This window comes from Gobius niger (genome assembly GCF_951799975.1).
Source record: "Gobius niger genome assembly, chromosome: 15".
NCBI lineage: Eukaryota > Metazoa > Chordata > Actinopteri > Gobiiformes > Gobiidae > Gobius > Gobius niger.
The window spans coordinates 5,052,849-5,197,027 of record NC_136866.1 but is presented as its reverse complement, the minus strand read 5'-3'; the positions used below and the strand labels follow the sequence as shown (position 1 = coordinate 5,197,027).

At 41.6% G+C, this 144,179-nt stretch overlaps 3 protein-coding genes across 7 annotated transcripts; 2 read left to right on the top strand and 1 right to left on the bottom strand.

Annotated features, from left to right (window-relative positions):
* Positions 1 to 2,689: 2,689 nt before the first annotated feature.
* Positions 2,690 to 37,892, top strand: enpp1 (ectonucleotide pyrophosphatase/phosphodiesterase 1). The gene is made up of 23 exons (XM_079571803.1): positions 2,690 to 2,908; positions 8,946 to 9,018; positions 15,338 to 15,395; positions 17,013 to 17,110; positions 17,288 to 17,367; positions 18,179 to 18,298; positions 22,172 to 22,281; positions 22,364 to 22,429; positions 22,512 to 22,584; positions 23,324 to 23,432; positions 26,492 to 26,623; positions 27,593 to 27,624; positions 27,876 to 28,003; positions 29,368 to 29,437; positions 30,053 to 30,140; positions 30,253 to 30,437; positions 30,597 to 30,636; positions 30,723 to 30,883; positions 33,513 to 33,639; positions 35,237 to 35,311; positions 36,279 to 36,411; positions 36,682 to 36,826; positions 37,478 to 37,892. Exons 1-23 carry the CDS (start codon positions 2,771 to 2,773, stop codon positions 37,628 to 37,630), a joined length of 2,394 nt encoding a protein of 797 aa, XP_079427929.1. The 5' UTR covers positions 2,690 to 2,770; the 3' UTR covers positions 37,631 to 37,892.
* A 1,762-nt stretch (positions 37,893 to 39,654) lies between these two features.
* On the top strand, positions 39,655 to 41,501 carry LOC306975018 (uncharacterized protein). Its single transcript, XM_079572437.1, has 6 exons — positions 39,655 to 39,837; positions 39,913 to 40,097; positions 40,425 to 40,681; positions 40,760 to 40,880; positions 40,983 to 41,118; positions 41,188 to 41,501. The coding sequence occupies exons 1-6, from the start codon at positions 39,675 to 39,677 to the stop codon at positions 41,373 to 41,375; spliced, it is 1,050 nt and encodes a 349-aa protein (XP_079428563.1). The 5' UTR covers positions 39,655 to 39,674; the 3' UTR covers positions 41,376 to 41,501.
* Positions 41,502 to 56,674: 15,173 nt separating this feature from the next.
* Positions 56,675 to 108,860, bottom strand: cnih3 (cornichon family AMPA receptor auxiliary protein 3). 5 transcript variants are annotated; one of them, XR_013793646.1, is made up of 8 exons: positions 108,247 to 108,855; positions 89,731 to 89,799; positions 82,347 to 82,394; positions 70,706 to 70,817; positions 62,921 to 63,068; positions 62,154 to 62,209; positions 61,508 to 61,542; positions 56,675 to 57,427 (listed from the first exon to the last, which is right to left on the bottom strand). XR_013793646.1 is itself a non-coding variant. In XM_079571857.1 (7 exons), exons 1-6 carry the CDS (start codon positions 108,331 to 108,333, stop codon positions 62,182 to 62,184), a joined length of 489 nt encoding a protein of 162 aa, XP_079427983.1. In that variant the 5' UTR covers positions 108,334 to 108,859; the 3' UTR covers positions 56,675 to 57,427; positions 62,154 to 62,181. The 5 variants fall into 5 exon arrangements, 4 of the variants coding, with proteins under 4 accessions (XP_079427983.1, XP_079427982.1, XP_079427981.1 ...); XM_079571857.1 differs by lacking the exon at positions 61,508 to 61,542 and having other exon boundaries at positions 62,921 to 63,064; positions 70,705 to 70,817; positions 108,247 to 108,859; XM_079571856.1 differs by lacking the exon at positions 61,508 to 61,542 and having other exon boundaries at positions 108,247 to 108,851.
* Between the last annotated feature and the right edge of the window lie 35,319 nt (positions 108,861 to 144,179).

Sequence of the window (144,179 nt, the reverse complement as noted above, 5' to 3'; positions counted from 1 at the left end):
CCCTCTTCACCACGACAGACCGATACAGCGACCGCATCACTGCTGACGCCGCACCGATCCGTCTGTCGATCTCACGCTCCATCCGCCCCTCACTTGTGAACAAGACCCCGAGATACTTGAACTCCTCCACTTGAGGCAAGGACTCCCCACCGACCTGTAGAGGGGAAACCAGCTTTTTCCGGTGGAGAACCATGGCCTCAGATTTGGAGGTGCTGATCCTCATCCCGGCCGCTTCACACTCGGCTGCAAACCGCCCCAGAGCAGCTGAAGGTCCTGGTTCGTTGAAGCCAACAGAACAACAACATCTGCAAACAGCAGAGATGAGATCCTGAGGCTCCCAAACCGGACGCCCTCCGGCCCCTGGCTGCGCCTAGAAATTCTGTCCATAAAGGTAATGAACAGAACCGGTGACAAAGGGCAGCCCTGGCGGAGACCAGTGTAAATAATAAAAAACGAATTAAATCCATCACTCTTCTTGAAAAATACAATCTTATTGTAAATTAGCAGACCCCTGTGTATTTGTTGTTTTGTCTTATAGAGTGTTTATTTGAACATGAGCATGTTACATCTATGTGTAAGATGAATTTGATTGAAAATGAGCATATTGTAGTAAATTGTATACATTTGCACTGATGTAAAAAAAAAAAAAAAAAATACCTTTGAAAAAAAAACAAAAAAAAACCTGTCAGGAGCCGTGTGTGACGCGCGCAACGCCCGCGCATGGTCAGGAATACAGAAATAAATGAACGAGTCTATTGTGCATATGTTATGTTATAAAAGTGTCATAAATTAATATAAAATAAAAGCCATGTCTTTGTTTTGTTCAGGCCACGTGGCAAACTATTCTTTTCTACAACGCTGTTCTTTTTTACGTCATGCTAAATGCCCGTGCCACCCACACTAAAGGTCATCAGTGGTGTCACAAACCGCCCGGGCGCGTGTCGCAGACGTGGGTGAAGAGATTTCTGGAGGACGGTTCAGGTCAAGCACATGCTGAGGTCGTGGACAGCTGTGCAGGCGACACCGCGCTCACTGGACTCCACTCTCCAGTCTCGCACATCAACAACGCGCCGTGAGACTGTCTTTCGTTAAACAAAACAGAACCAAAACAAAAGAACTACAGCTGGGACTGAGGGGGTCAAAGGTGAAAGGCTGTCGAAGACCGGCTTATCGCACACGTAGATGAAAACTGGAGCCTGAACCTCACAGGAATGACTGAAGGGCTGGTTAAGTTGATTTAGCAGATAGTTTGGTTTAAACATAAAGATGACTTCGGAATAGCGTGGAAAAGGATTTATATGCAAAATAAAATGGTGCAGTGTCGCCATCTTGTGGACGCGATGTGTTGATGCAGTGAATAAAAATGACATTTTTTTCCCCCTCAGATTTGCGTGTCCCTCAATAAAGTATTACTTGGAATGTGCAGTAATTGCTTCCATCTCAAAAGTAAAAATCACAAACCAAGTGAAGGCTACTTAACCTTTCTTGTTAATACTGCGTAAATAGGCCGGCTACTTTTGATGACTACATACTTTTGGGCATGCGCGTGTTCCTGTCTATAACTCAGAATGTAACAATGAGTCTGACCTCCTATACTGTCCAGATGTGTGTGCAGTAGACTGTAGAGAAGAGCATAAGACCTCCCCAATCCATAGGCCAGCGCTTTAACCCCTTAACTCCCACCTGAACCGAGCACATTTTCTCCAGTTTGGCTTTGCCCCAATCCGAAAGCTTCTGGAAAAAAGCTGTGAAAATAGCAACAAAACCGAGACGAAAACAATGATGGAAATGTGACAAAAAAGTGACGAAAAATTGATGAAAAAGTGGCCAAAAAATGACAAAAATTTGACAAAAAAAGTACAAAAAATTGACAAAATAAAAAAAAAAATGACAAAAATGTGACAAAAAATGACAAAAATGTGATAAAAATTTGACCAAAAAATTACAAAAAATGGACTAAAAAAGTACAAAAAATGTGACAAAAATGTGATAAAAACGGACCAAAAAATGACCAAAAATTGACCAAAAATTGACCAAAAAAAGTACAAAAAATTGACAAAATAGGACAAAAAAAGTACAAAAAAAATGACACGAATGTGACAAAAAACGACAAAAACTGACAAAAATGTGATAAAAATTTGACCAAAATATTACAAAAAATGTGACAAAAAAATGACAAATAAATGGCAATAAAGTTACCAAAATGAGTTGAATACCCAACAAAAAATGGATGGAAAAAAAATCTGATGACGTGAGGAAAAAGATCCTCTCGGTTCAGGCGGGAGTTAAGAGGTTAATAGATATGAAAACGTGTATCTGTAATTTGCATGTGTGACCACGAGAGGTCACTCACGCTCATTATATTATTATAGTATTTTAAGAAATCTAATCTCTTACCAAAATATATTAGACTTAGATTTATAGACTTTGATTTATAAAAGGACAACGCAGTCCTATGTGCTGTCTTCCAAAGGCTCACCATGTCTTCATTAATAACTAGGCTTCTGTCTGTCTACTGAAAGGACACGACACGCGCGCGTCTTTCCTCAAAAGCACAATCCAGCGGCGCACAGTCGCTGAAAAGTCGTGAAAACTAAAAAGACGTCATCCAGGAGCGAGGCGGCGCTAAACAACAGCCCGGGGCCGTGTGTGAGTGTGAGTGAGTCCCTCTCATTGCTCAGCAGAGCAGGCAACTCCGCTTCACTCTCTCTCACACACGCACAGGGGGGAACGTGCTGCTCTGCTCAGTGACGCCCGGAAAAGCGCAGCAATGGACCCGGCCAAGTCAGCGGCGGAGGAGCGGAACGCGGAGCAGGCTGCGTCCATGTTCAGGAGCCACGACCCGGAGAACCAGAGACGGGCCACGGGGAGCAAGAAGATCAACAACCACTGGAAAGTCATCATAGCGGTAAGAAGTTTGGGCTTGCATGGCTGATGATGATGGTGATGGACAATAGGGTGAGCAATAACGGGATTTGTCGGATATTTTCATGCACTGGGTCATTTTGCTCTCATTCCCAGGTGGAAAACACGTGCATATTTGCAGGCTATAAATATTGTGCATGGAAACTACACTTGTGTAACTTACTTTATTACAGCTCAACTTTAAAGGAGCTATACCTGATTGTACAAAGAAACTGGTCCAAACTCATCTCAAACTTTCCTAATGCATTTACAACATCACAATTCGTCACAGGAACTGAGTTTAAACCAGGTTTCACAACTTTCAGAGAGAAAAACTGTCACTTCACTGTAAAATACGCCTACTAACCATTTTATGACTGTTTAAAAGGCTTTAAAACCATTATTTTTTTTGATAAATGTCTGCTTTTACCATATACTAAAGGACAAAACACATTTTATTCCAATAACAGAACATTTAAAAGCCAAGGATCGCTCCTTTAACTTAAGACAAAGAAATGCAATTAGGCTTACTGTGAACTGTAAAAAAAGAACATAGTTGCAACCACAGTCACTACATTTACATACTTAGTTCATTCTAAGTTCAAACAAAATATCATTAAGCATATCCTGAGCAGCGCCTCCCACCTCTCTTACATAATATCCGTCTCCCCATTGAGTCAAACTCCATTGAAATATCTCACAAATCTCCTGTTTCATAGCTCCATTATGCCCATGTTTACTCTGGCAATGCTCAGGTCGGCGTGAACTCAGCAGCGCACTGTCTGGGACTTTACCCAACGAAAACAAACAAAAACACAGACCTTTTTATTCACATCCTTTTGTTGTATTTCACTTATCGGGGTTAAAAATGAAGTTAACCCCCATGAACGTGTGTAGGAACTGACGACATGCAGCGTTTTCCACCGCCACCACCTCTACTTAAGCTCCAACTTCTGTAATTGTGTTGATAAAAGTGTTACACATATGTTAAACCTATACCAGCAAGGCTAAAGATTCCCTCATAATCCTGTTAGTTTGTGTGGGTTGAGTTTTTTCCACTTTTCTTTTACTTGTGACTCACACAAACCACTTCTGCTTGTTTTCTTGGTTTTGCTTGAAATGCTGAGGTCAGTTTTTCTTCTTAAAAAAAAAACAAAAAAAACTTTGACACAATACCTCAGGAGCATCCTATGACCCACACTGTAATGGAATGAATATGGCTTTTGTTTTTTTGTGCAGTTGTTCATACAGGGGAAAGAAAGAAAAAACATGTGGCACAAAGCCTTACCACATTTTTTTCCCAAATAAAAACGGGTGCTTTTAGATTTATTTACACAATAAAAACTGGAATAGTGCTCAGACTCAGACATGAGACGCGGGCCTTGGAGTTGTCATGGTTTCATGCTGTTTCGTCTTTGATTAAGCCATGGTTTTAGATCTTTTATAGATGGTTTTTGTTGTTGTTATTTAACCAGGAAAGTCCCACTGAGATTAAGACTGTCTTTTTTCAGGGGAGTCCTGGCATGAGAGGGGATCCTATTCTTATACACATACATTACACACTTATATACATATTTTTAGTGGGGGGCGCAGACAGGGGGAGAACTAACTCCACACAGAAATGCCCCGTCTGGCTCAGATATCAAACCTGGGACCTGCTTGCTGTGAGGCACGAGTGATCCGGGCCTGGAGGGATCTTTTGGCTTGGCTTTTTCTTTGTATCTTTAGCTCTATCCCCCCCCCACAAATCTCCCACACACTGTAAATCTAGCAAATCTTCAAGTTTAAGTTTCAAAAATGTCTTGTGATGACATGAGTCAACCTGGTGTTTAACCCTTGGTCAAGAATAGGTGACTAAACTGCAAAATGTCCACATAAGCAACTAAGCACAGTCTGCTGAATAAAGGAAACTATTGAGACGTTTACTCATTTATGAAAGTTACGCATTAAATAACTGTGTGTGTCTTAGTGGTTCCTAATGGGGGTGGGCTGGGGTTGCAAGTGGACCCTGAAGCCGTGTCTGGGCCTGGTCAGAGGATCAGGTCATAATAGACCTTGTTTGAACAAATTAAATGGTAGATAATCATTGTGTATGACTTATAAAGGGCTACATGAGCCGGAAACACTCACATTTCTGTTTCTTTGTTGTATTTACACACTCATTGGTTTTGATACATTTGTGCGAGCTTGACTCTAACACGTAGAAGGGGGGTGTCATTTAGGAAAAATGGTGGAACCACAGTCTTTTGTTGTAGTAGTTATATGTTTCACACTCCTTTAAAAGAAAAAAAAAAAAAATCAGATAAACTCGAAGTAATAACACAGTATCAAACATCAAGGTGGAAAAGTACGTGCCCCTATAACAGACTTTATCATTATGACAGTGACCCAGACAGAAGTGAAATACCCCAGAGTACATGCATTTATACATTGTTTACTTTCCCAAACCCACGTCTCCAGATCCTTTCCTCCACAGCAGCAGTACAGCTCAGCGGCAAGTGCTGGTTTAACACGAGGTCCAGACACCAAAGAAAAGACTAATGGGATTATTACACGGACAATTCCCACAGGTCTTAGCTTTGGGGTGAACTTAGGGGAAAGAGAGGGACATCATGGGGCAAGGGAGATCAACAGTGCCTGCCCACCTTGAAACCTTCTCCGGTTAAGTACATGTCACACATTTCTCACGGTTTAAAAGAAGGATGGATCCTAGACAGTTAGCGGCGGTAACTCATTACCACAAACTCTACTCTTAATTACGATTTTTATCTGAAACTTAATAAACCCTAAAAGTTATCATGGGGTTTATATGTGCTCCAATTAGCACATTTTTATAAATTGCTCATGTGGGAGTAAGTCAGTTCAGTCTTATTCTGTTTATATCTCTTCACTGTCAGCTCACCTGGGCCGCACGATATTGAAGTAACTTGCGATATGCGATATGATGGGGCAATATTCCGGTAACGATAATATTGCGATATTTTACTAAACCATTTTACCATGACATGTTCCATTCAAATTAAACACAAATCGCAAGTAGGCCTGTCACGATAGCAAATTTTAAGTTTGATATATTGAGGCAGGAAAGTATCGCGATAAACGATATTATTGACTCTAACGATACGAGATACTGTCAAGTCTCAGGCATGAAAATGGCAGTTCTAAAAGTGCATCATCATGTCCTAAAATACCGCACAAGCTGCAATAAACATGAAATATAATGTAACTCAATTTGCTTCTGTTAAAAATCAAAGTTTTACAAAGAAAGAATAAGGGGGAATTGCTAATCATTGTACAGACGATAAATATCGAGCCCAAAAATGCATCGTCTATCAGTTTTTTATTGAAGTATAGTCGACACAAAATCAAATTGAACTAAATTAGGAAATGGAAAAACTGAACCTTTACACATTTTCAAGTTCTGTTCATTGTTGGATGAAAATGTGTGGATCTCAGTCAGATGAAGACTTTAGTGATGTTGTGATATATTGTGGCTTCTTGCGAAACAGATATCTCACCACCTAATTTCGCGATACTATATTTTTTTGCGATATATTGTGCAGCCTTACAGCTCACGCCTGAAACATGTGTGCAATGAACTGATTTGAATAACCGGTATGTGTCATGCTAGAAAAAAAAGGTGCAAGTGGCTAAATTTGTTTCCTTTTGAAAGTCTGAAAAAAGTCTTTGAAACATGCGTAGCTGACATAAAGGGACTCCTGTCTTGGCTCTACTCATGCCAACTTCATACATGATCCTGAACATCTGGCTCCAAACCACACAGTTCAACTTGAAACACTAATTACACACGGAAGAGTTCGGCCTGACGTCGGCGCTGGGCTCTGTGTAGTGGGACCGGGGCGGCCATCTTGACAGCGGGTCATGTGACTGTGTTGGGCGAGCGGAGTCATGTAGGTCCAGGCTGAAATGACCCTTTAATTACACACCCAGGGCCTGCTTTGAGTGCACAGATGTGAGCCGTGCGCGGGATCAATTACAGGCAAACATGTGGAGGAAGGAAACAGAGGGAAGTGATTAGCGAGAGCATGCTTGGCAAGGTTCAGGCAAATAAATTATGTTTTAGCGTGCGGCAGGGATAGAATAAAGAAGCGCTTCTGCAGTAGTGGGCGTGTGTGTTTATTGAATGTGTGAACTGTGCGCCACTTAAGGTGATGCTCTGCTGTTGTGGTGGAACTTCAGATAAACCATAAACCATGCTAGTAGAGGAGATCACTTCTTCGCTTTCCTTACATTCCTTTGATTCTGTTGATGCTTTCAAGAGCAAACTAAAAACCCACTTGTTTCTTCAAGCGTTGTAAATCAAGTGGATCAAGGGCTGTTTTATGACCCTAACTCTTTTTGTTATTTATGATTTAAGTCACTAATACATATATGGTACTATCACCAAAAGAAACCTATGTCTCACGTTACTTATTGGGGCCACTAACTCCGAGAGCTGGACCTAGTCTTCCGATCTAGCCTAACAAGTTTCAAGTTTCAAGTTTAATGGTTTTGTATAGCCCAATATCACAACAGAAGTCGCCTCACAGCTGCACCAAACATTAAGGCAACAAAACAGAGCAATAAATATGACAATTAAAAGTTCAGGTGAATCCAGGCAAATATAATGTCCAGGAGGTAGCGACGAGCGGCGTGGGCGTCCCCTGTCCTCAGACACTCCAGCACGGCAAGGAAAAACTCAAAAACCCGGCAGGAGAAAAGAGAAACCTTGGGGAGAACCACAGAAGGAGAGATCCACTCCCATGGACGGACAGGCTATAGAGACCCAGGGCCGAAGGATCCCTCAGCAGACGGGCCAAGATCACAGACCGTCCAGTCCTCAGATTCCAGAATGTAGGGTTCCTCCGTTCAGCCGGGTTCCTCCGTTCAGCCGGGTTCCTCCGTTCAGCCGGGTTCCTCCGTTCGATCTAGACGGGCACTCCCGAGGGGGAGTGGGACAGGAGACACCATGTGAATAGTGATGAACAGACTACAGATACATTAAATATTGATAAGATCATGATAAGACAAAGTCTGCAGTAAGAAGAAGAGGATAGCGCTCAGTGGACCGTACTTCCCACAGCAGTGTTTCTCCTAATGCAGCTTTACTTCAGGCTGAGGGTTAGAGCTTTACTTCAGGCTGAGGGTTAGAGCTTTACTTCAGGCTGTGGGTTAGAGCTTTACCAAACTGACCTGATTATAAGCTAATTCGAAGAGGTACGTTCATCGTATCAGTATTGTATTACGACGTCTGTAGTATTTTGCCTGTGTAGATGCTACAGCATCATGCTTTGTGATTATATAAACTTTGTGTAATTGATTTGTATTGTTATTTTATTAACCACTTTGTGACGTCTGTGTGTGAAAAGTGCTACATAAATATAATTTACATATTTACTTACTTGTAATTGATTTCTCGGTTAGCCTAGTGTAACGTTTGAAAGTGAAGACCTACAAAACTTTTTCCATTTCATTTTTGCCACTTTTTTGTTGCACCGTCATCGCTTTTGTCGTCAGTTTTTTGTTTCTTCTTGTTGAGTTTTTGTCAAAGTTTTGCTGCTTTTTTGTCACTTTTTCCGTCGCACTTCCATCCGTTCATTTTTATCCTTTTTTTGATGGGTTTTCATCCACGTTCTCTCTCGTTTTTTGTCGCTATTTTGACGCTTTTTTTTTCAAGTAGCTTTTAGATTTGAGTAACGCCAAACCAAAGAAAATATGCTAGATTCAGGCGGGGGTGAAGAGGTTAACATCCTGAGATTTAGAAGCTAGTGATGTAGAAGCTGTGGTGGTTCTTGAAATCTGTGCAGATCCTTATCATTCATACATCACATCCACTTTGATTCCTAACGTAGAATTAACAAAGGATGAACAGGGCCGTACTTGTTGATGATTACGTTCCTTCCCTTTACGTCTGTTAGTCTCCGCTTAGTGTAAACATTACCAAGTGAGGTCTGGTATCTCTAAACAGTGTCGCCTGCACTTGGCTGCTGATCGGAGAGAGTGATGGCCTGACCTTAAACTCCTTTCTTGTGTCTCTGCAGTTTCTGCTGCTGTGCTTCCTGGTGATCGTTCTGGCTGTGGCGTTTTCTCTGAAGAAGGGCAGCAAAGATAAGGGTGAGTACAGCTAAAAAAAAATCTATTGCAGAAAGAAGAAAAAGTGTAATTAACAGATGATACCATGTTAGAGCAAGGGGAAATCAATTGGGTGGTGCGCAAAACAAACCATATTTGAAACGTTGACAGAAAAATGTTCTCTGAAAGGAGCGTCAAAATAGCGACAATAATGAGATGAAAATGGGGTTAAAACAGAAAAGTGTAGCAAAAAAAGTAGCAAAAAAGCAGAAAAGTGAAAAAGAACCAAAAAAAAGTGACAAAAAGCGGTGAAAATGTGGCAACAACGCGAAGAAATGTATTAGTTTAGATACGTTTTGTAGATTTGGGTAAAACTGAATTGGGGAAAATGTACTTCAAGGCCAGGGGTTAAGAGGGTAATGGAGTTGAAAACAGAAGTGAAACATAAAAACGTGTGCATTTTTAAGACTCAATAGACTTTCAAAGTTATTGTATTTTTTTCCTCAATCAAGGTTTTTTGTTGTTGTAATTGTTAGGTATAATAGCAATCATGATTTAAAGCCACACCGTGTAGAATTTTACCCAAAAAATAAAACTGAAACACAAGCATTTATTTCATGACAGATGTTTTCATGATTGAAAAATACTTCATAAATGTACAAACAAACATGTGCTTTTGCTGTGAGCGGCTCACCTCTCCTAAGACACGACTATAACTTTACCGGGAGTGGGTACGTCTCTAGCTCGTTGCCATGGCGATGTCGAGTAAAGTCAGCAGAATTTGAGATCTAAACAGGTTAAGTTTTTATCCAAATCCATTCTTTGATTACCCACTGCAGTAATAGCATTTTCTGTGTCATTGGGAGGAGGTTTTGCACTGATGGCAACCGCATAGTCCAAAATGTTACGACGTGTACCTTTAAATCAAAATGTGATCAATTTATATGACGTCATTTGGTATCTGAATAACAACCAGACTGACAAAAGTGACAAATACTATTGTCTGTCCAGTTGAAAAGTTATTTTGGCAAACACCCAAAGCAGTAAGTTGCCTTTCACCCTAAGACGGGCAGCTTTAAAGAACACAACAGCCCCTGGGCCAAACTCATCTCCTCTGCCTGGACATCTTCAAGCCGCAAAGCCAGCGGATCACTCTTTCCCGATGTCGACCTCTCCTCGTATCTCTCAAAAGGCAGGCACAGTTTGGAGCACAGACTGTGAGAGACTGTGGACTTCTGCCAGCTCAATTATTCTCAGTTAATTAGCGAAGGCAGACAGGCTGTTTTGCAGAGAGCAGACATAGTTAACAGGAGCGGTTCTCAAACAGCAGCGCGGGACACCTTAGCAAGTACATACTCAGAAATGAGACAGAAGGGGAGAAAAGAACAGAAAAGGCACTCAATCATGACTTAATAGTACAGCAGGGACGCAGCGATGGAAATTTGATCTCTTCCCATGCCACTTTCTGCGCCAATAAGAATTTCTCAAGAAAAAAAAACTCACACTCTTTCTACAGTAAGGTCCTCGGGCCATAAATAACATAATCTGAGTTGGCCCATTTGTTTGGCTGTAGCGTAGGAACGCAGACTAAATAGTTTCTGAACACCGACGCTAAATTAAGCTGCATCAACACTAGCGTCAGACAGAAAACAAGTGTCTCCATGTGTATGTGATGCCCCTTTATAAACATTCCAGTGTAAACAGGGCAGTTACAGCCCACTGCAGCTGCTCGGGCTCAGGGTAAAGTGAGGAGACTTTAAAGTGTGGCCTCGGGAAATCCAGCGGAAACTCAAAACTCGTGGCATTCAACGAAAAGTCCCAACGGTGTTATTCACATCGGTCAGGCTTAACTTGAACAGGTGAAGTAGATTATCTCTTTATCACGGCACCTGCTAGTAAGTGTCTGGATTACTTTACACTTTGTCATGTCAAATTCTGAAAATGACAGGGGTACGTGTCAAACAAGGCCACAATTGTAATGGCTGGACTAATCAGACGTGAAGTGTTTCCGGTTAGAGCGATCCTATCATGTTGTAGTTTAAAAAAAAACTGCAGCTAATGCTCTTTTGGTTAGAAAGGCGGAATAAAGCACATCTGTGGAAAGTCTGCTGACAGTGGCCCAGTCATTGCCCACCAATCTGAAGGTTTGTGGTCTACACTACTTTTGTCATGTCCCTGGGCAACTAATTTCATCCACCGACTGTGTGCACGGGTGTATGAATGAGACTCTCTTTGTGAGTGTCTGTTTGAGAGACATATGGAACATTTTGTTTTCTTCATTTCAGGATCCCACTTTGTCTTTATCAAAGGGGAAACTGTTCCTCATGGGGTCCATTGTCCTTATTTTAGCCCAAACCGACGTGTTTACATGCATCTGGTTATGGACATGCACTGTTCCTTCCTACCAGTTAAATAAATCATCAACTGATTGTTTGTTGATTTAATTCACTACTAAGGCAATTCCTCAGACTGGAATTGCCGCGTAGATCTCATGGTTAAAGCATAAATATACATTAAAAAATGATTGTGCCGTGAGCAGTAGTTTAAGTTGTGTAAGTCTGAAAGGAGGGGTAGGGCCTTATAAGTTATAACTAACTTCTTCCTACTCCCTTTGAGCAGCACTAATACCTCTTATGTTGTGAAAAATGCTGTATGTTATATGTATACTATACCTGTATGCATCTGTTGCTCACATAAACTAAACTAAACTAAGCTCAACCTCTGAACCCCACCTGAACCAAGTACATTTTCTCCAGTTTGGCTTTACCCAAAAAAAAAGACAATTGTTTGGTTCAGGTGGAGGTTGAGAGGTTAATCAATCTAACACAGTTGTACATTTAGATATGAAGTTATACAATGCAAAAAGTAGTTAACTAGATCAGTATAAACATCTCAATTTGAGCATAATAATCCAAATTTTAGTTATTTTGACTAGTTAAGAAGTTGTTGTGGCATTTGTCCTAGATTATTTCACTTGTTCTCAGATGTTTCTGACTCATTTCGATACATTTCGTCCTTATTTCAGGTTTTTCTTTGCCAATGGGGTAAGAAAATTGGTCTTATCTCATTGGCAATTTTACTTTCTTATTTCAAGCGAGATTTACCCTAGAACTGGTCTGAAATGTCCTCAAACAAGCAAAGTAAACTTGGTCCGATCAGAAAAAGTGTCTAAATGAGTGAGAACAGGATGCATTTCCTCAATTCAAGTAATTTAAGCCAATGCTTGATATTTACTTTATGCAGTGTAGCGTTGGGTCATTGGTTACGTAGAAGATTCAAGGCACTGTTTTAAAATTTGTGCAGTAACTTTACTCAGACAACATTGACTGAAAAAACTGGAATGATGATGTGTTACAAAGGTGTTTAGAGAGCAGTATATCGCATGGCTTCTTTCTCCTTAAATATGTCAGACAAAACTCTTCCATGAATGTTTACCCCGGACCCCGCATTTCTTTTAGTGAGTCTTTTGGTCAGACGTGGGCAGTCGATTCTGAATGTTCTTTGTGCTGAACCGCTGGTCAAAAACATCCTGGAGACTGTGGTACAAGTCCCTCAGGGGTGGAGCTCTGCTGCTGTGGCATTCACTCCCACTCAGTCAGCATAAAAAACAGATGAAACCAGAGGAGTTTATAGCCTGGCAGTGTCTTAATATGAACACAGCAATTCATGGACCAGTTGAATGGGCAAAATGAAGTGCACTCTGTTTGCTCACTGTGTTGTTGGAACAAAAGATGGCCCTGACCTCAATCTATGTTGTTTACACAGGACAGTTATGAGCAAACACACAACACAAATACAGTCTTGGTTCCTTAGACTAGGTTAGGGTTAGGTGTGTTTCTATTTCTATGTAATTACTTTGATTTATATTGTATTACACTTGTACATACCACGCTATTTCCATCCTATTGCAGTGCTGTTACTATTACCCACAATAGAATATAACAAATACCCATTATATTGAACTATGCTGTTGTGATGAGATAAGGAAACGGTAATGAATACTCTCCCCGCTCTGGTTCTAAGTGTTTCTGGGTGAAATCTGTTGGACTCAGATGAATCAGATAAAAATAGCTCTGTTTCGTTGAGTTCTTGTGTAATGTGGGTTTTCCCTTGGACTGGAGACCGCAGCAGCTGTTCCCAGTGGACCAGTTCATCCCTGGTCCAGTCCAGACCACCAGGGCTTGGCTCAGAGCCCTGTTTAGGAGGGGTTTTCTCACTATCGTGCTAAGAATCCATCTGTCTGCTATCTACTCAGCAGCAGGCTTTAACAAGGCCCGGGCTGTAGCTTTGCTGAGCAAGCCATTTCTGCCACAAAACACCATTCAGAGACATAGAGGATACTATGTGTGATTGTTCTGTGTCATGGTGTTAGATTAGACTGTTGTACACAATGGGTTCCTTGTGAAATGTTGTTTGTTCACAGTGTTATTCACTGGTCCAGGGTTGATGTCACTGAAGAGAAATGGGAAACAAGATAAAGTTGACATTGCCTTGGTTACATTGTAATGTGTCTTGCCATTATCTCATTGATTCAGTATGCATTCTCAATTGTCACTGTTATTTTTGTCTTGGAAAGATGGTGTCTCTATTTCTTATCTGTTTTTGGAATGTTGTTTTACAGATATGGCAACCGCTCTTTCAATTCTCGTAATATTTGACTACATATTTTAAAGCAGAACTAAAGTAACTCATGTTGTAGCAAATTGTGTTTTTTTACTCATTAATTGTCAATGAGAGTAAATACTACGCTGACATAAAAGACAAAGGGAGAGAGGGATATTGTTCATCCTTGGCTGTAAATACTGTTTAAGTTGCTGTAGCCCGCAGCTAGCTTGCCCGTTAGCCTGTTTGCTTCTTCTTCATGATACTATTAGTGTGTATTGGTGGCTCCGACCCAGAGGCAGCAAAGTTGCAATTGTAGTTTTCTGGCCAGAGACACGAGGGGGAGATGAAAGACCCCCTCAATCATCCCATTAACACTTGTATTACCCCTAGAGGCACTATGAAAAGGATTTGTTAAGGTAAACAAGTTACTTAGTGCTGCTATAATTAATCTTAAGTTAAGTGTTTTGACAAGTTTTATTCAAGATTTTAGTCAAATAACTCTTTACAGTTTTAGTGTAGTTGTAGCCAATGGAAAATTCATGTACATTTAATATAATTATATTTAATCAAGCGTCTCCCACATACACAAAGTCATTCCTGGCAATGAATGGAATATTTGATGTATTTTTAGTCGATGGATATAATAATGTTAGTCATAAAGAACTACTTTTAATATAGTTTTCATCTAATTTAAGTCTGCAAAAATATAATAATTTAAACAAGCATTGATTTGGGTGTGTCTAATGTTACAAATTCCCTCCCATTCACAAGTGTGTCTTTTTGGTGTTTCCGTGGGACAGTTGCGTTCTTGAAGTTCCCCTCTATCTTCCAGATGTTGCAGGCAGCAGCTCAGATGAAATGCTTTTCAGTAAACCACAGGACACCAACCACCCAGGTCTAAATGATACCATTCAGAAATAATGACAAGTTCATGAACCTATAGCGGGGCTTCGGGTCCACTCAAACTCAGAGCTTTTCTAAAGCAAGACTATAAATGAAAGTTACCCAGAACATAAATCTCACTGTTGGAAAAAATGGGAACTTTTAGCATCAAAGCAGTGGCCGGTATTCAGTACCAGGGCCATAAACATGTCAAAAATCCACATTTGGGGGAAAATTTAGCTTGTGTAAATCGATTTTGGTGGTCTCAGGCCGAGCTCAAGCACTATTTCATGGGTGTGGGATATTTTGCTGACTACGCCATTTCCTCAAAACAAATATATAACACGTGTTTTGTTTTTACGATGGTCAAAAATAGCATAAAAGCGCACGGTATTCATTGGAGTCGGATATATGAGATTTGTGAAGTGAATCGACCTCCACTTTCCCACATTTCCGTTTCTGCCTTCTCTCAGATGTTAGTGTTGCAATGTGTTTAAAACATGCCGTAATACATTGCAAATACCGGTACATATCTATTTCCTAAATCATTTCGCTTTCATTTTTGCCGCTCCATATTCCCAATAGGCTACATCAAACACATGCTCAAAGTGCAGCTTCCAAACGCTCAGGAAACTCCCTTCATTTTTTCCATCCTTTGTAATCCACTCACACATATGTGGATGAGAAGACACAGTGTAACCTTTTTCCTTCCAGTTGGAAAAAAAAAAGTTCAATAAAGCATTGAACACAGTGACTTTCCGGGGGTTGTTTCATTCATTCTGTGTATTGGAAGATTACAATTGTTGCCTTGAAAGTAAAACTGGTCGTTGACTGACATTTATGGTTCCATTTATTTATTTATTTTTTTTCCCAGGAAAGGTTTGGCTCCAGGAAACATTTGAGGACATCCAGCAGCCCCAGTGTCCACCTGGGTAAGCTTTCTATCCAGCTCTCCTCCATAAAAACGTGTGACCTCTCCTTCCATTTTCAAGAGGGCGGTGCATGGGCAGCTTCAGTGGAAAAACACAATTTGTCTTGAAGTCTGGCCTGATGTTGTTCTTTTTAAACGAAACATGGCGAGTTAAGTGGAAACTTGTGGAATCTAGGCTAATGGCTAATTCATGCTAATGTTCGTGCTCTGGGAGTAACCTAAAAAACAGCCTCCAAAACGATTAAGATGTATTTTGGCATTGCTTTTAATAGGCAACAATTCTCTCTTAGTTTCTTAACAAGTACCACACGCTAGCAGCAATGTCTATTTTGTAAATTTGGTTTGTTCAAGCTGCTCTTTGCGAAACAAAAATGCAATTGCACAACAGACCCACTGTGTGCAAGTGTCTAAAAATACAGCTCAGGTCTAATTAATGTTCGTAGGAGATTTATGACCACAGTAAGTAACCACTACTACTGTGTATCCAGGCCAAGACTTAACCAAAATATTCAGGGATTGAGCCCAAGCCTATGAATTATTGGGACACAGTTATGTAATTTTACCACAACTACTGTACAGTGACAGATTGAACGCACGGGGTGGTCAGTGTCCCAATATACACTGCCTGAACCAAAAAACGAACTCGCCGCAGAAAAGATCACATGTACATTGTCTCATTAAGCTTCTGCAATGTTTCATTTCTATCTGGTGTTCATATTTTATTTTAGTTTTGACTAAAATGTATTTTAATTTTAGTCAAGATTTAGTCAAAAAAAAAAGTTTCAATTTTAGTCTAGTTTTAGTCGACTAAAATGGCATTTCAATTTTCGACTAAAATTAAGACTAATTTAGTCGACTTATATTTATAATAGTCATTATAATCATATTTAATCGTGGTCCTCGACTTCATGGAGGTGCTTCCACATGAACAACTTGGCGGCAAGGTAGCACAGCGGTTAGTGCCTCCGCTTCACAGCTAGAAGGTCCCGGGTTCGATTCCCACCAGGATGGGGTCTTTCAGTGTGGAGTTTGCATGTTCTCCCCGTGTCTGCGTAGGTTTCCTCCGGGTACTCCACTGAAAACATGTGCAATAGGTGAATCCGCCAGCCAGGTGATTCTGACCATCAGCTTGGCTCCACATCATGGAGATGGGTCCCACTGCTCCTTACGGGTTGCCCCAGCGGCATCGAAGGATGGGTTAAATGCAGAGGACAATGGGGACAATAAAGTATACAAACACACAAAGCTCAGACCTGTTCATTTGGCAGTGAATTTAAATGATATGAGGCTTTTTCAGATGGTCAATAGAAGTTTGGATGATTTTAGTCCCTCCTTTTCATTTTTATTTAGTCTTATTTTAGTCGACTAAAATATCTGGACATTTTAGTCATAGTTTTAGTCTCATGAAAAACTTTTAATTTAGTTTTAGTCCAATTTTAGTCGTCAAAAATATCACTTTGACTAAAATTAAGACTAAATATTTTAGTCGACGAAATTAACACTTCCAGCATTCAATTTTCAAGATGCGACTTTTTTTTTTTTTACCTTAGTTGATCATGCTTTTATTTTTTTTGGAGCTGTTTGTTGATGATCGTGCTTCTTTTTTTTCGTTTGCCAGCTTTTCCAAACCCCCTCTCATCCTGGTGTCACTGGACGGTTTCAGGGCGGAGTATCTGAAGGACCACAGTAGCCACATCCCTGTCATCAATGCTCTTAGTAAGCGTCACATTCACATCCATAAGAACTTAGTGGACGTAATATTGTGTTATCGTTACAGTGAATCAGCAAAATGGCGTCAGTGGGACAAAAACTTTGACTCATTGTCCATCTCACTGTAGATTTGTAAATGCAACGTTCATACACTGACACTGAAAAGTCAATTTGTGATTTCAGAAAAGTATGGCACGACGACTCCGCACATGCGCCCGGTCTATCCCACCAAAACCTTCCCAAACCACTACAGCATCGTGACGGTGAGTTAGACGATGTTTTTTTTTTTATTAGGCAGAGCGGGTCATTGTGCGAATGTTCTCTCTCAACGAACTTCCGTTTGCTTTGATTCAGGCTTTTCTCTGGATCGATTCAGGGTAGACAGAAGACAGATTATGGGGAGGGTCCACTGGGGCCTGGAGAAATGGAGAGAAAGGAGGTTTTGCAGTTTGGGGATGCAGGAGGCAGGCTTAGAGTAATGATTGTGAAACTGTGATAAAATGCTACACAGAATAGTTTGGACAAATTGGGGGTTGAGTTCATGTTTGGGTGTGGTTTAGTCTTGGCACAGTCTTTGTTTAGCCCAGTTTTTCTGGTTTAAGATGTATAGATTCACCACATCCCCCAGAATTATTCTTTGCAAACCCAAGCCACACTCACACACTCAGATTGGTGTTTTCTTTGGCTTAAAACGTGCCCATTTTGGTTTAGATCTAGGTCAAATAGCTGCGATTATTTACATTTCCAGCTCACACCTGTCTGAGAAAGCTGTCAACATGGAGAGGAGTTTCCCACTGTTAAATCAACTGTTGCTGTATAGTAATGGGGTTGTGGGTCAGTTGTTAGAAAGTATAGAGGACACCACTGAAAAATATATCATGACATTTCAGTTGGAGGTAAAATACATTTGGCTTTGCTTTTTGTGTGACAAGTGCACCTTTCTCAATGAAGGACTGGACACTGAACTAGTATTTGACGTATTTGCAGTAAGAACATTATCATCCTTTGCTGTTTTCGGGTTTGACTTCATGATGTGTTGTTTGAACATTCAGTAAGTAAATTGCATCTTTGCAGGGTTTATATCCAGAGTCTCATGGCATTGTGGATAACAAAATGTACGACGTGAAGAGGAACGCTTTCTTCAGCCTCAAAACAGATGAGAAGTTCAACGCAGAGTGGTATGAAGGTGAACCTGTAAGTAATATTGATCTGTTATTATAACCTGTTTGAGTGTCACTCTCAAACATGCAGGGTTGTCACAGTTGTGCGGCCTTTTGAGCTGTTCTGCAATTGAAGCCCTGGAGTGGCCATAATGTATTTTGGTCTATACTTTGCTTATTTCTCGATGGCAATTATTATTTGGAAAGATAAACCCTAAAATCTTTTTTTTCCGTACATATGGTATGGGTTTGGCCACTGATAGTTGACAACTCTGTATTGTATGTTTTTGTTGTTTGATTCCATCTGCATGAGTATGTTTTAGTTTGTTGAACACAAATGTTGCTAGTTGGTAGTAATGGTCAAACACAATATAAAGCCACATATGCTTCAAAGGACTTTCTTGCAAAATAATGAATCCTGCTTTCTCAAGACTTTGACATTTAAAACATTACTGTAGTTCCTGTTCTTCAGTTCTTAACACCCCCGATCACATTTCCTTTTCTTTCTATTCAAATCACTATCATGTTTCAAGGAAACAGCACCACATGTATTTTTCTTTACACACACAATCACTGCTGCACACGGTGTCAGACGTTGCTGTTAAGAAACTTGTGAAAGATAACCAACCTCTATTTAGTGGCAAGCCATGTGTTGAAACCGTGAGGTCTGCTGGGCTTCAACAGGCCTCCCACTGGGGCCCAGCTGTAATTAAGTCAAAGTGAGTGGCACGAGACAAGGGTTTATTTGACAGATCCTCATTGCTTCAAAAACTCCTGCAGGTCCCAATCTCAATATAATGAGAGTGGAGCGACAGCTCAGACTGGAAGGTTGTTAGTGGTTTTCCTCCTTAAATCTCCTCAACGCGCTCTGTGACAGACAACTTAGTTTGGAAACACAGGAACACAAGGATTGCCTCTGCCCTGCTTCAAACCTGCAGGAGACTGTGTTTGTATCAGGGATCACAAGCAGAAGCTTGCCACTCTCTTCCAAGTAGTTTCTATACTAATGAGTCATAATTAATATGAATTTTATTCATTCTCATCACAAGTTGAACAAGTTCTGCAAACGTTTAAATATAGTGAAGTATGAAGAGGAAGTCATGTTCTTTTACTGTGTTGAAATGACATATAATCACAAGGTTCTGTCACATACAGCGGTTACACAAGTCTTATTGACATACAAGTAGCAGCACTGTGTCAATTTTGTAACAGAATAGTTGCTAAAATGTTGTTGACCAACGGTTTATTAGTTTTGGTTTAGTCTTGTGTCAGTTAGATCTCATATTAATTCTGAATTGTCAGTCTGTCGTCTCCTACTCAATAGCCGCCTTATTATTGTTTGCACCCACCTGCTGATGTCATGTTCTCTGTCTGTTTAAAGATTGTACATCTTTACAAGACGGACTCTAATCACTGTTTTTGTTCGTTTTGTCAGACACTAAGGTTAGAGATGTTAAAGATCTTTTACCTTTACATGTTTCAGCCGCCATCTGCAGGCCGTCATCAGAAGTATCACCGGCGTGCGGTGACGTGTCTAGAACACAAGTAGACACAATGAACGTTACGAAGCTGACTCTAATCATTTCAGCGCTCAAATTCCTGTCACTACAAAACCAGCTATAGTTTTTGCTTTATTCATTCCTACTGTTCCAGATGTTTCATGTTCTCATGAATTAGGGTTGAATTACTCACCAGTTTTGCATTCAAAACAATAAGAACACTAAGATAACTAAGATGAACTAAACAATGTATTGGACCTTTATCCAGATTGTGCGGTTGTTAGTGGTTTTCAGCCTCATAGCCCCCCTAAGGTTCCCTCCTCTGCAAAGTGACAGGCGACTCCATTGGAAAACACTGGAACAAAGGGGTTTCCAGGAAGCAACCAGCAGGGACTCTGACAAGTGATTGACTCTGTCACATATCTCTGTACGTATGGCTTTCAACCAAGCACATCTGAAGGCTTAAAAAGATGACTATATGAATTATGAATTAGAGATTCCATAAGTCTAGTCTATATCGATTTTCTGTCAGCAATGAAGGATGGGCCGATAGTAATGGACAAGAACCAGCAGCCGTCATTTGGATAGATTGAGTTAGTAGTTGAGTTAAGTGCCAGTGTCCTTTCTCTTTATACATCTAGGGATTTCTAAGGAATGGCATATCGATTGCATTTCTTGATTAATCTGAGCTGAGTGTGTCTGAATGAGTGAAACATGGCCTCCTGTTTGGAGAAACCTGAGCTTAGTGTAATAAGTGTAATATATTAATAACAAGGAATGTTTGGGATTCCCCCCCCCCCAATAATTTTGTAAACATGTTTCCATCTGTTTCTGATTTTTTTTAATACATTTTACTTTGGCTGCACAATAAATTGCAAATTTATTGTTATTGTAGTATTAGGTGGTTATGAATTATATATGAATTATATACATTTTTTTTTTTCTGCTGACACAACCTAAAACAAAATGGTACCAAACAAATGGGTATCACTTTTTAATAACTCCACATTATTTAGCCTTAATACATGAGTTAACACTGAAGTCATGAAAAATTCACTAGTTTAGTGTGACTAACACTTAATACTTTAACTACTTAACAATGAATAAGTGACGTATGTGAAAAACTATTCATTTTAAGGCAAGGCAAGGCAAGGCAAGTTTATTTGTAGAGCACAATTCATACACAAGGCAATTCAAAGTGCTTCACAGTTGCATAAATACAAGAAAACAAATAGAATCAATAAAAACATCAACATAAAATTAATCAATTACAGTAAAAGGCGAGAGTGCAGATAAAATACTTTCAGTCATATGCATCGGTAAAAAGAACTGTTTTCAGCCTGGATTTGAACATTGTCAGAGTTGAGGCCTGTCTCACATCCTCATGAAGACTGTTCCAGATTTTAGCTGCATGAAACTGAAACGCAGCCTCACCGTGTTTAAGTTAGACATTAACTGTAGTTGTGAAGTGTTCAGGCGTAGTTATTATAAAGTGTTACTGAAAAAGACTTTGGTCTGGACTTTCTGTTTTCTCATTGCCTTGTTTTGGCACAATCTGATTTAAAAAAAAAAAAAAAAAACGTGTCTAGATATAATGGAACATACAGTATTAAAATATTGCACCTGCTGGAGCCCTATACTATGTTTCTGAAAAGAATTACAAATATTGGTTTATTCACAAGTAAATGTAATATATGACGTAAAAGTTGCTTCTGCCATGACAGTTGTCCAATCAGAAAGCCCAAAGTGCCTCTTCCAGATCCAGTGGCCAAATTTAAGGAAAAAAAATGAAAACAAATATATATTTTAAAGCAGTAACTGTGCATGCTATGTACCTTGCATTTAGCACTGTCCCTCCTCTTCCAAGATTGTACATTGCAATCCACTGCGTAAGCTTTACTACAGTGAGGCTGCTTGCAATTGCTTTGTTCAAAGTATTTCCTATGGTCACTTTTCGAATGAGATTACAGTGAGTTAAAATAGAGCCCCGCTGAGGGATCCTCTTAGTTACCCACCAGGATGAGACGCTCACAATTATGATTTTACAGCCCTGTTCCACTGGCACACTTTGAGGATAAACATGAGTGAGACATAAATGTTTTTTCCGAAAAAAAAAGAAAAAAAAATCTTCCCATTGCTTTTGCTTATTTTAGCCTGCAGCCTCGGAGCCAACAGGAAAAATGTGTTTAGGTTTGTGGGCGGTTGTGCCAAATAGTCCATCTGGCATGCACAGTTGAAACCAGGCTTAACAGTGAAGCTCTGTAACCTCCTTTCAGTCGTGTGTCTATTTTCATTCCAAGTCTCTGCTCATTCCTCCCCATTGTGTCACATATTTTATTAGCATTTCACTGCTCACTGAATCCCACATAGGCGCTCTTTTAGTGTTTACTGTTTTCTTGTCTTCTCAGGTCTGGGTGACAGCGATGCGTCAGAATCTAAAAACAGCGACCTTCTTTTGGCCCGGATCAGACGTGAACATCACCGGGACATTCCCCACTTTCTACCACATGTATGACCAGTAAGTGTGCGTTTTAAATATTAGCATTTAAACTGCACGTGTATTTGCTTTATACAGTACATGGGTGTGTTTATGTGCACAGAAAAGTCAACTTTGAGAAGCGAGTGGAGACGATGTTCCAGTGGCTTGGGTTACCTCAGGAACAGAGGTACGTCAACAATATGTGCAATCTGACTTCATGCAGTACTTTTAATACGTTTAATTCATTAATTTGGGGTTTGTGTTTCTAGACCTGATTTCTTCACCCTGTATATGGATGAACCGGACTCCCAGGGTCACCGTCATGGTCCAGGGAGCAAACAGGTCTAAATTTCACCCCTCAGTCTGTGAATAAGCATTTTCGTCATTGATTTAACATCGTTGCTGCTGTTAGGAAGCAACAAAGGTTAATCCATGGCTTACCAGTCATGTTCAAGCCATCTTTTAAAATGCAGGAATAACTAAATGTAGCTATATTATTTTTGGATTTGCTAAACATATCATCTAGATATTGCTCTGTCAATGACTAACCTTTTACTGATACTTTATGTGTTATTAATCCTTTTCCGTCTTTGTCATTTTAAAACCCACCATTCCATTTGCCTGGTTTTGCTAAACGATGTGGATTATTTATTGATTCTATTTATTGTTTGTTTATTTGACAGAGATGTTTTACATAAATATACATTTCTATAAAAGGTTGAGAGTTAGGAAAAAGGATTTACACATATTTTATAATCCCTGGACAGATCTAAATAGTCTCCCTTAGACAGAAAAAATAAAGCAATTAGGATGTAATGGTTAACACATTAAAGATGCTGTAAATGAACAGCCCATCTATTAGAAAAACAGTGTGAAGATCACATAAAAGAATCAAGATTATTAAAAAGTCGTGTCAGGCACGGATACTGAAACTGAAAGACAAAACTCACCATTTACAACCAAAGGAGAATGTTTGCAAACTCTATGGTTAACTATTTTGTTACCTCTAAATGAACACGGGAAAATACATGCACTTTGATATAATGTTATTAAAGAGTATTGATGTGCTGTTGTGTTTCAGGTGGTAGAAGCCTTGGAAAACGTGGACCGGATTCTGGGGATGTTGATGGACGGACTCAAAGAGAGGAACCTGCACAAATGCGTCAACCTGATCGTTGTTTCTGATCACGGTGAGAGCTCAGTAAGGCCTATAGGTGCCTTCCGCATGACGTCACGCCAACTAAGTTACTCCATCGGGACACATGCTAATGAACTCCAGATAAACACACCAACGTTTCATTTCAAATCTACATTTCAAAACCGCTGAAATGCCTGAAACTTGTTGCGCAGTTGTACTTTTCAGCCTAATATCTCATCAAATGATTAGCCTATTGACAACTGCTGTAGCATAGAAGGATTTACTGTCAATGTGAGATTTACTGTTCGTTAATCTGTGAAAGAGCGATCTATACAACAAGCTGGGTATGTTTTACTGTGTTATTAGCCTGCTGGTTTAGCGAAGTGTCAAGTAACTTACCTTATCATAACAATGAGAATATCCTTTCTTTTTGGTTGCCATACAGATGTATTCGATCCCCATCCTGACTCAAAATATCTGTATGCAGAAAGGCTTTTATGCTTTTAATGATTTTCCTGTGTATGAAGACGGAAAGTCTATCAAGAAACTATACTATGTAAATATCGCCAAACTCGAGTGAAGGTATGTTGACCTAGAACTTCACGTCAGTAAATAACTCGGGCAGAAGCGTGTGTGGGTCTGTAATATCCAACAATGACAGTTTGTTTGCGTATCGAAGTGCCGCATTTCCTTGTAAGTGAGTTGTAACAGATGTAGGTGAAAAAAACGCTGCATGATTGTGTGGAATCGCGATCGTTTTCCGTTGCATTCGCCATTTTTGTTTCCCTCCAAAATGTCGCGCGCTTGCATTTCTAGTCACGTGACTGTGAGACATGGGATTATGCATGGGTTTCAGTCACATGACCTCATCCTATTGTTCACGACGTTCTGTGGGCTTTTCGCCGCTTAAAATACAGAATATTTTGTTATGGGTAATTAACAGCCTCAGTTCCCATTTGAGAAGCCCATCTTTACAAGTTACCACAGCATTGTTTGCACATATCAGTTCACATCAAGTTAAATCAGGGCAAGGCGATCCGGAAAAGTATCTACTAAAAGGGCATTAAATCTTTACTTAGTATTTTTTCAGTAGTGAACTTCAAAGGGATTTAATATAACTATTTTGAAAAGATATTAGTTATAAAACAAAAAGCTTTGATGTTCAGCTTTTTCGTTTCTATTCAGGAGGCACATATTGAGAATAAGAATGGCTTTGATGTGCTTGCGGTAAATCCTAATTGAACGTTTTTCCTTTTAATGCATTAACATACCCCAGATGTTGCTTTAATCTCCTCCTTACGCAGTATTTAGATTCTTGTGTAATATTTGCAATTCTAGGTGACGCCGAGACTGACCCTTTTCACATAAGTCAGCCAAACGCTCGTCTTGTAATTTCCTCCATCAAGAACACATGGACTTCTGTGCCCTTCTCGGATCACACCTTCCAAACGCTGCTCTTTTTAGCTTATGTAGGAGGTAGTGTAGTTCGATGATGACAAGAGAGAAAGTCACACCCAAGACGGGATGTCAACAAATGTAAAAATAAATGAGACATCACACCCAACATCTGCAGTGAATTAGGAGGGCTGTGACAGTGGTTTTGACAGAGGCAGTGGGTTTGTTCTATTCATATAAATTTCAATGGAAGTCAATGGGGAGTCGTAGCTGACCGCCAAGTGTCTCCTCGTAGAGAGTAAACAATGGCGCAACTTCAAATTGTTATTCCGAGTGTCTAGGAAAATGTTGTTGGCGCATTTTTGTTTATGTTGTTTTGTGATTTATTATTACTCTGGACAGCTTTGCAATTCAACCAAACATACTTTATTGTTCCAAAGGGATTTTAGTTGTGGCCAGGATTCTCAGAGCAGCTGCAGAACTACAGTATATACGTCACATGATAATAAACAAAAAGCACAACTGTGTCAGTTCAGTCCAGACTCCATGTCAAAATAGTGTATAATTTTGGCTTGCAGAATCTCACATGTTTAGGGCAGACATATTTGTTACACGATTTAATTTTAAGATGACCGTAGTAACTTGTTTAGCATAATGAATCCTTTTCGTAGTCGCTCTGGGGGTAATACAAGTGTTAATGGGATGATTGTGGGGTCTTTCATCTCCCCCGGTGTCTCTGGCCAGTAAAACACCCTTGCAACTTTCCCTTCACCGGGTCGGAGGCGCAATACACACTAATGGAAACACGAACAGGCTAACGGGCAAAGCTAACTGCAGGCTAGCACCACTTTAGCAGTATTTACAGCCAAGTTTGAGTGAAAAAAATGATCGCCAGTGTGTAATTGGATGTACAATATCCCTCTCTCCCTGTGTCTTTTCTGTCAGTATTTACTCACACAGACAATTAATGAGTAAAAAGAAAGGCAACATGACACCTGCAGTGGTGCTTATGGCCTCTAGGGGCATGACTTACTAAGTTCTGCTTTAGACTAATGTTGCAATTCACAACTTTATTTAAAATGTATTTTCATGCTGCATGACCATATCTTGTAGTTTGTAAGTTCACGGCATTCTTATCGTTAGGCGCCTTGTGTGCAAAATGTGCAGTATATATAAATATAAAATATATCTATTTACTACATACCGAGCCAATATTTACTTATTTTAGGCTATAAGTTATTGGCCTTGAACCTCTACATTATGTTAAAGACAAAACTGTATTAGTTTGAATACTTAATGTCCTTATAGATGCCTAAAAAATTGTGTTGCTGGTGTTATTTTTTACCTTTTTTAATGCAGCAGGATCAGGTATTTACACGTATTTAGTTAATGGTAATCTTGTTTCTTATGAACTAGCTTGAAATTGTTAAAATTGGCCCTACATGTATCAGTTCAAAAACATTGGCACAGCTAATCAGCCATCTGGAGTTTAGAAATCAAATAGAACATTGGTCAATCTCAAGTCCAGTCTTTCTTTTTTTTATTGGTAAATTGAAAACACACTTTTGAACCCTTTTGTAGATGACTCGACTGAAGACATGTTTTTGGTTGCAACAAGTCGAATTGGCTGAGGACATAATGCAGTGATTGGAATGAAGTAGAATGAGACCAAAGTGATGTAAACACAACACATTGACTCTCTCCTCTCTCCTTCAGGTATGGAGGAAGCCACTTGTGATAAAGCCGCCTTTGTGTCGTCGTACGTCAACGACACCGAGGGCTTCACTGTGATCCAGGGTCCCGCCGCACGGATCCGACCCTCGCGTCTTCCTGAGGAGTATTCAACATGTGAGTTCCTGTTGATACCAAACTGTCCATTCCCAGCTTCCCTGAATCACTCACTGTCACTTTGTTTGTAACCACTTATAGCGGACCTTTAACCCTATAGATACAGACGGCATCTCGTCATAGAAGGGGGCGTGGCTTCGCCGAGGGGGAAAATAGAATCTTTACAGAAACACAATTTTTCACTCTTTTTAGCCATTTTCTGGTAGAATATGAACTTATTTATCACATATAAATATAGTCAAGCGTAAATCGGGTCCATATGGATATTTTCTCACAGCAGACTGTTCTTTACAAGTGAAAAAAAAGGCAAATGTAGCTTGCGCTAGCTAATGTTAGCATTAGCCCGATGCTAATATGTAGCATCAAGTTAGCATTCTCCATTATTTATGTATTTATGGACTGTTGAACCACTTTGCTCCTCCCCATTTGGAATCGTCCATATATGGTCATGTTTGAAAACAGTTAAGGGGGAAAACAATTTTGAAAAAAATCTAAACTTTCTCTAATTATTCAAAAACTACTTTAACAAATGCTGAATTATGAATCTAGTTTTCTACTAAATAAAGATACAAAGACATGGAGAGGAGCAAAGTGGTTCAACAGCCCATAAATACATTAAAAGACGGAGAATGCTACATGTTAGCATCGGGCTAATTCTAGGATACTTCTGATGACGGCCTGCAGATGGCGGCTGAAACATGTAAAGGTAAAAGATCTTTAACATCTCTAACCTTAGTGTCTGACAAAACGAACCAAAAAAGTGATTCTATTTTTCCCCTTGGCCAGGCCACGCCCCCTTCTATGAGTTCTATGTGTGGATTTTGTTGGAACGTGACAAAGTAGTTTATAATGTAATTTTGCATCATTTGTAGATAGTTCTCTTACCTTCCATAAAACTGCCCTTTCTTTCTGTTTGTAAATTTGACTGCTTTGTTGAATTTAAATCTTTTTTCTTTTCGTTCTTTACAGTTGACTACGAAGGCCTGGTGAAGCGTCTGTCGGTATGGCAACTACTGTTTTGTCCCACTTTTGTTCTGTGTTTATTGTCTTTTTCTTTCTCTGATTCATTCCTGTTAACCCACGTTGACCTCGTAGTTCTGAACCTCAGTCTCTCGGCATGCCAACTATTTCCACGCTTTTGTGCCCCGGGAGAGGACCGAATGTTTTTCTGCTTCCTTGAGCCTATGTCAAACACGGTCATGTCTCGGCCCCGTGTGCGGCTGCGTGTTGATTGTTCTGGTGTGGTGTTAAGTGCAGGACGCATGACCAGCCGATGAGACCCTACCTCAAAGAGCACCTCCCCAAAAGGTTTCACTTCGCCCACCACGAGCGCATCGAGAGGGGCCACCTGTACATGAAGGAGGGCTGGCAGGCTGCGATGTGAGTGGCTTATCACTTTGTATACAGATTTTGTCCAGGGGGGAGGAGAAAGAAAGTTAGTACCAAGTTTGAGATAATGGGTGTTATTTGGAGCATGCCAAAAGTAATACAAATACAATGTTTTATATTTAAGTGTTGCCAACTAACAAGTGGAGAGATTATTATTGTATCGCTTGCTGCAAGGACAAAATTACTCTTTCACAAGCAATTGTACAGGATACACACTGTCTTTCATGCAAAGAAGAACTTTCCATAAAACCAATAAAGGATTAAGGTTTTCATAAACAAGTAAGGGAATTAAAATGGAACAAGCCTAATGTATGTTTAACCTTTTAACCCCCACCTGAACCGAGCACATTATCTCCAGTTGGCATTACCCAAATCTAAAAGATTTAAAAAGGATCAAAATAGTGACAAAAATGCCAATGAAAATGCAACAAAAATGTGACAAAAATGTGCCGGAAATGCAAAAAAAATACGACAAAAAATGATGAAAACATGAAATAGGCAACACAAAAACACAACAAAAAATGGACAAAAAGGAGACAAAAATACAACAAAAAAGCGGCAAAAATGTAACAAAAATATGACAAAAAGCGACAAAAACGTCTATAAAGACTAAATTTAAGTTTTGACATAAAAAGCAACACAAAAACACAACAAAAAAGTGACAAAAATGACTCTAAAACATGACAAAAAAGTGACCAAAGTGCGACAACGTGACAAAAAAAGTAGCACAAGTGACAAAAACGTAAGAAAACTATGACAAAAAGCGACAAAAACGTGACGAAAACATGAAAAATGCGACAAAAATGCAACAAAAACGTGACCAAAATGTGAAAAAAGTGCGACAACAACGTGACAAAAAAGTAACAAAAAAAGTGACAAAAACGTAGCAAAAATATGACAAAAAGCAACGAGAACACGACAAAAAAGTGACAAAAACTCAACAAAAATATGACAAAAACGTGCCAGAAAGACGACAAAAATGTGACTTTTGTAGGTCTTAGGTTTCAAATGAGGCATTACATGGTTGCTCTATAGTCGAGAAACTTTTAGATTTGATTAAAGCTGAACTGGAGAAAATGCCCTCGGTTCAGGCGGGGGATCAGAAGTTAAAAATGTCCTCTAAAATGTAACCTCGTGCACACAGACAGTTGCCAACCTAATCACTCCGTGTTTACAATGACTAGCAACTCTGTTTTTGGAGATTTAAAAGGCGCCAATTACCCAATCAGAGAAAATTGTTTCAAGACGTGAGATCAAATGAGGCTCAATAAACAACAGCATTTTATTTGTTCATGTCCTGGGGTCACGTTCTGAAAATAAGACACTTTACATCTTGCCCGTTTTTGTATTTCTAGGAGCAGGAAGGATGTGAAGTACTGCTCTGGGGGGTTCCACGGCTCCGATAACGTCTTCAAGAACATGCAGGTGGGACACAGGATAACGGGAAGTGTGTCCGGATAATGATTCATTTTATGTTCTTCTGTTTTCATTGTACTTGCAAAAAGCCAACAGAGATCCCTTACAATGTATAAAGAAATCTGGATCTGGCTGTGTCCTCACAACAGTAGCCATGAAACATATAGATGAGTTTTGCTTATGCATCTTTATGTTGCAGCTTATGTTAATTTCCCTCTCTCTCTCTCTTCCTGTTCAGTCCCACAGCGTCTGAATGTTGAAAAGAAACCTGCCTTTTTTGCATCAGCTTGAACTTGGATTTACCTCGGCGTAATGAGCTTGCGTAGACATTATGTATAGAATTATGCATAAGTTCAGTAACAGCCTCAGCTGACCCACATATACTGTAGATGTTTACATATTCTGCAACTTGAGCTTTTTGTTGACTGACATGTCATACAGGTCATTTCAGGCTATTTCAAATGTGACCTAAATGTTGATTTTACACTTGAACTTGCACAACATATTTGGCAGCTTACAGTATATTTACAGACATACTTTGAGTGCAAATCCGCAAACAGTTGAGTCCAGTTTGGAGCTTAAATCGTCCGAACGCTGACTTCAAATGTGTGTCTGTTTCTGAAGGCTATTTTCATCGGTTACGGACCTGGGTTCAAACACAAGACTGTTGTCCCACCCTTTGAGAACATTGAAGTGTACAACCTCATGTGTGGTAAGTCAGTTTTTATTCTATATTAAGCTTATACTCATTATTGTACTTTTTTCCCCCTTTCCTCTTGATCTGATCTCACTGGTTTCTGATTTTCCACATTTCTCTCCTCCAGACCTCCTGGGTATCCGTCCGTCTCCGAACAACGGGACCCACGGCAGCCTGAACCACCTCCTGAAGACGACGTTATACCAGCCCGTGCACCCCGCCCCGCTGTCACATGACACGCCTTGTGATGCGTCTGACCCCACCCCCTCGGATGACCGCCAGTGCTCCTGTTCTGACCAAACTGAGGACATGGTATTTGAAAACGCACTTGTTGCTCTCTGACTGTCAGTTCAAAATAACATAATACAGTAGCCATGAAGTGAATTTTTCTACTAAGGTTTTCTATCATTCTCTAATAAAAACACAAACCTTTTCTGGCATCTTATCAGCCTTATTTTACACTTTTTCCAGCAAAAGGGCATGAACCTTCAACTCCTCAGCATTGACTCTGGTGAGAGCCTTCTTTTGTTATTGTCATACTGTTTTGATTCACTGCATTTTTCTGTTGTTTTAAACGTATTTATATTTCTTCTGCAGCCACCAAAGCCCAGTTGCGGAGGCAGCACCACCCGTTTGGCACTCCTCACGTGGTCCAACCCGACATCCGCTTCTGCTTGCTCCATCACAAGGACTTCCTCAGTGGATACAGCCAGGACAGACTCCTGCCCCTCTGGGTCTCATACACCATACCGCCCCTGGTGAGCGTGTGTGCACCATATGCTGTGTTATGTTTTACAGCCTGGATAGAAAGTAGAACGGTGGAAACATATCTTTAGAGCAGGGGTCTCCAACAGGCCCGTGAGATGATTCAATCCGGCCCATGACTTGTTAAGCACAAATTCCTGAGTATGTCAATGAAAAGTAGTAAGTGTCTAGATATTTCAACAATATTAAAGAAAATGACTTGGATTTTGTCCATGTACTTCACTTTATGTACCTAAATGTTTGCAGATTCTGTTCAAATCTTTAGAATAAAAAGAAAAGCTACTGGTTGGAGATCCCTGTAGCAGAAACTTGAGACACAAGCTTGTAAAGTGCAACACAAGTGTAATGGCGGGTGTACACCGTGCGATTTTGCCCATCTGTGACTTACGATCACGAGGCATGAGAAAAATCTTAGGTCGTAGCTGAAAATTGCAGGTCTTAGGTTGTACAGTGAGACAGGGAAAAAGATTTAAAATAGAACCGTCGTACGACCGAAGACGAGCTACGACCGACCGTGTCTGATAGGCAGTGTCTGATATTTTGGAACACTAGTCGTAGAGTGAGCCTTCTCTTGCTGCAGAGGGGATCTCTGTAAGTGTCCCATCAACATATGAGCCCATGCTGCACAGCCGCCAGAGCCACAGCAGCAACTGAGGCCGGGCATGAGTGGGTCCGACTACACATTTTCCGGGACTTTCTCTGGACTTTTCCGCCGAAATAAACACCACTAGCATGTTGTGCTTGCTTCAGCTAAAGACACGCCTTCTGAAGCCTGAAACTGCTACGACAAAACTTTGATCGTAGCTACGGTTGTCTCTTTGAACGATCACACAGTGGAGACGAGTGCAGCTTACGATTTTACCATCCCCACGTCGCGCAATGTGACATCTAGAAATCTTATAAGACAAAAAAAATCATAGTGTATACCAGCCATAAGACAATTTATTGGAAAAAACTTTCCTTACTCTAGCTTTTGTTTATGGACCCCGGCAATACACTCCTGATATATTTTGGCCCCCAGGTAAATTTACTTGGAGACCCGTGCTTTAGAGTATCAATAAAGCTACTCTAGAATGTTGAAATCCACATAGAAAAGCATCTGTGTTATATTGAATGCGACTTCTTCCACCCTGCCGGGGCCTGCTTGTTGCTGTCCAAACTTAGCAGTGGAGACCGAGACAGTCCTGGCTTGGGTTCAGGTTCTGGTTTTTGGGACCTGGCAGGAGGCTGTGGAGGTTGTTAGTGACTACACGACAGCGACTGTAACTCATCTGCGCACAACTATATGTGCAAACACTGCAAGCGCTTTGTTATTTAGTGGTTTAGATTGAGCGTAAATGAAGATGTGACTAAACCAGGTCTTTCTAGTGTTGTACAGCTCTCTCTCTTATGAAAATGATAAAACGTTCCATGTTTCCAAGTTTAATAGTCCTTGTTAAAAGGGCTGGATGCAAGTTGGACATTTTATACTCACTACTGCCACCTCAGGTCATACGTGTAACTGCACTTTCTATATTTAGCTTGTGCATGACGGTAATTCGGACCCGAAGTAACAACGTTTTGAGTGACAGTGCAGGATTTTAGAGGCAGTTGTGGTGAACAGGGGGAGGATAATACATAATTTTAACATTTTTAAACTCCGTATAGTCCCTTTAAGGTTTTATACTGAAGATATTTTGCTAGACAAAAGTGACTTGTTTTTTCCTGCTTTGACATTTTATTGATGTTTGTTATTTTACTGCCTGATCTTCCTTAACTGTTGCTGTGCAAATACACCAATGGGCCAACACACATTTTTTTTTCAAACATTTTCAATGAATTACAATTACTTTAACCTCTTAACCCCCACCCGAACCGAGCACATTTTCTCCAGTTCGGCTTTACCCAAATCTAAAGGCTTAAAAAAACAAAGCATCAAAATAGTGTTAATAATGAGGACGAAAATGCTACGTGAAAAAAAAAAATGAATGAAAACATGAACAAAAATATGAAAAAAAGACAATGAAAAAAAAAAGTGATGAAAAAGCAAAACAAAAAGTGACAAAAGAGCGACAAAAATGTGCAGGAAAGGCAACAAAGTGTCAAAAATATGTCAGAAAAGTGACGAAAACGTGACTAAAACACAACAATAATGCTCCAAAAATGTGACAGAATCTCAGGGACGACGTAACAAACAAGTGATGATGAGTTTTGTAGAAATCTTAGCTTTCAAATGAAGCATTACACCGTTGCTCTCCGGTCCAGAAGTTTTTAGATTTTGGTAAAGCTGAACTAGAGAAAATGCCCTTGGTTCAGGCGGGAGGTAAGAGGTTGGTTTTGATCCAGAAAGAATGCATTGGTTTCCCCATTCCATTAAAAATAGCCATTTTTATGTGCATCTACTTTTTGCGTCTGCAGTAGAATTATTGCATTCTTAAGTTCACTTTAATTGACATTTTCAGCAGCAACGTTTTCGCTCCGCCGCAGCAATACAGCGAGTCTTCTCCCAAAGGGACATTCGTGGCATTCTCTGTTTGTCCCCGCTGACCCAAAGTTTTCTTGCGTAAGACCATATTTCGTCCAATACTCATCGACCTCGCTGTCTTTTCTTTTCTTTCTTTTTTTTTCCTCTCATTTTCTTAGGCCAAAGTGGATCCTGCAGACGTCCATTGTGTGCGCGCTGACGTCCGGATCGCCCCATCCCAATCCCAGATGTGCAGTCGCTACGGAAACGGCACCGAGCTAACCTTCGGGCTGCTGCACCCGCCCAGTGAGTGAGACCCTAAACAGGACACAGCTATCAGCGCTCACGGGGCGTCCAATTCAAAGTGACATCAATCTAAAGCTGCATTCTGCACCGCGGAGGGCCCAGCCGTCGCTTGTGTCAGGCTGTAGTTTATTGTACGGGGCACAGGTGAAGGGTCGGACAATGAAAGGAATGTGCCTCCAGATTGTTTGGATTATTAGGTGTAGTTTGAAAAAGAGATTCCCTGCAGATTCAATTTTAGCTTCTTTAACAGAGCAAAACACTATACAGTCTTTATTCCGGTTTGTCCAACTCTCGCCCTTTAACCTCTTAACCCCCACCTGAACCCAGCAGATTTTCTCCTACTTGGCTTTACCCAAATCTGAAAGCTTCTGGAAAAAAAGTGTGAAAGTAGCGATGAAGATGAGGATGAAAATGTAACCAAAGAGTGACAGAGAAGTGGCAAAATACGGAAACGTGGCGAAAGCGCAACTAAAAAGTGACAAAAACTCAATTAAAAAGTAACAAAAAAGTGACAAAAAAATTAGCAAAAACTCAACAAAAAGTGTCAAAAAATGAAAAACGTAACAAAAATGGACAAAAAAGTGACAAAAACTCAAATAAAGTAACAAAAAAGTGACAAAATGTCAACAAAAAAGTGGCAAAAACTCAACAAAAATGACAAAAAAATGACAAAAACTCAATAAAAAAGTGACAAAAAAGTGACAAAAAATGACATAAAAGTGAGAAAAAAGTGGCAAAAAAATTACAAAAAACGACAAAAAATCAACAAAAAAATTACAAAAAAGTGACAAAAACTCAACAAAAAATTAAAAAAGTAACCAAAACTCAAGAAATAAGTGACAAAAATGACAAAAAGTAGCAAAAACTCAACAAAAAAGTAACAAAAAATGACTAAAACAGTGACAAAAAAACTCAACAAAACAGTGTCAAAAAATGAAAAAGTAACAAAAACTCAAGAAATAAGTGACAAAAAAGTGACAAAAAAGTGACAAAAAAATGACAAAAAAGTCAGAAAAACTCAACAAAAAAGTGACAAAAAGTTACAGAAAAGTAACAAAAAGTGGTATATGGGCTGTGAGCTACGAGCGCTTTTAGATTTGGGTAAAACCAAAATGCACTCAGTTAAGGCGGGGTAAAGAGGTTCAAAAGTGGTGACCTGGAGGAAGACAAAGGCCTTTTTTTTCTCAACCTATGCCAAAGCTTTTTTACACTTTTATTGTCCTCAGTAGATTTATACAGGAGTTGTCCTCTCTGTTAAAGCTTCCACTCTTTTGGAGAAACATATAGTCTCTAGTGCTTCATGATTTGGGAATTCATCTGAGCCCGACTTAGCCCAGAATGACCTCTCAGGAAGCGTGAAGGACATATGTAATCTATTAAAGTCATTAAAGCAACATGGCTTCCTTTTCTTACCGCTGCCCACATGGGACACACTTAGGGAAAACATGTTTAGCCTTAACCCTTTGGTGACATAAGTGGAAGACTAAATGGTGCATAGAAGATGTGCTGATAATTAGCTACAAAACTTGTATTAGTAATAGTGGGTGATGCTTAAAGATGATTTTGTCTAATTTCTTTTTCTGACGTTTTGTCTCAGATCTGAATATCAACGGTCCTCAGACGGACTCACTTCTCACTAGCAACATGGTCCCGATGTTTCCAGCTTTTACCGGTGAGTCGCGCTTCAAATATGCATCTCTCACTGGAAACTATAGGCAAAGCACGCTAAATGAGCTGATGCATGAATTAATCATCAGCGCAGAGCTTTGAAGAGGGACTTACTGACTTATGAGACGTTTCATTGCTTCATGTTTGGTGCTGTATCGACATGTCGCTGTTAAAACTATGTTATATGTCACGTCTGAACTCCACTGGCAACAGAGACTGAAATCTTTTGTGCAACAGGAACAACGATCTACATCATGTTTTATAATGATGTGTCATTTCAAATAGTTTAGTCTGTTTTATGCTGTAAAATAATGTTCTGTTTAACATTATGTCTTTCATTTATCTTTATTGTACATTATGATGGATCTAAATGCCCCATAGTGAGAGACAGTTTTGACTTCAGTTGAAAATGTGTCACATAAGATTCATGCAAGAACATGCAAGATGCGGCAACACATTTATTTTCATTGACTAAGCCAGTGAAATGTTCCAAATGACACACATGAACACAATATTCCCATGTAGTCAACACTGTGACGTGAACCCCCCCAGAGCCTGTTGCTTCCTGCTTTATAATTGACTTTTCACAATCCCAGGCGTTGGGATTACTCAGCAGATCCTCACTCGCTTTCATGTCCCGGCTTTGTCTCGACTTGTTGCTTTTGGGGGAATACTCAGCCCCAGGTTTGACAAATAAACAGTGAAGTAACGATTAATGTAGGCCTACAAAATGAAGTAATGCTGTCCTCTTGTGGTAACAGGAGCATTGTGCAGCATGGTTGGCCTCTCTTGCTCCCTCACCCTGCTGTGCACTTCTGCTAATAGTCCTGAAGTGTCTTTTTTTCTCCCCCTGAATTTCCATTATGGGCTACATTATGGTGTATTTCTCACTGGATGTGTCATATCAGCAACTGGCCTTCTACTCTTGCATATTAAATTTCCATCTATATCACTACTTGTTTATTTTTCAGCCGTTTGGGAGCACGTCCACAGCACCCTGCTTCCGAAATATTCCCAGCATCTGAACGGAGTGAACATCATCAGCGGGCCTATATTTGACGAAGACTTTGACGGAAATGTGGACAAACCAAAACCAATTGCAGAGTGAGTTTCCTTGTATTACACTGTCTCACCGTCATTTCCATTTCCCATTAATATAGAAAATGTTTACATCTTCACATGCATCTGCTGTAAAGACGGGGCTGTTATTCTTGCAACATGTGTACGTTGTGTATGTGAATGCAGAAAATGATCTTATTGTGAAAGCAGATCAACTAAAAACTTACATTGTTAGACTTCTGCCCCATGTTTGCCTCTGTATTACCTCTTTTTAGTCATTTCACGTTGCCATAGTGATGTTGTCCTCTCTCCCAGTTCCCAGGCACCGACCCCGACACATTTCTTCCTGATCCTGACGAGCTGCGGGAACTCCAGTCAGAGCCCAGGGTCCTGCTCTGGACCTCTCAGAGTCCAGTCCTTCATCCTGCCCCACAGACCAGACCACAGCGAGAACTGTGGCGTGAGTAAAATCACTTTCCTTTTGTGCGTTTGATGAGCCAAGGAAAAATGTACTGCTCTGGCTTTGGCATACTGGTACCTTTCACCTTAAAGGAATAGGCCACCGTTTTTACATACTGAGATATGTTCTTACCTTAGCTTTGACGAGTTCTTTAGGACCTGTCTGATCTTCACCCGTGCCTTCAGTCACGTAAACACAGCGCAGACGGCGTTAGCATTTAGCCTCTCCCTCTCTCCACTATAGCTCCAAAACAGGTCAAGATAGAAGCTACCAAGCTCTTCCACGTTTTCCCTATTTAAATATGGTTACGTGAAGTGTTACACTACAAAGTTACACTACAAAATTAAACAATGTGGATTTTCTAAGCGGATAAAAGGGGGGACTATATTGTAAGGCGTAATAATACCAGGAGTAATTTGGCATCCGCGCAGTAAAGTGAAGATTACTGCGCGGATTTCGAACGTGACTGAAGGCACGGGTAAAGACCAGACAGGTCCTAAAGAACTCGTCAAAGCTAAGGTAAGAACATATCTCAGTATGTAAAAACGGTGGCCTATTCCTTTAACCCCTCCCTTCTCTTAGTAGTGCCGAAAAGTTGTGTCTCATTGCCTTTTTAAAAGTTTATACGATGTTTTTACCTTGTGTTCACAGTTGGGTTTGGCAGAGCACGGGGCGGAGGAGTGGATGAAGTTTCATACAGCCCGAGTCCGGGACATCGAGCTTTTAAGTGGACTGAGTTTTTACCACGGCAGGATATCAGTGGACGAGACGCTACAACTCAAAACATATCTACAGACTTCATAAACCTCCATTCCTTCTGTTGTCATGTGCAATACAGAGACATTCACCCAGCCAGCTGTAATCCAAAGAAGCCATTTTGGTGTCTGTTTTTTTTTCATGGGTATTTATCGTAGTTACTGTATAAAATGCAGGATTTGCTCACCTGCCAAAAGGGGGCAGTGTTTGTAAATGTATCACTCGAGCTATGCAAAAGAAAAAAATCCTATTCAACCTCCGTCCTGGTCTTTTGTAAATATAAAGCCATACAATGATTTGATTAATGTTGTGGAAACCAAAGACACATTGATTTCGAATGATCGCAATTTCAGTATTGACCACAAGATGTCGCCATTCTACTAACACTGTGATGAATACAGTATTTTTAGTCAAATTATTGCCAGGTTAGTTTATCAATAATACAAAGCAATGTTCCATGACGTTTTATGGGGCCAGTTTTAAGATTTTTTAAAAATTGTATTATTATTATTTTAAATGTCCTTTGAAACTTTAGTGTAGCAAAGTGTGAGATTTGGAGGGCATAATACAGTTCAGGGAGAGTCTTTGCTAAATATTCAAGTATTATTTGGTCAATGTATTTCCAGAATGCACGTACTGAGCTTATCGACATGAAACCAGAACTGTAGCGTTAAATGAATTCACTATCCAATCTGTTTATTTACAAAAAACAAAAAGTCTACATTTGTTGTTTTGTTTGTATGTATAAAGCACCACTGTATATGTTTATAATCTGTACATTTGGGTCATTTTTCATGTGAATGTGCAGCAGACGCCATTTATGACAATTTAATAACTATTCATTATGCAGTTTTAGTCAGTTGCATTTTGTATTAGCCTTTTTTTTTATTACATATTGTCAGGAATGGCAGCTATGAACATGATTTTTTTTTTTTATTATAAAAACTTTTAAAATATCAGCGTGTTGCCTGTGTTGTTTGCTTTGGTTGGTCATTTTAATTGGACAAATGTGTGTTATTGTTTATGTGCGCTTGTTCCAAATGAAAAATGGGGTCAAATTCAGGAACAACTAATCTTTCAGACGTAATGCAATTTCTAAATGGTCAGGGGGCACCTTGAATGACCTCCAGTATAAACGCTGGATAAAAGATGCGACATTTCGATGGGATCTGTGAGACGACTGGAATCATGTCCCTGTGAAATTCACACTAGGTTTTTATGTCTGAGGAGGCGGACCGTGTTACTTTACCTGGACAGGCAACATTTGAACCTGACAGTCCTCTCTGAGGCAGAAGCTTCAGACAGACACCACAGCTAATATTAATCACCACTAAAAACTGATTAAAAAAAGAAATACAACTCATCTGACAGGAACAGGGATGCAATAGTTGGATTTCAATCAAGACATTTTTGCAGTTTTGGTAAGTTACATTATATCTTTTCTAGCTGCATTTGCATTGGATGACAATGCAATGTCCTTGAAAGTCCGGTGGAAAAAGGCCAATTGACTTTGGGAGGAGTAGAAGACGGTTTAATGATAAACTTTTCATTTTTTAGATTAGTTTTTTGTTTCAAAAGTGAGACAAAATAAGTCACTTTGCAGTGTTAGTTAGTATTTTATGTATAAATATAGTAATAACGTTGTTAAGTTACAGCATTAAATAACGATCACAAAATGCAGAATAAGCAAACACATAATATTGTCATCAAAGTTGATGGATAGCTTTACTCAACTAAACTGCTCGAAAAAAATAAAATCTTATCTTGGACAAAAATTACTTAAAAGTGCTTGAATTTTCAGAAATTGTTCTGAAATGAGAATTACCAATGGAACTAGACAGTCTCTGACTTTTTTGTCTCATTTCAAGTTTTTTTCTGTCTTCTTTTGAGCAAATTAATGCTCGATCCATTGACAATCTTATTTCAAGACAATTCCAAACCTTCTCAAAATCAGCATCAAAGGATTACTTCAAGCATTTTCAAAGTTATGATAATATATTGATAACAAATGGAGTTGTTTCTAACTCTTGTCTCTAATTCTGACTGAACCCTTCTCTGTCCCTCAGAAACCATGTTGTTCGTTTTCTATGTGATGCTGGGGGTGCTTTGGCTGACGCAGTGTGTGGAGGCCTGTCCTGATTCCTGTAAGTGCTCCCAGAAGTCCCGCCCCGGGAGATCAGAGGTCAACTGTCATAAACGAGGCCTTCTCACCTTCCCCTCCAACCTCCCGGCCGACTCCTGGATCCTCAAACTAGGTGAGTTATGGCCACCAATGAAGCAGTGAAGGTGCCTTGAGAAAAGGCATTTTGCTAACCGTTATATGTTCTCAGGTGAAAACGGAATAACCGATCTGAAGGCTGCTTTTTTAAAAGCTGTTCCCAAAATTGAAAGTCTGAACTTGGAGCGAAATGCCATCAAATCCATCCACCCTCAGGCTTTCTCTGGTGCTAAGGACCTGATGTTGTTGAAACTGTACGGAAACCACATCACCACGCTCCCTTCCCGAGGACTGCAGGTAACAAATCATTGCGAGGTTGTGAACCTTTTCATTATTATGGAAGAAAAATAAAACAGATGGAAATAATATAAAGCTTTTTGTCAGTTTTTTTTATCCTCTCTAAGAATCTTTGCAGTGTAGTGTACAAACGAAATGGTTCTCTACAAATACACTTTAAACGAATTCAGTCTTTTTTTTTCACCTTTATCGCCATTGAAATTCCCAGCCTTCCATCCCATCTAACACTTATGGGTCTCCAGAATAGTTATGAGTAGCACGTCTGATGAGCAGTGGCTTTACTCTATAGCCTTCTCCTCCTCAGTAAGCAGCACACTTTCGTCACAGGAACTCCGAAGTCTCCGTTTCCTGATGCTGGGGCAGAACGAGATCGGATCTGTGAAGCCCGACATGTTCGTGGGCCTGAAGAATCTGTCGGAGCTGGACCTCCCTCTGAACTCGCTCAGCGCCCTCCAGCCCAACGTCTTCAAACCCCTCATTGTCCTGAAGGTTCTGGACCTCTCCATGAACCGCATCACCACCATATCGCCCAAAGCCTTCAACGGACTCAGGCAGCTGCTCTTCCTCAACTTGGACAACAACAGGTAGCAAGAGCTGTCTCACGATGTCAATGATTCTGACGCCAACTACCCTTTATCAGCATGTTTGTTGTTGAATCCTAGTCTGAAGACTCTTCCAGCCGGAGTGTTCAAACCACTGCGTTCTCTGGAGATGCTGGTCTTGGACAACAACCTCCTACGCACACTGGGCACCACGGCTTTAGACGGCCTCGCCAATCTACAGGTCAACCTTCCTGACGATGTGTTTTGATACTGTCTTCTCGAATAGAAACAACCCCAATGTTTCCGATGACCTGTTCCATTAAGACGCTGTGTGTTGTTGCAGGAGCTGTATTTGAGGAATAACGAGCTGGAGAGCCTTCCTCCGGACATGTTCAGGAAGACGCCTCTTCTCTCTCAGCTGGCCCTCAGCGGGAACAGACTGAAATCTCTCGATGGGAACTCATTTGCTTCCCTGACAGGTAGGACCTTCAACAGCTAAAATCTGTAACTCTTAACATCGACTTGACCCCCTTGTTGTTTCTTGGCAGGCATGAAGAAGCTGCACCTCCATGACAACCCGTGGCACTGCGACTGTAACATCAGCTCCCTGGCGCAGTATTTGGGCCAAACTCAGAGCATGGTGTCCCCCTCCCTCCGCTGCGTGACTCCTCAGTCGCTCCACGGCAAGACCATCAGCGCCCTGACAGCTGACCAGATCCCCTGTCCCGCGAGATAAACCCATGACTCAGTGTGCGCCGTGATGATTGCCTAGTCGGTAAAGCTGCTGCACATGTGTAGTTTAGTCTCACATCTATTCTATGTGGCAGGAATGACAATATAGACTTTGAATTGTGAATACTGGTGTGATCGTGCTGCGTTTGCTCTATCTGTGTTCATTGATGAGACAAGACATGTGGGCTGCAGTATGTAAGGTCTGTTCTACAAGACTGTGGAAGTGAAATTGTGTTTTTGAGCTGAATATTTTGTCGAGATGTTAATGTGTTACCCAGAGGCATGTGTTTGGTGAGCTGTGGTCAGACTGGATGACAGTGAATGACTGTATATGTGCCAACAGCAGGTCAGCGCTAAAGCACACAGAGCTGACAATCTCCTTCGCCCTCTCCACAATCGCAGAGGCCAAACAGAGTTCAGGGTAACGGCACACAGATTCAAATGCTATAGTGTATCTGTATGTTAGCTTTAGAATGTCTCTGAACCCAATAAACTGCTAACCATGATGCAAAAACGATGTACGGCAAATGACTCTCTTCGCTAACTGAATCCGTAAACCTGCTAATCTTTCCCTGCGCCGTTGAAAGTAATTTATCATCCTCTGAGATGATTAATTTTATGGGCCTGCTCACAGTGATAACAAAGGAGCGTTATCTGCTTGAGCTCCAGGCAGCGTGACACAGAGCGGAGCAGCCACACCAGCCCTCAGCGGAGTGTTGTGGAGCAGCAGATGGGACGGGGCACAAGGTGGAAATTTGTTCTCCTCTTACGCGTCCTTGAATGAGTGTGCGTTTTATCATCCTGCCCCACTATCTGACGCACAGGCCAGATTTTCAAAGCTACTTTTTTGTTTTTGCTTTTGAACGCATTAATGACCCACCATTGTTAAGGTCAAGGTGCACCTTATTGTGTCCATCCTCGACACTTCCCTCAAACCTTCTGACTGGAAACTCTCAGTGAGACTTCTTGGTGAAACCTCCACCTGAACCAAGCACATTTTTCTCTTTGGCATTACCCAAATCTACGAGCTTACAACCTATAAGCCAGTGTAATGCCTCATTTGAAAGCTAAGACCTAGAAACCTGATCTACGGTACAAACTGATCTTTTTCCTTGCGCTTTCCAGCTCATTTTTGCCACCTTCATCTCTTTTTTTGTCACATTCTTATTATTTTTTTGTTGATCTTTTGTTGATTTTTCTTCCATGGCTTTATTTATTGTTTTTGTCACAGTTTTGTTACTCTTTTGTGGCTTTTTTGTCTCTTTTTTTTGCTGCACTCTTATCGCTTTTTTTCCTTACATTTTTTGCTTCCTTATTGTCGCTCTTTTGTGACTTTTTTGGGCTACTTTTTGGCTTTGTTTTCTTCACGTTTGTGTCGCTATTTTGACACTTTTTTTTTCAAGAAGCTTCGCGATTCGGGTAAAGCCAAACTGCAGAAAATGTGCTCGCTTCAGGTGGGGGTTAAGAGATCAAACAAAGGTCAAATTAAAGGGTACAAAACAGGCGGGTTCAGGCCTGTTTTATCTGTTTTTATTTTCATGCTGCAGTCTGATAGCCCCACTAAAATAATGGCAAAAGAAATCTGCTCTGATCAGGCGACAATGTTAGTAAAATGAAACACAAAAAGTTAAAGAAAAAGATGATTGTGCAAATGCTGTTCTATTGTTCTCTATCAAAGCTGTGCTCTTTGTGAACACATTCATAAAACAGTCGAGGAGAGTAAATTGCCTAAACACAGTCTTACACATATACTGTAGGACTAGGCGCATGATTAACCCACTGTACACCGAGCTACTCAACTGCACAGCCTTGATACACACAGTCTAATGATCTTCTTCCTTTTATGCTCGAGTCGTCTCCATCTGCCCTGCCACTGCCACACGCTCCTGTTAGTGCCTCCTGTGGTGGAAAGAAGACACCACTTAACCTGCCCCCTGCTGGCCCGGCATCTGCGACTGTGTTTTTACTTTTCCGTTCACTCCAGGTGGTCAAGGTAAGGTTTCTTGTGTCTTGAGTGAGTAAAAAACAAAAACAACTATTGCTTGTAATGATCATAATGTGGTCTGCTGGAATCAAAGATGGTCTCTTTTAATATATCAAAAAAAGGTTGAGACCAAAAGCCTTGGCATAACTGATGAAAATTGAGCATAAAAAACTATCCTCATTAATGTAATTTTGCTCTATGTTTAAGAAAGCCATCATGTTCAGTTTTGTTTTTGTACCTGTATTTAATTATTTGTCTTTGGGGCTAAAATTACATGACCAGGCTGTGTGTGACTCTTTGCAAAAGGGACACACACAGCCTGAGGGAATGTTGTCCACACAGAAGCAAAAATAGAGGGGTGATGTAATATATTTACTTCTAACTAAGGGTAGTTATAAACAATAACACAGGTATCATAGTTTCAGCCCAAATTTGCAGTCAGAAAGTAATGAGAGTAGTAGGACCTGACTTATTTACAGTATATTGTGTTAGTATGTAATCATCGTTCAACATTTGAATTGAAGTGAGTGACATGGCCTCTCTGACACATCAATGAATATGAATAGTACCCAAATAGCATGAATACACTGCAAAAAGTGCCCTACTAAAAACAAGGAAAAAAATCTTAAAACAAGACATTTTGGTATAAGCATTTTTTTCTGGCTAAGAATTCTTATTTCTAGAATATTTTTTGTTATCATAAAACAAGAAAGAAACACAAAATTTAAGGAAATTCTTATTTAGTGAAAATTTTTGGGATATTTCACTTAAATGTTGCTTGATTTAAGCAAAATGTTCTAAGTTACACACATTTTTGAGCAAAATGTTCTTAATAAATACTAATATTTAAGGAAAATATTGCCCGTGCCCGGGGACCCGTCTGCATGATGTGGAGCCAGGCTGACGGTCAGAATCACCTGGCTGGGGGATTCACCTATTGTACATGTTTTTAGTGGTAGACATGTGGAGAACATGCAAACTCCACACAGAAAGGCCCCTTTGGGAATCGAACCCAGGACCTTCGAGCTGTGACGCTGAGGCTCTAACCGCTGTGCCACCGAGCCGACCACTTTAAAGAATGGAATGTATTTTCTCTCTGTGAGAATCAGTTCTTAAATTAAGAGTTGTGATCTTAGTTTTTCTTAAAATAAGAAAAAATATTCTTTGCCTAAAGCTGAAGAAGATTCAAAAAGTTTTTCTTTCTTAAAATGAGCATGTTTTTAGCAAATATATCTGAAAAAGAAATGGCTAGATTTTATTTCCTAAAACACAATTTTTTTTTGTCAAGAAAACTTTGCTCGGCAAGACATTATTACTTTTTAGGGAAAAAATAAGAACTTATTTCTTAAAGTAAGACATTTTTTACTTGCTTAGAATCCACTTTTTGCAGTGTAAAATAAGAGTAACATAAGACGACGGAGTAAGGGGCACTAAAGTAAACACAGTTGACAGCAGCAGGTCTGAAGAAGTGGCAGGTGACGTGACGTCTGACTCAGAGCGCGTTGCTGACCACGCACCCTGCCAGCTCCATTCGGGCACCTGTGACAAAGACATCAGCGCTCGGCGTACAGTACCGTCTACTGCCATCTACCAGAGCAGGTGTGAGACTGAAGCCTGTGCTGAACACTTTGGGCCAGAAGACGTCTCATACAGGTGAACATGTGAAACTAATGGTATAGTCTCATAACATGCAAAGTGACATGTATGATTATGGCTTACAGTACATTTTCAAAACAGATTTTTAATTTGGGGTTTTAAACAAGCTGAGCCATGATAATCACAATTATAACAAATAAAGGCTATACACATCTCTCTTTGCTAATGAGTCTGTCATATATAATTTTCACAATTTCAGTTGAATAACAGAAGTGAATGCAATTTTTAATGATATTCTCTTTCTTTGAGTTTCACCCGTATGACCAAAGCTAACTGGCTTAAAAAGAGGCTTCAGAGACACGTATGGTGTTAAAATCCTGACCAGAAATAATGTGAAGATACAATATAATGCAAAAAACACAAATTGAGCCCAGGTATGGTCATTCAATTGTGTAGGGACTTGTGTGTTTGTAGAGTTCCTCTCCAGCCTGCCAATGCCAGGAACCAATCTTTATGTTATGGCTCATGTACAGTATGGCAGCACAGGCACACTGCAAAAAGAATTTAACTAGATCAGTATAAACATCTCAATTTGAGCATAATAATCCACATTTTAGTTGTTTTGACTAGTTAAGAAGTTGTTGGGCATTTGTCCTGGATTATTTTACTTGTTCTGAGATGTTTCTGACTCGTTTCGATACATTTCGTCCTTATTTCAGGTAATTTTCTTTGCCAATGGGGTAAGAAAATTGGTCTTATCTCATTGGCAATTTTACTTTCTGATTTCAAGCGAGATTTACATTAGAACTGGTCTGAAATGTCCTCAAACAAGCAAAGTAAACTTGGTCTGATCAGGAAAAATGTCTAAATTAGCGAAAAACGCTCAAAACAAGATATTTCCTCAATTCAATGCTTGATATTTACTTTTTGTTGTGCATGTACCTGCAGTAAACAGGGGCAGGGCTTCTGGGACGCTCACTTCCTCCTCTGTTTCTCAGAACAGCTGCTGTCAAAGGTAAGAGCCTGTGGCATTCACAGAGGGGTGTTATGGTGATATTAACAGTTATATTGCGTTACTTTTATATTGTATACGTTAATAGACGCTCATAGTTGTTTTTTAGGCATCATACTCTTCACACACTGGCAACTATCACTCTAGTCTCCGTTTTGCCAAAGGACACCACAGCAGTAAAATGGTCTTACCCAGACATAAGGACTATTGTTTTAGTCACATGTGGTTGTTTAGCTCTTCCTTCTTTGCTTGTCATTTAAAAGAGCACCTGGTAAAGTTTAAACACTGCACACATAGAACAAGAAAAAAAATCTTAAAATAAGACATTTTGTCGTGTTTTAAGGAAAAAAATCTGAGGTAAGCATTTTTTTCTTGCTAAGAATTTTTATTTCTGGAATATTTTTCTTATTATAAAACAAGAAAGAAACACTAAATTAAAGAAAATAAATAGTTAGAATCAAGCAAAATGTCCTCAGAAAATGGAATAATTTCAGAAAAACATTCTTATTTAGTGAAAAATTGTGGGGTATTTTACTTAAATGTTGCTGGATTTAAGCAAAATGTTCTAAATTACACCCATTTTTGAGCAACAATGTTCTTAATAAACACTAATATTTAAGGAAAACATTCCTATTTTGGGAAAGAAACCTGGTATCACTTTATTTTACACTACCTTGATACCTTGTACCAAACTAAATTTAGTACAATATAATGTGCTCTGTAATAATGTGTAATAACTTGTACCTAGTGTGAGTTTAGATCTCTTCTTTAAATGCAACATAAATGTAAACTGTGGACTAGATGATTAATTTGAGCTCACCAACTTCTTTTATCTTTTTGCAATTGCTGTAATGTCAGAACTATGTTAATAGATATAGTTATGGAATTAATACACTTTAATTTTGAGTGTAAAAATAGAGAATGGAACGTATTATCTATCTGTGAGAATCAGTTCTTAAATTAAGAGTTGTTGTGATCTTATTTTTCTTACAATAAGAAAAAATATTCTTTGTTTAATGCCGAAGAAGATTCAAAAAGTCTTTCTTTCTCGTTAAAAGAAAAAATAGCATGTTTTTTTTAAGCACATATCTGAACAAGAAATAGGTTTTATTTCCTACAATTTATTTCTTAAAGTAAGACATTTTTTACTTGCTTCGAATCCACTTTTTGCAGTGCATTTGAAAATGTTTTATTTCAGGACTGATCTGAATTCATTTCTTGTTTTGATCCAATTCAGTTTTGGATTTGTTTCAGTTGTAAAGTCTTTAGAAACAGATTGTCCTTAATCTGGACTGTGGTACCACAATGTGGCTCCATGTCTCATGTTTCAGGAACACAAAGCACAGCAAGCATGATGAGGAAGTACAGTATAATCCTCCAGCTCGCAGGGAAAATTCATGTTGTGGCATCATCTGCATCGACACATGGGGAGACAAAAGGGGTGAAAAAGAAAAAGAAAAGAAAGAAAAACATTAAGTTGATGTGTCATAGTGAGTTCACACTGTAAGTTACGGGGGTACATGGGTGTATGAATGTGAGTGGATGGGTGACTGGTTTCTTGCTGTAAAGTGCTTTGGGCCTAATGAAGGTAGAAAAGTGCGATACAAATTAAGAGGCGCGACAGATGGGTCAAATGCTAAAGACACATTTCCCAAGAATAGGATTACCTTGATTGGTGTACCTTTGTGTTTGAACTCAGGAGTCCAGCATGTCGGCCTCCATAACCAGAGCTGCTGGGGTGACGGTGTTGACTGTGACGTCTGATGGTGACCCTGTCAGCTGTCCTCTGTTCTGTCAGCTCATGTACATGCTCTGCTACTGTCCCGGCGTCAATGTGTTCAAGAGACAGCTCAGCCCTCAGCGTCGCTCTCAGTCTGTGCTGGGGGTAAGACCCACAACAATCATATCTGCAACACTCTGGAAACAAAACACTGTATGACAACATCACAAAGTCCAAGTCTCCACGTCACCTGAACACAGGCTATGATCTACTTTGTGTCAGCGCCTCTGGTAGAGCAGTGTTTTTGGGATCACTCATTACTCTGCAATAGACACTTCTTTAATTACTGAGAAGTTTAAAGCAGTTATTTTAATCACACAGAAGATACTTGACAATGTTTGGTTGCTGTTTTTTGTAGAAAGATATCACAGTCATACAATGGCCATGATTATTTATGTTATACTCTGACGGATATTTAGAAAAACTTTTGCACACTGTGTATTATATATTACAGCCTTTTGATCAAAGGTGAACTTGCAGCAGGCAGGGTGTTGTTTACTTTGTGGTTTACAACTCCAACCTTTACAGCCTCTTATAACAGTGCTTTTCCAGACGCTCAAAGATTCTTGACGATTTTGTGCATTTTTCATTCCATGCTATGGTAAACTTAGCTTGTAGATCTGTGGTAGTCGTAAGTTAAAGCTGCCCTGGGGAGGACTGGCAGAAGAGAGGCTGGCAATCTGTGTAATCCAACCAAATGTAATTTGTTTGATAATCCGTAAAGTGTTGTTAAATGAATTTTTCAGGCTCTACAGATCATGATCGGAGCCCTCAACATTGGTCTTGGGTGGATAAAGTGCAGTACATACCAGTATTATTACCATGAACCTTCGTTTGCTGCTTGGTTTGGAGTTTTGGTGTGTATTTCAACATCAGAGATGGAGCTCATCAGTACTGTGTGGAAATGCTTAACTGTATTTTTCTTATTTTTAGTTTATTATTGTTGGCATCACATGCATTTTGTCTGAAAGGTTCTCCTGCTCATTCATGGTGAGTGCATAGCTTTATGATTTCAACTTGACTCTAACATTGGCCACTGGACGAGAAAGTGCCTTTACTTTGAGTTCCTGCTGTCTGGATGTTGTTTTATGCCTCCTGTTGCAGATTGTGCTGTCTGTCATTTTAAACCTGTGTGGGGTGGCCTTTGCCCTCACCACCCTTATCCACTACAGTATCCAGATGTCCTTTTTAACGCCAGATTCATATTATGATCATTATTCATGCAAGACGTCTGAGGATTCTCACGACTATTGGTATCGCACCACTGCTAAACCCCCCGACGTGGATGCATTTCAAGAGAAGTGTGCTGAAGGCCAGGCCCTGATGCTTGTGAGTAATTGCTGTTCATTTCATTTGTTTATTTTATTAAAAAAATTACAAAATGCATTTATTTCCATACCATAACCACAGTACAGGACCCTGCACACCACAGTAAAATGGCTCCTCACTCCCTCACCTTCCAAACTCCACTACCCTGCATTGTAAAGCAATCAGTTCTAAAACAATTACAATGTGTTTGTGTCTAAATCAGTGATGTCAACTCAAAGTATCTTGTTATAAAATATCTGGCTTTCTAGATCATGGACCAAATCAGGTTAAAACATGGTTCTGGGTCTACATAGGATCTAAAGCAGAATAAGGTCTTTTTCCAGTTAAAACTGAATTGTTTAGTTTTGGTCGTAGGTTTTGGCCCAAAGTCGTTTCAAGCTCTCACAATCCCTCCTGCACATCTGAATGCACATTTCACACCAGTGTTCAGCTTTGAGCGGTGGCAAAGTGAAACAGGGGGGGACAATCCCCAAAATAAACGGCACTAATTTAGACTCTACTTATATATCTTCCATCACTCAATAAAACTTTAGGTGAAGACAATGTAACAAGGTCAGTTTTATACTGTGTTCATGGCAAAAATAAATGTACTTTACAACAACACAGTCAGGTACCGCTGCTTTAAGGACTAAGGCAGAATATATGGTACTTGTGCTCAAATAAAGAAAGTGCAGAAGAAAGAACCACCTGAAGGAACACAGTACAAAACCACTGGTCAAAGCAATAGGAGTAGTTTTTCCAAAGCCATAGTATAAATGGCTCCTTGTATCCCCTGCAATAATAAATGTTCTGTGTGGAGTTGTACTTTATGTGCCTAAATAGTAAGAGAGTTTACATTTCAGTGGTACTACCTGCTATTTCCTTTGTTTTGTTATTTCATGGAAACAAAAGTGCTTTGCTGAGTCAAGCCTGTGTCATTGATGTATTCCCACAGATGCTGCAGAGGAGCGTGGTTATTTCATTGATCACTCTTTCATGTTTGGAGCTGTGTGTGGTTCTCAGCTCAGCCACTCTGAACATTAAGGCTCTGAAGAACAGAGAGAGTGAATCCAAGGTTAGTTTGACCTACTCTTGATAATAAACATGAAAAACAAAACCATGATTTGTTAAGAATGCTTGAACATGTGCTCGCTATAGGACGCCCAGGAGCCGGAGCCCGAGGGGACCTCCACTGACCCTTCAAGCTAAACGCCATTCTCGTCACACTTCTAAATAGTTATTGTCTATGTTTTATAATCAGTATATTTAACCAACATTGATGAAATCTTTATTAGCAACAGGTTTCTTTAGATCATTTTGTATGAAATGCAGCAGTTTCAAGCAACTCATCAGAAAGAATCAATTCTACCATCAGAGTTTTAATACTGAAAGTCTTTTCAGTATTACATTATGTGCAGTACATGGGGACCTATGTTTACAAGTAGCCTGCCTTTGTTTTAGGGAACTTGATCTGGAAAAGCTGCCGACCGGTTGAACCAGTTAGTTCCACTCAACCGTAATAAAAAGGACATTTTCCATCACAAATCGGCCGTAGTATTTTAATTCAAACTCACAATTCATGAATAAATTATACTGTATTTATTTCAGTGCATACCTTTAAGAGTTGTGCAGGGTTAGTGTGATGCCAATCACATGCCTCCGGGTGCTGCGGTTTCCTCTACCTCCAAAATCATGCAGGTCAGGTTGACCCACAGGGGTGGCAGCTCAGGACCAACACTTGAATACTCGTTGTACTCTTATACAATGACAAATAAAGCACTTACTTACTTACAATAAGAAGCAAATAATGGCTGTGGTACCAGCAGATGCAAATTTTAAGTTAACTGTTCAAGATGGAGAGTCTGCGGTGGCTGCTGGTTCTGCTGCTGATGGGCTTACTGAGCAGAGTAGGTCTTTGGCATAAAAGCGATGAAGGAGGGTAGTGGCGTTAATATTTTGAGAGGTTCGAAGCATCGACTGATGGTTAAGCATTAATTGATTATCCTGGTACAAAGTTTTGATGCATCCTGTATTGGGCAGGGTTGCCACAGTCAAGTGCAGCGCCAAGGAATCAAGAGAAAGCTTTGATCAGGACAATTTGACTGCAGGCGTTGAGTTAACTCCTTAACCCCCGTCTTAACCAAGAACATTTTCTCCAGTTCTAGTCAAATCTAAACAATTGTCTTTGCGTCATCGTTATGTTTTTGTTCCATTTTTCGTCACATTATTGCAAAAGCAAAAAAATGCGACATTACAAAAATAAGACAAAAATGTGACACAAATATGAGAAAAATGTGACACAAATAAGACAAAAATGTGACACAAATATGAGAAAAATGTGACACAAATACGACAAAAATGTGACACAAATATGAGAAAAAATTGGTAAAAAATTGACAAAAATATGACAAAAATGTGGCAAAAATATAAAAAAAATTGCAAAATTGTGAAAAAAAAATATCCCAAAAATGTGGCAAAAAATGACAAAATGTGAAAAAAATAAAAATATGACAAAATTAGGCAAAACATGACAACAATATGACAAAAAATTGTCAAAAAAAATGACACAAATATGACAGAAATATGACAAAAATGTGACAAAAATTTTGCAAACAATTTGTAAAAAATATGACAAAAATATGACCAAAATGTGACCAAAATGTCTGAAGCTTTACAACAAAAAATAGGAAAAAGCTTTGATGAGTTTTGTAGTTATTCACTTTATTATATTATATTACACTATTTTAGATCTATGGTCTTAACTTTCGAATGAGGCGTTACTCTATACGCTCTAAGCTCCAGTTGTGAAGGTTTTAGATTTGGGTAGAGCAGAAATGGAGAAAAAGAGCTCGGTCAAAAAGTTAGAGAGGTGAGCGTCTGAAATTAGCATAAATACTTTCAATCACTGCATTTTCATTCAGCGCAGGCACCAGCACTGGACCAGCCCACGTGTCATGTTGTTATTGAGACGGCGGTCTGCGTTTAAACAAGGCGTCGTTCTCCCGTGGACGCCACCCGCGGGCACGAGGGGAGGCCGGTGCGCCCCGCGGCTCTCGGATGTGCGGGCGAGTGCACTTCACAGAGCGCCGCTTGATGCTGCTGTGAGTTAAAGGACACGCTCAGAGGAGGGAGGTTCATGTGTGCGCGCGCGAGCGAGCCGAGTGTGTTCTTAATGTCACAGTGCAGAAGGTCAGCGCAGCGCAGGGAGAGGAACACATCCCGGTAATTGCACTCCCACAGACAACCAGCATCTGCTCCTTCTCACCGAGGGTCGGCCGACGGCAGCTGCTGCGGTCCAAACGGGAGGACAATCAACTCCGGACGGGGCGCACTTCTCGGCCCCTTCAAAACACGTGGATCATGTTCTGTCTTCGAAAGTGACACAGAGCAGACTGGGGCTGGCTCTCATTCATTTGTAGGTGCACAATACATCTCTCCCACCAGAGGGCAGCATACAAGAGGCATCCCAGTCACTGCCATCTGTGCTTACAATCCACAATCAAAAATATAACGCATTGGATATCTGTGTGATGTGGATTTAGTGGGGAGGTACATCCACTTATTCCCAATGTGTTTCTGTTTTGCTCAGAACATGATTCTTGGGTGAACTGTTTGGGAGCTGCTGTAGCAGGGGGCGGACTGGGACTGAAAAACAGCCCTGGACTCTGACCAGCCTGGCCCAAATTAGCGTAATTGTGACACTTCCACAAATACATGTTTTAACCTCTTACCGCCCGCCTAAACCAAATGCATTCTGTCCTCTTTTGGCTGTGTAACACCTCATTTGAAAGCTAAGACCCACCAAACTGAGCTTTTTCCTCGCGCAGTTGCTGTGTTGTGTCACCTTTTGTATGTTTTTTTTTTTGTCTTTTTCATTTTTGTCACATTTTTGTTGAATTTTTGTCACTTTTTGGTTGAGCTTTTTGTCACTTTTTGTCAAATTTTTGTCACATTTTTGTCGCATTTCTGTTGAATTTTTGTCGCATATTTTTTGTTGCATTTTTGTCAGTTTTTGTTGAATTTTTTTCACATTTTTGTCAAATTTTTGTCAAATTTTTGTCAAATTTTTGTCGCATTTTTGTTGAATTTTTGTTGAGTTTTTGTGACATTTTTGTTGAATTTTTGTCACTTTTTGGTTGAGCTTTTTGTCACTTTTTGTTGAATTTTTGTCACATTTTTGTCGCATTTTTGTTGAATTTTTGTCGCATATTTTTTGTTGCATTTTTGTCACTTTTTGTTGAATTTTTTTCACATTTTTGTCAAATTTTTGTTGAATTTTTGTCACATTTTTGTCGCATTTTTGTCACTTTTTGGTTGAGCTTTTTGTCACTTTTTGTTGAATTTTTGTCACATTTTTGTCAATTTTTTGTCAAATTTTTTTCACATTTTTGTCAAATTTTTGTCACATTTTTGTCGCATTTTTAGTTATTTTTTCTATCATTTTTTGTTGTGTTTTTTTGTTCGTGTTTTTCTCATGTTTTCATCCTCTTTTTCTCGCTATTTTGATGCTTTTCTTTTTAGCTTTTAGATTTGGGTAAAGCTCGGTTGAGGCGGGACCGGTGGCCCTAGAGCCAGTGGCCCTTCTGTGCTCTTCCAGAATGGACATATGGCCAGTCCGCCCCTGTGCTGTAGTGAGACAAAGAATAATCATGCAGTACTATAAGCAAAACAAAACCAAAAATGCATTTTTCAAAGACTTTGCAAGGGCACTTTGGAGACAGTGACAAAGGGGCTGTGTTTGCCGGGTTTTCATTGTTACGTAAAGTTCAAACACAACACAAATGCACGTAGAGCCGGAGCCAACTAATAGAAAGACACTGTGTCCTCTGCCAAAAAGTGTGGAATATTTTTGGCTGTGTTTGTTCAGGGTGTCTCGGTGAAAAAAACAAAAAACAAAAGAGAATTTGAAGTGGCCATTTTTCATCCTCCATTTTTTGGCAGAGCACTTCTTGACTGCGCCAGGTAATTTAATATAACACCACCAACGTTTCCTCCTATATGCACCTGGACCACAATAATAATAAAGTTCCGTACCTGACGCTGACCTATGACTTTGTTGCCAATGAAAACAACCACAACTTTTATTTTTTTAAATCGTTTATTTCATAAACAATATCTAAATTTAAATGAGCCAGTCACATACACGGGACGGGTAAAAACTGGGTTTATATGACAGGGATAATGGGGCATCCAAAACGTTTTCTCTAATTCACATAAATGTCTTAATCTGGATGAGACTTGCACAACCTGCTGCTGTTACAGATGGCGCAAGGGAGAAAATACAGTATTTAATATAGTTTTATGCCACCAGATGTTCTTAGAAATGAGTTCACTTTATTGGTTCCTTGGGTATTCACTAGTGCTACCCAAATGTTCAGATAAAACCAAAAATAAAACGGTTATTTCTTAAGGGCCGTCAATCCAGAAGTGTTCTAGTCGGATCAAGTTTGTTTAAAGAAAAATGCTACAGTCTTCCATTTGGTACTAACGCTCTGTGCTATCCATCCTCTCAATAGAAGACTAACCAATAAAGCATGTAAGACCCCAATAGTTTACATAAATCTCAAAGTAAACAACATCTTTTATAATGAATAAAGACATTTGGTCCATTTGTTTTTTTCTATAAAAGTTTCACACTGCGTCCCTGTGTCAAAAGGGGGTGACAGTTTTGAATTTTGGAAGACCTCAAGATCAATAAATAACCAAATATTGCCGGTACAGTGCAAGATCAAAGACGCTATTTTGTGCAAAGAATGAGCTTGTCTAGAAAATCATCACCGGGTTCTCTTCGGAAAGGTTTGAGTTTTAGAAAAGTCGGTCACGATGAAATGACACAAAGACAATCACTGAGAGGCATTTTCTGTACGAGTCTACTGTTTGAGGTCAGAGTCGGCGGCTCTGGAAACATCCACAGCCACAACGGCACAAGTCCCTCTTCAAACCCTGACAACACACTGGAGTTTGGAGCTCGAGTCAGACTTAACCATATTCTAGGAAATTATCAATCATGAGAGATGTACTATCATATACTTATAGTCTATATAATTTGTAAAGTCAGTTTATGTCAAAGGGATTACCAACACCTGCAGTAGATCGTAACTCCAGCCCCATTTCCACCAAGTGATACAAATATGGCTCACTTTTTGAAGCATGCAATAGTGTTTACACTCAGTATGGCACATACAGATATTGATCTGCAGCAACAGATATAGCCTAACCCCTAAATGAGTGCAGCAGGATCAGAGTTTTGGTTATAGCAACTGCAACTTAAGTCAGATGTCCGATCACAATGGGCATTTATGCACCATTTTGATGAGCTTGTGCTGCTTTTAAAGACACTGTCCGTATGAACAGATTGGTGCGAAAATGCCTAATCACTGCTTCAATTGGATATTACTTCCAGAACCTTTGTGCTTCCAGGGCAAGCATGCTACATATTTTATCTTAATTGGACCTGCATGTTGCTGCAAAATTACCATACAATGTTGTTAGGTCTGTTCTCCACTGGTCTGTAGTCGATTGCACAAGTTAAACAAATGAAACATGAACATTGGGCATGTTTAATTACACGCTGCTATGTCCCAGACTGGGGGTCATCCCTGTTTCAGAGAAAATTAGAGCTTCTATTACTCAGCTCACTGACAGGGGCATTGCCTGCGTCATCAAAATCCACTTATCCGCCCAGAAGTTGGCTAAAGGGCAACAAATAATGCTACTTTAGAAGATTGGACTGACACTGGTTTTATTCAGCCGCCCTTGTCAGAATAAGTGGTTCTCAATAATGCACAAAGCACGATTCGAGGGTCTTAAAGTTGACATATGCAAATCTGGCTTTTTATGAGCTTTTAATAATGTTTTAAAATGCGCTATTGACAAAAATGTACCTGTAGTATTTTGCTTCATTCAGACATGTTTGAGTAATCTCGTTTCATTTGGCGGTTTCTTTTCTATGACTGAACCGCACTGGATTTTGTGTAACAGATGGAACATTGAAGAGTCCTCAGCATTTAGACAGTCAATAAACCATCAGCGAACCCTTTCTGAGCATATTTGTGCTCAAACTGTGTTCATCCTGACGCTATCAATTTGCTAGCTTGCCATTATCGCAAAGTGAAAGCTTGAATTAAAGAGGGGGTATTATGCTTTTTTCAATCACATAGCACCAGTCTATATCACACTACAATGATGACCAAACCTTCTGTTGGTCTGTCAATGCAGTGAATTAAAATAACGGCCTTGTATAAAATGTCTCTCTCAAAATGGCTGTAGTGAATGTCTTGAAATAGGCCTCTGTCTCTTTAAGAACCTCTGGCCCTTTCGGACACGCCCCCTCCACACGCTGTCTGTGGCATCAGTGGGGAGGGGGTTCTGCTGAGGAGCAGTGGTTGGTTACTCGGCTGGTGACGAAAGCTCGGAGGCGTCTCCAGGAGGTGGGGGCGTTCCTAGGAGGACTCAGGCAAACCTATCCCTAAAATGGCCGCCATCAGAGTTTTTACAGATTACTCAAAAATATGTGAATGTGCCAAGCCAACACATCAGGAATGTTTTTAATGAGGGAATGACATAATAACATGATGTAAAGCTTGAAAAAGTTGATTTTGCATAATACCCCCCCCTTTAATTATTTTATCGTGTGTCCCTACCACTGCTTCCTGTCTCTCAGTCCTTTTCCATACATAGCTTCAAATGATAAAACTTAACGCGTAAATGCAGAGGTTCCCAAAAGGCCACAATTATGCCTGATATGTCCACTTTAAGACACCATTCTATTGGGACTCTGTGGAAATGGGGCTGTAGGAAGAGATTCCAGTTTTTAAGGAATACAATAAATGCACACATCACAAGAGCCATTCACATAATATCTAGGTTAAGAAAAGCACACAGGCAGGAGGCTGTGTGTCGGGGTGCGGAGAGGCGGTCCAGAGCTCACCCCATCCTCCCCCCCCATCAGTTCACTCCCTCTGTACAGTGTGATCCGTGCGGCCCGTCCCGCCGAAGCTACATGTGGCGAGGCGCGGCAAGGAGGGGACTTGGGCTTGTGCGGGCGGACGTCGGGGGCAGTGCTTCACCAACAAAAAAGAAACTGTGCCTGAGACAAACTGTGCAAACGCTACTGTGTGCTCTCTCCAAAATACGCTCCGGCCCTGCAGGCGGCTCCGGAGCTGTGCCAGAGTGTGTGGTACTATTAACCAGGCAGTGATGATGGGGGTCCGTTCACAGTCTCGCCGGACCCGAGTTCATACAGTACTTTTTAGTTCCTATGTACAGTCGTGTGGGACCTCAGACCAGATCAGTGTACTGCAGTTTGATTGGCTGCGGAGGCTTCGTCTCCCTTTTCCTGATCAGTCGGTCGCGGTTACCAAGACGTAGATCATACTGCAAGAGAGCAAGGACATGCAAGCGAGTGAAAAGTCATGAAATTCAGAATGCCGCCAAAATAGTCTTCTCTGTACATAGATGCTATCTAATGTAAAGCAGAGTTGTGGCAATCCCTGTAATTATCTATCTAAAAAAAAAAAAATGTTTATGCTAATGTTTACTAGATTCCTGACTTCACTTTCAAATGATCATTTTACATTTTTAGGCTTTTACCGTGGCCTAAAAATCTAAGAACAATCTTTCAACCCTGCCAAGTTTTGCACATCTTTTGCTGTAAAGAAGAAGAAGCACCAGTGAAAATGCAAAATATAAAGCCAAGCTGATGAGCACCATGTGAAGCAATGAGCGTGTGCAGAATGAGCATTGAGCACAGATCAAGGAGGACCGAGATCCTGTCCCGTCTATCAGCAGCAGAGGAGTGGAGTGGGCGGAGCTCTGCAAATACTCAGTTTGATCTAAATAGTCACAGTAGCTTTACCAGTAGCCCCATTGAAAGGGAATTCGATCTTTCACAGTTGTGGTCTATGGCGCACCACAAGGCTCACTTCTCAGACCGGTACTCTTCATGGTCCCCTTCAGCAATGTTGTCAGAGCCTTGTTGTTGACTTATCTGTCAGCATTTAATCCAACATTTCAGTGGTAAGGCAAACAAGTGGCTGACATGTGGCTGAGTGAGTGGTATCTTAGGGGACTGTTTCCGCTGGTAAAGCAATTCTTAGGACACCGACTTTATGACATCTCATATCACCAAGAAAAAAACAAAGCAAAAATAATATTACATACAATGCTTGGTAAATACTTTTACTATTATTTGTTCTCCTCTCGTTAACCCAGGCCACATTCATATTTGATGGCCAGAGGCTCAGCGTGACTCCAGGACCCGTGAAGAACAGCAGGTCGGCCGTAACTGCTGTCATTAGGAACCATGCAATTCTGGAGCCGTACACACAACCAACCAAGCAATGTTTAATTAATGTACGCTGCAATGTAAATCACAAACTTGGTATAATTCATTTTGGTTACTGGCAAATCCATTACAATACAGTCAGAGCCTCGTAAACAACTGCTGATGTGTAATGCGTTTTTGAAAAAATAGCATCTGTACTTAACATAAAACAGAATTATCTAAATACCAATTCAGTTTTTAAATGTTATAACCACGTAAAATAACGCACTAAAGCTGATGTTACTTGTGGAATGGCCAACAGATGCTGTACTCGAGTTTTAGGGCAGTGCACCATGTCTCTGATTGCAGCACACTTCAGCATCCAGAGCATGTTGCTATGACGACAGAGTCAGGAGGCGAGAGCAGAGACCTGTGACCATTAGAAACTAAATGAGTCTCAAACGACACAGTGTTACAGTTAATGAGAGAACATCACTGTCCTCTCATGAGACCCCGCAGGAGCCGCACCTCTCTGCTACTCTAAAGGTTATGCAGGTGACATCTAGAGCGTTAGGAAGGAAAGAGGACCGTGAACATCAGTATGTAAAAAAAATATGTTGCTGTCAATTAGTTTATTTCTGTGTTTTCATCAGTGGCTCCATGTTTAGGAATTGGCTTTTTACAGGACAGTGGTGGCCAGGATATAGATACAGATGGCATTGCGTCAGAGAAGGGGGCGTGGCTTCGCCGAGGGGGAAAACAGAATCTTTTGGGAAACACAATTTTCCACTCTGTTTAGCCATTTTCTGGTGGAATATGAACTTATTGATAACACATGAATAAAGTCAAGTCTAAATCAGGTCCATATGGATATTTTTTCACAGCAGATTGTTCAGTAAAAGCGAAAACAAACAAAAAAACGGCAGTCGTAGCTAGCGCGAGCTAGTGTTAGCATTGGCACGCTAGCATTCTCTGTTATTGTGTTTATGGACTGACCACTTTGCTCCTCCCCCCGTCTTTGTATCTTTATTGGGTACAAAACTATAATTCAGCATTTGCTAAAGTAGCTTTAGAATAATTAGAGAAAGAGTAGATTTTCTTCCAAATTGTTTTCCCCCTTAACTGTTTTCAAACATGGCCATATATGGGCGACTCCAGATATGCCGTCTGTATCTATGGCATCCTTGCTATGAAAATAGAAGGTATGCATCTGTGTGCCTTTTTGGTCAAGCAACAATTGCAGATAACACTTTCACCATTTACTCCTTATACTCTTTTGTACTGTTTTACACCTGCAAACAGCCTCACACACAAACGTGACTTATGAAACACCTGCAAACAGCCGTATGCTGGAGGATTTGGTTGTGCAAATTGAGCTATAATTGCATACACAATTTAACTCAATTTAAACTAAGACAGGTCAGGTTCATTGAGACAAAAAATATTGTGGATTCATTTTCTGCAAAGAGATATTCTTTTTTACACATGAAAGTTGTCAGCTGCTTAAAGTCTACTTTATATTTTAAGCCCCTTGCCTCACGCTGTCGCACTTTCCATCATTCAAGAAATTGAGACAAGGTTGTAGGATTCAAGGATACCACTGAGGGATAACGTTACAGCATAGCACACATTCTAGCGTCTCAGAGCATGCTCAGGTGTGGTGTTGGTCCACGTCGGGGGGAAAGGAAACAATACTCAGATATTGGACACATATTGGACACAGGGATGCATGGCTAACAGTCATATAATATAATCCCTTTAAAAGTAATCATCCATTCATCCTCCTTCAAGTTATTGTCCCAGTTATTGGATTTAAATGTCAGTCGTGAGTGAAGCCTGATGGTAAAATTGTGTGTGGTGAGTGCGGTATCATTGCTAATAACTCAGTGAAATAATGAAAAGAAATATACCAAGAACTGGAGGATGATTCCACCTGATCATTTGCAGTGGTCAGGCTTCACCGAGCAACACAAAGGAAGTGAAATTACCCTCAGCCCAGTCTTTTGTTAGTGCTCAGGAGGTCAGTGGCTTGTGTGAGTGTGTGAGTGTGTGAGTGTGCAGGAGCATGCTCTGGCTGATTCTGTGCAGATATCAGAAACTGGGATTTTCGAGCTCTATTGTCCGTGTGGAGAGATACAAGGATACAAGCGTGTTGGTGTGAAGGATATTGAGGTCATAGAAGCAGGCCAGTAGGTACAGCTGTGTTCAGGGAAAATTGGGGAGGGGGGAAAGGACAGTTGGTGGCAAAAGTTAGAATAGGCAAGACCAAAAAGCAGACTTCAGATCTACTCAATCCCAGTCCAAAAGTTAAACACTGCAGGGGAATCTAAGTACGTTAACTTCAGGCTACAGTATGTTCTGCATCCTATAAGTACGACCATCGTTTAAACTCAGAGTTGCCCAATCCTTTTTTGTATTGTTTGACTCATTATAATTTGGCAGATTTTGCTGTTTCAGTTTTGTTCCAGTTTTGGGTCAGTGGGTGCGTTTCCTTTTAAAGCAATACTAAGTAACTTGTTTACCTTAATACATCCTTCTCGTAGTCCCTCTGAGGGTAATACAAGTGTTAATGGGATGATTGGAGGGTCTTTCATCGCCCCCTGGTGTCTCTGGCCAGTTAACCAAAATTGCAACTTGACTGCCACCGGACCGGAGCCACCAATACACACTTATAGAATCACGAAGAAGAAGCTAACAGGCTAACGGGCAAAGCTAACAACCGGGTAGCACAACTTAAACAGTATTTACAGCCAAATTTGAGTGAAAAAAATAAATAAATTCATTTGTGTAATTGGATGTACAATATCTCTCTCTCTCCCTTTACCTTTTCTGTCAGCGTAGTATTTACTCTCACGGACAATTAATAAGTAAAAAAAACGCACCTTGCTATGACACCTGCAGTTGCGCTTATGGCCTCTAACAGTTACTTAGTGCTGCTTTAACTCACTGAAGTGGTCCATGATATTGAAAACAGCAGTCTTGTCATGGCCATGGCAATTTGGGCAAGTTCAGTAGGATGTCAGACTGCCCACATTGGTCCAGAGATCGCATTCGGCACGCTGACCACAGTTGGGGACACCTTTACTTTAACTTACTGCTGCCCTATATGTGATCCAATTGCTTTCAGACGATTTATTTCCCCAGTGGCTGGACTGAGAGTGAACAGACCATCAGACTACTTGGAAGAGTACCTCTCTGCTCTTCCTCCTGCAGCTGCAGTAGTCGTCTGTAAAACATGAAAACATCACTTCGATGGGAGCTACAGCGCAATGGGATGAAGGAAGCCAGATGAGCTCAGTTTGAGATGAGAGCACACAATCACCAGAATCCTCACAGGACGCTCTGAGGGACGAAATGACACAAACTATTGCCATACCTTTCTGGTATAAACTGCACTTCTAGATGTGTTTTCTCTATTTACTGATTGAGAACTACTCGTATTGCTCTACCAGTTTTTTGCAACCTGATTTTTTTTTTTTTAAACAGCCAATTCTTTAAATTCCTCCACGGTTCTTGGCCCTGAAATAAAGACTTGTTCTATTTTTGTAAATTATGAATGCCTGGACCTTATCTTTTTATCCTTCTATGGTTTGCTAGACTGTGTTTAGGCATAAAAATAAATGTGCACTTGTACAGAAAAGAAGGTTGCAAGCTTCAATTTACCACTAGCATTTCAAAGTTAAATTGTATGCTGCCACATCATTGCAGGAAGGAGCGCTGTCGAGCAACATCGGCAAGCCATAATGTAGCTTGTCTTAATCTTCATATAGACACATCGGACGATACACTGTTTCACTACGACCAAGAGAACAAACAACGTAAATAAAAAGAGTGTACCTTTAAGTGTATCCATTGATAAGATCTATTAGAGGGATATTTCCAGGTTCCACACACTGCAGTCCCCACATGACAGAGAAGAGTCCGGAGTGATTAATAACAAGATGGTTAGACATAAAGATCATACTGTACATCATCAAAGTAACACATGTGGGTGCATTGCCCAGAAATACGTCGGCGAGATGTCTGCTCGACGTCTGGGAGCTGATCCGCCGCGTTCCTTAGCCTTACACTAGTGCTTGTCAATGAAGTAAAGAATCAAATTCTCGCAACATCACATGCATTAGCACAAGAGCCTGACCTAGCTAACCTACGGTGTGTCGCAGTTGTGCATGTGACTGTCTGAGAAATTGTTACTTTATTCAGAGAGTTGCACTAACTTCGCCAGTGCTGCAAGAAAAAAAGTCTTCTAACTGATATTCGAGGTCGGTTCACGTCATTTACTTCACATGTGGGTAAATCATTTGGACATGCAGTGCTTCAAAGAGTAATCCATTTCAACTGCAGGAAACGCCTACTAAACACAACATATTTGATGTGAATTCACGGCTTGTGTTCACTTTAATTCTGTTAGCAAAATGTATTAAACCAAATTTGACTAAATTGTTCCATATTTTCGTACAAATAAATAATCAAAAAGTTCAGATGCAATTCATAACTGACTTTGCTGTGTGTTGTGCATGTGTTTCCTGAAGTTGTCGGGCAGTCCCCACCTCCCTCCCTCCCTCCCTCCCTCCCGCCCACTCTCCCTCCGCCCCGGCGCTCACCAGTACAGGTAGTAGAAGAAGGACAGCACAAAGAAGGACAGCTTGCACCAGGCCTCCTTCAGGCAGAACTTGAGCGTGTCGCCGTTCATGACCGACGCCGGGTCGTACAGCAGCTCCTTGGTGTCCGTGGGCGAGTGAAAGTACCTACCACAGGGGGCAAAAAGACCACACGGCGGGTAGTTGACCCGTTCACGAGCCCGGGGCGGGGGAGGGGAGGGAGGGAGGGGCGGCGTGGGTGAGGCGGGGATGGGATGGGAGGGGAGGACAGCACGGAGAGAGATGGCATGATGAGTAAAGAGGACGCATCATGCAGCAGACATGTTGGGGGAGGCGGAGGAAACTGAAGTGACTGTTCGCTGGACTGCGCAGAAGACAACGGATAGATAATTCTGGCTTAAAGGGATATTTCAGAATGTTTGACATAGGGCCTCATTTCCTAGTTATCCAGAGTGTTGTTGATTTCTGGAGATATATATTTTTTTTATTCATGCAGTATATATATTATATTTGAAGTGTTTAGCGGTGCTAGGCTAGTGCATGTCTATGGTAACTAGTAGCCTGCATCAAAAACAGTCTGACCCAAGCACAGTGCACCTGAGGCTAATCACTTAAAACACCAGACTACTGACATAAATGTCTGTGTTGACTGAATCATTTTTGAAATATAACCTTTTTGTATTTAAAAGAACTTATAATGAGCCGCATCAGCTTCCTGGTTGTAAGCAATGCAGCGGCGGAGTGATCTATAGGTTACCGGAACTACAGTAGTTGGTTTACCTGCGGCCGGCATTATTACACGTGGAATTCACAAAGGAGCTTTCTACAAATCAGATATGGAAACGTTTGGAGGACGAGCCCATGATTTTGAAGAGGTTTTTAATGCAGGCTACTAGTTACCATAGACATGCACTAGCCTAGCACTAGCCTAGCACTAGCCTAGCACCGCTAAACTCTTCAAATATAAGGAATTGCATGTATTAAAGAATATATATATCTCCAGAAATCAACGACACTCCGGATACCGAACAAATGAGGCGCTATGTCAAAAATCCTGAAATATCCCTTTAACAATATTCTCGCGGATGCTTCAGTGCTGATATATTACGTTTTCAATTTTGAGAGAGATTTCAAATTGGCCCAGTGCTCATTGATGAATAATGATTTAGGTGTGAGCAATACAACTATGCTGAACATTGTGCAACTGCGAGTTTGTGAACAGTCCCTTGACAGTTTTCATGTTATCTTGAAAATAATCAAGATAAGTTACATTTCTTCAAGATTTGGAAGAAAAAAAATCCGAATGTAAGTTCACCCCAAGTCTGCAGAACAACACCTGAATCTGCGGTGGGGTCCATCACGTCCACGTCTTAAGTTCCGAGAACATCTACGACGTGACATTACTCGACCCCACAGCACATGCAAATGCACACTTCACTTAACAATGGATCACTGTATGAAGAGGTTACACCACTTACACGGAGATGGTCAGCTTCATAACTGCATCGGACAGATCCTTCATTCAAACTGGAGAAGACGCGTTCGCCCCCCCCTCCTCCCAGTTTGAACAAGAGCTCATTTCACATCACAAGGAATCGGCTGAAATGTAGACCCTTGCAGACCTTTTTACATGCGTTACACACACATATTTCCACATGTAAGCATCATGAACATGTTTAATGCCTTCCCCGAGCAATTGTGGACATGAATGCACACTTCCCTTTTCGAAAAGAGTCTGAAGGATTTGTTAATAAGCGTGGATGTCAGTTACCGCAGTTACATAGAGTATTATCTATTCTGCAGTGGGAAGGCGGCTGTCACACAACTGAAGGAGCGATACTTGGCCACAGTCGTAGTTAATGTATTCACACTGCGTTGTAACAATGGCTATGACATGAGCTTAACAGTTAGTTTCCATAAATTAACCACACACGGGCCGTGCACGTATGAAATATTCATGTATGCATCTTAATGTCATCTTGTTTGGTCTCGTGCATGCGTACGGAGGAAATGCTGCATAATGACCGATGATGAACGGGGGGTAACAGCATACGATAAACGCTGCTTATAAAGCCGGGCATGTCATTCATCATAGCATCATATAATCATGCGTGGGATATAGCACACTTAAGGCTTAGACGGTCACAGATATGCAGAGGGAGGGGGGTTGGGGGGGGGGGGGTGGATGGGTTGGGAAACATCAATGCAGCATCATCTTCCTGGGCTTTCCCTGCAGCTCACACTTTGCTCTGATCTGTACAAACCTAATCTGGTGTCAGAGCTGTTGCCATGGAGACGACTGCCATCTTTCTAATTCTTCAGCGTCAGATGAAAGCTGCGCCGCTCTCCTTTATGGACGCCTGTATGCACCTGGGTCTTTCAGTTTCTGTCTTAAGATGATGGCTGTTTGTTTACACATCGCCGTGACAGTGCTCAGTTTGATAACAAGCGGCACGGACGCGAACGCTGCCGCCGTGTCGGTGAGGCGTGCGTAATGGCCAAATTTACAGAGCACGGGATTGTGTGAGGTTTCTGGGATTCCTGGTTTGTGTGAATGTTTCGGTCTGGTTTGTTGGAACGCAGCATGTAGAAGATGTATCGGCTGTATTTGTTTGTTAAGTGATGATGTCATCGCTCAGCTTCCGGGTCCAACGGCACTTTAGCCCTATTCACTATGATGGGTTTCAGCTGAATTTAACCTGCTGTAGAGCCGACTACAAGGCTCTTTTTAACCTCTTACCCCCCGCCTTAACCGAGCACATTTCCACCAGTTTGGCTTTACCCAAATCTAAAAGCTTCTCGACTGGAGAGCAACGGCGCAACGCCTCATTTGAAAGCTTTTTTGTCAAGTTTTTTGTCACGTTGTTCCTGCCTTTTTGTAACATTTTTTAAGCCTTTTTGTCTTGTTTTCGTCTCTTTTTTGTAATGTTTTTGTCTCTTTTTTAATTTTATTTTTAAAGCTTTTAGATTTGAATGAAGCCGAAATGTGCTCGGTTCAGGATGTTAAGGCTGTAACATCTGATCACACAGAAATATGACTTTTTCTCTGAATTTCCTCCAGTGATGCTTACATTAATTATCCAATTATTTCCCCCATACACAATGAAGGCTTACTTTAAAAATAAAAATATCTTCATTTTGCCTGGAGAAATGGTGAGATACATTTTTCTAATTAGGTGTGCAACAGTTTTTGGCCCTTTCATCTGTTGTTATAGCGACTAGATTCAGATAAAGTTGTGTTTTTTTGCTGTGTTGTGTATGGAACTAGCTCATTATTGTGTGTGTGACATCACACTGAACAAACATATTAGTTTCCCCCATAGCAATAAAGAGGAGGAGCAGTGTTCGATCCCTATGTATGTGCACAGTTATCAAGTAGGCTTGGGATGCTCTTCAGCCTGCTCAATGCATTTTTCCCATAGCTTTTAGCATTAGTCACCAAACATCACAAATTATGAATAATCCAGATGTTTACTGCTGTTGTCAACCCATCGATTTTACTTGGGCTAACTCAAATCCAGGTTTTTGATTTTTTTGTGTGTGATCGGATACACATCCAAGGGCCACTAAACATCATCGTATAATGTGTTCATGATAAAGAAAGCTATATTAAAATTATAATTTAAAGGAATAGGCCACCATTTTTACATACTGAGATATGTTCTTACCTAATCTTAGCCAAGTTCATATATCCCCGTCTGGTCTTTGTCCGTGCGCTCTGTCACGCAAACGGAGCACATACGCAGCCTCTCCCACATGTCATATAGCTCCAAAAAAGCTCACAATAGAAGCTACCAAGCTCTTCCACGTGTTCCCTATTTAAATAAAGTTACGTGAAGTGTTTTCTTGCGAAGTATATTTACACAGAAATGTAACATGTCGATTTTATAAGCAGATAAAAAGGGGAACTATATTGTGAGGCGTAATGATACGAGGAGCAAAACGTCCGTGCAGTAACTCCTAAAGACTCCCCCCGCTCACTTCCGTCAATAGAAGCTGCGTGACTTGTAGAGAGCTGCAGAGAACAGTTGAAGAAGCGTCGATAACTTGTGAACGATGCCTTTTACGTGCATCGTGCCGGGCTGTGATAACAAGCAGAAAGTATATAGTGTAGTAATGTTTCACAGATTTCCAACTCACCCCGGACGACGACACAGGACTCAGGACCTCGACCATGAGGTAAGAATGCGCAAGCACTTTCCGAAAATATATTTTCTGCTTGTTGTACAAGGCTCTCTACAAGTCACGCAGCTTCTATTGACGGAAGTGAGCGGGGGAAGTCTTTAGGAGTTACTGCGCGGACGTTTTGCTCCTCGTATCATTTCGCCTCTTTTTATAGTACCCCTTTTTATCTGCTTATAAAATCGACATGTTACATTTCTGCGTAAATATACTTCGCATGAAAACACATCACGTAACTTTATTTAAATAGGGAACACGTGGAAGAGCTTGGTAGCTTCTATCGTGAGCTTTTTTGGAGCTATGTGACATGTGGGAGAGGCTGCGTATGTGCTCCGTTTGCGTGACAGAGCGCACGGACAAAGACCAGACGGGGATATATTAAGTCGGCTAAAGTGAGGTAAGAGCATATCTCAGTATGTAAAAACGGTGGCCTATTCCTTTAATAAATGGCATGAAATAGACAAAACATACCTCCCCGTTTGTTAGTATTGCTCCGTTGGCTCCCTATTCATTTGTACAGGAACGGAGCGTTTAATTTATATTTCTTTGTGCACATTTGTCCGAACAAGCTCAGAGAGATGAAGACATTTCTGTGATTTCTATGGTTTCCCCGACCTCTACTACCTCTGACCATTACCAAAAACGAATCTCTATGTTATGGCTGAATTATTCATTTTAATTGGGTTTTACGTTCTATCAGCAGAGTAATGTACACTGTGTGCCACAACATAACATCGCAGCCGGCCAGACTCTACTCAGTGAAGCCAAGACTTGTTGGTACTCACTGCATGAAGGTCAAGGAGCGGATCTTTGATACAGCTCGGAGCGTGTTTATATAGAATTTACAATCAGAATCTTCGGTAGGGGTAACTACGTACATCTTACTCCCTATAGTGTTCCATTTGGTCCATGTAAACAAACCATCGCAGTAACATGTGGGTTTTTTGACACATTTTTTTTTGGTTTTACACAGTGCCTACAGTGGTTTGGTGGTAGTGAGTGAGAACTTCCCCATGGATTTAAAACTGTCATGTTAAAGTACTCCATCTGTTTGTTTCTCTGCCTCCTCGCCCCTCTGCCTTTCTTCTTGTCTGTATTAGATCAGCATCCTCTCACTAACTCAGCCTGCAACCACATGGCTTCTTCTTATCCCCGCTCCATCTCTGTCTGCCTCTCTCTCTCCCCCTCCGCGTTCCTCCACTCTATCAGCTGCTCGCTCGCCCCTGCCGCTCGGGCTCGTCTCATCTCTCAGCTGTGCGGGAAGCAGCATCTGTAGCCGCTGGGCCTGTGGCTCCGGCTCCACTAATGAGACAGCAAGAACACTTTTCCCTCCTCGGCTCCTCTGCCTCGCGTAAGTTTAGGAGTCGAGGGCACTGCACCGAGAGCTAAGAACAGCCGGAGCTACAAAGACGTACGGCAACAAAGGGACCGGCAACCTATTTTACACACCACAAGGACTAAGATCTGGCAAACCATCGTCAGCCTGAAAACGGTGCAGTGTGGAGTGCACAACCAGCAAAATCAACAAACTACAGAGGGTTTTCACTCCTCATCTGTGCCGCAATTTCGTCTGAACATTCTTTTAAATTCCACTCTTAGGGTTTTTGTTATGATTATTCCAAAACTGGCCGCAAAGCCATGAGAGTAATGAATTAGGTCCACATATATTGGGTGTTTGTGTAACCTCTCAGTTGTGCAGGAGTTTTAAGTTATCACCTAAACTGGGTTGTGTTTGCGTTGAGTGTAATTATCCCCCAAAAATACTTTGTCAGCTCAACCAATTTTTTATTTAACCCTTTAACCCCCACCTTAATCGAGCACATTTTCTCCAGTTCAGGAAATACACTACAAAAAGTAAATATCAAGCATTGGCTTAAATGACTTGAATTGAGGAAATGTATCTTGTTTTGAGCGGTTTTCACTCATTTAGACACTTTTCCTGATCGGACCTTTGCTTGTTTGAGGACATTTCAGACCAGTTCTAAAGGTAAATCTCGCTTGAAATAAGAAAGTGAAATTGCCAATGAGATAAGACCAATTTTCTTACCCCACAGGCAAAGAAAATTACCTGAAATAAGAACGAAATGTATCGAAACGAGTCAGAAACATCTCAGAACAAGTGAAATAATCTAGGACAAATGCCCAAGAACTTCTTAACTAGTCAAAACAACTAAAATGTGGATTATTATGCTCAAATTGAGATGTTTATACTGATCTAGTTAAATACTTTTTGCAGTGTACCCAAAATCTAAAAGCTTCTTGAACGGAGCTTACAGACTAGAGGCCAGTGTAACGCCTCATTTGAAAGCTAAGACCTAAAACACTGATCGAAGCGCTTTCCTCGTTTTTGTTGTCACATTTTTATTGCGTTTTCATCAGGTTTTTCTTTTTATATGTTTTCGTCACATTTTGTGGCTTCATAAGAGTTGCACTACACTAAAAAATTGATTGAGGCCAAAACTGTGCAAAAAAAGCAATCAATACATGCCAAAAATGCAATGACAATGCAACAAAACAACAAAAATGTGATAGGGCTGTAACAACTAATCGATTACTCGACGACTAATCGATTATTGAAATAGTCGACAACTATTTTAGTAATCGATTAATCGTTTTCTGGTTCACACAGACTCAAATAGAGCAAAAATTACATGAAAATGTAGTATTTTTGATGAAAACCTACTTTGTTTTTATAGCAAGTGTATGTAGTACACTTTGTACATTGTAAATTTCATGAATATCTGTTTGTGTCTCATCCAATCAGAAGCAGAATTAGCACCAAGAGCCTCCAACAAACATTTACTTAACGTTTACTCCATCAACACGTCCTCAAGCGGATCCACTTCAGCTTCATGTGACAAAAAAATGGAAAAAATAAAATTTTCCTACACCATTCATAGCCAAGCGACTAATCGTAAAAATAGTCGATAGATTAATCGATTACAAAATAATCGTTAGTTGCAGCCCTAAAATGTGACCAAAAAAAGTCTCGTAACCATGACAACAAAAAATAGGAATAATCTTAGATCAGTGTTTTAGGTCTTAGCTTTCAAATGAGGCGTTACGCTGGCCTAAGCTCCACTCAAGAAGAGATTTGAGTAAAGCCAAGCTGGAGAAAAAGAGCTTGGTTAAAATGGGGGTTAAGAGGTTAAAAATGGCGTCGAAGGGGAAACAGTGACAATTAAATATTCATTTGAAATGTTTAAGTAACAGCCTGCAACATAATAAGAAATAATTGAATTAAACATGAATGATGCTGTTCTGAACTTGCTGCATGTAATGTTAATGCCACTCATAAATTATTACACTGTGTTGTTTATAGAGGTCTTTCACTCCTTTATACACTTATGTTAAGCCTTAATTTAGTCTTCTCTCACACATTGCTGAAAATTACCCCATGTGCGCAAATTTGTGTGAACTCCCAGTAACTTGTTGTCACACCACACTGCAAAACAATACTGTCAACTCCCACCACCTACACCGCATCGTCTCGACTCAAGTTCTGTGTCTGAATCCTTTAATCCACTCTTTTGTCCTCCTCTAGGAAACACTGTGATTACAACTATCAGCTAACATGAGTGCTTATAAACAGACAGTATAGTTACCTCCATGTGTTGTAGAAGAGTAGGGGGATGTTGAGGCCGACTGTCAGCCACTCCTGAGCGCACAGGAACATGATGCAGAACAGCCCATGGATGGAGTACTCTGGCAGCACCAACTGCACACACAACATAAAACACATTTAGAAAGTTAGCCTATAGTCCAGATTAATTACAGTATAATAAATGCACAATATGTGTCCGCTTTAGAGACCCATGGATTTCATATATGTTATTGTGACATACACTGCCTGATTGAGAACGAGGAGAAGTGGTTCTGTGGTAAAAAAAATATTGCTCATGATTCAAAATAGATAGTGTGTCTAGGGCTGAAACAACTAATCGATTAATCAACGACTAATCGATTATTGAAATAGTCGACAACTATTTTAGTCATCGATTAATCGTTTTCTGGTTCACACAGACTCAAATAGAGCAAAACTGACATGAAAATGTAGTATTTTTGATGAAAACCTACTTTGTTTTTATAGCAAGTGTATGTAGTGCACTTTGTACATTGTAAATTTCATGAATATCTGTTTGTGTCTCGTCCAATCAGAAGCAGAATTGGCACCAAGAGCCTCCAACAAACATTTACTTTACGTTTACTCCATCAACACATCCTCAAGCGGATCCACTTTAGCTTTATGTGATAAAAAAATGGAAAAAATAAAATTTTCCTACACCATTCATAGCCAAGCGACTAATCGATTAATCGTAAAAATAGTCGATAGATTAATCGATTACAAAATAATCATTAGTTGCAGCTCTAAGTGTGTCAATATGTTTTGTTCTGTAAAGCATGTAAAACAAAAACTGGCACGAAGTTTAACGTCTTCTCTGTCAACAAAAAGAGTTATGCTTTTATTATGCTGTCACAGTTATGCTGTTATTGTAAAGCAGGAGAAGTAAGTATGGTCAAGATAGTTACAGAACAGCGTATACAGACTATATTAGAGGTCGAGCTCTAATATAGTCTGGGATTTGGGGATTTTACAATATCAGCTATCGTCTGATCTAGCCAATATCTCCAGGACTGAAAGTGATAGACTTCCCGTTTTTTGCATTGGAAATAGCAAAGTCACTCCCTAGGTTCGGTTTGTTAAATACAAGTTTCACTAAACCTCCTTTAGCATTAGCATTATGCTAATGCTAATGTCAGGATGCTAATGCTAATGGAAACTAACAAAACCTGGGACAGAAACTATGACTGAATCACCTAAAGTAATAAAGGAAAATCGGCCACTGCTGGAGTAGCCAAGTATATATGTTTATACAGGATTATACACCAGACAAGTAAATAAAAGATCAAGAGACAACAGTAAACAGTCAGTCACATGACAAACGCGACAGACAAACAAACAACCAGCAGGCAGGGAGCATTATTAATCACTGCTTAACAAATCACTTGAGTTCAGGAGCCTAATAGAGATGGGTACAAAACTGGACTGTGCTCTAACCGGCCAATAAAAATCCCCAATAATCGGCGTTGACCTTGGAAAAACCCCTATCGGTCGACCTCTAATGAAAATAAATATCTGTGAGCTTTTCTTTGTAGGTCATAATCTGAGAGGTTCCGGTGTTTTGTTTTTACAGCACTGATATTGCATAGGCGGTTCTGCTGTTAAAGAGCGTGTCCTCATGTCCCATTTCAGTCCGTCGGAAGTGTTACACAGATAGCCTGGTGGCCGAGCTCCACCATTCTCACAATAACCAGGGGGTATGGCGTCTGAAAACAGGACCGTCTGCTGCCAAAGCACCCAGTGACAAATGTGTCCTGAGGCTCAACAATCCCATTGTCCTGAAGGCAGCAGCTGCAAGCCTCCAAAACAAACATTTGGGAAAGAGGCTTATGTCTGTGCAGATTTACAGCGGCAGCCTATACGAGAAAGTTGGAAGAGCTTTGGGGCTGGATAGAAAGTTTACTTTGGCCCGGGTGTCTCTTTTAGAATGACAAAACAGAAAAAAAACAGTTTATTTCTAAACCAGGGAACAATACATAGAGGTATTACAATTCACCTCACTATTTAATGTTGCAGTAGAAGTCATTACGCATGAGCAGGAAATATCCGAAACAAGCACCAGGCTATAGGATTGACTTTAATATCCCACAATGCTTAAGAGTGCTTTGTCCCGGAAAAACTCAACTATAACGGCATAGCCTCTAATTCAGTTACACAATCTCTGGCCAGTACAGCCAGGCCTGAACAAACAAAGGGGAAACTGCTTTGCATGCAAATCCACCTGATTCACCTAAAAGACTTAGTGCGCGGAGTGGGCCTCGGCATTTCAAGCTAAATATTCAAGGAGAAAGCCACTTTGGTCTCATGTAAATTTAACAGGCCAACACATTACTGTGCCATTCTGCATGCAAACACCACTGTACATGTAGGCATAAAGACGATGCATTATTCAGATTTTTTTACATGCTTTTTATTAACTCCAAAAACACAGTGGCACTCAGAAGCTCGCGAACCGCAGGAGGCGGGAAAAAAAAAAAAAAAAACACAGCCTGGGAAAATCTATTATTACCGTTTGTTCTCACACATGCAGCGGGAAGGCAACAATCGCAAGAAACGATAGTAGCACAAATAAATACGGACTCCGAAATCCAAGCACAGGCAGGAGCGGAAAAATCTCAATCTAAACATGACAAAGATGTATATGCAGTGGGAGGAAAAAGTGAGTACACCGTTTGGAATTTCTTACATTTCTGCCTAAATTGCTCACAAAACGTGGTCTGATCTTTATTAAAATCACAAGATTGAGTAAACAGTGTCTGCTTAAACTAATCCAACCCAAACATTCACATTTGATCATGTTTGTATAGGCCATAACATGTAAACTGTTCACAGGACAGGGAGGAATAAGTGAGTACACCCTTAGATTCAATAGTTGACCCTCCTTTGGCAGCGATAACTTCATCCAGACGTTTCCTCAAAATCAGGATGAATCTTGGACCATTCCTCTTTACAAAACAGTTTAGCAAGATTCCTGGGATGTATCTCTAATATTACCTTAATCTCATACAGATATATTTCTAAATTATTCAGATCAATTGCAAACTGCACTTGTGTCCATGAATCTACCAACATAAAGTCATGTGTTTACTCATTGTCCTAAAAAAAAATGTGACTTTTGGAAAATGATTCATTTGCACGAGACAGGAGCCAACCCCAGACTCAGTCCGTCAATTCTACGAAATAAGTGGGAGATGTGCACTTTTACAGAAGTGTGCTGACTTTGTGACTATGAAGTCGAATGTGTAGTAACCCACAGATGTCTCCAGCTCATCTCATTATGAATGAGAGTGATTAATGCTGTGAGCAGAGGCCCATCTGGGACTGACTCTGGGCTCAGTTTGTGCCTGGGGCTGCCCTTCAGTCTATCTGATCCAGCTCACAGCTTCCGCTCTGACTCACTCACTCAGCTGTAAATAAGCTGCACTGAAGAAGGAAGGAATGGATGGATGAGGTGAGGAGGACTGCAGCTGGAATAAACAGTGGTGTTAAAAAAAAAAAAAAAAAAAAGCACAGATGCAGCTGGTCAAATATTAAGTTGTTCAATCAAAGGTTCACTTAAGTATTCAAAGTAGAGAGTACAAATCTGTTTAGTGAGATAACTTTGCGGCAAAACCTTTACCCAAATTCACCCTCTATACAGGTACACTACGGCCAAATTAACTTTTTACTCTCAAGCCTTTATAGAAATATAGAGTCTTATATCTGTCTTTCAAATGTCGTGGAGTAAAAGTAATGCTCTCGACCAAAAGTGCCATCAAGTAAAGTACACATCCTCAAAAAAGCTTAACGTAACCTCTTAACCCTCGCCTTAACCGAGCACACTTTCACCAGCTCGACTTTACCCAAATCTAAAATCTTCTTGAAAAAAGCGCCAAAATAGCGACACAAACAAGACGTGGATGAGGATGACAATGTGGCCAAAAAAGTGATCATAGTCCCAGCTTTGATTAGTTGACATTAACATTAGCATGCTACCTTAAGCATGCTGATGCTAACCACGGCATTTTGTGCAGCGTTCAAAAATACATTTGTGGAGGCTAGAACTAACTCAGCAAATAATTAATCCAGGTTCTGAGGTGCAGCATGCCCATTCACTTAGATTTAGTTGGTCAAAGTGGTGAGAGCCAAAACTGGCATCGGTTCAGTATCGGATATTTGTAGCCGATACCCGATATACATTTTTTTTCAGTATTGGCTCCGATATCCGACTCCTGGAACCGCCACCTTAACGTGGTGGAGGGGTTTGGGTTCCCGTATGATCCTGGGAGCTCTGTTGTCGGGGGCTTCCTGTCCCTGGTAGGGTCTCCCATGACAAACAGGTTCTATAGGTGACGGGTCAGAAAAAGAGCGGTTCAGAAGGCCTTATTGAGAGACCAACAGGCCCGGTTTGAACCATGAGGCCGTCCTTCTGTGGACCCACCACCTGCAGGAGAATCCATAAGGGGCTGGTGCAATGTGATCCCAAGACCCGGGAACGGACAAGTGGAAGGAAATGGATGGATGGATGGATGGATGGATGGATGGATGGATGGATGGATGGATGGATGGATGGATGGATGGATGGATGGATGGATGGATGGATGGATGGATGGATGGATGGATGGATCCTATATCCAATACCAGTATCGGATTGCTGCATCCCCAGTTAAGAGGTTAAGTATAGAACTAACCCCAGAATGTATGTCTTGTGGTGAAGAGAGCTGCCATTACTTCCATTTTATGAGGTGAACAACAAGGTGGAGCTAATGGAAAGTCTAACTACCACGGAGCTGAGGAAGCCTCTTGGATGAGGAGCAAAATGCTTTCAATTCTAAACAGCCCATTCCAGATGACTACGCCTTGACTTGTACCTAAACAGCCCTGGACGACAGAGAGCTCCCAGCAACATTAAGGACAATTAGATTTATGTACCTTAGTTTCTGTTTTGACCATGGCTGCTAGAAGCTTCCAGTAAAGAAATTGAGCGTTTGCCATGTCCTCTCCCTGTGCTCCGCAGTTGTGTGTATATTTGCATGTGTGCACAACAAAGCTGGAGGCGGAGCAGATGAAGCCCGCAGATGCACAGCGCTCTGCCAGCTCTCAGACATATGCTGCTGTCTATCTCCTCCCCTTCACTCAGAGGTCCAGTCTGAACCGGGACCAGATCAAAAGTGCGTCTCAGCAACAGCCAGTAGATAATTACTGCCTCTACCGAGCAACAGCCTCGGCTTGGCCAGAAACAACAGTGCATTTTTCATGATCCTCCCCCCGCTGAGACATGTATGTAGTTCACCAAGCTGCTGATGGAAGGTAAAGCGGACGGCGCGGGATTTCTATCTTGGATGTGGTAAAAATATGTCAACAGTTAGTACTTTTAAGCTATCTAATTATTAATGGCACAGCACTGGATCTGAATCTCATTATTTATTATCACTTTTGGCACAAGCATGAAGCAACTAAAACAAAAGAGTATTAACTTCTTCCTAGTTAGTGCGTGACTTGAAACTCCTGTCCATTAAAAATGCAAAACTTATAATTGGATTTAAAAATAGCCTATGGTTAGCGGACAACAGTGATTTGCATTTCAGCCAGAGGGAAGATAAAAAAGCACATTGGAAACTTGAACCTGGGACGTGCGCTCGCCAACTTTTTTGAATCAATGAAAACTTAAATGACAACGACGGAGAATGGTCGACGAGCTCCGGTTTTGAAATGTGGAAAAATGGACAGGTGCCGAAGCTGTGGAAGTGCTGCGTGCTGAAGGAAACCATTTGGAACAAGCTCAAATCTGACATATTGAGGCACTGATGTAATCGAAACCGCTCGGTCAACAAAATCACAGAGGAGCTTAATGGGTCAAATGTCTGTGTATGTTCTTGATGAGAGAAAATGTCATAACACGGGACTAACATGGGACTCGGCGGGTCTCTAAGCATTTCATCATTTGTAATAGCCGATCTGCTTATTTCTTGGGGGGGCACTGATGTTATTGCCCCTGACGCTCACTTCTGAAGGTCCTTCTCCTCCTGTTTATACAGAGCGGCTCTCTCCTCTCATTGTTCTCCAGCCTGGGCTCGGAGATGCTCAGAGAGTATGACAGTCTAATGAGCGGTCTTCTCCACATCCCCCACACCGCACTGCCGCCAATGAGGCTTCTTCACACTGATTATATCTTGTCCTATATTCTGAGCGGGCAAATACTGACTCCGCAGTTGTGAGATGAGTGCACGGACAAACAGCTTTGATGTCGCGCTGCTGCATCACTGCACAGGGAGATCTGAAATATTTTCTGATTTCCTATTTTGCAAAAACTGATTATGCATCACTTCCAGGCCACGCCGAAGTGGCTTGGTGTTGGGGGGATTTGCATCATCTGCCCATTATTGCGGTGGCGTGCTGGGACCGCGTTTCAGCCCAGGACTTTTGGGGGTTTGGACCGGCTGGATAAACAGTTGACATGGGAACAGACGACTCGAGTTTGCATCCATGCGTCGCCCGTTTTTCTTCCCACATGGGGCTCACACACACATAACGCAGCCAGTTAATACAAGTAATAAGTAACTTGGCTTTTTCAACCCCAGCAGGCCCTTGTCTATGTATTTTTAAGTTTAGAAAGCCGTTCAAAGCTGCTACATTTAACTCCTACATTTAAAGCGGAACTAAGTAACTTTTTTACCTTAATAAATCCTTTCTCTAGTCCCTCTGGGGGTAATACAAGTGTTAAGGGGATGATTGGGGGGGTCTTTCATCTCCGTCTTGTGTCTTTGGCCAGAAAACCACAATTGCAACTTCACTGCCTACGGGTCGGAGTCACCAATACACACCAAAGCCATCAAAATCACCAGGGACCCTACGCACCCATCACACAGTCTCTTCAAGGTAATGCCTTCAGGGAGGAGACGGTGGAATCTACGGGTCAGTTCCAGTCGACTGAAGAACTGTTTCATACGCAAGGCCATCGGGAAGCTGAACTCCCTGCCCTCCCTCCCACCCTTCTTGCCCCTGCCCCCGCTCTACAATCAAGGATGACAGAAACATAATTTCAAACCATTCACATTCACAATAAAAAAATCTTGAATCTTGAATGAAGAAGAGGCTAACAGGCTAACGGGCAAAGCTAACTGCGGGCTAACACCACTTAAACAGTATTTACAGCCAAGTTTGAGTAAAAAAAAATACATCTCCACTGTGTCATTGGATGTACAATATCCCTCTCTCCCTTTGTCTTTTCTGTCAGCGTCTCTCACGGACAATTACTGAGTAAAAAAGCGTAACATGCTACGACACCTGCAGTGCCGTTTATGGCCTCTGGGGGCATGAGTTACTTAGTACTGCTTTAACTCCTAACCTAACGTGGAGGGGTGTTAAATCTCCAATGGTATCTCCTTCCCATAACTGAATTTCAACAACCTTCTTCAGATATGTGCGCAGTAAATATTTTGACAGATGGATAAAGGGATGAAGACGCCAGTTTTTCCAGCACCTCGTGTGAGAATAATTTGCAAAGTGTCTTACCTGTCTACTCCACTCTCTTAAATGTGTAAGCAGTCGTGATTGGAATGACAGTTCTTCAATCAGTGAAGAATTCTAAAGCTTTGGTCTGCACACAAATCCACCTGAACTCTATAGTGACAATAATCCCTACGCTGACAATTTGCCTACGTTGCGCATAATGACATTCTGCCAAGACATTTTTTAGCCCATCGGTTTGTTAACATTGATTTTCACGAGATGGAGAATGATCTGCAACGCACCGACACAACTTAAAAAGAGCCATTTCCAGCCTGCCCCGGTGCTTGTGTGCAGCGTTTGTGTGTCTTTCAATCACGCAGCAAAAAAACAGACGGGGCCATCTGTGTAGTCAAGCCGCTTCCATTTGGCAAACATCAACCCACCGCACAGACATCGCGGTGACCCCTGCTTTAACACAGCGCCGCAACACTACCCCAATATTGTGCGTAGATATGGATATACACAGCGCAGAGGTGGAGAACACGGAGATGTGGAGGAAAGAAAAAGGGGAGAGAGGAGGGAGTCGGAGAGAAAAGCTTTGTACTCCAACTTCAAACGCATCATGGGAACCACAGGGGATCCAGAGCCGGCCCACTCCTCGGCCGCCGCGCTCCCATTGGCTGAAGGCGGGATGCAGGGGCGGGCTTTACCTTGACATCACCGCACTTCGACATGAAAGGGAAATTAGATCTGAGGAAGAAGCCTCGACAGGAATGCAAATAGCTCTACCTCGGAAACAGGGATGTCCTAATGTGACAACGTGTACTGTAAATATAGGAATCACAATCGCGCGGAGGGGTTTTGTTCCTGGAAACCACGGCCGTTTGGAGTCAGAGCTGAACAATAACAGATACCAGGCTTGCATGCATGGGATACGCCAACTGTAGTTTATTTAGATATCAAGGTTTGTATAGGCCTTTTCCACAAAATCTATGCTTACTTAACTTGACCTGGAAATTTACAACATCACACATTTGAATAAAACAAAAGAAGAAAGAAATAGGTATGGCATACTTGATTGCCTAACAAGCCCTATATTCTTACTGCATATGGATGTCAGGGTATGAGAGGAGATAACTTGAGTGCAACGTAAGCCGCCTTCTATATTTTGGCAGTATTTGAATGCACAACATCAGCTCTTTCCTCCACCTGCCTGTAGTTATTGGCCAGGTTAATTAAGTACCAGATGCACAGGTCAGGAAAAAATCTGCAGCGATCCAGCCGGAATACCCCTGTGGTCCAGTGGATTTAGCTCTGTACAAGAACCTATGACATCAACACAAATTACATCCATTACAAACCACTAGAGGCACACGGACCACATTCCTGGTGTCAGGTTGTGTAATTAAATACCAGCCTTAAAGTGACTACTCCTACTATACTGCTACACCTTTGTTACAAACCAGCAACAATTTGGCTGAAATAGTTCTGCACCATGCTCTAGAAGCTCATATGGAGCATGTACAGTACGGAGCAAACATTGCCTCTGTGTTGTGGGAGTAAGCAGTACACGGTGCACGATACGGCTAAGAATATCTAAGGTTAAGGTTACATTTCTGTTTTGCTTTACGTGCTTGACAAGATGCTACAAGCGCTACACTGCAGTCTGCCATTATTCAGTCATTCCATGCTCTGTAGTGGAAAGCTGGCAACTATAATAGCCACTTCTGGCCAGAGGTAGACGTGCAGATGACAATGTTCACTCACTCGGCGAAGGTTTTTCCGTTGCTCTGAGTAAAAAAACAAACAAACAAAAAGAACAGCTAAATACATAAAAAAAAAAATAAAAAAAATCACTAAACACACATGGCTTGAGATAATTGTTCGACCTTGTACGAGAAGATCACAGCTGGGAAGTGTCACCCCACACTGGAGGAACACTTAACCAGACAGATCTGTTGAATATGGATGCGGTCACCAATGAGGCAGTCAGGGCTTCAGGCTTGAATTCACATTAACAACTCAGGGAGTGGATATAGACTAAAATGCAGCAATGGTACCGCAGGAAAACTGTGTAGTAGGTAGGTAGGTACAAAGTAAAAAAATCGGATTTTAATTTTGATGCACATGCTTCAGTGAATGACCATACATAAATGACCACATTGTATATCCTTGATGTCCGTCTTCTGCATTTCATCCTTTCCTTCATGTTTAAGCTTACGAGGAGCCCGGGTAACCAGACAGCCAAAAGAGACTATACCAACCAGGAAAGCCTGAAAGCTCTTTGCCACGGTCTTGATTCTCAAGATTAACCCATTGCACATGTTTTAGGCTGAAGGAAAAGAAAGAAGATGACGTTGAGGCAGAACAGCTGAATATAGCAGAGCAGGAATCCAGCCTGGCTCTCCATTCATTACTGCAGTAGGAGCTCAGGGACAGAGCAAGAGAAGCTCGAGACAGGCCCCAAAATACAGAGGGACTAATGAGTGCTCAGGTTTGCCCGTTTCCCATGGCAACGAGCCAGCTCATGGCTGGAAGCCTCACGAGCGTATCTAATGAACAACATGCAGACCTCATCTCCATATCTGTGGGATGTGTAGTCTGGAGCGTATATACTTAGACTTTGTCATTAGCTCAATTTAAAATGCAAAATGTGTGTCACTAAATGTCATAATATTGTAAAGTTGCATGTCAAAAAGGAGCAGAATCCCAATTACACAAAGTATGGCCCAGAGGCTACAGAATAGGGTACTGTAAATAGCCCATTACAAATCTGATCATGAAAGAAAGCAAATGTACAAACTTCTATCTTGTATACAGTAAACCGTCCAAATTCAGTTTGTTTTAGTAAGAATGGGCAGTTTCTTTGTTTCTTGTGTTTTTCACTTGTTTAATAACCGCACAGACATCCCATTTAATTGTTAGAATCATTTCTCCAAAGAATAATAAAATGTACACGTAATGATCCCTGTGACAACTTTATGTTTGTATTAGTGCCCTTTGACTTTTCAGTTCCCCAGCAGCTGCATGAGTGGCTTCTATGATGCTCCAGGATCCATTTTTTTAGACCCTCTCACCAGAAAACCTTCAAAACAATTGATCTTGGAGCATTGTAGAGGCCACTGTGATCAAAAGTAAAGGCTCCATGTTAACCGCCGCACAGTACAGGCATTGGGTCACAGAAAGGTCAGCTTTGCACAGATATAATTTTTTTTTGTTTTGTTTTTCCACATAATAAGCTCCATAATGCACCTATAAATGTGTGCATATTCTCTTGGTAAAACAGTAATGTTTTATAAAAGCATTTCACAGAAGATGCTGTTTACTTAAATCAAAGACTATTCTGTGCTGTTTTATTGGGTATTACTTTACTTTTTGATTATGATTATGCATTGGGTGACAATAATAACCGCTTTAGAAGAGCATTTTGTCTTTTGGCCCGAAGCTGTAACATAATAGGTCTCACAGCGCGAAGGCAACTTACTTCATTTCACCATTATGCGATATTGATTTAGTCACTTCATGAACATTACCGATGCTGGTCCCTGACAAATATTGACTGAATGGGACAATTAAGCCTCAAATATGGACACTCCGTCCCAGTGGGGGCATTGTGGACATGATTCACTGTAGTTTGAGAGAGTCTGTGCGAGTTGTGTGGAGGGGGACAGTGTGTTCCAAGGGGCCAGCATGACCTGAGGCCTTAAGTCGTCTATGATGATCAGCTGCTCAGCGTCCCCAGCACCAACATGCGCTGCAGAGTGTGGCCCATAGCCCGAGTGAGAAACAGATGTCACAACTCAAACAGATGAATGATCCATGCATCTGCTACAAACACAGCTGGCGACTTAGGAGTGGATTTGATTCCCCTGGACAAACATTTTGCTTTGGTCAGACAGAATCGAGATCATAGCCATGTGTTTTTTGTCAAATCTCAAGCTATTTGAAGAAAGAAACAAACCCCATAAGGCCTTTGACCACTTCACGCAAACTTTTACTGCAGTGGACGACGTCTGGACAACTTAGAGCTGAGACATTCCTCAAATATATCCTTGCCAGGCATTAGAAGCCAACTCAAAGAACTACGCTGTGAGGTAGACATGCTAACTCTACCAGGACAGCATTGCCCACTTAAACCTAGAGTTCAACAAGCATAGTCTCTTGAGGAGAGCCAGAACAGCAGGTACAGCTTACCTTCCGCAGTAAGTTGCAGATCCTCTCAATGTTCCTCAGCCTCTCCCTCTGAAACACACAGATACATTCAAGTTACAAGGCTTTTAAACAGTTTGTCCAAAATTAAACTCAGTGCATGTATCATTATTGTTCCTGGAGCAAGGCTTGATTATCTCTTCTTGGTGGCCTCAGGGTTTCCAGACTGGCCGACCCTCTCTGACATTTTGTCTCAATGTTTCCTGTAGAGTCTGAACAAGGGTGATGCGATAAATTGGTTAAAAAGGTCTAGCTGAATAGACAGGGAGATGAGCATCTTAACATGAAGCACACTTCCACGGCACTGTACAGCGAAAGCATCCGCCGCGCGCCGTGCGTTGTTATTGAAGTGTGATATAAATATATGAGTGCTCTTGATGTGTGAAAAAGTCTAAATCAGCACTTGCTACAGTGCTGACGCCACCAGTCCGAGCCCACCAAACCTTTTAACTTAGTCATGTTTTATTCACTCATTTCTCTAAAGGAGACTGTGGAGTGGACTGGCAAGCGCTACTTCTCCATGCTCCACGTTGGCTCCTTATATAACTAATTGATTGAAGAAGATTGTACTTTTGCAAGACTGTTTGTGCTCATTACAGTCCATTAAATCAGGCAGATGTCAACAACAACCGCAGAGTCCCAAGAACAAGAGGAATGTGTCTCAAGCAAAGACAATGGGTTGAGCAATTGAGCAACAGAGCAAGGGAATTTTCCAATTAAATAAATGAAGGGAGGAAATCAACATTGAGACGGCGAATGTAGAGTCCTAATGTCAAACGGTGAAGCTGCAAATGGATAATCATCCTCGGGCGTCCCGTGTTCTATGACCCTCGCTCTTCACATGGAAAGAAAAACATCGAGGAACCACATTGCAGGAGAGACCCACTCCCATAAACGAGAAGTGGAGGCTGAGAGGCATGTTTTAATCCAGGGGAGGCAGCTCTACTGGGACCCTGGCTTGGACAGTTCCAGCTTTTATCTCAAGCGCCGTCTGAATCCTGACAGTTGGTCCATAATGGGAAAGTTTTAAAATGTCTACAGTGCGAGCAAGTAGAAGAAAGAAGACTCTCATGTACCAACCTTGCAACTAGCTGTAACCCAGACCAATCAGAAACAAGCCCTCAGACGGAATAAGACGATGAGCTAATGACATTATTTCATACATCAGTGACCCCTCAGGTTGGTTTCCTCACAGACCAGATGAGTGACTTTTTGAATTAAATCAATAAGGGTTTCATGAAGCCTCAACACAGCACTAACACTACACCAATAATCCATAAAATAATGTAGAGCGTGGCCCTCCTGATCAATCTAAACTTGAAATACAGTAACACGGTGAATGATGATAATGTGTACTGCAAAAGTGTAAAAGTGCACATGCCCTGCTTAAAGATGAACTAAGTAACTTGTTTACCGTAATAAATCATTTTTGTAGACCCACTGGGGGTAATACAAGTGGTTGGTGTCTCTAGCCAGAAAACCACAATTGCAACTTTGCCTGCACCGGTTTAGAGGTGGAATACACACTATAGATAGAATCAACAGAATCATGAAGAAGAAGCTAACAGGCTAACGGGCAAAGCTAACTGCGGGCTGGCACCACTTAAACAGTATTTACAGCCAAGTTTGAGTGAAAAAAAAATCTTCATTGTGTAACTGAATGTACAATATCCCTTTCTCCCTTTATCTTTTCTGTCAGCAGTAAAAAACGCAACATGCTACGACACCTGCAGTGGCGCTTATGGCCTCTAGAGGCATGAGTTACTTAGTCCTGCTTTAAAGGAATAGGCCACCGTTTTTACATACTGAGATATGTTCTTACCTTAGCTTTGATGAGTTCTTTAGGACCTGTCTGATCTTCCCCCGTGCCTTCAGTCACGTAAACACAGCGCAGACGGCGTTAGCATTTAGCCTCTCCCTCTCTCCTCTATAGCTCCAAAACAGGTCAAGATAGAAGCTACCAAGCTCTTCCACGTTTTCCCTATTTAAATATGGTTACGTGAAGTGTTCCACTACAAAGTATAATTACACAAAATTAAACAATGTGGATTTTCTAAGCGGATAAAAGGGGGGACTACATTGTAACGCGTAACAATACCAGAAGTAGTTCGAAATCCGCGCAGTGATCTCCACTTTACTGCACAGTAATTGTTTAATTTTGTGTAATTATACTTTGTAGTGGAACACTTCACGTAACCATATTTAAATAGGGAAAACGTGGAAGAGCTTGGTAGCTTCTATCTTGACCTGTTTTGGAGCTATAGTGGAGAGGGGGAGAGGCTAAATGCTAACGCCGTCTGCGCTGTGTTTACGTGATTGAAGGCACGGGTGAAGATCAGACAGGTCCTAAAGAACTTCTCAAAGCTAAGGTAAGAACATATCTCAGTATGTGAAAACGGTGGCCTATTCCTTTAAGAGAGACTTACAAAAACATTATTTTGGGTACATACATCAGCATTGATATTTTCGCAGAAATTAGGCTGAATTTCCCTAGTTAAGCTGTTAACCTATAAAGCAAAGGACTTTGCAAGCAACAATCGGATTTGTTTGATCAGTTTGTTTCCAGCGCACCTCCGGAGGCCTAACCTTATTTCATAACATAGTGTGAGAAAAAGTCTCTTTTAATTTTCAGACGCTGCTTGGAAGGATAATCGACTTTCAGAAGTGATGCACAGAAGTCTGAAGATTATATTCACACTCAGCCCACTATAAAGTCACTGCAGAAGGGTGTCATAATAAAAAGTAGTTGCTGCAATTAAAACAAGTAGAGATTTAACAGTTTGCTCTCAGCCAGGTCTAAAAGTGTTGTAGTGACGGTTGCAATTACAGGAATGCAATGTTGATGACTCTCAAGACTATGTGAACTTTTACCGCAGTCATTGGAGATAAACTTATCTGTGGACTACTAGGATTGCCATAAAACAACTGAGTTTCGTCTGATTTTTTTTTTTGTTCCTGTTTTTACATGAATGGAAACTGATTGCGACTCCATCCATCTCACCATCAGTCGACTTCCCTCTGGGTTTACATAAGGACATGCTAATGTATTCCCTGTGTCAGTGTGAGAGTGACTACTTCGCACTCGCCTCCACTGTCTCCTCATTAGCAGACAATTAGGCTGATGGCTCTTTGAAGCCCTCCTCAGCCTGATCCACTTGACAAGCGTTACAAGAGCGGGGAGTTAGAGGAGCTTTGGCCTGCCCTTCAACAGAAAACCCGGGCCAGTAGGTTGGATCTTCGCACAGGAGTTGTTTGGCGTCCAAATCGCAGCTGGAGGGCAGTTTGTCATCAGGTCCACAAACTTGCCATTTTAATCCGATGGCTCAAAGTCTGCTTATCTGACTGAGATGTGATTGTGTGATTGTATAATGCCACCACTTGGTTACTTTGGGTCATTTGTTTTCATGTGGATGTGTTTGTGGGCTCGCACATCTTTCTAACAAAATACTATTACTAACAAAATACTATTACTGTGTGACTGATAACTGGTTGAAGACAAATTTACTACAGTATCCTTGTTCGTCCAGCTCTATATCAACCTTTTCTTTTTAGATTGCTACTGCCAATGCGACCTCTTCCAAGCAAACTCCGCTTCAATTCACTCATACTGAAAGCATTCCACCACATGTCCAGATGTTGTTGCCATGCTGTAAAGTGTGCCTAAACGCTGTGAAGTACGTGCCCTTGTGGAGAGCTATAAGTGGCAGAGGCAGGCGTGCAGCAGCGGGAGATGGAGTGATAGGAGGCATTTAACAGGCGCGAAGGGACCACTCGAGCTGTCACTGTGCATTAGCACAGGGCATCAATATTAATCACACGCTGTGTATTTTTCAAATATTGTACTAGTTGACCTTATATTATATTTGTGCACCTGGCATTACAAAGATATGTCCATGCAATTCAAATAGAGATATTACAAGTGTTTAAAGGAAGCTAACCCTCAGGCTTTTTTTCCAAATGGCTCCCCAAAGACTTTTTAAATTCCCCCATACGCAGGATGAGTCAAATATGATTACCGTTTTGGCAACACGACCATTGGGCCACATTCATGGATGCATTTTCTCTTCGAGCACCAGTGACTGACTTATGAACAAGGTGAACACAATCTCAATTGTTATAAATAAATCAGAAACAAAAAAACAGACCAAAGAGGTTTTTAGATGAGCAGTCATGTTGGGTCAGGTAAGACGAGCATTGCTTGAACACAATAGGCAGTGTTGTGAATTACGTTTTAATGATAACGAATGCGGCGATAACAACCCATGCATAAGGAGGAACTGAGGTGGAGATAATAGTATGTCAGCCCCAGTGTTTCAGATGTGGGCACATTATAGTATCGCGCATTATGGACATGCATGAGTGTCTGTGTGCACATATGCGGAAAAGTGTTTACATTCTTTATGCTCAACTGTGCTTATGTATGGAATAGAAGCAAACACCTTCTTCAAAGCCTTCAACATTATACCGTCGATGTCAGACCAGCACAGATTAATCTACAATTAGTGTGGTGCAATCGTCAATATCCACCTCTTAAACAGTGTCCCTTTTTACTTATATATATATGTATACGACATAGTACATTGTGTATGGAGGACAAATAACATCGGCCAGTTCTTATTTAATCCATCCATCCATCCATTTTCTTCCGCTTTATCCGGGGCCGGGTCACGGAGGCAGCGGTCTAAGCATTGATTCCCAGACTTCCCAATCCCAATCCACACTAGGCCAGCTCAGAGACATAGTCCCTCCAGCGTGTCCTGGGTCTTCCACAAGGCCTCCTCCCAATAGGACATGCCTGGAACACCTCCCAAGGCAGGCGACCAGGAGGCATCCGGAACAGATGCCTGAGCTACAGCTGACTCCTTTCGACGTGAAGGAGCTCAGTGACCCGGGCTCCTGCCGGGTCACGAAGCTCCTCACCCTATCTTCAAGGGTGCACCCAGCCACCCTGAGAAGGAAAGGTATTTCGGCCCTTGTATGTATATAAGGACCAATGTCCTTTCGTCATTACCCAGATGTCATGACCATAGATCGATCGGTAAATCGAGAGCTTTGCCTCTGACTCAGCTCCCTCTTCACCACAGCGACCATATCACTGCCCTTTGCCGCACCGATCCGTCTATCGATCTCACGCTCCATCACTCGTGAATAAGACCCCGAGATACAGTTCCTATTCCCAAAAGTAAAATACTGTAATGCCTGCATAACAAAACACCCAAGTAACTATGCACAACTGCATGTTGTTTATACTGTACAGTCAAGCTAAATAAAGCTGCTAATGGTTTTGTTTAGAAAGGTGACATGACTCTACAATTACAACACTTTGTATCACTATAGAATGCTAATGAAAACACTCTATTCAACAGTCTATAGTAAAATTAGCTACAGTAACGGCGCAGTAGTGTGTACACATAATTCTGCTTCCAGTTGGTGAAGGGTATAGTTTGTATTTAAACCATTAACTCGTCTGTCAAAGTCAGATAGATGGGGCCTGTAGAAGCATCACAGACCGTCAGAGGTGTGACATTGGGACGTGTCATTTGTGGAGGACAAAAGCGAGTCCAAAGCATAATGCAGGAAGTAATTTAATTTGTATTAATATTTCCCCATAAAATAGTGAGCGACAAATAGAAGCATTTCAGTGCGAAACACACACGATCTGCCAGACATGCACACGATATTCTAACAAAGACTGTAGCTGTGTAAAGAGTGATCCTGGCAACATTTCTAAAGGTCCTGCTCCAGTTCTCTGAGTGTAACCAGGGCAGTCCCGGGGTTTAGTTCCACTCTCCGAGATTCATGATCCATTCTCTCTGCTCCCACTGTTCGGGGCAGCAACACAGCAGGATGGGGCGAATGACCATAGCAAGACGCCAGCGACGCTTTTCAACATCTCTTTATTTATGTTCAAATCTTATCTCAATTTGAAATATCCATTTGAACAATTCTGTTTAGAAAGGAATAGATTATTGGTAATTTAATGTATTCCTTTTTTATTCTGACTGTCCTGTTCAGTAGTAAACAGTGTTTGTGAAGTGTAATGAACGGTACAACTTCCCTGACATGATCTTCACAAATGCAGACAGCTAACACTTCAGACTTATGTGACAGAATGAACCCAGTCTGACTCAGAAAAAGTCAATGTACATCAATGTTTTGGTCATCCCCAGTGTCCCGGTTGGAGAATGTTAGCGGAGGAGCTACACAACTGTCGTGTCAGGACAAAGCAGCACTGCCTGTTGACCGGCAGGTGACTGCAATCTGCTTTCAGACCGATAAGTTTGCTGTGCAGTGTACTGTAAGTGAAGAAAAATGTACCAAGTCAATTTAGACATAATTTGCATTGTCAGTTCAATTATTGGGCCATACCCAGATCCAAAGAAGCACTCTTTATTCTGCAAATGTGGCTCAGGATTGGGGCTGCAGGGAAGTGTTTGATGTGAGCAGCAGGAGAATGAGAGAACTACTTTGGAGAAAGAATAATCAGATGTACACAGTGTCAGTAATGAAAGGAAAGTTTTCACAGTGGACCATGTTTTTTTTTCTTTCCCTTTTCTCTTGAAAATTAAGCATGGTTTACAACTTACTCAATGCACAACGGTTTTGAAATGCATGTGAAATATCTAACATAAAATGACATTAAAAACACTTCCCAAATCCCCCGCAGTATCTTCCATAGTAGCTATCATGATATCCTGTCATTATCCAATTTTAAGATTTATTCTTTTTCTACAGGAAATGTGCGTCCATCTTGAGCTGTTTGCAGCAGATTTCTCCGCCCTCTCATCTAAGGCTATTTTCACCAGTCAATACCAGTCCACAGCTCTTAAGCCAAAGTCACCTCCAAACTTCCATGCATTATTAAGACCAGCAGAGAGACGCCTAAAGACTCAAGGGAGAAGGAGTTATATGGACACATAACCCCAGTATTTGACCCAAAAGCGCTCCCTGATGGATAGTGATTTCTTCAGTAAGCCTCACAATCAGCCGCATTTTTTTGAACTCTTTGCAGTGCCCCTGGACACAACCACAGTGCTGTGTATGTGCACTATGTGTGTACTTTTAACTCAATTCAATAAACGAAGCAGGAATAAAATTAATTATTTGGATAATCCTATATTCAGAGCACACCGCTTGTTTACAGAATCCAGGCTAATCCTCTTTACGAGTTCGTGAACGAAGCATTGTAAAAATACAGTATTGCATCCTTTTAATCACAAATAGACAGCCGTGGAAAAAAAAAAAAAATTGAAAAAGGGAAAAATATACACTCGAAAGCACGAGTTAAGGAAGTGTGGCTTGTAGCTCACTAAAGAAAAATCACTTTTAATGCCCTGGTGAAAACATGCATGACCGAGAGGATACTTACCGCATGGAGAGGGTTTCCCTGATCAATGGGGACCTTGAAGTCGGCCTGGAGTTCATCAAAGGCTGTGATCTGAAAAGAAACAACGAAACGGGACATGCACTTTACTGTTGAGATTGTAATGTACTTGAAAAAAAAAACATTATCGAATAGGACAACTTCAAAATTCTGTGTTTTGTGTTAGAAGCATTAACGTGAAGATACAAACATTTGCAAGTTATCCATGTCTTTAAAGCTCATATAGATCGTGTAATGTAAATATGCAATGATAACAGCCATATCATACTCAAACTAAGAAAAAAAAATGTTTTTATGGTATAAATGTTGTGAACTTGCCATCATTTGAGTTTCTATTGAAAGCAGTGGTGGGAGCTGTCCATGGTGCCAGACATGCAGCTCTAGGCTCAAACAGACACTTTCCCCTACATCTTTTACATTTATCTCATGTAGCACTTTTTCATTCCAAACCCGGTGGAGGTAAGCTCAGCTGCCCTAGGATATAGGCTGATAGAAGAAATAACCTGCCCCAACTCCACTGCTTATCAACCAAACTCTGACAGGATCTGGTCATCTCAAAGTGGAGAAGACACATGGCTTGAGCTACCTCTAAAATGCATACAGATTATACTGAACGCACATTGACTGTGATTGATTTTCTGTTTTTGTTTTGCTTGTTGCTTCAATATGTACAATCCATCTAATTTACACAATATGGACATAATTGCAGACATACATAGAGTAAATTATGTTTTTACCGGAATTATCGAGAAACATTTTCACTTCATTCCCACCCCCAATTTTCAACAACATCTTTCTGATTAATTTCCTGAGACAACACAAATCAAATACGCTTTGCCATATTGCACAATTCAACACTGGATATCTCTGGGATTTGGTTACAACCCAGCGAAGCACATACGACAAACATTATAAGGCAAAGTCCTCCTTTGAAGAATGTGTTCACGTCTGGATCTGAACAGACTGGATCAATGTCATCTTACACTTGCCCTCCCACTGCTGCACTGCAGGGCTGAAACTGAGGGAAAGTACATTGAAGTACTGTATCAGTGTGACGCTCTCCAAATGCATAACCTACATTCCTAAAAGGACTGACATTAAACAAATGCCGGCTAAGAACTGAGTGCTGTGGATAATTTATTACAGTAATGTGACTCTCGAAGTTTTGGGAGTAGAAATTGTCAGTGTGAGGCACAGCTTTACTTTGGACCGAAGCCAAAATGTGATGCTTGAAGGTCTTTGTCTCCCCGAGTAATGAATTAGGTTTGCATAGTGTCCCACTAGACACCGAATGCAATTCACATGAGGCAGACAAGGACGAGGCTGTCACCTAAAAGTGAGCATACACTGTGCGATTTTAAGGCAGAATTTGACACAACAGCTTTTTTTTTTTTTAGATTGGGCCACATTTCTGCTTCACTGTGCGTCTACATCGTGCAGTCTACAGTGGGTAATCAGCCCCTATTGCCTGCTCACAACAATCATTCAGTTGTAAGGACTACTGGCATGCTTGTTATCTGTCATGGAGTTATAATGCTATGGAAAACCAGGTGAAAAGAAAGGCAGGATGGACAGACTACTAACTGCTGTAGGATAACGGCTTCCTGAACAAACAAAAGTCAGCAAAGATGGTAGCATTAGGCTTGATGATAATTCTAGGCTCACTGCGTACCACACTTGTGTCCACATTATAGCGCACATGAACTAAACCTGCTCTGGGTCAAGTACCTCAGTGTACTTAGATCGCTTTCAAGTTATTTCGAGATGTGGTTTGATTGATTGATGGTTTGTTCCGAGTTCAAAGTACATTACAGTCCCGACATTTAAGACAGGGCTCAAAAACATACCTCTTCGAATGAGCTTATGATCAGGTCAGTTAGGTAAAGCTCGAACCCACAGCCTGAAGTAAAGCTGCCTTAGGAGGAACACTGCTGTGGGAAGTATGGTACACTGAGCACTATCCTCACTTTGTCTTATTATGATACAATATATTTTTTATCTGCAGTCTGTTCATTACTATTAGATCAAACGGAGGAACCCCGCCTACAGGGATTGGACAACAAGAACTGAAGCTCCAACAAGGACTGGATGTTCTGTGATCTTGGCCCGTCTGCTTAGGGACTCCCATCGGCCGTGGGTCTATAGCCTGTCCGTCCATGGGAGTGGATCTCTCCTTCTGTGGTTCTCCCCAAGGTTTCTCCTTTCTCCCCCTGGGTTTTTGAGTTTTCCTTGCCTTTTCTTGAAGAGCCTAAGGACAGGGGACACCCACGCTGCTTGTCGCCACCAGCTGCCGACGCTTATTTGGACTCAATGTTTGCCTGGATACTTCATTCGCCTGAACTTTACATTGTTACTGCTCTGTTTTATTGCCTTAATGTGTGGTGCAGCTCAGTTGTGATATTGGGCTATATAAAAAACATTGATTGATTGATTACATGTACAAATGACTTTTTCGCATCATCATGTGCAGTTTTTACAACTGATTTTCACCATACAGTACGAAAACTGGCTCCACAGAGACTGGAGGCAAGGTTGGTGTCTTGCATTTCACATGTGCAAATACGTTTTGATGTCTGTTTGTTTCGATGGACTGATAACCAAATAAAAGGGCAGCCTCAGCCTCACTGCAGCAGCTCCAGGGGACACTGTATGGATATAAGGCAATCCCCATACTTATGCATATCAGCTCCCTCATGTGCGCTGGTGGGACCGCTGCGCATCAGAATGATTGCCGTGCGGTGTCATATGTGTGAAGCCCAAGCACAGGCGTTTGAACATGCTAACGGCCGAGTGGGGAATAGAGCTGAGCTGGCGGAGGTTCATAGGCTTGCCCCCGCACTCACAGCCAGCTCTCTTCAGATGACAATCCCCAGCGGTGGTCCTGGCTCATCGCCTCGCTGCCGCATACAGTTCTCCAATTGCTTCGGGCGATAGGGACGGCACGCGGATCCAGTGATGAGGTAGAGATCCATGCATACAGAGCAGACTCCCCTCCTCAGAGACGTAACACAACATGCTGCGCAAACGGTGCTCTTCGTTGGATTAACAGTGTGGGAGATCTCGGATTGCTTGGGCTGTTGTTTATGACAAGGACAGTGTATATCCTCTGCACTTGAGGCACCCTTCAATGAAACTGGGGCAACCTGTTGGTGCACATGACCCACCTTCTTGCTGTAAGCCAAGAGTACTTCAAAACCGAACAGACTTGCAGTAACTGAGAAAAAAACGTACAATTTTGCGACAATTCAACCGGTCATACTATCACAACACAACTTCACACACCTCCATTGTACTAAGCTCACCATGGAATAAACGCTATGTTATGATCCCAAGCGGCGTCAGTAGTAACACATCTGCCTACGAGCAATCTGGCTCTGTTTGACGGAAAACAATGCTCGGCTGAATTGTGTGGGCTGAATCATGGCAACTCTCCCATACTCGCTGCTGTTGACCTCTGAAGGGAACATTTAGAGCGGTGCATGGCCTCTGGCGCTGGTAATGGATCTGATTCATCATCTTCAGACAGCACCCATCACACATGAGCCGTGCGTGGAGACGTGATATTTAGAGTGGCGAACGCTGTTATGGTGCGATACAGTGTTACAGTGGGAGGCATCTATATTCACAGCCTGCAGGTTTTACTCACGGCCACGGGTCATTACTCAAACTAAATGCAAATCATAACCTCCAGGCGTTGGCACTGGTGAGCCGTTAGCCCATCCCAGCGAAACACAGAACGATAATCACAACAACACTATATAAAAGCAAATGTCCAACCTTGTGTGCAAACGCTGCGCCTTTTAACAGATATTGGATCAGAAATAAGTGGCACAGAGGCGCTGTTATCTCAGAGTAAGTCAAATTTGGGTGGAGTTTGTATGCTCTGCCCATGCCTGTGTAGGTTTTATTGTAAATATTTTATTGTGTAGGATGTAAGAGGATTTCAGTTTTATTTGCTTTATTCAATACATTACTGAAAGGGCAAGTGACCTAAATCCTTGTCAGTAATGTATTGGCATAACTGAGGGCTGACCTATAGATTGGTCAGTCAATTGCAGACAGACAACCCTTCAAGAGGAGCAATTAATAATGCTAATTCTAGCATTATATAGCTTTCTATGGTGACAAAATGTGTATCGCCTATATATGTAAGGCGTAGTAATACCTTAGGAGTAATAATACCATCGAAGAGCTCCTATGTTATTATGCCTTATAATGAAGTACCCCTTTTATCCACTTAGAAAATCCATTTTGTGTAACTAGACTTGGATCGTGTAAAGGCTCACGTAACTGTATTTAAGTAGGAAAAACGTGGAACAGCTTGGTAGCTTCTAACTTCACCCCAGTTTGGAGCTATACCTTTGCTGGGAGAGGCTAAATGCTAACAACATTTGCGTGACTGAGCGCACGAACAAAGACCAGACAGTTATGCATCAACTCATCTAAGCTAAGGTAAAAACATATCTCAGTATGTTAAAACCTATTCCTTTAAAGATTAGCGGGAGGAGTTTAAGTGTGAAAAGAACAGGCACTAGTATAGATCCCTGGGGGACTCCACAATAAAGAGAGGTAGAGGGCAAAATGGAGCCCCACCCCCAAGCCTGACAGAAAATGACCTCCCCCTAAGGTAAGACCTGAACCACTCCAGAGCAGCCCCCTGACACCCACACAGATTTCTAAGGTTTCAAATAATTGGGTGGTCTACTGTGTCAAAAGTAGCTGTCAAATCTAAAAGCACTAAAATGGCAGAACCACCAGAATGGGTTACTAAAAACAGGTCATTAAAAACCTTTAAAAATGCAGACTCTGTGCTCTGAAAAGCTTTATCCTGATTGGAAAATATGCCATATGCTTCCAGAAAAGCCTGTAGTTGGTCAAAAAAAAAACATATCTGAAAAGCATGTCTGAAATTGAACCTCCACCCTTTTCACGATTGAAAAACCTCCTTTGTTTACCTGCCCCACTGCTGTTTCTGTCTGCCCCTGAACTATTATGCTGAGTTTCAACATTGGATAAATTGTTTTGGAAACGGTTATTTCCACCATTGAGCCGGGGAGGCATTCAGATGGAAATAGCGGCATTAAGACGCACAGCAGAAATCACAGGACGCCCCGCTCGATGGTGAAACGCCACAAGAAGCGTCTAAATAATTCACCCAAACACTTCAATTATTCATAGCAATTTTAAACTCACTCAATACGGGTTAATTTTCTGCATCGCCGTCACTCAACAGCCTTCGATGCACAATTGGGTGGCCGGCCAGTCCCAATGCGCTCATTTGCATAGGTCTGATTGGAAACAGAAGGAACGGCGAACCTAATTCATGCAATCTGTCTACAGCGCCGTGGAAGGTATGATGCAATTCTCACAAAGCGGCAGCCCAATCCCCCACCAGCCGCATTAAAATCTCATCAGAGCCAAGGGTAAAATGCAAGGGGCTATTCCAGCGAACTCACAATGAAATGGCTTCACTCAGCTTTTGAGTTATTATTTCTTTCGCTAGGCTCGGAGATCAACGTGTAGCCCTCAAGGTTAGGCATTGCATGAACATTGCACACTCAGGTAGCCACCCACTCTTTGGAGAAGATCTAAGCCGCCTGGGCTGGTCAAGAAAAGAAAAGAAAAAATCAGCTGACAGGTTATTTTCCTCCACATCTGCTCCTCTGTAATAAATAACTTTCGGTGCGCCCAGTCTTTCAAAACGAGTTAGTGGAGCAGCTGAGCGTCAACAAGGTAAGACAAACGTGTTAGCAACGCTGTCAGGAGTAGAGTGTATTTTACAAAACAACTCGGAAAGCAAGGAAGATTTTCTGACACATTTGCGGTAGTTGATTGTTGTAATTACTCGTGTAGCCCTTGAGCATCTTAATCCGAATCAGAAAAAGAAACAAAGACAACAAAAAGGAAACGTTGTTCCTCTCAGCAAAAGCCACTGGGCCCATCACTTGCCACCCACCCCTCTCTATTTTGGCATCTTAGGCTTTGCAGTGCGCATCAAACCTGGCTGCACTCTGGTGCACACTTCCCGGAGGTCACTGGCTATGGACTCTTGTCGAACTCTATCTGCGCTCAACACCTTTAGACCTAAAATCTCCCGGCTGGAGCTTAACCCTTTCCGTCGCACTTTGAACCAGGCTTGAATCTGTGCAGTCAGTGTGTTGGGGGAAAAAAAAACTATATCTCAGCGTTCTGTGTGCAGCTGTCAGGACTTAGCGCAATGGGATTACCGCACCAAACAGAGCTTCCATAAACAGAAGCATAATCATAACATGTGCACACAGATGACAATGCCGGGTCCACACAAGAAAGCCTCATTGGAAGATACCGCAAGACAATACGCCCCGCTATTTAATCAATGTGTGTTACTATGGAAACATTGATCCGCATAGCACTTTTTTTCATGACCTGTGTGCGCTGAAACTGCTATGTGAGCATTTGATTCAATACTGTGAAGGTATAGAAGCAATTACAGGTCAACAATAGATTTACCGAGCTGTCATTTATTTATTTCTGCCTTTAAGTTTAAAATGATCATATCGGACGTAACAATTGTGGCGTGTAAACCTGATTTGGGGCACCTCAACGTGATTATTTTAGGTTTGGTAACTTAAAATAATGTTAAAGAGGGGGTATTATGCTTTTTTCAATCACATAGCACCAGTCTATAGCACACTGCAATGATGACCAAACCTTCTGTTGGTCTGTAAATGCAGTAAATTAGAATAACTGCCTTGTATAAAATTGCTCTTTCAAAATGGCTGTGGTGAATTTCTTGAAATAGGCCTCTGTCTCTTTAAGAACCTCTGAGCCTTTCCGACACGCCCCCTCCACACGCTGTCTGTGGCATCAGTGGGGAGGGGGTTCTGTTGAGGAGCAGTGGTTGGTTACTCGGCTGGTGACGAAAGCTCGGAGGCGTCTCCAGGAGGTGGGGGCGTAATGGCCGCCATCAGAGTTTTTACAGATTACTCAAAAATACGTGAATGTGCCAAGGCAACACTTCAGCCATGTTTTTAATGAGGGAATGACATAATAACATGATTTAAAGCTTGAAAAAGTCGATTTTGCATAATACCCCCCTTTTAAACAGGAGGGAAAAGAAGGCATTACCCATGTCGAGAACAGAGAGCCTCCATCTTTACCCAATGGCATGCTGACAAATCAATGGTGCTGTCATAATAAATGTAATTTGAGTGCAGAACAGCTCAGAACGGGACTGATTTTGCCTGACGTCCCCTTTAAATGAAGGTGAACCACACGTCTAAGCTTGCTGTATCACATGACAACGCGTCTATTTACACCGATAAGTGAAAACCGTTTTAGATACACGAGCATTTATTCAATCACGGTTACATTTTCCGGTAGCATTTTCCCTGCTTCATGATCCGTGTTATCCACTGCAGTGTACAGGGAGTGGAAGCGGATTTCCAAACAGCTTTGCACATTAGAAAATCAATACAAATCTACTTTGTCTATCTCCATGAATCCTCGGGTCTTTGCCTGTTTGACAGTGATTAATTTCACCGCGAGAATCATTCTTTAATTACAAGAAAGCGGTCGGCAGAGACACACATGCTGTAGTCTGGTCTAGTCTGCGTGCTCGCTCTGTGTTAGTCCGGGCTCGGTGTTCTGTGAATTGATGAGGCTGCTCTTACTGAACATGGTAAGGATGGCTGTGAATTAGCACAATTATATATCACAAAATGACTGTTATCGAGGTGACACAACATCCATATCGTGAGAAGCCACAATGTATCGCAAAATTGCCACGGTCTTCAATCTAACTGAGACACATTTTTGCTAACGTTGCCTTAAAGGAGCAGGCCACCATTTTTCCATCCTGAGATATGTTCTTACCTGAGCTTAGACAAGTACCTGTACCTGTCTGGTCTTTGTGCCCGTGGAAGAGCTTGGTCGCTTCTCACTTCACCCCCGTTTGGAGCTATAGGAATATGCTGGGAGAGGCCAACTGCTAACAACATCTTTGGTGTTTTTGCGTGACTGAGGGCACGCACAAAGACCAGATAGGTACGCATCAACTCGTCTAAGCTCAGGTAAGAACATATCTCAGTATGGAAAAAACGGTGGCCTGTTCCTTTAAGCAAAAATGCTGAAAAAAAAGGAGAAAATGTGCAAAATTTCAGTTTAATTCATAATTTTCCTAATTTAGATCCATGTTTGCCTTATTTTAGTCCTCACTTAGCAAGTTTTCAAGTCATGGTTTTACACAATTTGAGGAATAAACAAGCAAATGGTTAAGTAAAACATTGTAATAATCGCTTCATAGCAATGTTGACAATAGTTATGAAATATAACTATTTTCCTCTTTTGAGCAAGTATATCGTGGATGACCATTCTCACTTAATTTGTGGCGGCTTTATGTTAAAAACATAGAGTATGTTTATTTGTGTGTCCACAGGTAAACACCGTGTTCTCCCTCAGAACAAACGACTCATGTACATTCTGTTACAACAAGACCAGAAGTTGAAAGCCCCAGCATGACTAACTCCAAACTCTCAGTTGGGCTTGTATCTTTAGGTTACTGTGTGGCACAGTGGTTAAAACCTCAGAACATATGACTCCTGTTTTTCAAATAAAATCCCAAGAATTAATTAAAAGAAGAGCTGTACTATCATACTTAATGGTGCTATAAATGGAGAAATAAACACAGCCGATTAAAGATGTAAAGATATCCGTTGCCTGTTACAAGTTGTAATTGGTTTTCAATGAAATAATAAAACCACTAATCCTAAGCAGGGCTAATTCCAAGGCAGTCTATATTTATCTTCAGATATGAAAAATCACAGCTATTTCTAAAACACTTGAATCAAGAGATGGCGAATAGGATTTGTCTGTCAAGGCAATGCCAGCAGTTACCATCGCACTAATGCTACGTTTGTGAGTGGGACAAACAGGCAAGGGCTGATCCAACCAAGGGCAAGTGTGTCAGAGGAAAAAGAACAAAATGAAGGAAATGAACAGAAGCACATTTATAATAACACAAAAACAGCAATTACAGCTGAATGGAACAAAGACATGCAAACACAGGCTAGTCCTCGGCTCTTTTAATTATTGAATGATCCTACGCAACACAGAGCAGGACATTACCGGACCTGAGAAAAAGAGAATCTCCACATCCCCTGGAGTTAGAGTAAATCTATGAACAATTTCTAAGTAGCAGACTAGATGGAAGCTAAATGGAGTAAAACAAAAGTAAAACACAACTAAACAGTTTACCAACCTCGATAAAGAACCACAACAGTAAATACTTTGCATTCATGAACTCATTGCGAACAGACTGTGATTGCAGTAAATCGTTGCAGCAGAGGGTTTCAAAGGTGTCAACAGATTCTTGATGATGGGAAGAAACAGCACCAAACTAAAAAAAGCACTAGTTTCCTCTCTGTGCCTCTTTCCAAGGCTGAGGTCACTGTGCGAATCTTTAAGGCTTCGCTCAGACCTTGGGGACACATTATGACAAATGAGGGCGTGTTAGGTCCCGCAAATGTATTCCTCGCTTAGACGTGTAGAGGCCGCTGGAGCTGATGAGGCAACAGCTGGTCCTTAAAGAGCAGTTGCTGGCAGGTTTGTGCGGATTGCTGTCACACAGGTGGACATTGTGCTGGGGACAATAGCGATCGCAGTCAGGATGATGGATGAGGAGCCAGCGGGGTTAACGAACATGTGGATCAATGGGGGGAGCCGCGGACGGTGATACTGCATTAGCCTCCGCTCTGGACTGCCACAAATCCCCACTGACTGCGTGCCTCATTGAGTATACAATCAATGCTATCACCTATGCATTTCTCCGATCTGATGTCTTAGTAGGGCACCTTGAACACAATACTTCCTAGTGCAATGCAGGAGAGCGCAAACACCAGTACATTCGCAGAGACCTGTAAATGTGTTCCTTTGTGGCGCACCTGTGTCCGATTTGTTATCGCTTGTTTCCAGACTCAATAGAAAGGGATGCTGACAAACAATGTTCATTATAAGTAATTTCATCCAACTGCACAACAAAGTCCACAATGATAGGAGGCATGTAAGTTAAAGCCCAGCAATCAAGCTGCCCACTTGCCTGACTGGAACGTGTTGAAACAGAAATAGGCAAGATAATGATTCTACATTTGTTCACAGCAACATGCAGCCAACAAAATGAATACAATTCTGGACTTAACTAGGTTCAAAGGGACTATACAGAGTTAAATAATGTTAGATTAAAGTATTTTCCTCCCCCTACATGTTCCAGCCATGTCCTAATGTGTGGAATGAATGACCATCAGACCATAGGAGACCAAAAATGCATTGTAAAAACAACATAAGAAGAGTGCTGTGTAAGGTCCATGTAGGGAAATTGGAAGTCACATCTTGGGCGGCGGGCGGACATGATTTGAAGTTATGCACAGAGTCAATTTTTTGCTATGCATTTGAAACACGCTGGGTCAACCTGTTAGGAGCAGTGTGCGGCCGCCGGGGTCCAGAGGTTTGATTAGGATCTCGTTGGAGGATTAGTCGGCTGTGAATGTTTTTGTGCATTAGGGCTGTGCAGTAAATCCGAGTCAAAAATCCCAATTTGAATAGTTGTTCCGCAAATCGCAAAGGCTGCAGTTATTTCGGCGGTAAGAATACTATCTGTAAACAACTGTCTCCATGTATAACACCTTCTCCACTAGTCATGACCTCTACAAGTGTAGTTCTCAACTTTTTTACTGTACTGTTTTTAACAACTGCTGGTGTTTGCGATCCCCACACAGCCTTTTTTTTTTTACAATATGTCTCCTGTATTGGTTTCGCAGTTCACATTTCAGTCTTCTCCAAACACTAATGGACACGTTTACAATGACTGAACTGAATCTTTTTTCGTTTCTCCTGAGCATCTCACTACCCCGAGAACCGAGCGCACACTACTGATTCTAGGTGTGATTATGGCCTGGCTCACTCTGCAGGAGAGCTACACCTACATATGCCTTCGAGAGAGAATGAATGTGAGCCAAATGAACCTCCAAAGACACTTGCAGTGGAGAGCGCTCTCTCCCAGAATACCAAAATGTGTTAATGCCTTAAAATAGCTGAGTAAATAGTCTCAAAAACCAAATGGCTTTGCTTAACACCTGGCACTCGGGAGGTTTCTCTGTGGGGGACTCCCAACCACACGGGGAATATGACTGTGGTAAATGCGGAATGAGTTCATGGGGTTAGACATACATTTCAGGGGAACTGTGGGTACCGAATTCATCTTTATTTCATCACTTGTGTGTTACAACATAAATAATCCAAATGAGGCCATGAGTGAACTTGGACTGGCCTTCCACACAACTTCCCCACAAAGAAATGTCCCTTTATTATTTATGGGTAATGCGCCTTACTTTGATCTCGGCATCTAAAGCTTGCTGCCCACCTGAATTTTGCAGATGCCTCTCGGCTACGTTTCATGTCATGAATCTGAATGCTACAGCCGACAGTGAGATTGACATGTAGGTTTATGATAAGCTACGTCTCCGGATTTTGCCTGTCATCCTCTAAACATGTCCTTGTGCAACTAGCGCAACTCGGTGATATTTGGTTACTGGCAGTGGCAGGCAATTCAGTTGGTAGAGAAGTATGCACGCGGAAAGTATGCAAATTGAAATATACGTTTTCAAACAATGGTGTGGCCCGATTTAAAAGTAACTGAGGGTTAACAAGGGATGCCGCATTTTGCAGCCCTGTTTCCATAACCAGGTAAAAACTAACCATGTTTACTGGTCAGTGTTCATTCTGTTAAGATACAGGTAATATTATGTTACCATGAAGTTTCCTCGTACCCAACGCTTACACTTACCGTATTTTCCGGACTATAAGTTGCACTTCTTTCATAGTTTGGCTGGGGATGCAACTTAGACTCAGGTGCGACTTATTTATCAAAATATATCTAGGTTTGTGTACCAGTATTTGCTAGCAGTCAAGAAGCAGAAGGAAAGTTTGGAGTTAGGGAGAAACTTGTGAGGGACTGTCGAAAAGCGGAGGTTATGGCTGGTGCGAGTTATACTCCGGAGCGACTTATATGTTTTTTTCTTCTTCATTATGAACTTTTTGGCTCGTGCGACTTATACTCCGGAGCGACTTATATGTTTTTTTGTTGTTCATTATGCACTTTTTGGCTGGTGTGACTTATACTCCGGAGCGGCTTATAGTCCAGAAAATGCTGTGCTACATCCTACTACCGGCTTTAAAAAAAAAAAAAAAAAGTGCCTTTATTTAACCAGGTTAGTCCCATTGAGATCTTAGATCTCTTTTACAAGAGAGACCTGGCCAAGATGGGCAGCAACACTTGGTTTCCATACATTTAAAAACATACACAACATTAGTTAAAACATTCACACACCAATGATCTGGACTGGACTGACATCACAAGAGACTTGAAACTATTCAAAGAAATAAGGTTCGTGATTTTGAAGTCCTTCAGCAGGAGGTTCCATGTAAATGGAGCTGAATAACTGAAAGCAGTCTTTCCCAGTTCAGTCCGCACAACAGGCACAACATAGTGCAAGGTGTCATTAGAACGAAGACTACGCTGACTCTGCTTCACTTTTAAAAGACCAGATAAATAAGAGGGCTTATACAATACATTAAAGTGCTGCCTTTATTTCTGTCACACGGGAACATTTTTATGTTTATCACTAACTTGAAACATCAGCTTCATGTTGCATGAGTGCTAAACCAACCCACAAAAAGGATTTGTGAGTGGTGAGCCCCAAAAGTGCCCAACAAACAGTGTGTCTTCACAAGTGCAAGATGTACAGTAAGTGCTCCGTACCACGGGGACTTACTGTCTGTATAGATGAGTCAACGAAGAGTAAATTGGGCATTTTTATTCTTATAACCTTATATGCTATCAAGGAAAGAACAAGCACATTCCTTCAGGGCATATACAGTAAATGTCAGCTCTTAGCATTACAACTAGGATATAATTAGCAAACGAAATCCTCAATCAGACAGATTCAGGCTTACATATTAATAGTGCTCTCTGCACCTTTTATCAGAAAATTAAGTGTTTTATAATATTAGACAAAGCTTCTTTAGCCGTCATTTGTACTCGGTAGTTTGAGGAAGGGTCCTTAGAGCTTATGATCTTTGTTTGATCATTAAGGCTGACAAAGATTCTTGGATGAGAGGAAAATGTGCAACCCTTGAACCACCAAGTAGATGATGCCTTAAGAAACTTTGTCTTCCTCTTCAAAAAGTGGAAACATGTCAATTCCACAAATGCCAGATACTCCAAAATGTGCTCTTCTCCCTTTATTGTGCAAACAAAACCTCTGACCGTGATGCAGGTTTTATTGACAAACCCATCAATGACGGGGCGCGATTCCTGATCTAACACAATAAATAATAGCTGTTTGACTGTCCTTTGCTGTTGGTTTCCCCGCTTGTGTGCCTTGCGTTGCCTTGATAAACAGCCTGCACGGCACCACGGCGAGGGTGACAGATGAGACAGTGTTGTGCTTGTTCACTGTGAAGGATTATTCACATGACACCTCCAGCTTCACAAATGCCCTGTACTTGTTACATCTCCAAAAATGATGCAAAAGCCAGACACACTGAGAAACGCAGCCCTGCCCTCCATGTACAGACCACAGCATTGCTTGCTGACCGGCCTGGACACATACTTAACCAGAAAATCTTTGTCATTCGTGGATTTGATTAGTTTACATATTGCTATAGTATCACTTCATTTGTATGTATTTTTATGAAGGAGAACCAACAGAGAATCTCCTACTTTCACACTTGACATTGCTGATGCCATTTGTAATTGCAGTAAGTAGTTTAAGTAGACTCTTTCTTACAACAGCATGAGTCTGTGCAATTTTAGGGGGGAAATGTTTCTATTTTTCTGGCAATTACAGTAGCTCTTTACGTTTTAAAGCAGAACTAAGTAACTCATGCCCCTAGACACCATAATGCCACTGCAGGTGTCGTAGCATGCTGCGTTTTTTTACTCATTAATTGTCCGTGAGAGTAAAAAATATGCTGACAGAAAAGACAAAGGGAGAGAGGGATATTGTACATTGTGCCACAACCCAACTACACAACGGAGAAACTTTTTTTCACTCAAACTTGGCTGTAAACACTGCTAAAGTGGCGCTAGCCCACTGTTTGCTGCCCGTTAGCCTGTTAGCTTCTGCTTCGTGATTCTATTAGTGTGTATTGTGCCTACGACCCGGTGCAGGAAAAGTTGCAATTGTGGTTTTCTGGCCAGAGACACCGGGGGGGAATGAAAGACCCCCCGATCATCCCATCAACACTTGTATTACCCCCATAGGGACTATGAAAAGGATTTATCAAGGTAAACAAGTTACTTAGTTCTTCTTGAAAATCAAGATTGACTGTAGCATGTAGGAGGATTGACATTGACAAAGATTAAAGTGCAAACTTTTAAAACTAATCCAAAAATCACATGCATTTCAGAAAATGTTTGCGGAGATCCAAACTTCAGAGTCAGCAGGTTTAATAAAACCCTAAGATAAACAACTATATCAATACCTTTTTTACTCTTTCCTCTGCGCATTCCTTCATTATGCTTTCTCTGTGTGATGGATCTCGCTTGTAAAGGCCACTCGCTCTGTGTAGTGTAGGTTAGGGACGTCAAACGTACTTCATGAGATAATTTACGTTCCTACTAACATATTCAATTCAGAGTTATCCCCATACTGTCTTTCGTGTGCCTTGAGCCCTATTTTGTTCATCCACACCGGCTCCATTTATTTTTAGCTGTGTTTTTTCCTGGGGAGGTTTGACTCACTTCACTTGATCTTTTTAGTGATGCACCACTCCTCCAGGCTTTGTGGTAACCTTTTGGTCAAGTGGCCGCGGCACCACCTCTCTGGAGGCAGAGCAGTACTTCAGATATGAAAATGAACTCACCAAGAGGCTAAGAACGAGAGAGGGGATATCTTATATGCCTTGCATTAGCTCCCTCAGTTCTGCATACTAGTGTTTATAGGAAGACGGGAGGTTTTTTGTTTTGTTTTGGCAAGCCTTAATGCCGCTTATTCCTGCTTTATTCTTGATTTTGTTTTCTCACAAAGAATGCACAATTCTCAACGCAATTAGTCACCACTAGTTCTAGAGCTAATCTGCCAAAATCAATAAAAAAAAGGAACTCTGAATCATTGAATCTCACTTCAAGCACGATCTCAGAAAATTATTTGGCTTCCCAAGCACCCAGTGGACTAAAAATATCACTTGCAGACTTGTCTACAGGGCAAAAGACAGAAATTGGATTCCATAGCAGGGTTGACAAGGCCATATTGGTTATGTATATATATATTATATATTGGTCATTTTATTTTGTATCAACGGACTACGGATGCAAACTATTTTGCTATAATCTGATGCAGTACATCATCTGTCTGCAGATCTGATGCAGTACATACATCTGTCTCTGTATGAACTTTTATAGTAAAAACAAATAAATATGGCTTTGATTATTGGTTTTGGTCTTGAACAACAAATGTGCTAAGAAAGTCCAAGTCTAGACAATGAGCTGTTACTACCACAGAGTTGGCTGTCAATCTATTCATGAAAACAGGTTGATGATTACCATTAGATGTAATTACAATGATTGCTCCGCCCTAGATAACTCTGCAAAGTCTGAGACCTGAAGCCCGGTTCCACACGGCATACGGTTTTGAATGAAAGCTGTCACGAAAAGTCACATCTGCCCGTCCAAATGCAAGTACATTTGTGGAGGTGATCTGAACCATGCTGTACCGCTGGGCGACAGCAGCAGTGAATTGGAGTGAATGGGGTTGGAGGCAGGTGGCTGTCGCAGATTCGGTTGGCTCCTCTTCCGCCACTTCCAGCCTCTGCCTAATTGCATTTGCTCACCGCGCTCAGGGCTGCCGTATTATTTCCCCGTGTCTCCGCTTCGGCGAAATGAGCGGAGGGGAGCCATCGCCGGTGTTTCTGCCGTCTCAGGCAGATCGCACAATAACGGCTGGCGTGTGGCGGATTATTGCTGAAGCTACAGAATTACGTGTCCCATTGTGATCCTCCGTCAGTGCTAAATTTACATTACAGGCATATCTGACAGTTGTTTGTGCTTCCAATACCTTCTGTTGGAGGAGTGCGGAGCAGAATGGCCTCCAATTCATAAGAGCGTCTAATTAAATCCTTGGGTGCCAACAATGCAGTCATTAGCTGTAAATATGGGTTCCCGTGTAAATGTGCACCAGAAACGGTGGTGGTTAGCACACTCTCCCACACACAACAAGGCGCAACATGCAAGGCAGTGGAATTTGAATGTTCTTGTAGAGTCTGGGAGAAGTTTCTACCATCAACCTACAGTCCATACAGCAGGAGTCTCCATCTCGGCTGGACACATGTGGAATTATTTCCTTTCTTTATCTAAGCTGCCCCCTAGTGGCTGGAGGGGCATTCTGGTTATTTCTTAAAAAAAACATAACTCCGTGCAGTAAAGGGCTAGAGACTTGCTCTTTTTTTTTTTACATACTCAAGAATTTGTGCTCTACAAGTAGGGGGCCAGATTGAAGAAGAAGGAGATCTTTATTTACACAGACCTTTCACAGACATGGTCACAAAGCGCTTTACATGAGACAATAGTACATTCACTCCATACGCCGTGGTGGTGAGCTACCACCGAGCTAGCTACAGTTTTCCCTGGGGGAGACTGTCAGAAGCGCTGTCGCGACTGCACACGTCTGCACCAACGGTCCCTATGACACCACCATACCTTAACTCACACATATCTTTCATCCTGGCCTATTGTACATTTTTTTAGTGGTAGGGGAAACCGGAGTACCCGGAGGAAACCTACGCAGACACGGGGAGAACATGCAAACTCCACACAGAAAGGCCCCGTCCAGGTGGGAATCCAACCCTGGACCTTCTAGCTGTGAAGCTAGAGTGCTAACCGCTGTGCCACCGTGCCGCCCATAACGAATCCTCTCGCGGGCCGGATTTGGCTCGCGGGCCGCCTGTTGGAGACCCCTGCCATGCAGTATAGACATAATCATGATGGGAAATTTGAAACTTGACTGTGATACAAATGAAACAATAACAGTAAACCTGCACCCAGGATTCACAAGCAAATAAAACCAACAGGGATACGATGCTACAGAGGATGTGTGGAGTCGTGAAGTCATTAAGGTAAGATAATAGCCTGTTATGACTGCTTTTATGACTGTGTAAAAGCTACCAATCTGGGTAGTATCATCGACTATTACTATCTACTCTTCTCCATGTGTCCTATTGTCAAGCAAACATCAAGCTCTAAGTGAGTGACAGGCGACGTTAACCAGTGATTTAACTTTAAGTGATGTTTTTCTTCTTTTATATACATGATAATATTGTTATTTTCCAGTCTGCCCCTAGAAACCAGGATAGAACATGAAAGTAATATTTTCGTCATTGTCTTTTTTTTTAATAATGTTACGTAATCACCCAGACGTGTAGATTACACGGAGGTCGCCATCCGCACAAAAGCTCTCCAAAACCCGCCTCTTAACACGCCATTCCTCCCATTGACATCGGGTCTGACTCCTCGCTCAATTCCCTGACCCAAATGTGTCTTTGCATAGGGTGTGACTGAGATGCTCCGCGGGAAACAAGTGATTAGCCTCCTCCTGGCACTTCAGAACTAATCATCAGGACCAGACCACTCTGATTAAACGCACACGGGGAGCCGAGGCGAAACATGAAAGACCCACCGAACCCAACGCCAAATAAGATTTCCTAATTGGTCCGGGAGGGAAACACTGATGTATTGATCAAGCATGGCATGTGTCTGTCAAAATGGGTCAGTGCAAACTACCGAGGCAATCAACAATAAGTGCGAGGGAGACGAAGAAGAATATGGCAACCAAGCACTTCATGGTAAAACTTGAAATGCCTGTGATTATTGCGTGAAAATATGAATAGCATATTAGTCGTATATCACATATCAGGGATTGTTTTTCTCCCCTGGCTTTTGGCTGGTCCCCCTTAAGGACTAGCCTATTATTCCTCCTCTCATCCTCTGCTTTCTCTTCTTCAACAAACTTCACATCCTGCTTGATCTCTAGACCTGCACGTCAAACACCCCTCTCCTGTACAGTGGGTGAATGATGAATTGCATTTGCAGTGCAGCAATGAAAGTTAGCCTCAAAACAGCTAATACCCCATTTGCAGTGAGTGTACCCCCTGAAAACCCCATGCATGCTTTTCTGTGGTCATTTAGAGGTAGGATTATTGTAGGCAATGCCATGCCAGTGGGCCTAATTTGTCAAACTGCAAATGCAAATGTGTGAGGCTGAATGAAAGAAGCTATACCCCAGTCTTTGATTGAACCCTGAAAAACATGCAGTGATCGCAGGAGAAACAGGTCAGTACGGGCCAGTTTGGATGATGGGATTGTGATTGCCAACCAAGACGCCACTTTGCACACAGGCAGTTATCCACCCCGATATTTAAGTGAACCCCTCAAGCTTGTGTAGGAAAACAGCAATAATCCGAGCTACTTACGTGCCATATTGCAAAAAAGATGAGGGAGACGCAGAGGACCAGAGACAGCATGTAGCAGAAGGCAGCGAATGTGAACATAATTAACATCTAGATTTCCTCCGAATCCCGATGATGTGAAAGGAGGAAAGGTAAAAAAAAAAAAAAAAAAAAAAAAAAAAAACAAGACTGGGGGGGATGGCGGCTCCCAGGTACAAAGTTGTCAAGGCGGCGCTGGAACCATGACTTCCCCGTCCTCACTCCAGCCCAGCCAAACCGCGGGAGATCCAGACGGCGCGGGGGCTCGCGGGTGGTTGGGTCTTATGATTGGATTCCACGGTGCAGGGACGAGAAGAGGACGCGGACACAGAGCCGGGCAGCCGCGTGGGCGCGTGAGTGCGCGTGTAGTATCCACGGAGGAAAGCCCACAGCCGCGCTGAGTGGAGCGTCTCCGACAGAGGTGCTCCTCCGCTGCTGGCGCGCACCGCGGGAGTAGAGGCTCCGCGCTCTCGCTCAGACCTAAGAAGCGTCAGGCGCGTGCACACGGCTTTGGGGAGCGCGTGCGGGCAGGTGGATGTAAGGCTGAGCCAACCTGTAATGTCTCACACCGTTGTAAACAAAGACTATTCGCAAACGAGGGTGTTATTTCATCTTACGACGTGAATGGGCTTTGCACGGTGTGGCTGTGGCTGATTTCCACGTGTTTCGTTTGAGGATGTATTTTGCAGTTTAAATGACTGACATGTATTTTCCTGAGGCAACTACGGCAATTAATTATGGCTTGCTTATCTATAATATTGATCCGAGTTCAGTAGTCGTTGCTGCGTGGTGCCTTTTCGCGACATTGTGGACAAAAGCAAAAAAAAAAAAAAAAAAAAAAAAGACAATGTACAATGGTGTTGATGCAACGCCAAGAAATAGCACAAACCAACAAAGAATGTTTTCTTTTGTGTATGTGCATCCATTATTTTGGCGTGTGACGGTGTAGTAATCGCAGAGTTGATAGTTGTCTGGCACAGGTAGCCTATATAAGACGGTGATGTGTTTTTTACAAAGACGCCCAACGCTTTTAGGTTTAAATCAAGCAAAGGACAGATTTTATGTTGGATATGAGCGCCATCGTGTGGTAGTCTGAAGACACACACAGATAAGTAGTCAGCAAAGGCGGATAGTACTCAAGTACTATTTTTACTCAAGTAGTAGCCTGCTTAAGTAACTTTTTGAAGAACCTGTTTATTAGAGTAGTTATATAATTCAGTACTTTTTACTTCTACTTATTGTAAGTAATATTGTAATGAAATCACACAGTTATGATGTGTGCCTGTGAGGTGTGTGGACATGAAAACATGGAAATAGGTTTCTTGTAGTAATCTTGAAGTAATTCTAGAAGTGAAAATGAGCACCTGTGACAACATGGTGTCTGGAGAACGGGGCAGATTCCCCATAAACATCACTGTCAAAGAACAGTGATCGATACTGGGGGAGACTTCAGAGTCAGAGAATCAGAATCAAAATAGTATTTACTGCTATTGTTTGAAAACAGGTTCACAAACTCGGAATTATTCTCGCTACAGTCGTGCAACACAAAGCATATGACAAAGAATTTAATTAAAAAGTAGCTATAAAAACTATAAAACTATAAGGCTATAAGTGCATGCATAAAGAATATATATTTAAAAAAAAGTAAAATATGATAAAGACGACAACAATTTGACATAGAACAACAGCAGGATTGTATTTACAGATGTGCAGGTGCATTAATGAGTGTGGACCACATATAGTGCAGCAGAGCAGAGCAAATGGAACAGGTTATTACGTTCATGAGTCTGATGAAGAGATATTGGATCTTATCATTCATGAATCTGATGGCGGTGGGGAAAAAACTGTTCCTGTGGCGGGAGGTCTGAATGGACTGTAGCCTCCTGCCTGAGGGGAGAGGGGCGAATAGTCCGTGTCCAGGGTGAGAAGGGTTAGCTGTGATCCGACCCACGCGCCTCCGGGTCCTGGAGAAATGGGAGCTCACAACCAATCACCTTCTCAGCAGCAGCACAATGCCCTGCAGTCGATGCTTGTCCCGGTCTGAAGTGATGGTGGAGGTGCGGATGGACTCGATGATGTCCGTGTGGAACTGCACCAGCATCTTGGTCGGCAGCTTAGGTTTCCTCAGCTGCCACAAGAAGAACATCCCCTGCTGGGCCTTCTTGATGAGGGAGCTGATGGTTGGCTCCCTTTTGAGGTCCTGGGTGATGGTGGTGCCCAGGAAACGGAAGGAATCCACTGTGGAGATCTGGGTGGGAGAGTCTGTCAGGGCGAGGGGGGACGGTGGGGCAGTGACTTTCCTGAAGTCCACGATCATCTCCACTGTCTTGTGCAAAGTAAAGACACTAAATTCGACAAACACATGTATAACCATCTCCAACTTGGAGAAGATGGATAACACATTTGTATAACACACAACATGGTATATACATCTCTGTATTCACCTGTACAAAGGGTGGAAAGAAATATGAGAAAATGTAATTTATTGTGTTGGAGATGAATTACATGTCATATTAGAGTGTACAAACAAGGAGATATTAGCATTTAGAGAGAAATATCTGTCAAAGTATCATTGTAATCATCCATCTCTGTTTAAATTGGTGCTCCTGTTTCAGTCTAAAAGCACAAAGAGCCAGTCGATGGGGATTTGAGCAAAAGAAATATAGAAAAAATAGTGTCTATGATGCGACATACCTGCTTGGGACTGTCTGAGAGCCAGATGGGTGCTCTGTGGGGCCTAATGTGGCCCCTGGGCAGCCTACAGGTGATCCGGCCTAGCACTGTTTGGATGGATGTTATTTTTAGCTGTTGTAAGACAATTTTCTCACTGGGCCCTGACTTTGTTACATCAACTTCACTTCAGAGAGAGAGAAAGAGACAGCTGACTCCAAGATGGCATCTCATTCCTTGTGACACCTCAACCTGTCACTCAGCCTTCCCCTGTTACTCCGAGCTGACTTTCTCTCACCACCGAAAAGTTCCTCTCTCTCTCTCTCTCTCTCTCTCTCTCTCTCTCTCTCTCTCTCTCTCTCTCTCTCTCTCTCTCTCTCTACCCTAACACATAACCCTTTTGCATAGGTTCCCATAATTGAAGGTTTCAGTTCGAATATGACTCGTAAAAACATGGACACACGGGGCCGAGTCAGTCGATGAGCCGTCTTTGCTCAAGAACTCTGTCATTTTTGGTTCTCCCCTTCTGCCTGACATAAATGTGAGGTATCCAGCCTTTCGCAGCAGCCCTTTATTTGTTTAAACACACTGGTGCAGCATGTGCTCAGCTGTTGCACAGTATAGAGGACTATGAGAGAGAAAGGTGGCTCAGTGAAAAGATCTATGCAGCTCCCAGCAGATAAAAGCAACCATGGGAAATGTTGGCGATATAGGAAAGACAGCATGAAAAGATTTATACAAGTAATGTGTCCAAGTGTCCATCTCACACCCCACTGACTGTATACAATCATCACATTTTCTCCTGTGCCAATACAGCTTTAGCAACACACATGCCTTTTACATTTGAGGTTTGGTGGTATTTGTACTTTAGGCCAGTGGTAGGCAACGTCAGGCCCGGGAGCCAAATCCGGCCCTCCACCATCAAACCTCTGGCCCTCAAGATGATATTGAGAAGTAACATTATAGAAATCAGAGATCAAATGCCTGTTAAAGTTCTCAATAATGTGAAAAATACTGTCAATTCCTTTAAAATGTCTTAGCAAAACACTCAATTAAGCCATAAATGATGTACAACACTGGCCTTTGTTGAAAGTAGTGCTTAACTTTAGGCTTCAATTGGGGGGTTCGGCCCATAGTATTTTGACGATGAAGAAAAAAGGCCCTTCATCATGCAAACTTGCCTACCTCTGCTTTAGAGCACCCTTTTTTTGTTTCTCTGGTGCACTTAGTTCTTGTGAAGCAGAGTCACAGATGCAGCCCTTATACCTGTGCGAAGGCCAGCGCTCAGGTCAGCGCTGGCCAAGGCTGTCGCATAGCAACTCCGATTTTTATACTTCCCAAAAGCTCGTTGTGCGTTTTAGTGTATAGGCTATATTAGCATTTCTTATAGATTTGCTTTGATAGATCTTCAGAAGAGGCATAGTAATTAATGGCAATAATCTGATTGTCCTTTAAACATATTCCTTTATAGATAAAATGTTCAGTTAAACTCCCATTTTTAACAGAACTGGACATATTGATTCCAGTCTTGTCTTTGTAACTGTTGTACTGAGCTGTTCTTTCCAACAGAGGGAGGTATTGAGTTTCTTATCAAAAATGAATTTATGTAAACATAAGGATGGGGCCTTTCTGAGGGGCGGGGAAGAGGTGTATTTCCCCTACAAATATTGATAATAAATGGAATAATGATACTTTTACAAACGTTTTAGCCCTCATTTTCTGTCTGGCTCTAAATGCATCAGTGGCACTGAAGACATGAAGAGCGTTCAACAAACCTTGGCCTGAGCCTGTCTGGCTGAGTGGAAATAAATAAAAATAAATGTGGGAAACCATAAAATACATGTTATATAGTTTGAATAAAGAGAACCCGGCTCCTTGTGAATTATGCTCATTGTTCACATCAGATCACCCACGACTGCTATTGAGTAATGTACAGTACTTTAAGGTTGCCTCTTTTTCTCTTAAAGCAAAAAAAAGTAAATTAATATTATGACCCCGTCTAAAGTTCGTGAAAGTAAAGTTCTTATATAAAAGAAGGGCTTGTACTGACACATAAACGGCTGCAAAATATATATATACAGATTTAATATAGCTATTAAATAGATACTTAAATATCTATCACAGGAGAGATTAAAAGTTTCTAGTCATCATTGCCATTTTAGATGCAAAGAAGAACTGAAAGCTTGTCCAGTGTGTGTGCAATATTACATTGTGTACAATACATTACATCATATTGTTTGAATTGTAAAGAAAAAAGTCAGTCTGTTGAGATGGTTCTATAATTTCGGTCTGCTATGTTTAATGCACTTCTAAGCTCAGACACAGGCGTCTACTGTCGCCACCCACTCCTCCTATTGGTCGGCGTCTCTCAGGGTCTGAGTGAGTAACAGGTAAAGTTAACCAATGAGAGTGGAGTGTGTAAAACAAAAGCATGATATAAAATATTCGCCGTTTCTCTGAGCCCTTATTCAAAAGAGGGATACGTTGAGGAAGGGGGTTTCTTCCTACCCCTAAAGCAAATAACATTACAATTGTTAATTTACATTCACATAAGTTGTGGAGTTGGCTTTGGTTCATTAAAATATGTGACACTAAAAAATATAGTGAAATAAAAAATCCCAATCTCCATAATTTTAACCACCTTATTCGACTCATCAATAGCGCTGCTTAGGAATCCATGAGGGCTGTAAAGTCGCGGTTTCTATGCCACGAACAGATCAATTTGGTGATAATGACTCCATCAATAAAAGATGGCCTTGGAGCTGGTGGAATAAAACTGAGTTACAGCCTCAGTCTCTGCTGCTCACGCTGGGTGTCCTCTCCTCAGGAGGTCAGGAGTCAAAGCCGAGGACGGACAGCAGCGATACACATGGAGACATAATGGGAGTGGTGTGGAAACCTTCATTGTTGGTAATAATGGTATTTTGTTGAAGGCTTTTGCTAACTTTAATGTACAGTGATCAGACCACCAACAGCTCTCAACCAGTGGATCAAAAAACAGTACAGTGAAAAAAATTCAGATAGATCCACGAAACTGTATGCTCACCAATTTTTTTTATTGCTCTCACCAGTGTAGAGCCCTCCATTCTTTCACCTGGAAAAATTGGCCTGTCACACAGTTGACTACCGCTGCCCTGAAGAATCAGGAGTTTTGCTTTTAAATCTAAACCAACTTACTTCCTTGCAGTATAGTGAAGCAAAGGGCTCTAGCAGATAGAGAGTCAGTGTCTCTCTCTGGCTGAAAACATCCTTTGAGAGAACATTTCCTCACTCAAGAAAAGGACAGACCTGGTCAGAAGGGTTAGACTCAGTGACTGATTCAATCATTAAAAAACCTTGCAAATGCCATGTATCGTGCATTGAGGGTCAAAGTGGGAACTCCAGTTATCTGTTGTCACCCATATGTTAATTTCTTATGTCATCATTTTTGTAAATTCCTTTTTAAATCACTGAGAGTGAATCCATGACCTTTATCTTTGGCGTCTTTACTTTCTACTCCATTAGTGTAGTCTAAATGCCTGCTGCTCTAGACATGCAATTATCATCTCCTCCACTAGATGCCAGTCTTTAACACCAATTGCCTCTTGATGGATTTATGCTGCTCTTTTTATCATAAGCTTGTGCATCTCTGTGTACTGTGTAGGCCAGCTTTGGACATACAAATAGCCTATTCTTTGCACACAGCGGTCATAGTTTATAGCTATGTAAGCCACAATGCGATGTCTGAAGGAGTGGAGTGAGCGGAGATTGCAGACTCAGCACTTCTTTGGATGGGTAAGAAAAGCTCCACACTCACTGTCTGTCTGGACAAAGGCTTTTGATGTAAATGTGCAGCTAATCAATAGACCACACTACAGCAGCCACAATAGGCCCACTGAAGGCTCCCGGGGGCCCAGCGAGGGATCGCACTCGTTTATTTAAGAGCTATAGTTGTGCCAGTTGAGCCAGTGTTAGTCCAGAAACTACAATACAAACTCATCGTCCGGAAGAGAGGTTTGGCAGAGAAGGCAAATACGAGACAAAGGGAAGAAGAGAAGGGCACTCTGCATAGTCAGGCAGAAATCTATATGTAAAATTGCATTGTTACTTCAATTGTGTATCAGTCAAGCTGTGCAGTTATTTAAACTTTACTTGAATCGTGATCATGGCCAAACTGACCAGCATGTTTTTGGTCAGCTTCAGAGCTCCACTGATCCTCTGAAACGGTGCACTTAAGCTCATAAGCTAGCTGTTTGTTTACTCTGAAAAAGCTCATTTCTTCAGGGCCATTATGGACTCTTTGCAGTAATAAAAAAAAAATCCTCCGAACCCCACAAAAACACAGAGAAACCACATATGCAGTTCGGAGAAAAAGGCAAAAAACTTGGCGAAAAAGCTGCACCAAGAGAGATGGAGGTTGCTGCTTGTTTACACGTCGACACAAAAAAATTGAAAAACTGACTGACAGTAGCAGCTTATTGAGTTTGACAATGAGGTTAAATGACACAGGAGTGGAAAATGTATTTGTTTATAATATGTAAAGAAAATAATACAATCGTGTTGGAAATTGTGACCAATATGAAGTGTGGGAAAAATGTGGGAATGTATTTTTGCCATATCGCCCAGCCTGATCGTCACGTGGAACTTTCTCGGTGCCGTTAGGTTTGAAACTTTCTGATCCAGCTCGAGACGTATGGAGGATTTATAGTGCCAGGTCAGAGTTCATTCAGCAAGATTCATTCAGTCTCCTATTTCCTGTTTTATTCACTTCTCTGTTTGAACACTCATGTCTTCAGCCAGCCTTACACTCCCCACCAACCTCCTTCTACTGGCATGCCATCTGACACGCTATCACTCCATTTGCTCCAGTTATGTATTTCAGATCCTTGTGCAGCTTCCTCAGACTTCTGATCTGATGTTTGTCTTGTTATGTTAAGCACATCCTTCCTCTTTCCTTGTGTGGTTACGATCTAATTATCAAATCTCTCTGTTGTAGCTGGAGGCGCTCTCGCCGGAGGCAGTATGAGAAGCTCAAAAAGAACAAAGAGCAAGCTTTATTTAATTCTTTTTTTCCTTTTTTTTTGCCAAGCAGGTATCAGAAAACTTCCCAGGGAGATGAGATGGTGCAGCAAGTAAGACTAAATTTGGCAGAATAGCTCTAATACAGCGGCAGAAGTGAATGTCTATGTTAATATTTGATTAAAAGCAAAACAACGATGTAATGAAAGAAGTATTAGGCCATATTGTTTCCTTTTTCTCAAACATACTTTCTGGGAAGATTAGAAAAGAGGTTCCCAAAACTTTTCATCCTCCCAAACCCCCAAAATAACCATGCAAACAACTTACAACCCCTCTCTTAAAAAAGATATCGCCGCACCTGCACATTTGGTGGAGTAAAATGTGTTAAAATCCAAACTAAAATGACTCCTTGCCGTCAGAGAAGTGGCGCGGTATCTAAGAATAGCCGTCTCCCCATTGTTCCCTACTGAGCGAACGCTCGCGCAATGATGGATCGCAGACGGCTTCAGTTTGGTCACAGCGTCATATTCTCCTGCTCTGTCGAGTCATCCCACTGCTGTGCTTACAGGACGGGCCCAGGGCACAGAGTTTTGTAAAAAAAATAATAATAAAAAAAAGATGTGACTGTCACTGAAGGTTTGACAAAGTAGCAAAGCCCAAGAAATTTGTCAGACATCTGCTAAATATTTGTTTAAATGGGATTGTGGAGTGTCTGCCAGCGGAGGCCAAGGCGATGTAAAGAGGATAAAGCCCAAAAAGCTCTTAGTTGATTGGCAGGAGAGAAGCGGAGAGGAGAATCTCTTCTGGCTGGAATAATAAGACTCCCAATTGAGGGAATATACAGTGGGTTGCATAAGTATGGGCCCCCTGTTGTTGTTTTTCTGGATACTTTTGTACGTCTTTACCGTGTTTTTGAGGAGGTTTGGTGGATTTGTTTACTTTGAGAGTCCAAAATGGTCCTGAAGAAAGCAGCTTTTTGAAGGTAAACAAACTGCTAGCTTATCAGCTAAACCCATTTGAGATCTACAAACATCTTCTTCTGAGACACAGTGAAGAGGCACCAAGAGCCCCCACACCTGCAGCACGGAGGAGGCGTCACAAGAGGAGCTACAGGAAACAACAAAAGGGACCAACGAGGAGATGGTGATAGACTGTGGAGGGAGCTGTGCAGGAGGAAGAGGAAGGACGAGGTGGAGCTGACCAGTGCAGGACACCACGCTCTGAGACGGGGACAAGCCCAGGAGGCGGTGCACCATTTCAGATGATCAGAGGAGACAGAGGGCAGCTACAGTTTCTCCATCCTCCAAGGTCATGCGGGTGGAGTGGCTGAAGGACAACGAGATCATGGACCCGGCCGAGGACAGGAACTTCTACATCACCGTGGACACAACCTGATCATCAAGCAGGCGCGTCTGTCCCACACGGCCAACTACACCTGTGTGGCCAAGAACATCGTGGTCAAGCGCAAGAGCTCCACCGCCGTGGTCATCGTCTACGGATTTCCCATCAACCAGTGCTCCTCCTGTGACCAAAACAGTGAAGATGGCGGCCGCGACACAACGATCTTTCACCAAAGAAGAGAAGAAAAGAGTGGTGCGCACTGAATGGGTGCTGCTGCCGGATGCTCTCTCATCGGATGCAATTTCTCCATCTGTGAGATCAATAAAGTATCATCTTATCTTATCTTTAACTTTTCGACATTTTGCCATACTGTGGACCATAAACATAAATATATTTAATTGAAATGTTATGTGAAAGACACACAGGTGAAAGACACACACAGGTCCCCTTTCCTTTTAGAGAAGTTTCAGAAGTCAGAAATCATCAGGCGATTTCTGAATTATCACATGTTGACCCAATGTCTAAATAGAGTCTACCTGTGTGTAATCTAATGCCAGTTCAAATACAGCTGCTCTGTGATGGTCTCAGAGGTCTGTTAAGAAACTATTGGGGAGCAGACAGCATCATAAAGTCCAACAACACACCAGACAGGTCCGGGAGTAAGTTAGTGAGAAGGATCAAGCTGGGTTAGGTTATAAAAAGAATTCCAAAGCTTTAAGCAACTCTCAAAGTACAGCTAAATACACCATCCAGGAATGGAAAAAGCACAGCATCACTGCAAACCTGCCAAGACCCGGCCGTCCTCCTAAACTTACTGACCGAACAAGGCCAGCACTGACCAAGAAGCCTATGATGACCCTGGACGAACTGCAGAGAGCGAAAGCTCAGGTGGGGGAAACTGTCCACAGAACAACTATTAGTCGTACACTGCACAAATCTGGCCTTTATGACAGAGCCCATCCATCCATCCATCCATCCATTTTCTTCCGCTTTATCCGGGGCCGGGTCGCGGGGGCAGCAGTCTTAGCAGAGATGCCCAAACTTCCCGATCCACGCACACCTCCTCCAGCTGTTCTGGGGGGACCCCGAGGCGACACCAGGCCAGCTCGGAGACATAGTCCCACCAGCATGTCCTGGGCCTTCCACGAGGCCTTGTCCCACTATGCCACTTATGACAGAGTGGCATTTTTAAAAGAAAACCATCAAGTCCTTTTATTCATGGTCTTCTTTCAAAAATGGCTTGTTCAAGTCACTGCCATAAAGACCTAATTTGTTTCATTTCATTTCACTTCACAATTGTGTGTCATTTAGTGTGTGTCTTTCACATTAAATTGCAATCAAATATATTTATGTTTATGGTCCATAGTATGGCAAAATGTCGAACAGTTAAAGGGGGGCCCATACTTATGCAGCCCACTGTACCTTACAGCAAGAAGGACGGTTTGTTTCCCAGACTGGTCAGGGAGTCCAGCCTTTTTTCTCTGTGTTTGAAGGTTCCTCTACCTTAAAAAAAAACAAGGAGCCAATGTTAAGTCCAATGTTGTCGGGACGACAGCTCCATCTGATAATCTGAACTTGAACACCGAATGCCAGTTAGTGTGAGTGTCCAGTCAAAGCAGAAGAGAGCTGTATATTGCACTGCAGAGATCTTGGGTTATATAGTACTTCCAGGTAACATGATTGTGGCCTCCGCATCCCGTGGCTTTTATCCCGTGAGCCGCTTCTATTTTACTCATAAGCGTTGGCAGAGCGTCGCAGCGAGCTTGACCTTAAGTGGAGGTGATGCGCGCACTGCAAACTGGTTTTGATGAGGTGCCAGAGGAGGCCGGCGTGTATCTTGTCTCTGCAGCTGCCTAAATGAGGAGATGCCGGCTTGTCTCCCCGCTCAACCACAAAGAGAATCGCTGCACTGGCGCCGCTTTGATCTGCTCCCAAAATGAGTGTGGGTGGAAGAGCGCATTCCTACAAAGAGCTGAGGCAGTTCACTTCTGAAATTCCTCTATCAGTTCACCCGCGTTCAGAGCTGGCTTGAGTTTGCAATCTGGCGAGCTAAAGGAGAGATCAGGCTTTGCTGACCCTGAAGTATTTTGGACGTTCTGTTTTCGGTTCATTTTAGTGTCGAGAAAACCGCCGGTATTGGATAAACTGCTCTCGGAAACAGGTCGAGCATGTTCTGGTTGGGGAAACCGGAGGACCCAGAGAAAATCCAGCGCAGTAAAAAAAAAAAAAAAACACAGGATCGAACCCGGGTCCTTCTTGGAAATTGGAACAAATAAACCTTACACATCTATGCACAGAGGCTGCTGGTTCACATTCATTCACTTAAACAGCCTACAGTGCAGTTCACAGTTCACCTCCTGGTTGTATGTCTTGCAGGTAATCAGGCTAACACACAACATCATTCACACACAATGCATGAGCAGCCACTATAAAGAGAACCGTTCACATTCATAATGCATGCCTCAGCCAGTCAGAAACATGGGAAGGCCCTGGGGAAATACTCCACAGTTACACAAGCTACAATCACTGCCTATGTTAGCGTGCCTTAGCTCATGTGAGTTCTGCGTGGGTAGCAGCACATGACTAATGACTTTGAATTTACCTATAGAGGGATACCGAGACGTCCCTTATTTAATTAGTTGGTTACTTGTGTATGCGTTTTCTTTTTTCATTTTAGTGTATGGTCCCATTGATTGGTCTGTGTTGAACAAAATGCATTGACATTTGTCAGTGTCCAATATTTAATTTAAGCCATGGTTGATGGCGTCACGTGAAGATATAGATTAATGATACAGAAATCAAATTGAGGCATGAAGAGTGGCCTGGAGACCTCAACATAACTCCTATTCTGGTCATTCCCTAATGCCTAGCCCCAAATGAAGTCAATACTGTAAAACTCTGGCTGTTGTCTCTGGGAATAGCCGTCTGTTTATGTTTGCCTTGAGGAACCATAAAGTGAGAGACTATAGCAGCCCAGGTTGTTTTGCACAAGTTGGGGTCGAGTTGGGACAGCCTAAATTGTCTGCATTTCATCCGACTGGGTTTGGTAATTTTTGCAATACTAAGTGACTTTGTTGGCGTGGCCATACTCATGTGAAGAGCTTTGAGATGCCGGGTAAAACAAGACACAGTTTCTCTTACGTTTGGCGTGCCTGCTTTTATGAATGAGCAGCCTCCTCTATTGTCTGATTGCACGCCGGTGTGTAGCCCCGCCCACACCCAAAAGTAGGTAAATTATTTGGAACACAAAAAGTCAACACCCCCACTTGTTTCCTAAATTGACAAGGGTACAACATAATACAAAAAACATTTCCATTTTTTTTTTTCATAATACAAAATTCAAATACCAAAAAGAAATGTTACAAAGTTATCCATTCCTGCTTTCGTAACAGGTTTCGTAAAAATGTCTGGCCACCATTGCATTTGTAGGACAGTAATTAACAGTTATTTTGCCATCACTGAGTACGGATCGAACAAAATGATACCGAATATCAATATGCTTGCATCGTTGGCGACATACCGGGTTCTTAGAAAGGGCAAGAGCACCTTGATTGTCTTCAAAAAATGTTACAGGTGTATAGTCCAACACATTATCCATTCCAGCCAACAAATGTGCAAGATACAAACATTCCTGTGCTGTAGCTGACAAAGCCATGTATTCAGCTTCATACGTGGACAACGCTACTGTGGGCTGTTTCTTAGACTTCCAGGAAACTATGGGCCCTCTCTCAGACAAACTAAAACAGTAGCCAGTCACACTGCGCCTGTCATTCTGGTCTGCTGCCCATTGTTTACATTAATAAATCCTTTTTGTGGTCTTTACAAGTGTTAATGGGATTGGAGGGTCTTCCATCTCCCCCTGGTCTCTCCGGGCCAGAAAACCACAGTTGTAGCTTGACTGGCACCAGACCGGAGCTCCAATACACACTAATAGAATCACGAAGAAGAAGCTAGCATGCTAACGGGCAAAGCTAACTGCGGGCTAGCGCCACTTAAACAGTATTTACAGCCAAGTTTGAGTGAAGAAAAAAAAATCCATTGTGTAATTGGATGTACAATATCCCTCTCTCCCTTTGTCTTTTCTGTCAGTGTAGTATTTACTCTCACGGACAAATAATGAGTAAAAAAAAAAAAAATCACAACTTGCTATGACACCTGCAGTTGCGCTTATGGCCTCTAGGGGCAAGAGTTACTTAAAACTGCTTTAAAGCAGTACTAAGTAACGTGTTTACCTTAATAAATCCTTCCCGTAGTCCCTGTGGGGGTAATACAAGTGTTTATGGGATGATTGGAGGGTCTTTCATCTCCCCCTGGTGTCTCTGGCCACAAAACCATGTTTGCAACTTGACTGCTACCGGTGCAGAGAAAGCAATACACACTAATAGAATCATGAAGAAGAAGCTAACATGCTAACGGGCAAAGCTAACAGCGGGCTAACGTCACTTTAAACAGTATTTACAGCCAAGTTTGAGTGAAAAAAATTATTTCCGTTGTGTAATTGGATGCACAGTAACCCTCTCTCCCTTCGCCTTTCCTGTCAGTGTAGGATTTACTCTCCAAGACAATTAATAAGTTATAAAATCGTAACTTGCTACGACACCTGCAGTTGCGGTTATGGCCTCTAGGGGGAAGAGTTACTTAGTACTGCTTTAAGTGTTGTTTATGATTGATATAAGGACTGTTTGAAGAAGCAGGTTCTTTTCTGATTCAAAACAAAACAAAAATGTAAAGTTACGAATTGGGAATAGGTTTTGTTCATTGTATTGTTGTATTATGGGGGTTGCATCGGTTGACTTTGCCAAGCCCCTGCCAAAATTCCAAACTTTTAGAGAATCCCAGTGGCTTAATATTACTTTGAGCAAAGAAATACAGGGACAGTATTTTATTTGTACACATCGCAGTGCATCCATAATCAGCATTAAGTGATCATTGGTGTATCACGTATATTAGGAATAATGTCTGTCAATACTTCTCAGTTTAGTGGCTGTATTTGTCCTTCAGAGTGAGTGTACGTCCTCAGCACCAGCTGTCGTCTCCCGCCTGGACACGGTTCAGATTTGGCAGCCTCTATCCCCAAATATGCTGCTGCATCAGACACGCACTGCTTCTCTGGACAAGTGTCACTAAAAGTAAGCAAACCCTTTTAGAATAGGGTTCCCATTTTCCTCAAAACGTATTAGTAAATAGCAAAACATGATGTACAAGTTATGTCCACTTCAGGGCCTATATTATGCAGGATGGACTTTTTTGAGTTTTTATCATGTTGTTCCCTCATAAGAAAGAGATTACTCAAACCCACGAGGTTGAAACAGTACATGACAGCAGCCAGGTGGTGCTCAGAATTTTCAGCCAAATTACTTTCACCGTGAGATAGATGGATTGGTGCGGCGTCGGCAGTGATGTAGTCGCTGTATCGGACTGTTGTGGTGAAGAAGGAGCTGAGACTCAGCTCCCACCCTCCCACCCTCACCTCTGGTCATGAGATTTGGGTAATGACCGAAAGGACAAGATCGCTGATAATACAAGAAATGAGTTTCCTTCGAAGGCTGGTTGAGGGTGAGGAGCTCAGTCACCTGGGTGGAGCTCGGAGTAGAGTCGCTGCTCCTTCACGTTGAAAGAAGCCCGCTGAGGTGGCTCGGGAATCTCCTTGTCACCTCCCTCAGGAGGTGTTCCAGGCATGTCCTATTGGAAGGAGGCCTCGTGGAAGACCCAGGACACGCTGGAGGGACTATGTCTCTGAGCTGGCCTGCCGATTCAGGGTCCCCCCAGAACAGCTGGAGGAGGTGTGTGTGGATCGGGAAGTCTGGGCATCTCTGGCGGAGGCAGCAGTCTGACTCCGCCCGGATAAAGCAAAAGAAAATGGATGGATGGATTGCTTTCACCTGTTTTCTTTCACACACTTTAGATACGAGGTTATGTTTAGAAGTAGCTAAAATGCCAGATTAAAGTGTAATGTAAGATGTTTCGCAAAGTCCTTTCATGCAAAATGCCCTTTGCAGTACGGAGGTCAGACAACAAGTCCAAAGGCGGCCGGTCTAAACCGCCGTAAAGCATGTGTGACTGCCAGCTGCCTTTAAAAGCTCTGTTTAAGTGGATGGGCTTTTACTTTGCACAATGTGATGATAGAGTGCTGTCCTCTCAGGGGAAGCATCACAGTAACCCTCTACAAGTCCATTAGTTCAGAGCTCTGGGCCCGTGTTCAGTCCAGATTTATTTTATGTTTAGATCCGATCAATGAGCGAGTTTTATGTGGCATCTCTGTTTATCTGCCTTAGAGCAGCCTCTCAGGGAAATGACTGCGATGGCGCGGCGGTTGATTCAGCAGATATCAGAGGAGCAGGAGTGGACGCACAGGAAGTAATGCAATTATGGGGGGAAATCTGGCAGGTGGGGTCTCCATATGCCCGCTTGTTACCTTGAATCACATGTCCCGACTGGCTTACGTCTTGCATCTTGCACCTGTTTGCCATGGCTGATTATTGTCCTGAAGTAAATTATAAATACTGTATAAAAGCGATATAAAAATTACATTGTGTGTTTCTCTTAGACGCATTGATTTGACCAAGCTCTGCTTCCATAAGTGTGGTAGAGATCCGTGTGTTAAATAATAGATAGTGTACATAAGGCATGGAGGGAGTGCTGAAATAAATATGCACAGAGGCCTCTAATTCATTTCACCTATAATGGTTGTATATAAAAACGGGCACATAGTTCATCAAATTCTTGCCAATTGCTTGAGCACTTAAACATATTTCCCGGGGTCAGCTGACAGTAATGTTCAGTGACAAAGCCGGTGTCACACATGCTTAAGCGACGGATTAAATGCTTTTTTTTTTTTTTTTTGGTAGAGGCCATGCATTATGAATGTTGAGGTATGATTGTTGTTTGGACAGCGCAGCAGCTGTGATTCAGTGTGATTCATGAAACTACCAGAACTCCATATGGATGCTGCTGCTGCTGAATATTTGATTCGTCCGGCGGCAAACCTTTATCATGCCTTTGGTGAGGAATGGGTGAGAACAGGGGTAATTATTCGTCCAACAGGGCAGGCAAAGGGGCTCTTACAATAGCGCAGCGGTGCGTGTATGTGCGGACTCACTCGTGCGCTCCTGTTGACCTGATTGATTGATTGACTTGATTTATTTGAGTCATTATATTTACATTGTTTACATTATTTACATTACATAGTCTCAGAACAGAAAAACTCAAAGGGAGTAGGCCGAAGCAAGAAAGCTTATAGGTACCTACCTCGAATTCAAGATTAGTTTTACTTTCCAGCTGCAGTCCCCAATAGGGGTGATAATAATAGTGTTACAACACACATTACAACACATTATTATTTATGGTTGTTATTGTTATAATTGTTTTCATGTTTCTTTCCCATTCACGAAATACCATAACCAGTCATTACTTATAAAACCCTGTCACCATTCTATTGATTTACATCATTCTTTAAGTATTGCATTTCTTATATTTTCATAATATACATATATATGTGCATACATACATAGACATATATACACACACACACACACACACACACACATATACATACATCACTGGTGCATATAATTTTACTATTTTCACCATCACCTTAACAACAATGATGATGATAGCATTCTCCAAAATATCATGTTTCTTCTTGCTGTCATTTCCATTACCACATTGCCATTGTAATTGTATTTTTTTTTAATAATTATTATAAATTATTATTTTTACTTGTTTTAGTGGTTTTTGATTGTTTGCCTTATTTTGTGAGGTGCATTAAAAAACCAGGGTGTAATGTGGCCCGTTGGTTGAGGGCAGTAGCCCCCCATCATCGTGCCCCCACCCAGCTGCCCTAACCAGGTTGTTGATGTGAGCAGTTTAGTAACCTAAGTAACCTATACTAGTGCTTTAAAAGACAAGGTTTATGAACCTGTTGAAAAGGGGGGAGCCCTCCAACTGGTCCATCTCTCACCTGCCCTAATAATATGTTGTTTAATAATGGTCCGTGGCAATGAGCAATAACCTGTAAGAAGAAAAGTGAAGCAAAAGCTACTTGAGAACTCCAACCCTTGAAGAATCTGGCCATAAATTGTCCTCTGTGTCGTAGAAAGGGTGTGCCGTGTCGTACTCAAGACTTATTTAGAGGATTGTTTCATCCAAGACTTTAAAAATATGAAAAACAGGCATCAAGAAGTTGCTTGTCAGTCTATGCTGAGCTCAGTTTGAACCCGAAATAGCAGCAGAGGATGAAACGGGGCGAACGTGTTAAAAATGGAACATGAGACAGCTCTAAGAATAGCCGGTGATCACAGTGTTTTCAGATGTTTTTATGTGCGACAGAAGTTTAAATCTACAATCTGCAGCAGGTTAAACATCATTATACTGATTTCTTCCACAGAAATCCCTGCTGCTTAGCTAAGGCATATAGTGCTGTTTCCAGTTTCCATTATCAGTGATGTCTTTCAGGGAGCAGGTTGCGGGTTCAATTCTTTCGGAGTGCACTTCACCTCAGCTTATTATCCTGATGTGGCCTATAGAGCCAGCTGTCCGCACGTGACTGCAGTGGTTTCTCCTTGAGAGGGCTTCCCCGGTACCCCGCCCCGCCCCTCTCTTCTCTTATCTCCCCCCCTTCCCCGTATTGCTGAGCCAGCGCCACATGGATTATGCTTCTAACCACGTCCAAGATGGCTGCCTCCACCTGCTCCTCACTCTGTTCTCTCGTTGCCGATGAAAGCGCCGAGCAAGAGCTGGACTTTGAAAAATACATGACCCAGGAGAACGGTGTAGTCAGTCAGCGTTTTCTCTGTGGAGGAGGAGGAGGAGGAGGAGGAAGGTGGGAGACGGGATGCTCAGTGTGTGGCAGCTCTGCAGGATAATTACCGCCGCTGTATCTGTCAAAAGAGATAAGAAGAAGTGGTGATGGTTTGAGGCTTTTTCAGAGGTTCTACATGAAAACGAACCCAAATATGCCGTTGATGTGGCTCAAGGTGCACAGACATCTAACAGAGAAATGCAATTAGTTTTTGTTTTCAGACTCATTTTGTGCTGCTGTATCGTAAACATGTAGGATATTGGTGCGCGGTTGAAGCAAAAAGAAGGTACTGATACATTTACTCGAGGGCCATTTGTTAATTAAACTGTTTTTGATCAAATCGAGAGAACAAAATGCTTTCTGCTTCAAATAGTCCAAGGGCCAGATGGGAGCTCTGGGCCACTAACCTATTGCAGAGGCAAGCCACAACCCATGTAAACGTATTTGTTCATAAACATTGCGCTGGTTGACCTTGTGATCAAATTACAATTCTTCTAGTATTGATCGTAGGCTAGCAGTCAAAGTATTAAATGATTTTTTAGCAAAGGTCCATGACGCGCTGAGAGTGATTCTGTGCCTCACTTTCAGGTCCAGACCCACCAGTTGAGAATGATGGTCTGATGATGGTGTCAAGGGTGAAAAAGAACCAGTTATAGCTTTAGGGCCATCTTGATTTGAGGTGAGAGCCATATTGGGTTGTGTGACTTCACATGACAACCATGCTACTCCCTGAACTGTACAAAGTTCCATGGCATAAAAACCTTATCTTAAAGGAATAGGCCACCGTTTTTACATACTGAGATATGTTCTTACCTTAGCTTTGACGAGTTCTTTAGGACCTGTCTGGTCAAGCTGATGGTCAGAATCACCTGGCTGGAGGATTAAACCACTGCACATGTTTTTAGTGGTAAGGGTAGCAAACTCCACACAGAAAGGCCCTGTCCAGGTGGGAATCCAACCCGGACTTTCTGGAGTTTTCATATTCTCCCCGTGACTCCAGGTTTTCTCTAGGTTCTGTGGTTTCCCCTACCACTAAAAACATGTACAATAGGCCAGAATGAGTGAGAGTGTGTTTGCTAGTGCGAGTGCAACCAGACGTTAAAAGAGCACTGTGCAAAATCAGCTAAATTCCATTATAGAGAATAGGGCTTTAATTCAATTGTTTTTATTGATGAAATAAACATATTTTCAATATATACAACAAAACAGTGTATACAACATAAATATTCAGATACTACTTTAAATTGTTAATTTGGGACATGGTCAGTGTTTAACTCACAGTGGGAGAAATAGTTTACAGTCCTGCAGAAGCTCAATAACATACATGATGACTTCAAGGTCGTTCTGATTCCCAAATCTGAGCACAATGAATTTCTCTAGGTGCACAAACATTCCATCAAACAGAGGAACGATGAAAACCCCGACATTCAAAAGTAAAATTGATCACAACTGAAGGGACTGAAAGGCTTAAATTCCATTAGACCAGAAAGTAGAGTGATGACGTCATCCTTTAAAGGAATAGGCCACCGTTTTTACATACTGAGATATGTTCTTACCTTAGCTTTGACGAGTTCTTTAGGACCTGTCTGATCTTCACCCGTGCCTTCAGTCACGTAAACACAACGCAGACGGCGTTAGCATTTAGCCTCTCCCTCTCTCCTCTATAGCTCCAAAACAGGTCAAGATAGAAGCTACCAAGCTCTTCCACGTTTTCCCTATTTAAATATGGTTACGTGAAGTGTTCCACTACAAAGTATAATTACACAAAATTAAACAATGTGGATTTTCTAAGCGGATAAAAGGGGGAACTATATTGTAAGGCGTAATAATACCAGGAGTAATTTGGCATCCGCACAGTAAAGTGAAGATTACTGTGCAGTAAAGTGAAGATTACTGCGAGGATTTCGAATTACTCCTGGTATTATTACGCCTTACAAGTTTTGGAGCAATAGTGGAGAGAGGGAGAGGCTAAATGCTAACGCCGTCTGCGCTGTGTTTACGTGACTGAAGGCACGGGTGAAGACCAGACAGGTCCTAAAGAACTCGTCAAAGCTAAGGTAAGAACATATCTCAGTATGTAAAAACGGTGGCCTATTCCTTTAACAAGACGGTCTCACTCCTCCGCTTTGCCAGATGTAATATCATAACATCATCAACAGCTCTAGACTTTGGAGCCAATGACAACTTGCCAAAATGGTAAAAGGAGCCTGATGACGCTGGAGGTCTGTTTAGAAAGTAATAAAATATGCATCAGATGATGAGCTTTGAACATAAGGAGTGAGACTCACACAAACTTTGCAGTCAATCACCACGATGGAAACCTGGACGACTGAAAGCCCACACAAACATATGGAGCGTATATGTTTTGCTGCGTCGCTGATGACTTGTTTATGCACATGTCAGGTGGCACGCCGGCTCTAATTTCCCCTGTTAGTGGTGATTAGAGCAAGTTTGTTGCGTTTGTCGACAGACTGTATATGCTGCTCTGGATTGGCTGCATGTCAGAGCTGTGATCAAAGCGGCGCTGCAGGCTGAGGTGTGTGAGTGTGTTCGGGGCTTTAACAGAATGAGCTTTTAGGAATCAGGGCTTACCACTGACAGCTCCTGTCACTGTGGATCCACTGGAGACATCTGTAAACAAGAGCTGCACTATAGGGCTGGGGAAGAGTGCAGTGAAATAACTAAATAAGGAATCAGGAACTCAAGTAGTCACATATAGGCCTACACTGGGATGGGAGGACGACGAACTGATCTATAATGTAGCTTCTGTCGGCGATCAAATGCATGATTCATTGACTAGTGTGTAAAACTATGTAGCAAAGTCAATCTACTAAGCATGTGAGCAGGTTGCTTGGTTTTGCTGTTTGTATTGACCTTTGTGTATTCACTGTTTTGAGAATTGCATCATGTAAATCAACTGTCATGACCAGAGCAAACAAATGGTTTCACTTCCAATTCATATTATATTCACGTCAGAGGGAACCATTCATTTCTCCTTGAATCTGAAAGGTGGTGTAACGTTACAAGCCATGATTTCCAAGTCAAATGATCCTAATGGCTTGTGTTCATTTATTTACTGTGCTAAATTAAAAGCATGTGTGCAGTATAAGCAGTGCTGAGTGGGCAGCCAAATCCATTACATTCCACTAATGCAGCTCCTTGTCTTTTTACATGGCCTTTTATATCGGCCCCTCTTTCATTCAATCCCAGTCGAGTGCTGTCAGTACGGTGCACATGTTGGTCTGAACGCACCATGAACGAGCGCTTGGTGTGATTCAGAGGGGCTAATGGCGCGGTCTACCCTGAGGCAGCTGTGGCTATACTAGTAGCACGACCACCATGACGTGTGACGACTGAATAATGCAATCCAAAGTGTCAAACCGGTGCATTTTTATTGTTATTCAAATCTTCAGCATCTTCAACCCAATGGGCGCTGGCTGCTCTGCTTTATGACCACGACACTGGGGGCCGCCATTGCTGTAGTACCTCCATATCGCCACTAGGCCCCCATTGAAAAGCAGAGGAGTTTAGACACCTTAGAAACAACTTTAACGCCTGGTTTCAATTTTTTCAACACTAGACTAGGCGAGATCTTCCACCTGAGATAACGCTGGGTCACAATTTATGAAACCAGGCTGGTTTTCGTAAGAAGAATTTTAGAAATCTCATACTTAATGAGGGCCGGACTGTTAGCATTGGAGCAGCACGAGCTACACGTCACACAAGGGCGGAGTCTACAGTGAAGATCCCGCCCTTATGCCCTTTTTAGGAAATGCTTTGTCAGAGTTGGGGAGGGGGAGTCTCTAAATCCTCCATAAATTCCCCCTCGACCGTGGTCATTATGGTAAACGGGGAGGAGTGAGCAGAAGACGTCCATTATTTTTTACAGTCTATGCTTCAACCTCCATCTCCTCTTCACCATGATTGTTTTTTGTTTATCCGTTTTCCATTTTGGCCTCCGTAGTTGAAGCAGAACTTCTGTACGTTCTTTACCCCGGCTCGCGTTTAGACCTGCGCCACGTCAAAGCACAACTTCATCTCATTACAGTCGCAGATCAAGACGCTTTCAATCAGAAACGCATAAACTCCAACCCACAGCGCTTTCTCTTCCACTCTTCTCATCCGGAACATTCCTCACCCCAGCATCGTGGTCACAAATGGTTGCACCTGCTCCGCTTTAACAGATAGGAGCAAAAGCCAAAAAAAAAAAAAAAAAACCCGCGATCGCTACGCTGCGCTGATTCCCCATTACAGCGTTCCACAATATCTTAGCTCCCCAATCATCCTAATACTCGTTTGACATTCAAAATCTAGCGGCTCATAGGAGAGGCTTTGGTTTGGGGAGAATCAGCAACATCTGACGCATTCACTGGATATTTTTTCAATCATAGATTTCATTAACGTCACCATAGACACTGATTAATGGAACTGACAGGGTTCAGCGATGACAACAATAACACGACATGCATTGGGATTTAACCATTTGTCCCCTGCAGCTGCTCTCAAATGATTAATATTGTCAGAGAAATGAGCACAGATTGCCACGGATAAACATTATTCTGTAAAGCCTAAAGAAAGTGGTGACTATTCACACAATGAATAAATAAATAAATAAAACATATTTTTATATAATGAATTGGCTTCAGAGAAAATTGATGTGAACTTTTGCAGACTGACATGAAGGAAGAGTATGAGGACAAAAGTACAGCAAATAACACTGTTTTTTGCATGAGATAGAGTTTGTATGAGGTTGTGCCCACTAATGCGAAGGGTGACAGCTGCTGCAGTCGGTGCACACGGTCTTGCATGATTGCGACTTGCACTTTGAATTCCATTAGTATGAAACGCAAGGCCTTACTTGGTCACATTAATCCTCTTCAATGTTCTTCGTGCATTGAAAGGGTTCTGGTGTGTTTGTATATCGGGGAGCCCATTGGACCGTCCCCCCCCCTGTGAGGACGGCTTAATACTGCATGTGTAATGACCTTTATTGTGTGGGGGACAGCTGGCAGGTAACACTTACTGCTCTAATATGGACTAATCATCCCACAAGTAATTACAATTATTTCTCATTAACACAGAGTATCCTTTGGGAGGTCACCCCTGCATTAAGAGTGAGCAGTGAGGGCCTGGTGGTGCGGCACAGCACTGTACCATGTTATTGTTATGCACATGTCCCCGAAGTCTGTGCGCACGTCCACACATTTTAAATAGATGCAGAAACTCTTTTCCTTTAAGGGTCAAGTAATGCAATAAATCTCTACAAACTAGGGAACTAGGGGCTGCTCGATGATTGAAAAAATAATAATCACGATTATTTTAGTAATAATTAAAATCACGATAATTCAAAAACGATTATTTGTCACACAAGAAAAGCTAAATATTCTCTTTGGACAGTCCGAATTATATTAAATATGCTGCCGTTTCTAAACTACTCCTCTATTAGAAACATCTCTGGCTCACCTTCCCCCTGCTGGTCAGCCCTCACACCTGCCCAAGCAAACCAAGCTCTGCAGCCAGATCACATCATCACACAGAACTGTTTGTTTATCTCGGACCAAAGCATGTGCCAGTAGCACGTGAAATGCAAAGGGAACAGAAACAATGATCTCAGCGGCATAAAATAATATGAGTTTGCTTTGAGCTGAGTTTGTGAGATCTGCTCCTGAAAAAGAGTTTCAGACTTTTCTGCAACAACCAGCCCTGGGCAACGGATATAGAGGCTTCTAAACTTCGGTTCTCCTTTCAGCAAAAGGTGAGCACTTATCAGCAGCGCTTTCTCAAGAGCTCCGTATAAAATATTATTATTATAATAACAAGCTGCAGGGCATCCTTAAAAGGAATAGGCCACTGTTTTTACATATGTAATGCATGTATGTATGTATGTAAACATAGGTATGTTCTTACCTTAGCTTTGACGAGTTCTTTAGCACCTGTCTGGTCTTCCCCCGTGCCTTTAAGCATTTAGCATTTAGCCTCTCCCTCTCTCCTCTATAGCTCCAAAACAGGTCAAGATAGAAGCTACCAAGCTCTTCCACGTTTTCCCTATTTAAATATGGTTACGTGAAGTGTTCCACTACAAAGTATAATTACACAAAATTGAACAATGTGGATTTTATAAGCGGATAAAAGGGGAAAGTAGTTTGGCATCCGCACAGTAAAGTGAAGATTACTGCGCGGATTTCGAAGTACTCCTGGTATTATTACGCCTTACAATATAGTCCCCCCTTTTATCCACTTAGAAAATCCACATTGTTTAATTTTGTGTCATTATACTTTGTAGTGTAACACTTCACGTAACCATATTTAAATAGGGAAAACGTGGAAGAGCTTGGTAGCTTCTATCTTGACCTGTTTTAGGGCTATAGAGGAGAGAGGGAGAGGCTAAATGCTAACGCCGTCTGCGCTGTGTTTACGTGACTGAAGGCACGGGGGAAGATCAGACAGGTCCTAAAGAACTCATCAAAGCTAAGGTAAGAGCATATCTCAGTATGGAAAAACGGTGGCCTATTACTTTAATGATCGTTTTTTCTCGATTATGCCATTTTTGTAATAGTCGAAATCGTAATTGAATTTCGATTAATTGCACAGCCCTAATAAGAGCAAACAAATACAGCACCAAAAGCGAAAACAAATGTGTGTGTGTTTAGGAATGAAAACAGAATAGTGACTTTATGTATGTACACTGCTGGATATTCAACAAATCAACTAAGCGAACGTGAGACTCATAGCATAAACATTAGGGTGCTTCTAAAAAATGAAAGTTTCAGGGCAGTGTTCTCCAACCCTGCATTACATGATGCTTGTTATAGAGAAGCTGTAAAAAAAAGTTTTAGCTGAAAATATTGATATTTAGGACTTGCTCAACTCTATTGAAGTTTTTACCTTTTAAGTCACATGGCGCCAATCCAAGATTCAGACATTTTTATTACTTTCAATTAAATCAAAACAAGCTCAACTATATATGGTCTAAAAAGACTACAGTTTTGGTGTCAGGTGGTAAAACCGATGTAAATATTGGAAAATGTTACTTTAGTTTAAAAGTCTTCAGTTGTTTTAAAAGAAAATGTTTACCCATGCTAACAAATGCTAACGCTAATGCAAGAGTCCACATAAAAGTCCATTTAATTTGAAATTAGTTGCTAATGTCAGGTGGTGCAACTGCAAAAAACACCAAATTACCATCTAAAGAATATAGGGATGCACCTGTGGGTCATATAAAGATTCAGTAGCCAAAATATTATTTAATTCAAAGAATATTTAGAACTTGCTCAATGCGATTTAATGTTCAAAAATATAAATAATAGAATCGAATGATCCTGGAGCTCTGTTGTCACAGGCTTCGTGCCCCAGTAGGGTCTCCCAGGGCAAACAGGTCCTAGGTGACGGGTCAGACAAAGAGCAGGTCAGAAGCCCCTTATGAGAGACCAGCAGGCCCGGTCAGAACCATGAGGCCGTCCTCCAGTGGACCCACCACCTGCAGGAGGAGCCATAGGGGCTGGTGCAGCTCCAACAGCCGCCCCCACAATCCGGCAACGGAAAAGTGGAAGAAAATGGATGGATATGTTGTATTAGGGTCTAAAAGCATATTTTCAAAATGTTTTTTCAAAACAGACGGCATGCATATTTTTGAGTCGATAATTTTGTGTTTAAACAAGTTATGTTTGTTAAATAACATTTAACAAGTATTTAAATGTATTTTCATGTATTTGTAGCTTCTCTGTATAAAAAGTGTCAGGTGGAGTTTTCTCTAAAATTGAAATAGTTTCCAAAAAAATGGTACAAAGTCAAATCTTTGCCAAGTGTATCTTAGACAGCCTTTCTCCTCTGAACATTTCATCAGTAATTTATAACTGACTGATGCTGGAATCAGCAATAAAGCCAGAGGACCACGGACAGAGTGCTCAGTGTCAGCCCAAAACAGTGATCGGTTCAGTATCGGATGTTTTAAACCAATATCTGATTTTTTTTTCTAGTTTTGACTCTGATAACTTATACCAGTGTTGGATCGGTGCATCCCTATATTTTTCAGATGGTTATTTGCTGTTTTTTGCAGATGCACCACCTGACATTAGCAACCAATTTCAAATTAAATGGGCTTTTATGTGGACTCTTGCATTAGCGTTAGCATTTGTTAGCATGGGTTAACATTTTCTTTTAAAACAACTGAAGACTTTTAAACTAAAGTAACATTTTCCAATATTTACATCGGTTTTACCACCTGACACCAAAACTGTAGTCTTTTTAGACCATATATAGTTGAGCTTGTTTTGATTCAATTGAAAGTAATAAAAATGTCTGAATCTTGGATTGGCGCCATGTGACTTAAAAGGTAAAAACTTCAATAGAGTTGAGCAAGTCCTAAATATCAATATTTTCAGCTAAAACTTTTTTTTACAGCTTCTCTATAACAAGCATCATGTAATGCAGGGTTGGAGGAAAGCAGATTTAAAAAAACTTTTTTTTACATATTACGAGAAAGCACCCTAATAAACATGCCAGCGATTTCTTACGATGATCACGTTAAGCGCACAGAAGTCTGACGCTCAGTTTCTCATCAACTGGATACAACTGAATGACAATTGCTCCCTGTGCCCCCACCCATGTCGCTGAGGAGGATTTGAGAAAACTCCAGAATAAAAAGAAGCGATTTCACCTGTAATCAAAGCAAGGCAGCAACATCTCCATAGCGAATATTATCAGGCTAGTATATAATTCATTTAATTTGGCAAAATGTCACACTACGTGGCTTTAAAGTTTGCCAACTCAAGTTTAGCAGTTAAGACCACGTAGCACCGCAGGATCGTACGAGGAATGGTTTTGACCCAGCTCTGCCATTTCTCATAGAAGCTTTTCTCTGTGAAAGCGCTCAAAGCTTCTCCAAACACTGAAACTTTGATGAGTTGAGGAAGAGCCTTGGGGCCTGACATGACTGCAGTCTGTACCGCTCTGCCGGCTCCGACACTCGGCTTTGGGAACGCGCACTTAAAGATGAGCTGTACAATTAGAGGAAATGATGATCACTTCCAAAATAGTGACCACTTTTGAAAATAAAGCCTGTCAGTTTGATATGGTACATCATGGAGCATTTTTTTTTGCTGCTTCTGCGGGACGGGCTTTAATAAATAATCTTCCATGCTTTTGCCGTATAAAGGCTCAGACTAACTGCCCATTTTGTCCCCCAATAACATGCCCTCTTCATCTTACTGCCACAGATGATGCCTGCGATTGTTCCGAGAGTCAGTCTGCCCCGTTTCCTCCTTCCTCACGGCCACTTATCTCCTGGGCGCCCGCCTCGGTAGCAGCCGGCTCGCAAATTGCTTATTGATATTCCCGTTGCTTTGTGTCGTGGTTTGGTGAATGTTCCGTGCTACGCTGCTCTCGTCTCATATGTTTATGTTGTGTGTGTCATATAATGTGATTTAGCTCCCATGAGACCGGCGCACACAGGCCTATTTATGACTATGTGAGCGGTGCATTATGGGATTGCAAGCGATGTGACTGTGGGGGGTCGCACTGTACGGCCCTGGTTATATAGGAGGAGATTGTACGACCATGTAATGACTCAAGGAAACGGTGAAACAATTAACTGGGATAATGATGTAAAGAGGACAATAAAAGCGATTCACCGAGCAGCAAGAAGGTCCCTGGTTCTTCTCCTTCTTGGGCATTTTTCCTCCCGGTAATTTTTTTGTTTCTCATTTCATTTTGATTGAATCATGTGCAACCACTTTTACGGCAGACAGAAACATAGAAAAGACAACATGTTCAAAGGGGACCAGGGTGAAGTCTAAACTGACCCCCTGAAAGTTGCTGTCAAGAAGTTGCCATCAAGATCTGAAGGAGGGTCCTAAGACGTTCTACAGTGTTTGGTGTAACTTCTCGTGACATGTTGGCCCAGAGACTAACTGCACCTTCTGTATTACGGGCATTGCAGGCTAATCGAGCAGCCGAAAGAAAGTTTGGCGTGAGTGAGAAGCGGAGGTTGCTAAAATGAAGTAAACAAAAAAAAAGCTAATCACGGGCTAAAAGCTCGATGGCCACAGCTAGAGGAACGAGTTTACAAATGGGAGCCTAAACAACGCGCTGTTGGGAGAGGCTGGTCAACGGTGCGGCTACGCCTCCGTGTCCAAGCGATTGTTCAGAAGTGACACCGAGGATGAAGATTTCAATGGATTTAGTGAGTGAGATTGAGAGTTTTGTATGTACTTTATGCTATAGCTATCAGAACTGTTTATGTGATGTTAAAGAGGGGGTATTATGCTTTTTTCAATCCCATAGCACCAGTCTATATCACACTACAATGATGACCAAACCTTCTGTTGGTCTGTAAATGCAGTAAATTAGAATAACTGCCTTGTATAAAATTGCTCTCTCAAAATGGCTGTAGTGAATGTCTTGAAATAGGCCTCTGTCTCTTTAAGAACCTCTGACCCTTTCCGACACGCCCCCTCCACACGCTGTCTGTGGCATCAGTGGGGAGGGGGTTCTGCTGAGGAGCAGTGGTTGGTTACTCGGCTGGTGACGAAAGCTCGGAGGCGTCTCCAGGAGGTGGGGGCGTTCCTAGGAGGACTCGGGCAAACCTATTCCTAAAATGGCCGCCATCAGAGTTTTTACAGATTACTCAAAAATATGTGAATGGGCCAAGGCAACACTTGAGGCATGTTTTTAATGAGGGAATGACATAATAACATGATGTAAAGCTTGAAAAAGTCGATTTTGCATAATACCCCCCCTTTAACATACGAGAAACCTATTTAGTTTATGCTTCATGTAGCTAACCATCAATGTGTTACGTTAGCATATATACCTTACACCTATTCAGCCTTATACTTCGGAGCGACGTATAGTCCGGAAAATACGGTATTTAATCACTTGATTCGCTTTCCCGACTCGTCAGACTCGTTGTTAGCAACATTAGCTGCTTGTCTTGTAAACACTGCAGACCCAGCACTGAGGCACAATTAAGACAACATTTAGCACTGGTTAAATGCACTCAAGTGGTATTGGTTTCTGGTATCGGGACCACATTAATGAGTACGAGCATGTGGTATCGAGCCGTGTCTCCTTTGTTGCATACCTTCTCTGCAACCCATTATGCCTCAATCTGAATTATATTGCGTTGGTATTGCATCAAAAAAGAGTCACTTACATGCACTTTTACCCCAATATGACACACGATTAACCCAACACCCCCAAATAAAGCATTTACTTACTTACCTGATAAACTCCACCTCTCGACGGAACTAGCAAACACTGTAAAAGGTCAATTATGGACTCTCAAAGAAATCAGGAAGGTTCTCTGAGTGAACATGAAAGATTATGCAGCAACAAAAGAACAGCGTTATCTTTTTTCTCCAGAAACATTAATTGCATAAGCCCCTTAGTGAACCGTGTAATAATTGGCCAGGTGCCACGGCAAAGTCGCCAGCAACAAACAAGTGAAATCACAGAAGTGCCCAGAGAAACCATGACCCTCGTTTAATATTGAATCATTTAGAATCCAAAGCGAGTATTAGGAAATGGGAAGGGGATCGAGTAAGACACTGCGATGAAGCAAAATGACAGAGATGAGGGGCACAATGGAGCTGAAAAGTCAAGCATATGGAAGGCAATATCCTCCAGCACTTCAATTTTGTCCTTGACTACGCAGCCGCACATGAACGCCTCACGGTATTGCATTAACATTAACATATGCAGTTTAGTACGAGCGAGGCAGATGGCATGCTTTCTTCTGCTTCCCATGACGTCTGTGACTTTGCTGCTCAAAATCTAGCAACATTATATAACTATTGTTACAGATTTCCTGCGTATATATATTTAAAGGGCAGCGATAGAGCAACAATGTTTTTTTTTGTGATTGCTTCATACTGTCATATCATACCATGCAACAACAGAAAATACATAAATATCGTAATTTATTAACCAGTAAAGCACACAATTACACACTAAACCATCTTGTAAGACATTCAATGGACAGGTTATTGGTCCATTAGTGGCTGTGGTGTAATAGTATTGCGGTCTCTTAATTTATCGTTGTGAAACCAAATGCCTAAATGCTTTCTTTCCATGTAAATCTTTGGAGAAATAAACTATGCATTTCCAAAATGTCATTCTCGTTTGTTCTTATTGGTGTTTAGAGGAGCTTTATATGAATTTGAATATATCTTACATGAAGGTCAGTTTTACTGTATTGGTATGCACCCGACATAAAAAAAATGATTAGACTTCATGTCTGAAGCATTGACGCAGCTCGTAAACCCATGCATTTATTACTGTGCCCCATGCTCCACCAGCCCCTGTAAAGTCATCAAGCATCATAAAAAATGACAAGTAGCCACAACGCTACATTGAAGACAGTTGTGCAACAAAGAGGCACTTTGGAAAACCAAGTCTGCCTGGTAACACAACAAACACTGGCCATATGTACTCCCCCCCCCCCCCCTATTTTTCAGTGAGACATGGCTGACATCCCATAAGACTAGAATAAGGACAGGAAGCATTCATTACCTTAGGAATTTAGCATTACGTTGCTATACAACATTTCATGCACAAAGCCTTTTCCTTAATATGAAATACATCATTGCACTTTGAGCATGAGTGGAGAGAGTTGGACAGTTTTTGTACTTGATGAATGCACTTGTCGCAGGGAAAATGTTGCTGTTTCCAGACCTATTGATTTTTACTGCTAAGGCCCTAGTCCCAGAGTCCCTTTCTCAAAATCAGGGCAGCAGAGCAAGAAAAGTACAACTTCCAAGACTCGCAGGGGAACATGCAGACTGGAGTGATAGGTGCAAGCAAAGCAAAAGCTACGCTTCACAGTGCACCAGGGAACTGTTGTTATGGTACTGTTACTGTTAGAAACTCTTGGTATTGATTCATATTAATCTTGCCTGTTATGGACATTTATCAACAGAAAACTATTACTTAATGAAACTGTGTAAATGCTTAGTCATCCAGGTTTGGCAATTCAGTCTTGTAAATTTAACAGGACTTATATTTAGAAAGATGGCATCATGACTGCCACGCCCATCAGATATAGTGGGCATGGGTGGTGTCTCGTCATATTACGGGAATGTGGAACTGTACTCAAACCATGGCTGTTTAGAGGTGGATGCACATTGCACACGCACACAAGGAAAAGGGAAAAAACAACAACTTGGAACATAATTTCACTTTGCAGTGCTTTGCAATTTATCAGTTTATTCTTAATTATTTTGAAATGCTTTTAGCTGGCTTTCCCGGGTGCACATCTCAATTTGCTGACATACTCTTGGACTGCACTCCACTCATTTTCCGGTATTGTGTTTGTAAATTCCTCGTGGCTACAAATCGCTTGGTAAATCGTCATGCCGTGTCTCCTCACGTCTGCGGACCCATCCTTGAGGATTGCACTTAAAGCCAACACAAAGACTTTGCTGAAATCCTTCAACTGTGAAAACCCTTTTGGTCCCACAACATCCAGTAAGCGGCTGATGTTCAGGGCAGTACTTGCTCTCACTGCTGAGTTCCCATGATTCACCCCCGCATTAACCAAGACGTTCAAAACTTTAACGGGATTGCAGTTCTCCACCATGGATGCTAAGGCTTCATTGGCTCGCTGCTGAAGGAACATACTTGAATCTGACACTTTCTGGAGCAGGACGGCACTGGTTTCGGCGACGGTGTCATTCATAGATTTCTTGAGATGGGTAAACATGACAGACAAGGCGCTCATGGCAGCGCCGGACACAACCGAGCGCAGGTTCTTGACTTCCGCACATACAGAGACAGTAAATTTGCGAAGATGTTCCTTCAGAGACTCAGGGTTTTGCCTTGCCAAGTCTTTCACAGCGGTCAGGGCAGTCAACTTGTCCTCCCAATGGTTAGAGGCAAGCAGGTGCAAAGTGTGTTCGGGATTCCTTTTGGGAGCACTCCCGAGCTGCACGGATGCTTTCACCTGAACAAATGGCAAACACATTTTATGATAAAAACAAAGGTTTTGCATCTCGTCCATTTCATCATTCATTTTTATTATGTCAAAGATGAATTGCCTTAAACTGCCCTAAAAACTCCTCAAACTGTGCGGTAGTTGAATAGCAGCTTGAGAAACAGCAGCTTTTTTTTTCTCAGTGGATGTTACAATAAATAATAAGATAGAAAATGGGCTATTTCTTTATTGAGATAAAAATATAATTTATTTGATTTTGGAGAAGATGGTGTCAGCTGCACAAAGATGAAATGTTACAAAAATACATTTTGGATACAAAAAGATACATGTGGTATGTTTAGATTGTAAAAATTCTCACCTCTGAATCAAGCGAACGCAGGTTGACCTCTGCGGAAACCTCATCCATGAAAGCATCTCCTTTCTTAACCAACCAAGGCCTTTCATTAATCATCTCCACCACACGGTTTGCCTGTTCCCGAATGTGCTCTCCGATGTGCTCGTTCTTAATGAGAGCCCAGAAGACGCCAGAGGGCAGATTGTGCAGGTTGGAGCAACTTTGACTGGCCTTTGACGGTCTGATCAGGTCCACCAGTCTTCTGGTCGGGTGCTGGGTTTGAGCCTGAAGTGTGGAGCTCTTCATCAAGGAATCAACTCTCTTTTGGGGATGTAAGTTAAGTGTGGGGTTCTCCTGTAATGATGAGTTGGAGATCGTATCAGTCACGCTGCAGGCCTCCCTCTGCAGGTGAGCCTGTGCCTTTTCATCTTCTGTGATGGACCAGAAGTCTTCATCTTTCAACAGGAAGGACTCTTGCTCAGCCATTTGTGTTTGAAGTGCCAATCTTCAGAAAAGGCCCTGTGTGTGGAATGTTGCATAGCAACAGGATGCTATCGTTATTGGTAACTTGAAATGCACAAATCCGACCTCATGCTGCGTTAAGTTAGGGTTTTGTATTGTTAATTCCCACTTCTTCACTTCAGTTGAACTTGGACAACTCTGATCACCTCAAGTTTACATGTTGTTATTGCCAATTCAAGTGGCGTACCAAGGTATCATTGTCTAGTCAGAGGTTGGAAATTTACCAGTTATCTGGTACACAGCATAACTGACAACAGCCACATGCCTTGGATAACATATAGCTTCTGAATGAAATGAAATGAAATGAAATGAAATGAAATGAAATGAAATTATTATGTGGCTCTTCACAACGTAAGTAGAAGCTCCGTTGATTTGAATGGGATTTCCCAACGTTCTACCGGTCATTATTTTCTGATAAAGGACCTCTGAAAAAAATAATGACGCTGCCAATAGCAACGGAGTTCATGCTTTCATATCACTCCGCGCGTACGTAGTAGCGACACTATCTGTCCCCGTCACTGCGAGAGAAGTCGGGGAATCGCTCGTGAAGTTAGCGTGAGTCTGACTTTCAACTTACCCAGAGATTCACCACCATTCCTCCAACTGCGCCTTCAACTAAGTAGCTAGGCTAGCTACTAGCCTTGCTGCTTCTAGCCTAGCCAAACGTTGCCAAGCAACGCGCAAACTTTTGGGAACTATTTGTCGCGGAAGTCATTAAATAAACCTTTCGGCCTTCATAAAAGTGTACGAAGTTTATGTTGTGTGTGTTCAGTTGGCAAATGGCCGAATAATAAGCGGGATAATGTATAGAACCTTCAGGGCGAAACAAGACCCCTCCGCTTTGCGTCGGGGTCCGGTTCGCCCTGTCGGTGCTTATTTTCCCGATAATGAATTTTTTTTATCCACAACTCCAGGAGAAAAAACAAACCCACAAAATTTGCATTGACCATCTGGAGCACTACACTCATTCAAAGATATGTGTTTGAAATATCCTTTAGATTTATGTACATATGTACATAAATATGCTTGCTTTTTCCAATGATTTCTCTGTGCAAATGCAACAAAAGCAGATTGGAAAGTTACAAAACACAATGTCAATCATATGAAAAGGACCACTATTGCAATTTGCAGCCATTGGATAAGTGGCTTTGTTGATGTGTGTTGTACAAGCTACATCTGGAGCACTCAAAGCATGATGGCAGAAAATTAAAGGCTATTTTCTCCACTCTGCTTGTCTATTCTAATTGCGAGCCTTTCAGGAAAACACTGTCTGCACCGGGGAAGTATGTGTCATCAGTCATGACCACGGTTGCTCCCCTGGTATAAGCGCTCTGTGGGTCAGGGGGTCGGAAAGCTTGTTCAGATGGATGAGCCGCTGGAGTGATTCTAGGTGTGAGTGGTGGTATGAAGGTTAAGGTCTATGTATGGGGCAAATCACCAAAGACTGCCTACACCAAGGACAATAGCTCAAGGTTCTGGGTGGGTGGGTGGTCGCTGGCCCCCGGAGAAATAAGGAGCCTCTGTAGTGACAAGATGGAGGGGATAAGTCATCCGAGGTGGGCTGATGTAGTGAAGATGCCAAGGACACACTTCACTTAGAGTTAGACATAGACTTATTGATCGACAAAGAAAGGACTTAGTCATAGCTCACGTATACAGGAGAAAATATACTTGATACAAATTGAACCATATTTCCTGTTTTTTGCTATTAACGATTTTTCTTCATTCACACAGTTTTGAGTATTGTCTACTACAGTCAAATCAAGTAAACATATAACAAGTGAAATGTACAAGTTATAAGAACCTGGTTGGCTCTTCCCACGAATCAAAGCGAATGTCATCTATCAGAGGTGAGTGGTCTGTGCGTCATGCCTCCTCTGGGCTGAATAGTACATTATATCATTGATTCTTCAAAGGACGGCTGGCGGCGTCATTATCTGTATGCGCTCATTTACTGTGTCTTTTTCCACTCATTTAAGGACATTCGGGCATGAAAGCTGCAGCGCTGGTTGTTGGCTGTCCCCCAGGTTGGAGCTTTGCAGATTGCATAAGTGACCTGCGCATAAAGAAGTCAATGAAGACAAAAGGCTAATCTGTACCAAAAAAAAAGTCAGCATATTGAAAACGTGGGTACAAAATGTCAGAAACAAACCTGCCAGAATGCGCGTTGGTGTCAGGGTTTTACTGAACAATCAAATGTTTTGTATTTTGTAACATTTTTAATTGAATTATTTCCTTGCCGCTGTAACAGGACTGACGTGCAGGAGCTCGAGGGGGGGGGCATAGGTGTGCCCTCACTTCACACCTCAGAATCCGCTCGCACAGCTCTGATGGAGGTGTCAGGGCTGTGCATCTGGTGATAATGAACGGAACTGAGCGAGAAACCTGCTGGAGACGGAGCAGACTATTTCGTGGCGAGATGGGGGTGGGACATGTGTTCATTTATTTTTATTCCATGTTATAAAGACAATGATCAAAACTCCAGGTATGCTTTTTGGATGGAATGGTGGGACATAGCCTGATATATGTTTTTTTTTTTCAAGGACACCACTACATTGGGAATAGCACTTTTTCATCAAATTAGTTAGCAGCTTTTACTGCACAGCGGTGAAGCTATCACTTTGGTTGTCATGAGAACAGGACCGTCGCACACAAACTGTTTAATGAGGTGAAAAACTTTTTTAGCCTTGACAAAATGTATCTATGTGACGCCAAGTTACACATGTTAATATTTCTCTAAAAAAAAAAAAAATCCAAGATGAATTCATTGCATCTTAAAGGAACAGGCCACCGTTTTTCCATACTGAGACATGTTCTTACCAGACCTTAGACGAGTTGATGCGTAACTGTCTGGACCCATAGAGGAGAGGAGGAGAGGCTTAATGCTAACAACATCTCTGGTCTTTTTGCGTGACTGAGCGCACACGTAAAGACCAGACAGGTATGCATCAACTCATCTCAGCTCAGGTAAGAACATACAGTACAGTGGGGAAAAAAAGTATTCGGCCAGTTTCCCATAGACTTTCTATTGGATTTTGGCCAAATACGTTTATTCCCCACTGTATCTCAGTATGGAAAAAACTGTGGCCTGTTCCTTTAACACGTTCCCTTTTCATTATCTATGCTGTCCCTGAAGTAGTTGGTAAGAGCACATGACTAAGATGGTCAAGGCTAATTTAAGCATCATTAGAGACTTGATGCACTATTGTTCACACTCTATATATAGAGTGTGAACAATAGGTGTATATATATATACTGTACCTGTTTGATTGTAATGTATTTAGACTTGGCCGAAGTGTTTGAAACCGTTCTCCAGCATCTGA

Coding starts and splice junctions, on each gene's coding strand:
- enpp1 (XM_079571803.1), top strand. CDS start 2,771: ATGGACCCGGCCAAGTCAGCGGCGGAGGAGCGGAACGCGGAGCAGGCT. Junction 17,368..18,178: donor ACCACTACAGCATCGTGACG/GTGAGTTAGACG, acceptor GCATCTTTGCAG/GGTTTATATCCAGAGTCTCA. Junction 30,884..33,512: donor CATACACCATACCGCCCCTG/GTGAGCGTGTGT, acceptor TCATTTTCTTAG/GCCAAAGTGGATCCTGCAGA.
- LOC306975018 (XM_079572437.1), top strand. CDS start 39,675: ATGCTGGGGGTGCTTTGGCTGACGCAGTGTGTGGAGGCCTGTCCTGAT. Junction 40,098..40,424: donor TCCCTTCCCGAGGACTGCAG/GTAACAAATCAT, acceptor CTTTCGTCACAG/GAACTCCGAAGTCTCCGTTT. Junction 40,881..40,982: donor ACGGCCTCGCCAATCTACAG/GTCAACCTTCCT, acceptor GTGTTGTTGCAG/GAGCTGTATTTGAGGAATAA.
- cnih3 (XM_079571854.1), bottom strand. CDS start 108,333: ATGTTAATTATGTTCACATTCGCTGCCTTCTGCTACATGCTGTCTCTG. Junction 89,800..108,246: donor TCTTTTTTGCAATATGGCAC/GTAAGTAGCTCG, acceptor GTTTCTTTTCAG/ATCACAGCCTTTGATGAACT. Junction 57,428..62,920: donor TTCTTCTACTACCTGTACTG/GTGAGCGCCGGG, acceptor GCTCTCTTGCAG/TATGATCTACGTCTTGGTAA.